The sequence below is a fragment of the Marmota flaviventris genome, chromosome 3 (genome assembly GCF_047511675.1).
Source record: "Marmota flaviventris isolate mMarFla1 chromosome 3, mMarFla1.hap1, whole genome shotgun sequence".
Lineage (NCBI taxonomy): Eukaryota > Metazoa > Chordata > Mammalia > Rodentia > Sciuridae > Marmota > Marmota flaviventris.
In genome coordinates, this window is record NC_092500.1 from 92243816 (window position 1) to 92387994 (window position 144179).

The window sequence follows — 144179 nt, forward strand, 5'->3', positions numbered from 1 at the left end:
TGCCTCTTAAATCTTTGCTTTCGTTTTCTAAATTTCCTAACAAAGCAAACAAGTAGTTTTTACCTATTGTCTAAATATCTATGCATATTCTTCTTTTGGATAAATTGTCCCTTCATTTAAGCTTGATCATCAAGAATACTGCCTGAAGATCTTTCAACTGGACTTATTTCCACATATTACTATAATAAGAACCCAACTTCAGATGGCTTCACCAAATCAAGCTAATCCATGTATGGAACAAGACCAAATATCTCCCCCTCTCCCTTAGCTGCTTGTAGAAAACCTACCAAGAAGAAATAATTGTGAGCTGAGAAAGGGACGAGTATGGTCCTATTTGGACCTGATAGGAATAGATTTTAAAAGCATCTTTTCTCTCCTGAGATGGATTGCTACTCCTCCTCCTTAAAGTTGGCAAACAATGATGAGCAACTCTGATTTCAGAGTCAATTTGTACTGAGGTACTCAATCTTTTCAAAAGACTAGTAGTATCTTGGGAGAGGCTTTTCACATGGTATATGATTTGGATCTAGAATGTTGCCCAAAGGTTCATGAGTTTGAAATATGGTCCCCGAAGCAGCAATGTTTAGAGGTGTAGCCTTTGAGAAGTGATTGGATCATGAGGGCTCTGACCTCATTAGTGGATTAATAATTTGATTGTGTTGGGAAGTCGTGAATACTTTAGGAGATGGGACATATTTGCAGGGGAATGGAGTTTGATGGTATGCTCTTGGAAACTATCTCTTGTCACCAGATTCATATTCTTGCTCCGCTCTCTGCTTTCTAGCCTTTAGGAGATGAGCATATTTTCTTTGCCATGCCCCCTCCACCATTATGTCTGCTTCACCACAAGCCCACAGCAATGGGACCAAGTGACTATGGACTAAAATTTCTGAAATGCTGAGTAAAAGTAAATCTTTCTTCAATAAGTTTTTTTTTCTCAGATATTTTGTCATGATGAATAAAAAACTGACTAACAATATGGTAAAAAATTTTTTGCTGAAAAATCATTTGTCTTGCTTTATGCATTAAAAAATATGCCGTGGCTTATCAGAACAGATGATACAGTATGCAACACACATATTATGGTGTTCAGAGAAGATCACCTTCCAGTAGAGAAGGAACCACATGTGAATAACTTGATCAAAGGAGAAAGCACAAGTCCAAAGTATGCTATAAACTTATCCAATATCCAAGAGTCCCCCTCCAAAAATAATATGCTTCTTAATTATTGAAGTAGGCTTAAAGTGCAAAAATTTGTTCTTTACCATAGAGGACATATCCCAGCATGCACCAAACATCAGACTCTTATATACTGCCCTGATGAGGCCAATACGTTAATTTCAGAATTTGCTCTATTTGTAGCATGTGTGTCTTTGCATGGCATCCACGGAATTTTCCACATTTCATTTATTTAGTAGGATTCATTTGCTGTTACCGTTATGTGGTACATGTTCAGTAAATATCAAGATAGTAAAGGTGCTTTTAACTGTATGTTTACTGAAAAAAGGATGTTTTATAACTTTCTGGGCAGATATGTGAATATGTACTACTACTCTTTCCATGTAACCTAAACTCTATTGACCTTATTTCTTATTGAAGATTGAAAATAATATTCACCAGATAAACAGTAACATACTAAGAGACATAGGCTGTGTTGAGTGGTTTAGTAAATCTTCCAGCTTCAGCACAACAGCTGTGATTGGGTCATAAATTAGTTAAGTTTATGTTAGTCCATTTACAGCCAGAATAGAGCAGCTTCAGACACATTTGCTTGGTCCTTCCTAAAGGAATGGCCTTCATTCCAATGATCAAGAAACTAACAAAAGACAAAAAGATGAGAAAAGAGGCCAAATAAATAAATAAATAAATAAATAAATAAATAAATATCACAGAGCATTTGAATTCACTGTGAAACTGACTTGGGCCATGACCTCAATGATATGCCTACAACACAGTGGTCATGTGACTTTTGGGATCCCATTGTATTAGAGTGTCTCAGAGCCTTTGTGAATATCCCTTAAAAGATGTATTTCCCTAAGCCAGGTGCAATGGCACTCACCTGTAATCCTAGCAGTTTGGGAGGTTGAGGCAGGAGGATCTCAAGTTCCAAGACTACCTCTGCAACTTAACAAGACCCTAAGCAACTAAAGGAGACCCTGTGTTTAAATAAAAATTCAAAAAAGAGCTGGGATATGGCTCAGTGGCCAAGCACCCCTGTTTTAAATTCCCATTCAAAAATGTATTTCCCTTTCTTCAGTGTCAGCTATCTGTTAAATGTCAGACAGATAGGTACATGATATAAGGATGAAAAGATAGATGAATACATATTAGATAATAGATAAACAGATAAATATATATGGTAGATAGATTTATTGATTTGGAAAAATGTTATTTGAAAGCTATCTCCAAAGAATCTGGCCTCCTCATCAGTCAATAAGATATAAGGTGAGAATTAGCTCAGACCTAGAAATAAAGGAAAGTATAATTTTCTGTTGTGACAGCTGATATCAGCCTTCATTGCACAGTTCTTGATCTTTTGGTTATATAATTTAAGCAATACCACCATTGGTTGCCTGGCTTTTTTGCCCCAACTAATGCCTTGATCTGTTAGCCATTATGACACATAATTGCAAGTAAATGTTTTCTGATTACCATTTAATCTTGGAACATGAAAAATTTGGGTTGTTTATTATGGAAGCACAGTCTAGACTAATATAACTTCTAAACTCTAAATTATGTTACATTTTAATGGGAAGATGTGGGGACAGAAAATGTGTGATTGTGTGTGTGCTCATGTGAACATATGGACATATCACGATGACAGTAAAATAGTGATGTACGAATGTTAAATCATTCTTTTTTATAGCATTTAGTGGTGAGTCAAAAGAATCTGGCTAATATTGAAACCAAAATGGTACAAATACATCAACATTATTCAGATGCATTTTGGTATTCACTTCAAGAACCAAACAAAATGCAGATTGTCCTCACTTTGTGGGTTTTCAATATGCACTAATTTCAGTAACCATAACCACAGTTTAGTCAAGTAGCAACGGGTTTATTTTAACATATGCTTCAAACTTCAGTTGCCACAGTATATTAAATGAGAGCAACTGGTTAGTGTAAAAAGTCTTATGTTAGTTCTTCAGCTCACAAAGTCATCTAAAGAAGAGATGTGCCTCATGATCTGTGACCAATCAAGTCACTACTTTCAATAACTTTGGGTGGTAGACTACTGCATCCTTGGTGTTTGATTTATTCTCAAACAGAACAGTGTGTAGCAGTCTCATTCTTTCAATGGTAAACCATTGTGATATTTTATAAGAACAAATAATAAGAATAAGTAATTTATTAAAAATGATGAATATGCAGTGGGAAATAATAAAACTGGCAGTGGAATTTGAATAAAGCATAAATGGGTTACAGAAAAACATAGCTGACTGTGAGAGTGTTGACACTGCTGCTGTAGCCCTAGATAAACAGCCAGAGGAACTTAGCCAAGGAGATTTATTGTCATAAATGAGCGGTTGTGACAAAAAGAATGAAGATTCCCAGAGGAAGTGATGCCAGTAACAACTTCACACTAAAGGAATCCTTTGAGATATTTCATGATTCTGAAAGTGCAAAGGTTGAAATGTTTGAAGCTGCCTCAAGCTTAGAAAGGAGAATGACAATCCATAAAGGCATGGAAAAGTATTTTAGCTCTTTTTTGTATGTTTTACAACAAAAAGGCAGTCACTGTTCAGATTATTCTTGATGAGTTTTGTGGTTTTGAATTTGTTTTTATTTAAAAAAAATAAATCTGACTTTCAATGTGTGTAATGTTTTAAATTACAATATTAAAATGAAACATTGGTTTTACTATTTTTTAAAAATTTTCCTACATATTTATAATTGATGGTAAGGAAGTTTTTAATTTTTTTGACAACATTTTGAGAAGTCAATGCACCATTATTTTCACTTTGGTTATTAAGTTAGCTCTGAATAGCCTCATCTTGCAGGGACATTTTTATGGTCCAGCTCTACATTGCTATGTAAAGATGGTCTAAGTGATGATCGTAACTCTACAAATCATGAAATTATTTGGTAAAAGGGGTAGAGGACTCCTGTTCTTTATACAAAATCTTATGGTATTAGATGATTCTTTAAATTAGTATGCACAACTTTGATAAAAATCACAATGTGGGAATATAAGGTCTTTTAACAATTATAATAAAAGTCATATATAATATATTCTTTGAACAGCAGAGAAGGTAGGATCTTATGTGGACAACACTATTAAATGAAAGATGAATGCATTTGTTCTTGAGCAATGTCATTGAATGTATTTTACTTTTAAGTTTTTATTTGTTTGTTTGTTTGTTTGTTTTTGCAGCTCATTTCATAATAGGTATGGCAATCCTAACATCCAATGTTTATCGAGTGGTTTTTGTGCCAGGTGGTAAGATACGAACTTCATGTTTGTTTTCCATGTGATCCTCACCACCACTCCATGAGGAAGTTAGTAATATTATACTGATTTTCTTCAAACTAGAAATCAATAGTTAAAATTTCCCAAAGTAACAGAGCTATTTTAAGGTAAAGCCAGGATTTGATCCTAAGAAAAGTAACGACAGAAATTTGAGTGTTATTCTTGCAGGTGAAGATTTCATGCAATTGATGCTGAATGTGGTGATGATAGATATTGTGAAGTGTTAATCTGTATGACTGCAACAACAAGTAAATAAAAGAAAAATATATTGATTCAGTAATATAAATCTATTTCTTTTCATTTTGCAAGCTGGGAGTTGCTGGGATGTTCAAACTCTTTTTAATGCAGTTATTTATTTCGGTTGATATTAAAAATGGTTTCTTTTAAAAACTTAACTATTTTGATTTGCCATCACTCTCAGTTTATTTAACAGCCTAATAGATAGTAAAGCCTGAAGGTAGAAGGTGGGTGAATCTCAATGAAAACTCAATTCTCTTTGGATTATCATTTCAAAATAATTTATCATAAAGACACAATGCTAATGTTTAAGGAGATAAAAACTTCTTGGACTTTGGTACGTTAGAATTAGAAGATGTTAAAATATTTTAATGCTGAGTAATATTCATGTATATATATCACATTTTCTTTATCCATTCATCTACTGAAGGACATCTAGGTTGGTTCCACAATTTAGCTATTGTGAATTGTGCTGCTATAAACATTGATGTGGCTGTGTCCCTGTAGTATGTTGTTTTTAAGTTTTTGGTTATAAACCAAGGATTGTGATAGCTGAGTCAAAATGTGGTTCCATTCCCACTTTTCCAAGGATTCTCTACACTGCTTTCTATATATTGGATGTCCCAATTTGCAGTCCCACCAGCAATGTATGAGTGTGCCTTTTCCCCCACATTCTCACCAACACTTATTGTTGTTTATATTCTTAATAGCTGCCATTCTGACTGGAGTGAGATGAAATATTAGAGTAGTTATTATTTGCATTTCTATTGCTAAAGATGTTGAACATTTTTTCACATATTTATTGATTGATTGTATATCATCTTTTGAGAACTGTCTGTTCAGTTCCTTGGCCCATTTATTGATTGGGTTATTTGGTGTTTTGGTGTTACGATTTTTGAGTTCTTTATATATCCTCAAGATTACAGGTAAATGGATGGAGTTGGAAAATATAATCCTAAGTGAAGTAAGTCAGTCCTCCAAAACCAAATGCAAATGTTTTCCCTGAATTAAGAATGTTGATTTATAATAGGGATGGGGGGGCAGCATGGGAGGAATAGACAAACTTTAGATAGGGCAAAGAGGAGGGAAGGGAAGGGAGAGGGCATGGGGGTAGGACAGATGGTGGAATGAGATGGACATCATTACCCTAAGTACATGTATTAAAAATGAATGGTGTGACTCTACTTTGTGTACAACCAGAGACATGAAAAATTGTGCTCTATTTGTGTAATATGAATTAAGTTACATTCTGCTGTCATACATAACAAATTAGAATTAATAAAATAAAATAAAGATGCTAAAATCACCAAGGAAATGGTAAACTATACAGATTTCTTTTGTATATCCAAGATCTAAAGAATAGGAAACTACAGGGTTGAGTAAAGTATTTTTATTTTTATCAAGCTCTATGGGTAACATCTGGCAATTTTTAAAATTTTATTTACATTGTATTAATCCAAATTTTACTTACTTATTCTTTAAAGAAGTCAAATTTTTGCTTTTTCCCTTTAAACATTTTGAACATCTTATTGAGCTATATATAATTGGTTTAAAAATTTGTACCTAGTGAATGTATACAATTTGATAATTTTGACATATTCATACACCCAAGAAACCATTACCACATTCAAGGGCATAAAATACATATATTAAGTTCCAAAAAATTTCTTATATTTCTTTGTTTTGTTGGTTTTGAGGAACATTTAACATAATATCTACCTTTATGTCAAATTTTTTATTTATTTCTTACTTTTTAAGTGCACACTAAAGTATTTACTATAGGCATTATGTTGTACAGACATCTCTGGGTTCAAAGAATATAAATATTCAGTTACATCTGTTAATATTTATGACTAGGTATGAAGGGCATCATTTCAAAAGGGAATTTTGTTGAACAAACCATGACTACTTTGTTTCCTGAATCTCAGAAGAACTTTCTAATACGTAATTAGAGGAAACCATACTTGACCTATGGAAACACTGAGACCCCGGGAGAGTCAAGCTCAAATTTACTCATGAACTTTCCCTGTGAAGATTGAGTCTGACAGAAGGAGTTCAATCCATCCATTAGTTACATAGAGTTTTCTCACAGTGTCATAAAACCAATTACATTTCGGGACAGTAACTTTCACATGCTATGAATGTTGTGTACTATTTTCTAAATAGCATTCAATTCTTTTGGTTAATAAAAACTGTACCTCTTGGCTTTTGTTATAAAGAATGGTAAGATTTGTTTGGAAGAAAAAAAATATCCTTTTTATTTAAACACTGTAATGTTGCAACACTGAAAGAAAAAAGACACCATGTTTATCAGGTAAGTAGCTTACAAAGTAAATAAGAAAAAGACAAATATTCTGGAGTCAAAATACTAGCATAATAACTTTCTATACAGATATATACATTAATATTTATATAGGCATCCAGATTCATATCTACTTCTAACTGCAAAAATATACCAGGTTCAATAATTGAAATTTAAATTTAGGGGAAATATGAAACCCTTCAGTAATAGGAAAATAATAAAACAAATTATGAAAGAAGTTTTTTCATTTTCTAATTAAATAATTTTAAAGGGAAATTAACCTCTAGCCAGTTTCAGAATTAGACATCTTATAAAATAAGAGATTTAAAGTTGTATAAAACTGACAATAAAGACTAAGAAAGAATTTTGATTGAGTGTTAATTTTTAAAGCATTTGAATCCAAAATCTAGACAAAAGAATGATTGTGTAAAGAAATGTTACTGTCCAAAATACAGAGAATAAGAGTTACTCACAAATTTAAAAAAATATTTTATCTTTAATTTTCTAGGATAAACTTTTATAAAGATACCCATACTCATTTCTGGTTAATTTTCAAAGTGTTTTTTCAAGGACATATTTTAACAAAATCTATCACCTACATAGAGTTCTTTTTTTTTTTAACTTTATGGATCAATTTATTTAAACCTCATAGAGTTTAAAAATAAATTATATCCCTTTGCTATTTTTGAATTATGATATAATTTTGGAATTCAAAAATTGTACTTTTTATTATTTTTTTAGTTATATATGACAGTAGAATCCATTTTGACATAATTATACAAGCATGACATATAAATATTCTAGTTAGAGTTCCATTTTTATGGATGTACATGATGGTAGGATTCACTGTGTTGTTTTCATACATATACATGGGAAAACTATGTCAGATTCATTCCACTGTTTTTCTTTTGCCTATCTTCCCTCCCTACCCTCCAATCTCCATTGTATAATCTATGCCTATCCTGATTTAATACATCATTACTTAAACCATTTCAGAAGGAAAAAAAAAACCACTTGTATATTTTTTTTTCAGATATACTTCTATATTGCTAGTCTAACATTGATTTTATTGTGTAGTCACTCAAAATTTCTGTCAAATATGAGTTGCACCTGCATATACTTTAAAATTGTAATGGTGCTAAAAAATTCCTGTCTCCTAATGATGTCATGGCTGTCTTGACATCATTGTGCAACTCTGTAGTGTAGTGATGTGGATGTAAACAAACCTACTGTAGTGCCAGCCATATAAAGGAATAGTAATAGCATTTTGCCATAGAAGATGAGTGTTCCATGAATGGTATTGTCTCTGAAGACCTTTTAGTGGGATGAAATGTGGAAGTGGAAGACAGTGATACTAATGATGTCGCCCCTGTGCAGGCCTAGGCTAATGCATGTGTTTGTCTTGGTTTTCAACAAAAAATTAAATAGAAGCACATTTATCATATATTAAAATAAGAAAATATTTTTGTATAGCTATAGAATATACTTGTGTTTTAAGCTAAGTATGATTATAAAAGAGTCAAAAATCTAAACAAAATAATTATAGTTTGTAAAAGCATTATAGGAAGCTAAGTTTAATTTTTTTTGGAAGGATATTTTAAAATTAAATTTAGTGTAGTCTAGTGTTTATGAAATCCACAGTCTTGTACAATACTCTTCTAGGCCTTCACACTCACTCACTGTTCACTCACCAACTCACCCAATTTCCCATCATCATAAGAAATACCTGAAATAGTCAATTTATAAAGAGAGGACTTTTATTTTGCTTCTGGTTTCAGAGGTACAAATCAATGATTGATTGGCAGTATTGCTTTTGGGCCTGTGGCAAGGCAGTAGATCATGGCTGAGAGCATGTTTTGGAGTAAAACTGCTCACTTAATGGCCTGAATGGAAGAGAAAAATCAAAGTATCAGGATCCTTCTCTCCCCTCTGAGGATATGCTCCCAGTGACCTCAAAACGTCACTGTAGGCCCCATTATTTCCATAGCCTCCCCAAAGCTCTAGTCCAGGAAACAAACCTTTTACTTGTGGGTCAGTGAGTGACATTTAAGATCCAAACCTTAGTAAGGTATATCATTTTTTATCTTTTATACTATATTTTTACTCTATTTGTTTAGATATAGTGAGATAAGCAAATACCCTTACTATTTTGTTATAATTGCCCTGCAGTTTCAGTTAAGAAACATGCTAGCTAGTAGCCTAGGAGCAATAGGCTACACCATACCCTAGGTATGTAGCCATCTATGTCATCTAGGCTGCTATAAATACTCTAGGATGTTCACATAGTGACAAAATCACGTTTCTCAGAATGCATTCTTGTGGTTAAGGGATGCATGACTGTACACATGCTCACGCACACATACACACACACATACACACGCACACACCCCCAAACAGAATTATAAACAACAGACTTCTTGGTGTGTTTCATATTCACACAAGAGTTGGTCAAATTATTACTTTCTTTTTTTTAAAAAGTATTTTAGCATGATAAGTTTAGTAATAAAATATGTGTTCTGATAATATTGAAATTACATAATTGCCTTTGGACTGACAAAGTTAGTTTTCTTAGTCAATGTATAGATAATGGACAATGATAATAACAATAATGTGTTTAAAAAGCATAATTAAAATTATTTGGTTTTCAGGACCAAAAAGAAAAAATCATGTGCAACGCATTCCTGTTATTTATAGGTACAAAACTTTTGGTATCTATGGTAACTAGGTCACTACAGTCCTCACTTTATTAACAATAGTAGCCAACTTTTATGTTTACTTACCTTGTGCTGGGCATTATTTTTTGTTTTGTTTTGTTTTCTCATTTAATCCTCACAACTTCCCTGTGAATCTGTCATAACAGTTATCACCATTTTGCAGATGAGTAAAGAGAGGCAATCAGGGATTAAGTTACTTCCTTAAAGTTGCATCATTGAGAAAAGTGTGAGCCTTGACTAGTAAGTGCCCAGGCAGTCTGTCCCAAGGACTCGTGCTAATTTACTAGAATCACATCCGTATTTATCTATATGAGTACTGAGAAGTGTATTTTGTGTACATATTTGAGAATATTTATACTAAAACTAAATACTATAAATATTTTTTACTATAACAAAGTATTTTAATTTAAACAGGTCAGAAAATAGAAAACATGTACTAGAATTAGTTAACCAAGAAACCTGTGGAGGGAATGAGGCATTCTATTGCCAAAAGGGATTTCACAAGGATCTGTGCTTATTAGAGTAACCATCATTATTTTTAACCCAGCATTATGTAGTCACAATATAGTAACTGTTAGTTATGCAAACAAAACTCCATTTCATGATAAGAAATAAATGTATGTTTTAGAATTTCAAACCTCAAGGAAAAAAGCTTCTTTATCCAATCAATAAACTGCAGTGACCTATAGGTCACTGAATTTTTTTATGAAATAAGCACAAAAATGGGACAAATTGTTTTGATTTTAGAATACAACAAAATACCATACTTTGATGGAAAATTGGTTAACATGCATCGTAATTAGAGATAAATTATCATTAAATGGCATCTATGTAAGGAAGTTAGGTATTTATTTTCAGATACCTAATCATTCTCAACAACCCAATTACACGTTATTATTGATTATTCAGAATGTTTGGAGAGGGTGGACACTTTTGAATTAGGATATATACTTAATCCCCCAAATCCTTAAATCCATACTAAAAATTGCATTTAATTTCTCTTATTTTTAAGAAGGCAGATTACAAGTATCATAATTTTATTAATGGCCATTTTTACAGGAAATGTTCTAGATATACATTGGCAATTTAAATGCCTTTATTATTAAGATGTTAGTAATACTTATTTGCAGTACAGTACAGAAATCATGAAAAATAATAATTGGATATAAATTCTAATTTCAGATCGTCTAAACATTATGATTATGCTTTAGTCACTTAACCTCTCTAAACCTCAAGATCATCTATAAAAAAAACGGATAACCCTGTGTATCTCTGAGTTACAGAGAAGATGAATGGGAAAACATCTCTAAAGCAACTTGTACTGTATCTGCCACATGAAAGTGTTAAATAAATATTCAGATTTTCTTTTCCTCTACCAAATTAAATTCAGATGTATGATTTTAAACAAAAAGATGATAATGGTAAGTTTTCACATAGTATGGTAAGTAATCATCAGGAAAAAATGTTTATAAATTATTATTGAAGGCAGCTAGTTCAATGTTACCAAATTCTTAGCTTTGTGGCCTGTTTTCTTCTCGTCCTGCCTTCCCATCACATAACATAAACTTTGTACCAAGAATGTGTGCACTGGTCAAAAGATGGGTTTCATGAAGGACTGGTTGCATTCCTACTGGAAACTATTTAGAAAACTGCTACCCTGATAGTGGGTCCAAAGAATCTTCCTTCCCAAAGTGTGATAAATAAGATACAGAATGCCTGTGTAGATGTTTCCTTGAAATTTTACCTTTTCATTCAATTGTCATAGAACTAAGTTTCCCAAAAGTGTAGTCATCATAATATCCTACCATGCTCATCATTTTACTGAATTTGATTTTAAAAGAAATGTTGAGTTTACAATTTAATCCACTATTTTGGTCAATCAGAGAAATTGCCCCAGTAATGACCAGTCATTTTACATGTAACATTAAATAGGACAATCTCCCTTCAGTGGATTAGCTCTAGGGATTGCCACTGCCCAGTTAGAGGCAAACTTTGGAGCACATGACTTTTTTCCAACTTGCCTGGGGAAGAAAGCATTCTGATCTGTACTCTCTGATTTTCATTGGCTGTATGGATTTTTCTCATGTCATTAAGCAAAGAATTCACATGTTAAAAAAGAAATCCAACTCCTAATACCAAAAGGTGACTGTGTTATCTTAAGGCAGCTTTAATTCTCTTGCATGGAGGAAAGGAAGTAGGATGGAGATAGGAAAGCACTTAAATCCTCATTACCACATATCCCCTCTTCACCCAGAGAGCCCCCAGCCTGCCCATTATTGTCCTGCCTGTACTTTCTGTGGGACTTTGAAAAGAAAAGGTTCAAAGAGCAAGACTTTCAAGCTCCCCTTTCCATGTCAAACACTTTCAACTCCTGATTTCAAAGTGCCACTCCGTTCGTGTTCAAAGGCCTGTGGACTCGTAGGGGGTGAGATTGGAGTTAAAGGTTGAACTACAAAGCTCCTTGCATTCACAGTAATATCCTGCTTGGAGATACAAATGGTAATACAAACTCAAGCACCTATCAATAAAACTGCCAATATATGAAAGGAGGAACAGAAACATTCTAAATGGCTTTTTTTATTTTATTTTTTCAACCAGTCTCGTGCTGTCATCAGTTTGGATAAAAGCCTAATTGATATTTTGAAGTACTACTTTTCTCTCTGTTCACATTAGAACTGGGGGTGGAGGCACGGCGGCTAGAGAAGCTGTTGAGAGAAAAAAAATAAGAAAGAAAAAACACCCACAAACCCCAAAGAAGTTAGATAAGAATAGCTAAAGAAGTCCCTTCCAACATCTGAAAAAAAAAAAAAAATCCTTCCCTACTCTAGTTGAGTATTCATCCTCTTCCCCTTCGCTCTCTATCCTTTTTATCTGCCTGCCCACAAGATTTGGAGCACCATTAATTGGTCCTCAGGGAGGCTAACAGGCCTCTGCTTTTATGACTCAGTTCTTTGTATTGTACACATGTGGGCATCTCTCAGGAGATAAACAAAAGAAAAATGTGTGGAAAGGGGATAGAAATTGTACAGGTCTAAACACTGAATAGGCCATTGTCTTGATTTACTGTTAATGTTTTAAATTGCATGAATAATTCTGATACCCCACCCCTGATGCCCTCCTCTGTCTGCTTAAGTTAATGTGCTTTTTCTCATTGCTACAGGGCCATCATCTAAGGAATTCTATTTCCTATTTGAAATCAAACATTCTAACTCCTTCTTGGCCCCCTCCTCTTATCCCCCCATGCTTTGCAACAAACGAGAGAGGTGGTCTTATGGGAAGATGAAAAGAATAGTTGATCATAGGAACTAACCTGGAGCCAACACATTGGCCTTTCGTCCCTTCAGCACTTTCTAAACCCTAAGCACCTGCAGCTAATTCTCCTGACTTCCTGTCTGGTCTTAGATAAGATGAGGTACAGACTCTGGAGCAGCACTTTTTCTGCCTCATGAAATGTTTACATTTATAGAAGAAAGTGACCTCTCTTATGCAACATGTCATCCCCTTTAATGTAGGTAGTCAGGGTTAATTATAGTATTTACAGCAAGTTGTTTCCACACGAGAACTTTCCTTGTTTGATACAACTAACATTTAAATTTGAAATCAGCTTGTCAATAAGATCAAGATTTAAATCTAGCATTTTGCCTCTTAGACGCTAAATCAAACCCAGAGTATTTAGGGGTGAGAGGAGGGGCCTGATGGAGTCTATATGACCAAGCTAAAACATTTAAACTTAGTACTAACAGGCTTCCAAATATTTTATAAAGTACACCATTTCCAAAAGAAAAAGTAATAAGTCACTTAATATCTAAAATTTCAGTCTGTTCCACTACACATGCTTATACACACCAGTGTAAAGTATTTTATAATATCCCCTTCCTGGTCATCTCAATTGGATTCTCCAGAAAATAGAACTTGTGGCAAAAATTTGCATAGTAGCTGTGATAAAGAGGTGTATGCATGTGTCTATATCATGCTCAATTTAATTCCTTTTGGTATATACCAAGGAGTGGTCTAGCTGAATCATATGGCAATTCTATTTATATTTTTTTTGAGGAGATTCCATACTCTTTTCCATAGTTGTTGCACTAATTTACATTAACAGTTATGAGTTCCTTTCCCCCTGAATCCTTGCCAGCATTTATTGTTATCTGTACTTACATGACTATTTCAATTATGAATGGGGTAAGATAGAATCTCAACATGAGTTTGATTGCATTTCCCTGATGTCTAAAGAAATTGAACATTTTATTTTTCATTTTGAGAAAAAAAAAACTGTTCAGTTCATTTGTCCATGTATTGATTGGGTTATGTGGAATTTTGTTCATTTTTTTAGAGAGGAAAAGTCAGAAAAATAGTTAAATATAAAAGACAAATTCCTGTGTGGACCATAGATTCTTCATAAACAAAGCTAGCTCTTGAGTCTCTTGGAATACATTCATGAAGGTAATGTGAAAGAGCTGCATCTTGGATTATCCCTTCCAGAGGAAGAAAGCACAAGGAGTTTATCTGCTGGTTCCTTATTGTTACTTCCTATTGTTCAATGTGAGACCATGAGGCCTTCACCATGCTGTTCATAGGAAACAGGTGTCTGAGCCTTTTAGGAACCTGTTATAAAGTTACAACTTTCACCAGCCCAGTCCGACACCCGGATGCATGGAAGCCTCTCCTAGACAACTGCTGCCAGGTTGGGGGTGTGCTGCTTTATCTCATGGTAGCTGTACCTCTTATATAGTGTCTTACCACTGACCAAACAGGATTTTCCAGAGACTCAGGAGGAACTGTAAGGCTTCTTATTACCTACCTTTGAAAATCTCATGAAGTCACTTTATTGTTTTCCCCAGTGTTCAGAATGAGTCCCAGGACTCAGTCCATAAAGGTTTGAATACCAAGAAGTATATTTTATTGACAGACTCAATAGAAATAATCTGTAATTGAAACAAAATGTGAGACTTCTGTAAATGCACACACACACACACAAATTGCCTAATTTGACTAGATCCTGAAAGATCTCACCATATTCCTGTGAGAGAGAACTATAACTTTCCTCCAGAATCCTTTGGAAGTATTTTATATTTGTTATATAAAAGCATAATTGTTAGAATATACATTGATGGGATCAATCACAGTTCACAAATAATTTTTATTTATTGTAAATTATTAAATACAGGAAACCCCTAGTAATTTCATATAAGTAGACAATATTTATCATATGATTATTACTGTAGTAGAAGATTCTGATGCTCACAAGTCCACAAATCTCTATCCATGGCATCACTGATGGAATTCTGCTATTTTAATAGTCTATTTGTTCTCAATGTGGTACAAGTTCCAGTTTTATATTTACTAATTGAATGAATCTTTACAAGAAGCAAGGAAATATTTATTGTTATTTTTAAGTGAGGGAAACCTCAGAAAGGTAAAAAAAAAAAATTTTTACTGCTCCAAATGTGTTAAATAATTGGTCCACAAAGAGCTAATGCTGAATATTGAACTCCATTCTGATTAATTGCAAATTTCATGTATTTTCTCTGTATCACATGGTCTCCTAGAACCCCAACAACATAAATATACACAGGAAGACACAACATTGCATTCATCACATAGGCCAATTCATGTAAAGAAATGTTTAACTTTCATCTTCCTGTTATGGAAATTGTTCTCATGCTTAGGAAAACAAGATCACGGTAATCTCTATTTGGCACTTTTTCAAGTTGTCTATTTCAAATATCATCAGATAGTTTTTAATGTATGGGGTATAGTTTTAATCCTCCAGCTATATTTTAATTTCTCCTAAGATAAAAACTATACTTTCCATTTATCTTGTATCCTTGAACTTGCATTACCTTGTGTAGATTCTACACATGGTAGATCTTTATCAATTCATTGCTGTCAAATCAAATTTATCTCTTTATCTGATTATTAAACAAAAAGTTTCTCACTAATCATTTAATAACATTGTGTCTAGTTATAGAAAATTATTATTCCGATTAACTATTTGCAAAGAAGCAATTCTCGGGTGGATTTAAGGAGGGAAAGGTCCTGGGGAAAACTACAATTATAAGCAGCTGCAGCATGAATTACATGTAATTACAGTTGATTCCTGTAAATGATTCTTTCTGTAAATTTCTATTCCCAAAGGAGTTATTGCTTAGTAACAAAAGACATTTTGAATAAAAAACATATATTTTTAAATTTATGAAATAAAATTATATCTATCAAAGAATAAGATGGTGAAAGGAATAACAAGATATCAAAAAAGAGAATGTTTCCATTTCTAGTATATTTCTTACAAGTCACAGAATGTGAAAGTTTAGTTCAATTTCAATATGAAATATATATATATATATATATATATATATATATATATATATATATATATATATAATTTCTTTCTTTAGATTAAGTGGAAATGAAATAAAATCATCCCCTCCACCAGAAAGAGATAGAGAGAGAGAAAGAAAGAAATAAAGAAAGAAAGAGAGAGAGGGAAAATGTGACATACTATGTTCTATAGTAATTGTCAGCAAAACCTCATAATTCCATTTCAGTACATAATAAGCATGTAATGACAGATGGCATCTGATGTGTCACCGAGGCACTGTTGAATACATTAATATGTCTCAATTTTTTGTTGTTGTTTTGAGAGGATGGCTGCTGGGCATTAAGCATTTCCTATTCCATTAATAATTTTGCTGTTATTTTTCACTACAATGTTTATCTTATTCTATCAAATATGGGCAAATATATGCATTGTTTGTAATATATATTCTAAAAAATGACAAGAGAAGAGTTGGTATATTATTCAAATCAATCTTACATAGTAATATGGCTCCTTTGATATCAAAATGGCAATGTAAAGTGCAAAAAATAGTAGCAGCTGAATGACTGCTTAAATATGGGGAAAGTGTCAGCATTTCTGAATTATAACACAAAATTAGAAGGATAGGTTATGGTTTTCAATTCTTTTCTTACAATTCTGAACCTACAAGGAAAGTTCATCTTCTTCTGAATTATAGCTTTGTTTTCCCATACAGCATCTACTCCCTATGCTCGGCATGACTATCATACTAAAATCTAATGTGGGATAATTTGTATTGCTTAGAGAAAATTTAATATGCATATCTTGGTATGATATTCAACATTTCTAAATACCACAATTCTCTGGCGTATTTCAAACTCCACATTTTGCTTCAAAAAATTGAACAATTTTGATTGTTAAATATGGTTTATCAAAACTTGTATTCCGTAAGTCTTTGAACCAATGAAGACAATACTTCCTTCTGTATTTAACCAACATTAATTTGATTTTACATATTAAAGGTACCCCCACACATAGTTCCCAAATAATATCTTTTTTTTGTTTTATGTATAAAATCCTTTTGATAAACCAATGCATGAGAAAAACAAAGGGAAAATATATTGACACATACAAAGGCTTATATTCACCTTTGCACAGGACTCTTTATTTTGCATTATATATAGGGCAAAAATAATCCACCTCTCAAATATTAAGACAATACAGCTCTGATGCATTTTAGCACAATATTGTCTAATTTCCATAAAAGGTCTGCAGGGTTTTGCACATCAAGATATCTCTTACTGAAAATGTTTATGGAAATAGGTCATTATGTGTATTACTAATAGAGAGCAATTTGTTATGTTTAAAAGCAGGTTTTATATTAATAGTTGTGAATAAGCACTAAGGTATCAGTCTAAATATAAGAAATACATATATTTCAATGATATTAATGACAGTTCTTACGCAAACACATAGTTTATGCAGCATAATTAGATCAGGTATTTACAAAAAAAGTGAAATATTTAACTTATATTTCTCTTAGTAGGCAGTGATTCAAGATGTATCAGACTCTACAAAGTCACATCAAATATAGGGCTAAAAAATGCAAACAAAATTATTGAAACAGTGTCTTAAGTCTTTACCACATCTTATATAATAATACACACATATCTTTTTAATTTGTTTTAAATTTTAAGATAGAGGATTCTAGCTACTTTGGTTTCAATGTCAGTAAAAGTGAACGAAATGTAAAACATCTATCCAATTATTTCAGTTAATATACAAGCATTAGGCATTCAAATTCCTAATTAAGAGACAACATGCCCTGTCAGGCATCTGCATGGGCGATTGAACATTGCCTAGATTGTTCCATAATTATCCCAGCTTAATAGTTCTAAAAACGTAAGCAATGTGCATCCACTGAAGGCAAGTGTGGCTTATCACATAAGAAGGCACAGCACACAGAACATGGTCTGGTTCCATGTGTTCATGCTGGAGGTTTTTATTGGAACATGTTTTAATTAATCCTTGAACAGGGAGCAACAGCACGCCACCAGTGAAAGTTGTTCAAACATTCTTTATTGAAAAAGAATCACAGAGTGTGGGGAGTAATAGATGTACATTTGTTGTAGGATTTGTATTTTGACTTACCTTTCTCACTCCACTATTTATATATCATAGAGTGGTAATAAGCTGGACTTCATTTTACATATACATTTTGGCAAGGTATAAGAACAAACAAAAGATAAGCCATTTATATTTTTAATTCAGGACTTTAAATATTGACTTAATCACTGTACAAATTTATGGAAAAAGGTGGGATGTTTCAATACATGTACACATTTTTATAGTGATTCAATCAGGTAATTAGCATATCCATTGCCTCAAACATTTATAATTTCTTAATGAAGAAACATTCAAAATCCTCTCTTCTAGCCACTATGGAATATACATTATTATTAATGGTAGTTGCCCTACCCTGCAATGGAACACTAGACCTTATTCCTCCTATCAACCTGTAACTGTGTACCCATGGAACATCCCTATCTCCCTTCTTCACTCTGTAGCCTCTGGTAATCACTATTCTACTCTCAACTTCTGAGATCAATATTTTTAGATTTCATATATGTGTTAAATTGTATGGTATTTTTATTTCTTTATCGGATTACATCATTTAAGATAATTTTGTATAGTTGCAAAAATGACAGGATTCTGTCTTTTTATGGCAGATAAGTATTCCTTTGTATATATGTACCACACTTTCTATATTAAAATATAATCTGACTTAAGAAATTTCATGTTTCAGTTGAAAAATAATATATTTAAGTTACAAAAATTACTATTTATAGCCCTTGGGTATTAGTTCAACCTTCTGAACATATACAACATGATTGAACACTTTTCAGGTAAAACATAGTTTAATTAAATAGATGGGGTGACATAGAAGTGATCAGTGTGTGATCACTTTTTATCACATCACCACAGGATGTGATAAAAGCAAAAATAGTGTGTTTATATGTATGTTTCCATTTGGCTAAATGAAGACAGAATGAATAACCTGGTTAACACACTCTTTATTGGTTGAGAGTTGAACAATGTATTTGTGATGAATTAAGGTCTACAGACATGAATGGCCTACATGTGTTTCAACATCAGAACAACACATACTCCTCAAGTGCATATAACAGGCAGGAAGTAGGGAGGCAAAAGGCACAGAAATGATTTCTGAGCCAAGAGAATTTAAAAAACAACAGACTTACACAATTGTTTGAAATTTGACTTCAGAAAAAGTGGAAAACTCTATAGAAGAAAAGAGCACAATTTTCTGAGAGAAGAATATCAAAGATAATTCTATAAAGTGATGTCAAATCATCTAATTTATAGTCAGTTTATAAGATTGTAGTTTAAAATAATTTCATAGCTTGGAACAGTAACAGTTATTATAAGATGAGTTACTATTGGACAAAACTGGGGAAGTTTACTTGGTAAAGTTTATCTAATAATAGTGCTTATTGATAAAAAGTATTCATTTCCTTTTTCATCTCTAAATCCCATCTCACATTTTTCCTTATCTAACACAAAGTGGTCTCTGAAATCAATGATTATTTTTCAGATCATTACTATTGTAATTATTCAATAACATCAAATTAAAAGAATAAATTAAGTTGCCTCAAAATACTTAGTTACAGCTATAATAGTAATAATTATGCTTCCCCTCTACATATTTCTCTCCTAATGATCCTGCACTCTCAAACAAATGTTCTATAATTAAAACCCAGAACTTAGTTTTAAAACAATTTGGGAAGTAAGCAGGCAATTTAATTTCCGCTAAAGATGACCAAACTTGCCATTTAGAAGAAGAAGATGACAATGAAGGAGACCAAGAAGAAGAAAACCCAAAGTAAACAAACAAAAAATACCCAAAGAGACTCCTAGACTAGCAGCATGAGGAGCTCCATAAATCTGTTCCTCAAGGACATATCACAATTCTTGAAAATTATTTTAAATCTCAATTATTTAAAGTCTCTGAAAATTGTCCAAATGCCATGTAGCAAATGAAGAAATCTGTGTGCAACAAAAGCTACCAAATCTCACAGAATAGCATAAACCTGTGGTATGTGAGTCATGACCTGCTCCCTACCTTCAGTGCCTGGATGCTCAGATCTAACTGGACAGCACTGGAGAGCAGGCCTTGCTCTCCCATCAGGTTCTAGTCAGGTGGTATGATTTTTTTTTTACTAGGAAAGACAACAATCAGTATTTCTTATCTACACACTTCCTAGCTCCAAAGGCAAAATCCTAGAATGTGTACCATGAAATTGGAGTCTTACTTGCTATACTCAGTCCCAAACCATGGAAAAGTTGTTAAGTCCTACATATGACAGATCAAGTGCTATGAGCTAACTCTCTGGACAGAGATTCCACTCCAGTAGAGGCAGGTTGAGAAAATCAAAGGCTATTGTCTCCACTGAGCACTTTGCTCATTATCAAATGTATTATTCCAAGAGATTATTGTGCATCCGATTCCAGAGCAATGGCTCAGAGATTTTGCCTATGAAGAGAAGCAGTCCACAAGGACGAGAACTTCAGTTACACATAAAGGGTCTTGCTTAATTTGAAACACAGTATGAGTAATATTATCTCAGTTGTTGCTCTACAAAAGATGGATATTTTGGTTATGACGTTTAAAAGGAATCTGGTATGCCCATAAAAGTAAAAAGATAAACCGAAGGCCAGCTAGTTATCCAGAGATAATCATGGATATAGAGAGCTAATAAAATGTCTCCTGGAATTAGAATAACCCCAAAGAACTGCTGCAAACAACTACTCCACAAAGAGGCTAATATTTACTTCAATAAGTCCATGAAACCATTTATGCCTCCAGACATTGTAGAAACAGTCGAGTAATCATCAGGCAAATTTGTGGAACTTAAAGGCTGGTTGTGATACCAACAGAGCCGGTAGTTTAACAGAGAGATCAGAAAAAGAGACAAGAGTCAGGTAGTTCTGTAATCCTAGCATGTCTATTCACATGTCCAAGGCTGCATCTTCTGGGAAGCCCTGTACAAGGACTGACATAGGTGGCAATGTGAACTTGAGTACAAGAGTCCAAATAACTCACTAAAAAAAAAAAAAAAAAAGTGTACACAACAAAAACAACAAAAATCAAGCTTCAAAGGGGTGGGGGAGGGATCAGTACTTTTCAGAAGTTTCCAGAATCATTACTGAAAGAAAACTGGCACAAGACTGATCACACAGACACACCAAGGATGAAGTAGAAGCAAGTTTATTTTCAGGAACATGACAGGCTGCCTCACTCAGATCAGCAGCAAATTCCTCTTGAGCATTACTCTTAATAGTCCAGAATCCTGGCTGTGCATTAGGGGCAGGTTTAGCCTTGCAATTGAAAGTGAAAAGTGCAGGTGGAGAACAGGCTTTGAAACTCAAACAGCTACAAAGGAAGGGAATAGGAGGCACAAGTACACTCTCAAGACACACTTCATAAAGTGTTACCAAGTTCTTAGAATTGGCACTTTCTGTACATACTCAGGAAGTAGGTTAATGTCTGCTCCAGTGTTTAAGGACATTGTGGTCAGGGTGCAGGTGGGTAGGGATGTCATCTTCTATGCTAGTGGGTTCTTACAGGAAGGGGGACCAATATGCACAGAGTGAGACATCTGAGCAGAATGGGGTCAGCCTGACTTAACTTTAAAATCACCCATAGTTATGCCAACAGTTACAATATATTACCTAAGATGCTCAGTTTTCTGTAGAAAGATACAAGACACGCAAGGAAAGAGGAAAGTGATCCCCACACAGGAAAAAAAAAAAAAGCAAGCACACGAAAGTAAGCAACAGAAACAACTTATGACAGGATCCAGCTTTTTAACAACAAAAAATTATTTCAGAACAGATATTTAAAATGTTTTATATTTTAAATGACTTAAGGAAATAAGAGTATAAGAAAATATGACATTATATAATTAAAGAAGAAATATCACGATGGATTAGAAATTATTTTACTGACAGAAACTAATGAAAATTTTGGTTTTTAAAAATTAAAATAGCTCAAATAAAAAATTCATAAATTGACTCCACAGTAGATTTGAGATCGAAAGGAAAGAAAGAAAGAAAGAAAACCTGAAGATAGATTGGTAGAGATTAACTATTCTAAAGAACAGATTTTTAAAAAGAAGAAGAAATATAAGTAGAGCCATGGAGAAAATGCAGGGCACCATGAAGGGTGATGCAATTGGAGCATTATGCAGAGAGGAAAGAGAGAAACAAAAAGCAGAAATATGTCAAAGAAGTCCTGGTTGTGAATTCACTAAAGTTAATAGGAAAAACCTTAATTTACAATAAACTCCACTTAGGATAAATACAAAGATATTCATACCCAAGCACATCATGTTAAAAAATGCTACCAGCCAAAATTGAGACCATTTTGAAACCAGGAAAAAAAATTGTCACATAAAATGACAACTAAAAAGATTAACAGCTGACTTATCCAGAAAAAAGGAGGATAGAAGACGGTGGGTTGTTCCTCATTGATCTCCTGCCTGCTTGGTATATTCTTTAAGTGAAATATCACTATATCCATTATTATCCAATTGTGTATTTCTTCTTAAATTCTATCAATTTTGCTCATTTTATTTGTCTTTTATATCAGATCTGTATGTTCATAATTGTTATATTTTTTCTGGCTTATTTGGGCCTCTTTTCATTATAAAATGCAGTTGGCTCTTTGTTTCTGTAAGTTTTATATCTTCAGATTTATCCAGCTGTGGACAAAAAAAAAATGAGAAAAATTTCCATATGTACTGCATTGATCTGTACATACATGACATTTTTCTTGTCACTGTTCCTGAAAAAGTAGAACTATTTACATAGCGCTTAGGTTGTATTAGGTACGATGAGTAATTTAGAGATAATGTGAAGTATAGGAAGGATGTGCATATGTTATATGCAGATATTGTGCCATTTTAAATAAAAGATTTTCCAAAGATCTAGCTATGTGGGTAGCTGTAGAACAATTCTACGACAGAAAAGAAGGGATGACTCTCTTTATAACAGTTTTTGTTTGTTTGTTTGTTTTAAAGTCTATTTAATCTAATATCTAGCATAGCAATTTCAATTTTCACGTAGTTGCTATTTATTTACTTATTTATGTTTTGGGTATTTAAGAATGAACCCAGGAGCACTCAACCACTGAGCCACATCCCCAGCCCTCTTTTGTATGTTATTTAGAGCCAGAGTCTTACTGAGTTGCTTAGGGCCTCACTAAATTGCTGAGGCTGGCCTTGAACTCCTGATTCCATGCCCTCAGCCTCCTAAACTGCTGGGATTACAGGCTTGTGCCACTGCACAACAGTGTTCCCGATAGACAGGATAGAGTTGGTTTGTAGATGTTTTTCCCTCTTCAATATCCATTCTGACAATCTCTAAGTTTTGATTGTTTCGTATTTTGAAACCTAATAGTATCATTGGTACACTTAAAATATTTGTAATTTTGTTTTCTACATATGTCATGTCTTTTTGTTATTTTAGTTTTCCCTTTACTGGTTTATTTTTCATTAAATGAATGTTTTGTAATGCAACATTTTCTTTTAATGATTTACTATTTTACCACCTTTGCTATTTTCTTAGTATTCTCTATAAGGCTTATCATATACTTTTTATATTATTAGAGTTTATTTCAAATTTATGTAATTTAATTCCAGTGATAGATTAATATTCTTATATAACTCTAGTTCTACTTTTCCCTATATGTACTATTATTCCTATATATGTATTCATATATGTTACAGATCCCAAAATATACTGCTATAATTATATTCTGTATAATTTTTTTCTTTGAAAGAAGTTGATTGAAAAGGGGCAAATAAGTGTGCATTTATTATGCTATTAATATTTACCTCATTATGTTATCATTTTTAAAAATGATTTTATTAGTGGATTATAGCTACACATAATAGTGGGCCTCCTTTTGACATAATTGTAAATACATATAATATAGTTTGCTCATTCTCAATTCCCAGTACTTTCCCTTTCCCTTCCCTCCTTGCTCTACTTTACTGGTTCTCCTTCTACTTATTTATTATTACTTAATTGGTACACTATAGTTATACAGTAAAGTGGAATTCATTGGGTTGTATTCATACATGCACATGCATAAGTTCGTGGATATCTTTCTGTTGTTGCTCTCCTTGCTCACCCCTCCTCACTTCCCATAGATACTCTTCTATTCCACTGTTCTCCTTTATATTTTCATGAAATATCCTCCCCATTTTTACCCTTTATTTCTCATTAGCTTCTGCAAATGAGGTTAATCCTGCAGGCCTTGACTTTCTGGGTCTGGCTTATTTCACTTATTACCATGCTCTCCAGTTCCATCAATTTAATCAACAAATGATGTAATTTCATTCTTCTTCATAGCTGAGTAAAACTCCATTGCACCACATTTATATACCATATTTTCCTTATTTACTCATCTACTAATAGTCACCTAGGGTGGTTCTATAATTTGCTATTGTCAATTTTGCTGCTATAAACATTGGTATGCATGTATCACTATAGTAAGATGATTTTAGGTTTTCTTGGATAAATACCAAGAAGTAGAACACAGGATCATATGGTGGTTCCATTCCTAGACTTTTGAGGACTTCATATTGCTTTCTGAACTGGTTGTATTAAGTTCCATCAACAGTGTATAATTGTGCCTTTTCTCCTGCCAGCAATTATTGTTATTTATATTCTTGATGATTCCCATTCTAACTGGAGTGAGATGAAATCTTGAAATCTTTTGACTTGCATTTCCCTGATTACTAAGAATGTTGAATACTTTCTTATATACTTGTTATCTTTCTGTATTTTTTCTTTTGAAAAACATCTGTTGAATTTATTTTCTCATTTAATAATTAGGTCATTTGGTTTTGAGGTGGTAATTTTTTTAAAAATTCTTACATATTCTGCATATTACTCCCTCTCAGAATAGTATCTGGCAAAGATTTTTCTCCCATTCCAATAGACTGAGACCATCTTCATGCTCTTATTTGCCTTTGCTATGAAGTAGCTTTTTAATTTGATGGTATCCCACTTATTGATTTGCGAGTTTATTTCTTGAGTTTTGGTAATCTTATTAATTAAGTTGGTGCTTGTGTCAGTTTGTTGGAGTGTTGACCCTATGTTATTTTTTGAAAGTTTGATAGAACTCAGATGAGAATCTCTTTGGACCTGGGCTTTTCTTTTTACTGCTTTGATTCTGTTGCTTTATATTGGTTTGTTTAAACCTTCTGTCTTCTCTGGGTTCAATTTGAGTAGGTTCCATTCGTCTAGAAATTTGTCAATAGCTTTCAGATTTTCCAATTTATTGAAGTATAGGTTTCATAATTGTTCCTGATTATCCTCTGGATTTTCAGTAAGATTATGGTGGTATCTCCTTTTTCATATCTAATTGTGTCGATTTCAGTCTTCACTTTTTTTCTTTTCATTTGTTTGGCTAAGTGTTCAACAATCCTGTTTATTTTTTAAAAGAAAAAAAACTCTTCATTGCATTGATCCTTTGCATCTTTTTTAATTCTTAACTTTATTAAATTTTTGCTCTAATCTTAAATACTTCTTGTCTACTATTATTTTTGGAATTAGTTTGCTCTACTTTTCTAGGGTCTTAATATTTAATATTAAATTGTGTTATGAATGGTTTAGGTATGAAGTATCCCCAGAAGCTCATGTGTGAGCAATGAAAGAAAGTTTAGAGGTGAAATAATTGAATTATGATAGTCTTAACCCGATAAGTGGATTAATTCACTTATATGGATTAACTGGGTGGTAACTTTAGTTACGTAGGACATTACTGGAGGAGATAGGTCAGGTCACTGGTGATGTGCCTTTGTGGTACATATTATGTCCCTACTGGAGCTCTCTCTCTTCTTCCTGATTGCCATCTCCTGAACTACTATTCTTCTCAAGGATGTTCTGATGTTCTGCCTGACCTTGGTCTTAAAACAAGGAATTGGCCATTTGTGGACAGACCTCTGAAATAATGAGTCCCAAATAAACTTTTTCTCCTTTAAGTTGTTCTTGTTTAGTCTTTAGTCACAGCAATAAAAAGCTAACCTACAATTTTACATGCCTGTACTCCCAGTGGCTTGGGAAATGGCAAGGAGAATGAGAAGTTCAAAGCCAGCCAAACAACTTTTAAGGCTCTAAGAAACTTAGCGAGACCTAAGACCTGTCTCCAAAAAAAAAAAAAAAAAAAAGGTCTGAGGATGTTGGTCAGTGGTTAAGCACCTCGGTGTTCAATCCCTGGTGCCACAACACAAACAAAAAAACATGGTTACTAAAACAAATTAGTATTAAGGAGTAAGGTCCTGGCCGTGATTATAGCAGTGGTCCATTTTATGCTTTGACTATAACCCTTGCTGTTCTGCCACTGCAACTTATTTTTAAAATGGACATGTTTCTTTCTCTTCCTCTCTCCCAGTCCCTCCTTAATCTCTCCCACTCCCTAATCTCAGGGGAAACAAGATTACTTTTCTTCCCTGTCCTTGCCAGAGTTATCTGTCCTTGAGCACACACCCACCGCAGGAATGAAGTATTCCAGACTTTGGGGATGTACCAGAAGATCTCAGAAATGACTATCTCCCAGATTAATAAGGAAATTACAACTTCAATAGAGAACACATGGATATAGCCTTTGAATCACCTCTTTAAAAACCCAGTATTCCTGCTGATGGGCAGAATCACAGCTTTTGGGATAGGAGTCCCCTGTGTTTCTCCTTTGCTAGCAAAGCAATAAACCTTCATTTTCATTTTTCTCAAAATCATGTCCTTGTTATTGGGTTGGCATTAGGGAGAAGAACTGAGATTTTGGCAATATGATTAACCTGACCATGTGATTCAGAAGCACTTTTGGCACAGGTTTGTTGGGGTAGGAATTTTGGAAAGTTAAGAAGTCTAAGCTGGAAAAGTTTTAGATTGGTGTAAATAGAGTTTAATGTACAATTTGATAGGAACTCAGAAAACAGGATGTTGATAAGACTATGGATAGTAAAGAATGGGCTCATTATATCTCAGAGGAGGAGAACTCTATTGGAAACTGGACTAGAAGAGGTCATTTGTGTTATGTTTTTATAAAGAAGTTATCTATATTTTCCCCATGTACTAAGACTTTCTGTGAAGTTGATGAGGTAATTAATCTGGCAGAGGAAATTTCAAGACAGCACAACATTTGGGAAGTGTCAGTTAATTGCTGGTGGTTTGTAGCTAAATTTACTGTAATAATCCAGAGCAGCAAGCAAAGCGGAAGGATTTAAAAAACTTACAGTTTGGCCAGAAAAGTGTGAGTAAAACTGGGGCTAAGAAAGATGTGGTTTTAAAAAGATAATTGCCAATATAGAGATACTGCTAAATACTTAACCCAGGAACAATAGGAAAAATGGCTTGAGGGCATTTTAGGAATTGAGAAGACCACACCCACCTCAGGGTCATCTGTAGAAAAGTAAAAATTCCTTTGAGAATAGACCACAGAGCACTTGGCTTGTATAGGGTGTTTTAGGAATTTGTTTTGCCATGCTCAACTACCCAGGGACTGCTGCAGCCAGAATCTCAGGAGGCTTGGCTGCTACTTGGGATGTGGCTGACTTGGTGTCAACCATAGTGTGCTGGTTCTTTAGGACTGCAGGATGCTGGAGTTGGTGGGTCATGGATTCTTCCTTCAAGATTTGAAAGGAAGGCCTGGGACTCTAGGTAAAGTACAGAAGGGTAAGAATCCCTAAAGGCAGCCTCTGAGAGAGCAATGCATGAAGATGTGAGAAGAAAGCCTGAGCAGTAGTGGAAACTCCCAAATTAAGAGATACCATGTATCATGGAACATCTGCTAAAGAAAGCAACAGGAATCGAGCAGAAACAAGTGAAGAAGAGGTCCTGTGGACCGCAATCAGCAAGGCCATAGGGGCAGAATTATAAAAGCCCTTTGCAAAAAACATTACAATACCATTTGCCCCAGATGCTGGACATGAAGTCATAGAACTGATTTGTCCAGCTGGAATTTGATCTTGCTTTCTACCTTCCTTTCCCTCTATGCCCCTATTTGTCCATTTTGAAATAGATATGATTACTCTTTGTCTTTATATTTTGAACATATGTAAATTTCTTCTGATTTTTATGGGAGTTCATTGAAAGGACATTCACAGAGTCCATGCAAAGTCCAAAGACAACACCAAACACTGGAATCTGAAGCAAGAGATTTATTGTCAGTAGCATGAGGCAAACCGACAAGGCTGTCCCTCTGAGGAGAGAAGCAGCCTGTTGACACTCACAGAGCAGCTTTATAGCCCACAAGAAGAATTTCATAAGCTGCTTAGGAGTTGCAGCAGATGCTGGGGTAGAGTTGATCATTTAGCAGGCACATGTTCTTATGGAAGTTAAAAAGGATCCCTCAGAATTGAAACTTTGGAGCCTCTAGATAAAATGGTTCCCTACTTAAAATGGCAAATCTGATGTCAGCATTGATCTGATGCCAGTACTCACACTGTGAGTATGATCTCAGTCTCAGAGGATATGTTGGACTTGGACTTTTGACAGTAATGGAACTATTAAGACTATGGGGACTATTGAAAATTGACTAAATGTATTTTGTATAAACTTTGGGGGACCAAGAACAGAATGTAATGGTTTGGATATGAGGTTCCCCCCAAAAGCTTTTGTGTGAAACAAGAGAATTTAGAGGTGAAATTATTGAGTTCTAACAGCCTTAATCTGATCAGTGGATTAATCCACTGATACGAATTAACAGTGTAGTAACTATAGGTAGGTATGATCTGACTGAGGTGATATGTCACTTGGGACATGCCTTAGGGTATACATTTTGTCCCTGGTGGACTGAGCTCTCTATTTACTGAGCTGTTTTCCTTCCCCATGACCTCCTGCCATGGTGGTGTCATTTTTATTATTTTCTTATCTTGGGCTCAGAGCAATGCAGTCAGCTCTCTATGGACTGAGACCTCTGAAACCATGAGCCCCAAATAAAATTTTGTTCCTTGAAGTTATTATTATTGGTTACAGTGATGAAAAGAGTGATTCAAACAAATTTCATATTTGGGATCTTATGATTTTTTTTTTAATGTAAGTACTCAAAACTATAAACTTTTTCCCTAGAACTTCCTTTATGCTTTGTTATATTCCAGAGATTTATGTATGTTGTATCTCTATTCTAATTCATTTTTAATAAGTTTTATATTTCTCTTGATTTCTTTTATGACATAACTGTATCATTAAATCTTCAAATGTTAAAATGGTTTCTTTTTTATCTTGTTACTGATTTCTCGCTTTATTCCATTATAATTTGATAAGATGCAAGGAATTATCTTATTTTTTTTTATTTGTTAAGACTTGCTTTGTGTGTAGAATAATGTATGTTTTGGAGAATGTTCCACACACAGTGAAGAAGAAAATAAATTCAGTAGTCAATGGAGGAGATATACCATAGATTGCTGTTAGGTCCATTTGATTAAGATAATTTTTTTTAGATCTGAAGAATCTTTACTTAGTTCATGTATGGATGACCTATCTATTGATGAGAGAAGTGTACTAAAGTCACCCAGTATAATTTTATTGGAATCAATTTGAGATTTATGCTGAATAGGTTTGTTTTATATAGTAGGTGCACTGACATTGGGGCATGAATATTTATAATTATTATATCTTCTTTTTGAATAGTCCACTTAACTAATGTAAAATGACTTTCCTTGCCTCATCTGATTAATTTTATTTGAAGTCAGATTTGTTGGATATGAGCATAGCTACTCTTGCTTGACTTTGGTCTCCATTCTCATAGTATGTCTTTTCCATTCTTTCACTTTCACTCTATGATTATCTTGCCTTTAAGGGGTGTCTTTTGTAAACAACATATAGTTAGGTACTGTTTTTAATTCAGTCTCTCTCCATGTTATTGATTGGATTGCTGAGATTATTTACACTCAGTGGTATCAAAAAATAATTATTATTTTATGACATTTTTATTATTTCTTATATTTTATTCAGAATTAACTATTTTCATAGCTATTTTTCTAGTGAGATTCTTTCATTTGATGGCTCTGAAGATTATTGTGCAGTTCATCTGAATGATATATTTCTTTAAGCATTTCCTATAGTGCTGGCTTAGTAGTTACAAATTTTTAGCCTTTGCTTAACTTAGAACATTTTTGTTTAATTTTAAATTCTAAAGGATGCCTTGGTTGGTCAAACAATTTTGGTTGGTAATCATTATCTCTCAGAGCACAGCATGTATTAGCCCAAGGCCTCATAGCTTTGAAAGTTTGAGCTGAGAGATCAATGATGATTCATATTGGCTTACCTCTAAATGTGACCTGCTGCTTTTCTGATGAAACGTTGAAAATTTTATCTTTGTTCTGTATATTAGGCATTTATATTATAATGAATCCTAGAGATGATCTTTTTTTATCTTATCTATTTGGGGTTCTGAATGCCTTCTGTCCTTGGATTTCACACCATTCAGAAAGTTTGGGAAAATTTCTGGTATTATTTCACAGGAAAACTTATACATTCCTGCTATTGTTTGAATATTAGGTGTACCATAAAACTCCTGTGTTAATGCAAGAATTTTTTGGAGTTGTCCTCTCTCTCTCCTTAGTCCCTGAGCAATAGACATGGCTGACTATGAACTGAGAATGCTAAAACTGTGAGCCCCAAATAAATTTTTTCTCCTCTAAGTTTTCTTTACCATTTGGGGGTGGGGGGTAGGTGGGTAAAGTGACACAAAATTGGCTAACAACATAAAAATTGGTATGAAGAGTTGGATCATTTTCATGGTCAACCTGACCATGTTCAGAATACTTTGGAGATGGTTTGCTAAAGGTGTTTGGAAAGTTTTGAAGATACAAGCTGGAAAAGCTTTAGAAAGTTGTAAATAAACTTAGTGGACAATTCTCGTCGGACTTTTGAAGACCCAAATGCAGACAGCAAAGACCATGCTTATGAGATTTTATATAGAAATTAGGACTCTGTTGGCAATTGGTCTGGAGGACATTTATGTTATATTCTGGCAAAGAACTTGTTTATATTTTGTCCATATTCTGAGACTTTTGTGTGAGGCTGAATTTAAAAGTGATGGACTAATTAATCTGGCAGAGGAAATTTCCAGGAAGCACAGCATTCAGTCTGAGGAATGAATATTGTTGGCAGAATTTAACCAAGTTTACACTGAGAATCAGGAGCAGAAACCGGAATTTATAGATTTTAAAAACTTCCAGTTTGACTTAAAAAATACCTGTGAAACTGGGGCCAAGTAACTTATACTGGTTAAAGAAATGATTACCACTAAGGAGATGCTAAGTCCTTTGCCCAGAGAAAATAGAATAATGGCTTGAGGACATCTCAGGAATTTTCTAGACCATACTCATTAGAGTCTCAAGGTTGTAGAGGGGAAAACAATTTTTAGAAGAGATCATGGAAGTGCTATGCTTGCACAGGGAACCTGGGAAGTCATTTCACCATATCCAGCCACCCAATTACTCAGAGGCTGCAACAGTTGTGATTCAGAAAGCTCAACCATTTCATGAGCTAGCAATAGACCTTGGTATATTCTACCTGTTCCTGGTTCTGCAGGAATTTCGGATGCTGGGTTAGGAGATAATGGAGGTTTCCAGTGAGGTTTCAAAGGAAAGACTGGGAAATAAGGCAAAGAGTAGCAAGTTCAGGGTATAGGTGACTGCCTTTGAGAGATTGATGTATGAAGGCTCTGAAGATGAAGCCAAAACTGAAATGGACTTCATAAAAAGTAAGAGATGCCAGTAACTTTGACTATCTTCCAAGTAAAATTGCTGGTTGCAGAGAAAGCCCAGCCAAAATATAGTCTATTTACTTACCAGTTAGGTTAAATGAACATGGCTGCTCAAGCCCTTTGGAAATAACATCTCATATCCATGTGTACTAGATGCTGTATGTAGAATTATAGATGGAGTTTTAGGACCTGTTTGCCTAGCTGAGTTTTGGTCTTGTTTTGGTACCATCCCTTCTTCCTAAGCCCCTATTTCTCCCTTTGGGAATAGAAATATTTACTCTATACAATAGAAATATTTACTCTATACAATATTTACTCTATATTTATTCAAATAGAAATATTTATTCTATATGTAACTTGCACTTTTTTTCTTTTTATTTCCTAAGAGAAGCTCAAAGCCAACAGTTTGGCTTGAGTCTCAGATGAGACTTTGGACTTGGACTTTTAGGCTGTGTTAAAAATGTTAAGAATAGCATGCACTTTTCATTGTAAGATGTACATAATCTTTTAGGGACTAGGAAATAATGTTATGGTTTGAATATGCAGTATCTCTCAAAGTCTCTTCTGTTAATTCAAGAATGTTTGTAGGTAAAGTAATTGAATTATGGAAGTTCCCACCAGCTAGACAGATTTTGAACTGACTAGGTAGTAACTATTGGCAGGTGGTGCATGGAGAGGAAGTTACTAGGTATATATGCCTTAGAAGGGTATTCTTCTTCCCTGATGTACCGTTCCCCATACTCCCTACTCTTTGTTTCCTTGCTGCCATGAGGGAATCATTTTACCTCCTTCATACTCTTCCCCCATGATGTTCTACCTCACCTTGTGCCTAGAAGTGTGGTCTTGGCCATCTCTGGGGTGAAACCTCTAAAACCTTGAGCCAAAATCAACTTTTCCTCCTGTAAGTTGTTCTTGTTCAGAATTTTGGTCACAATAATATGAAATTGACTAATACAATGCCTTTATTTTGTATTTTCCTGCCTTGCTGAATGTCAGGAATCCTTAGGTTTGGTCTCTTAATTTGGTCTCAGATTTCATGAACATTCATGTCAAGGTCTTTTTTCAACTTTATTGCTGACTCAGTTTTCAAGATTCTACACCTTGTCTTTGGCCCCAAATTTGTCATCTACATGCATTAGTAATATTTTGCATTGAGTTTTTAATTTGATTTATTGATTCTTTTATTTCCAGTATATCTGTTTGGTTCTGTTCTCAGAATGTCTATCAGCTTGTTGAAATAATATTTCACCTCCTGTAGTTTTATCTCTTACTTTATTCCTTAGATCTTTTCATTCCTTGACCATTTTAACCATCAGCTTTTTGAATTCTTTGCCTGGCATTTTGTTCACTTAAATATCTGAGATTTCAGTTGTTTAGGAGTTATAAACTTTTGAAAGCATTCTATTTTCTTGCTTTCACAGGTTTTCTATATTTCTATCTTGATATTTTCCAATTTGTTAGTGTGGATCTTTCTCCTATCATTGTCTAGAGCACAACTTATCAGGCTGCTTTCACTTACTGGTTGTTCCATATCTGGGAAATATCTCTCTGTGAAAAGGTCAAATCGATGTTTTCTTAGTCTTTTGATTAGTATATGATACTACTTTAAGGGGAGCTGATGATCAACTGGAATTGCAAGTATGTCTCCATTGGGAGTACAGATTGAGCCCTGAGTCACATATGTTTGTTGGGTTATACTTAAATTTCCTCTTTGCTCAAACTACACATGCCATCTGATGCTGAAATCTGAAGTTCTTGAGATCTTTATGATTCCTCTTTTTGCTTCTAATAGCACTCTGGAGCAGAGTTTTCCTTTCCACACTGAGCTTCCATGTGCTTGGTATTATAGAATACTATTCTTTTTACCTAAATATTCTTATTTTTCTAAACAAAAGGTATTCTTGTGCTTCTGCTGATCACTGCTTCTCTGAATTTGAATCCAGCTCTGTTCCCACCAGCTAGACAAATATTGATTTAATTCAAATAGGGAGAAGTCAGTATACGGTGTCTGTTATTTATCTGCCATCTTTCCTCATCTCCTTATTTACCATTTTTTACTTTCATCATTTGTTTTTGTAGCCTTTTCCTTCCATTTTGTTTAATTTATTCCCTTCAGACAGCTTTTCTCCAACTCCCTCATTTGCTCTATTATTGTCAAAAATATTACATTTTCAATATGTTAGGTGCCCAGTGACACATCTCTCTCTCTCTCTCTCTCTCTCTCTCTCTCTCTCTATATATATATATATATATATATATATATATATATATATATAATTTGTATAGTTTTAAAATCAGGTAAGAGAAAGAAAATATGCACGTACCATATCTTTTTATAATAACATATTTATCTCTCCCATTGTACTTTAATTTTCTGTAAGGATATAAATTATTGTCTGAAGTTACATTTTAAGTCTGAATTTCTTCTTTAGTGTTTCTTGTAAAGCCAATATCTAGCAAGTATTTCTATTTCTCTATTTTTAACATGGAATGAGTTTTTCTTCCATTTTTAAAAGATAATTTTGTGGTATATAATATATGTATTAGTCAGAATTCTCTAGAGGACAGAATCAATAGGAGGTACAATTTTATAAAAAGGGGATTAATTAGCTTGGCTTACACAATCAGAAGCTGAATAGTCAGTCCATAATGGCCATCTGCAAGCTGTAGTGCTGGAGAAACCAGTAGCTGTGCAGTTTGAAGCCTCAAACAAGAGGTACACATGATGCTACCCCAGTCGGTGATTAAAGGCTTCTGGAAAGTCCCTGGAGAATCACTGGCAGAGTCTGTTTTTGAATAATGAAAGGGCAAGAATCAGATATTCTTAGGCAATCATGGCAGAAATCAAGATCTCATTCAAGAATACAGCTTGAATCTGCTGCTCCATCATTGTTCCTCCAACTTTTATTCCCTCCAGGTCTCCAAGCTATTGAAAGGTGTTGCTCATGTCTAGGAAGGGTCTTCACTTCATTTCACTATTCCACATGCCAATCATTCCTATGCATGCCCTTATTGACACAACCAGAGTCCTCTTAATTTTTGGCTTCTCTTAATCCAATCAAGTTGACAATTCAAATTAACCATTATAATATGCATTTTTGAATATTTATTATTCACTTCTTTCAATAAAAGATAGAACTATTATGTCATCATCAGAAAGAAAATAGAAGACTTGAACAAGGATGCTATTATAAGGCATCTAGACAATTAAAGAACAATCTACCCAACAGAAGAATGCATGCTTATTTTCAGACATGTATGCAAAATTCTACAATATTTATGCTAGGCAATCAAACAAACCTTAAACATTTAAAAGGATTAAAATCATAGAAAGCATATTATATGGCCAAAACATAAATTAGAAATGGATCTCAGAAAGAAACTTGAGTTTCCTTTTATGCAAGTTTTGTTGATTATTTTTATTAAGAAGTGATGATGAATTTTATTTAATAATTTTACTGTTTCTACTGAGAATATTATGTGAATTTTGTCCTTTATTAAATTGATATAGCAAAGTGTATTAATTAATGTTTGGAAGTTAAATCAATCTTGAATTTTTAAAATCAATACTATTAGGTTCAGATATATGTGTTGCTGTGTTTAGTTTCCTAATATTTCATTGAGTATTTCTATGTCTATAATTATAAGAATACTGATCTATAGTTTTCTTGTGATTTCTTTGTCAGGTTATAGAATCAGAGAATCAGAGTACCAGCTTTATACTATCAGATGAGAAAGTTACCCACACTTCTATTTCTTGGAAAAGTTAATGAAGACAATTTTCCATATGTATTTAGCAGCATTTATCAATGAAGCCATTTAAGTCTTAAATTTTCATGTTGGAGGATTTTCTTATTGTTAAGTATTTCTTGACTTTTTATGAATTTTTTAAAAACATTTGATTTCTTCTTTAGTCACTTTAAATAATGTGTTTTCTTGGAATTTGTACATGTCGTCTAAATAATATGATTTGTCAAGGGCAGGGGAGATAGTGGTAGCATGCAGTTCAGTGATAGAGTGCTTGCCTTACATGTACAAGGCTCTGGATTCAATCACCAGCAGCACAATAAATATTATAACTATATTGTTTCTCTCTCTCTCTCTCTCTCTCTCTCTCTCTATGTATGTATATATATATATATATATATATATATATATATATATATATATATATATATAATGTACAATTATATATAATGTATAATATGTGTAATTATATACAATTATGTGGAGAGCTGTCCATGGGCTATGTGTGGACTGTGTTGCGTATCATAGCCTAGTGAAATAGGATAATCTGGTGTCTGGGAACTTCGGTGGACATTTCCTCTGGTTGATTGCCCAGAGACATTGTGAATTCCTATTCCACTCTGCCATGTCCCACATTGCACAGGAAATGGGTGACCTGCTGCAGCCACACAGCTCCTCTGAGATGCTTATGACTTGCCAAGATGCCAATCAACCTGGTGACTGCAACACATCATGAGGCAAGACTCCACCTTTGAAATCTTATCCCTGCCTTTGAAGAACCCCCTTAAATAAACCATGTGGGCCATTTTTTAATTTTTCAGCTCCAGCTTCTGTATGGGCTGGACCTATCAGGAGCTACCCTTTTGAAACTATCTTTTCAACTTTGTTTTTCTTTCTTCACTAATCATTTTAGACTTTAATTTCTCAGGTGGCTTATACCCTCCTTGGCAGGAAAAAAGCAAACCCAAATGATATGCTGGCCAAAAAAAACCCAAATGACAAGATGGCCACCTCTCCTTACAATTATATATATTATATACTATATATACAATATATAATTATTACATAGTATATACTGTACTGTATAATATATATTAACATATAATATTGTATAATATATAATATATTATAATTACATAATATATATTGTATATATCATCCATATATTATAATATAATATATAATTGTGTAATATATTATAGTTATATATCGTATATATAGTATAAAATATATGATATTATGTTATAGTTACATACATATTGTATATATATTATATATATATATATATATATATATATATATATATATATTATTTTGTATATACAGGTGTATATATATATATATAATTGTCCAGAGAATTCCATTTTTTACCTTTTATATTTCTATAAGATTGCTAGCAATTTTTTTCTCTTTTATTCCTCATTTGCCAAATTTTAGTCTTTTCTCTTTTTTCTTGTCAATTATGTAAAGATTTGTCAAAACTTTTTTCTTTTCAAAGAACATATTAAAATTTTATTGATATTAAATGTAGATATATTATTTGTATTGTTTCCACACAAATCTTCATAATATATTTCCTTGTACTTATTTTGAGCCTATATTGCTTTATTTTCTGAGTCCATTTAGGTGGAAAGTTAGACTAATGATTTACATTTGTTCATTTTTTTTTTAAATTTTTTTTTAATTGATTGTTCAAAACATTACAAAGCTCATGACATATCATCTTCCATACATTTGATTCAAGTGGGTTATGAACTTCCATTTTTTACCCCAAATGCAAGTTGCAGAATCACATCGGTTACACATCCACCTTTTTACATAATACCATATTAGTGACTGTTGTATTCTGCTACCTTTCCTGTCCCCTACTATCCCCCCTCCCCTTCCCTCTCATCTTCCCTCTCTACCCCATCTGCTGTTGTTTAATTCTCTCCCTTGTTTTTTTTTCCCCCTTTCCCCTCACAAACTCTTATATGTAATTTTGTGTAACAATGAGCGTCTCCTTCCATTTCCATAGTTTCCCTTCTCTCTCCCTTTCTCTCCCCCCACTCGTCTCTGTTTAATGTTAATCTTTTCCTCATGCTCTTCTTCCCTGTTCTGATCTTAGTTGCTCTCTTTATATCAAAGAAGACATTTGGCATTTGTTTTTTAAGGATTGGCTGGCTTCACTTAGCATAATCTGCTCTAATGCCATCCATTTCCCTGCAAAATCCATGATTTTGTCATTTTTTAGTGCTGCGTAATACTCCATTGTGTATAAATGCCACAGTTTTTTAATTCATTCATCTATTGAAGGGCATCTGGGTTGATTCCAAAGTCTGGCTATTGTGAATTGTGCTGCCATGATCATTGATGTGGCAGTATCCCTATAGTATGCTCTTTTAAGGTCCTCAGGGAATAGACCAGGAAGGGCGATAGCTGGGTCAAATGGTGGTTCCATTCCCAGCTTTCCTAGAAATCTACATACTGCTTTCCATATTGGCCGAACCAGTTTGCAGTTCCACCAGCAATGTACAAGTGTACCCTTTTCCCCACATCCTCGCCAGCACTTATTGTTGCTTGACTTCATAATGGCTGCAATCTTACTGGAGTGAGATGGTATCTTAGGGTGGTTTTGATTTGCATTTCTCTGACTGCTAGAGATGGTGAGCATTTTTTCATGTACTTATTGATAGATTGTATGTCCTCCTCTGAGAAGTGTCTGTTCAGGTCCTTCGCCCATTTGTTGATAGGGTTGTTTGTTATCTTGTTGTTTAATTTTTTGAGTTCTTTGTACATTCTAGATATTAGGGCTCTATCTGAAGTGTGAGGAGTAAAGATTTGTTCCCAGGATGTAGGTTCCCTATTTACCTCTCTTATTGTTTCTCTTGCTGAGAAAAAACTTTTTAGTTTGAGTAAGTCCCATTTGTTGATTCTAGTTATTAACTTTTGTGCTATGGGCGTCCTATTAAGTAATTTGGAGCCCGACCCCACAATGTGTAGATCGGAGCCAACTTTTTCTTCTATCAGGTGCAGAGTCTCTGATTTGATATCTAGGTCCTTGATCCATTTTGAATTTACTTTTGTGCATGGCGAGAGAAAGGGGTTCAGCTTCATTTTGTTGCATATGGATTTCCAGTTTTCCCAGCACCATTTGTTGAAGATGCTATCTTTTCTCCATTGCATGCTTTTAGCGCCTTTATCAAATATAAGAAAGTTGTAATTTTGTGGATTGGTCTCTGTGTCCTCTATTCTGTACCATTGATCCACCTGCCTGTTTTGGTACCAGTACCATGCTGTTTTTGTTACTATTGCTCTGTAGTACAGTTTGAAATCTGGTATCGCTATACCTCCCGATTCACGCTTCCTGCTTAGAATTGCTTTTGCTATTCTGGGTCTTTTGTTTTTCCATATGAATTTCATGATAGCTTTATCTATTTCTACCAGAAATGCCGTTGGGATTTTGATTGGCATTGCGTTGAACCTGTAGAGAACTTTGGGTAATATCGCCATTTTGATGATGTTGGTTCTGCCTATCCATGAACAGGGTACATTTTTCCATCTTCTAAGATCTTCTTCTATCTCTCTCTTTAGGGTTCTGTAGTTTCCATTGTATAAATCTTTCACCTCTTTTGTTAGGTTGATTCCCAAGTATTTTATTTTTTTTTGAGGATATTGTGAATGGGGTGGTTTTCCTCATTTCCATTTCAGAAGTTTTGTTACTGATATACAGGAATGCCTTTGATTTATGTGTGTTGATTTTATATCCTGCCACTTTGCTGAATTCATTTATTAGTTCTAGTAGTTTCTTTGTAGACCCTTTTGGGTCTTCTAAGTATAGGATCATATCGTCCGCAAATAGTGATATTTTAAGTTCTTCTTTTCCTATTTTTATGCCTTTAATTTCTTTTGTCTGTCTAATTGCTCTGGCTAGTATTTCAAGGACTAAATTAAATAGAAGTGGTGAAAGAGGGCATCCCTGTCTTGTTCCAGATTTTAGCGGGAATGCCTTCAGTTTTTCTCCATTTAGAATGATGCTAGCCTGAGGCTTAGCATATATAGCTTTTACAATGTTGAGGTAAGTTCCTGTTATCCCCAGTTTTTCTAGTGTTTTGAACATAAAAGGATGCTGTACTTTGTCGAATGCTTTTTCTGCATCTATCGAGAGGATCATATGGTTCTTATCTTTAAGTCTATTGATGTGGTGAATAATATTTATTGATTTCCGTATATTGAACCAACCTTGCATCCCAGGGATGAATCCTACTTGATCATGGTGCACAATTTTTTTGATATGCTTTTGTATTCGATTCGCCAGGATTTTATTGAGAATTTTTGCATCTATGTTCATTAGAGATATTGGTCTGTAGTTTTCTTTCTTTGAAGTGTCTTTGTCTGGTTTCGGGATCAGGGTGATGTTGGCCTCATAGAATGAATTTGGAAGAGCTCCTTCTTTTTCTATTTCTTGAAATAGCTTGAAAAGTATTGGTATTAATTCTTCTTTGAAGGTTTTGTAAAACTCCGCTGTATACCCATCTGGTCCAGGGCTTTTTTTGGTTGGTAGTCTTTTGATGGCTTCTTCTATTTCTTCCTTTGTTATTGGTCTGTTTAAATTGTGTGTGTCTTCCTGACTCAATCTGGGCAGCTCATATGACTTAAGAAATTTATCGATGTCTTCACTGTCTTCTATTTTATTAGAATATAGGGTTTCAAAATACTTTCTAATTATCTTCTGTATTTCTGTAGTGTCTGTTGTGATATTGCCTTTTTCATCCCGTATGTTAGTGATTTGAGTTTTCTCTCTTCTTCTCTTCGTTAGCATGGCTAAGGGTCTGTAGATCTTATTTATTTTTTCAAAGAACCAACTTTTAGTTTTATCAATTTTTTCAATGGTTTTTTTTTTGTTTCAATTTCGTTGATTTCCGCTCTGATTTTAATTATTTCTTGTCTTCTGCTATATTTGCTGTTGTTTTGCTCTTCCTTTTCTAGGGTTTTGAGATGTAGTGTGAGTTCGTTTATTTGTTGGTTTTTTCTTTTTTTGAGGAATGAACTCCAGGAAATGAATTTCCCTCTTAAAACTGCTTTCATTGTGTCCCATAGATTCCGGTATGTTGTGTCTGAATTGTCGTTTATCTCTAAGAATTTTTTGATTTCCTCCTTTATGTCTTCTGTAACCCATTGATCATTCAGTAACATATTGTTTATTTTCCATGTGATGCAGGATTTTTCCTTCCTTCTTTTTTCATTGATTTCCAGTTTCATTCCATTATGATCAGATATGGTGCATGGTATTATCTCCATTCCTTTATATTTACTAAGAGTTGCCCTATGGCATAATATATGATCTATCTTTGAGTACGATCCATGTGCTGCTGAGAAGAATGTGTATCCACTTGATGATGGTTGATATATTCTATATATGTCGGTTAAGTCTAGCTTATTGATTGTGTCATTGAGTTCTATAGTTTCTTTATTCAGCTTTTGTCTGGAGGATCTGTCTAATGGCGAGAGCGGTGTGTTGAAGTCACCCATAATTATTGTGTTGTGGTCAATTTGACTCTTGAACTTGAGGAGAGTTTGTTTTATGAATGTTGCTGCACCATTATTTGGTGCATATAAATTGATAATTGTTATGTCTTGTTGGTGAATAGTTCCTTTTAACAGGATATAGTGTCCTTCTTTATCCCTTTTGATTAACTTAGGTTTGAAGTTGATTTTATTCGATATGAGTATGGCCACTCCTGCTTGCTTCCGAGGGCCATGTGAGTGGTATGATTTTTCCCAACCTTTCACCTTCAGCCTGTGTATGTCTTTTCCTATCATATGAGTCTCCTGAAGGCAGCATATTGTTGGATTTGTTTTTTTTGATCCAGGTTACCAGCCTGTGTCTCTTGATTGGTGAGTTTAGTCCATTAACATTTAAGGTTACAATTGAAATATGATTTGTACTTCCAGTCATGTTTATTTATTTATTTATTTTAGTTTGGCTAGTTTTTACTTTTTGGTTGTTTTCCTCCCCCTTTACTGAGATACCTCCCGCTGTTGGTTTTGGGCACTGTTTTTCCATTACTCTTCTTGTAGAATTTTGCCCAAAATGCTTTGCAGTGCTGGTTTTCTGGCTGTGAAATCTTTTAGCTTTTGTTTATCGTGAAAGATTTTAATTTCATTGTCAAATCTGAAGCTTAATTTTGCTGGATACAGTATTCTTGGTTGGAATCCATTATTTTTCAGCGTTTGAAATACATTGTTCCAGGATCTTCTCGCTTTCAAAGTCTGTGATGAAAAATCAGCCGTTAACCTAATTGGTTTACCCCTGAATGTAATCTGCCTCCTTTCCCTCGTAGCTTTTAATATTCTCTCCTTGTTCTGTATGTTGGCTATCTTCATAATTATATGTCTTGGAGTTGGCCTATTACAGTTTTGGATGTTTGGGGTCCTGTAGGCTTCCAGGATTTGGCAATCCATTCCATCTTTCATCTCTGGGAAGTTTTCTAGGATTATTTCATTCAATAGGTTGTCCATTCCTTTGGCTTGAATCTCTGTGCCTTCTTCTATCCCAATGACTCTCAAATTTGGTTTTTTGATGAGATCCCATATCTCTTGGATAGATTGCTCGTGAGATTTAAGCATCTTTTCAGTATTGACTATATTCTTTTCAAGTTGATAAACTTTGTCTTCATTATCTGATGTTCTGACTTCTACTTGATCTAGTCTATTTGTAATATTCTCGTTAGCATTTTTAATCTGGTTTATGGTTTCTTGCATTTCTAAAATCACTGTTTTTTTTTTTAAGATCTCTATCTCCTGGTAAAGCTCGTTCTTTGCAGTTTGAATTTGTTTGTTTAGTTGGTTTTCAAAATATACTTTCAATTCTTGGATTTGCTGTCTCATGTCTTCTCTAAAATTCCGTTCCATCTGAGTTAGGTATGCCTTGATTTCTTTCCCTGTCCATGTTTCTGATGCTTCTAGGTCCTCCTGTAGATTTAAGTTGTCCTGCATTATCTGTACTCCTTTTTTCCCTGGTTTTTTCATGTTGTTCACATTACTTTCCAGCTCTGTTTGACTGCTTTGTAACTGCTTTCTCCTATACATTTGTTTTGGCTTTGTTTATATCTGTTGTTTCTCCTTTGTGGTGGGAGATTATGCCTATAGATGTTGGGCTTTATTGTACTTTAGAGCTGATTCATTCAATTTATAAAGGGCTTCCGGATTTTGTATGCATATAGTGATTTGTTTTTTGTTCTTAGGACTTTATGATAGGTGCTATGAAGGTATAAGGGTTAGTATGTCTTGGCTACTTTAGAAGATTGCTCTACTGAAGGGGGATGCTAACCGTCAATTGGATCAGGGTGTTGGTAGTAGCTAGGTATTTAGGAGCACTATAGATGGCCTCGAAACATTCACCTGTTTGCATTTAGACAGTTACACGAAATGGAGGACGTAATGCTTGGGATGAAAGTTGGGGGGAAGGGGAAGGAAGGTGCTCTTGAAAAGAAAGAAGGAGGGGGAGTTAGATAGCATAGAGGAGAATGGAAAGAACAATAAAACTTGGAAGGGGAGAGAAAGAGGGAAAAAGGGAGAGAAAAAATAAAATAAAATAAGAAATAAAATTAGGTCTTAGAGATCCATTTTCTTCTCTTCCCGTAGGCAAAGCTGTGCCCTCCGGGCTGAGATTTGCCCTCAATGTGTCAACAGCAATCCCTGTAAGGCGGCTCCTGGGAGTCTCTCAATCCTGTTGGTCCAGAGCTGTTTCACTTCTACAGCCCCTCCTCCCCTTCCTCCTGCCAGCCAGCCAGGTCCTGTGCACCAGAGGAGGTTCTCCAAGGATTTGGTTACACTTTCAGCCCCTCTGGGTGCTCTATTTCCCTAATGACTGAGCACTCTCTCTGTCATTCATCTAAGCCCCAGTGCTGTGGAGCTGTGTTCTGGGAGTCAATAGTTTAATTTTTCCGGACCCCTTTGGTGGGCACACCTTCGGAGTCTGGCGGCTAAGACCATTGGTGTCGCCACTGGTGGTAATGGGAGTTGGGGGTCTAGGATCCCATCTGCTTCCCTCAGCCCCTACAATCACGACCACTCCGCTGGCGGTAGGAGGAGTTGGGGGTGTGGAGTGTCCTCTGTTTCCCTCCGCCCCTACTGTCACGCCCTCTCAGTTGGCGGTTGGGGGAGTTGGGGGTGGGGAGTCTTCTCTATATGCATAATGATGAAATTGGACTTACTTTACACCATATATATAAAATTTAACTTAAAATGTATTCAAGACCTAAACTTATATATATAATTTTTTGGAGAAAACATAGATGAAAACTATGCATCTTTATTTAGGCAGAGATTTCTTGGACATGACACCAAAAGCAAAGAAACAAAAGAAAAATAAATGACACATTCATGAAAATGAAAATATCTGTGTATGAGAAGCATAATTAAGAAAGTAAAAATACAGCCCATGGAATAGTAGATAATATTTGGAAGTGGTATATTCTGTATTATGGTTTGGATAAGAGGTGTTCCCCCTAAAGCTCCTGTGTAAAAACAGAAATATTTGGAGGTGAATTGAATTGTGAGATCTGCAACTTAATTAATCCATCCTAGTTTGAATGGATTGAATGGTAACTAGGTAGGTGTATGTGACTAGAGGATGTGTGTGAGTCACTGTGAGCATATAATGGAAGAGTTCATTTTTCCTGTGACCCCTTTCTGCCCCTTCTTTCTCTCTCTGCTGCCTAGCTGAGATGGATAAATGGAATAGTTTCCTTCCATCATGACCTTCTGTCATGATGTATGGCCTCATTTGGGCCCTGAACAATGAACACACCTGATCATGAACTAATCCTCTGAAACCAGGAGCCCAAATAAACTCCCCCCCAGCAAGTTGTTCTTGTCAAGTACCTTGGACACAGTCACACAACATTGGCTAACATGTTGTATTAAAGACTTGCATTCATTATAATACAAATGTAAGAATATGTAACAACCATTCCTACTATCATGTATAATTTGATGTACTGATAAATAAAAAAATATAAAATAATAATAATATTCTATTGCATAGGTACACCACATTATGTTTATCTTCTCACTGGCTGATGAACATAGGAGTTCTTTCACATTTTGCTGTTATTAACAATGATATTATACGAACATTTCTGTACAAACTTTTCAATGGACACATGTGTTTTATTTCTCCTGAGTATATTCCTATATACTTTTCCAAAAAGTTTTCCAAATTAAAGTGCTGTTACACATCCAACAGGAAGAACACTTCACTCTAGCCATGATAAGCCAAACAGCCTTTCAGCTTTTCAGCATCACTTTAGCATTAGGACTCCATTAATGGCAAAGTCACAGGACTGGGATTGTTGAAGTCACAGGTTCAGTGGATTGCTTCATGGATGTTCCTCTAAATGCTCATTAATATTGAAGGCCAGAGTAATTACTCTCACAAAATCCCATGGTACATTTAAACCTTACTCTTTGCCAATTTTTCTTTTCTGGTTTGTAATAGAGAGGTGGCCTTTTGCCCACATCAGTACACTCCATGAATCACTAGTGTGTACTCTGCTGTGGGAGGGGGACTACAGTCCATATTATTATTTATTTATTTATTTATTTTTTAGGGAGGAGAATGAGAGGAGGGCATGATGTAAATAGTGTGTGTGACTTCCCTCTGAACAAATTAGGCCTTGTGAATTGTATAAGTGAGCAAATCTAATTTTAGTGAACAAAAGAGATGCTGAGTGTAATTTTTATGTAAAAATAGGAAGTCTCCAAAGACATCTCTCTTTAAACAGATGAATGCAAATTACCAAAGTCATCCAAATTGAGAAGGTTGATTTATGCATTTTCCATTGTACCCTTTAACAAAAAAAGCCTTTTCTGTTTCCAAATAGTATGCATTTGGGGTAAAGTTTCACTTTATGCACCAAGAATGGCTGAGAGAAGAGAGATCCAAAGCAGTCATGTAGAGAAATTGTTTCTCTCTCTTTAATTTTTTCTCAAACACAACTTCTGCCAAATAGGCTGTCCAACTGTCTGCTGTATCCACTTATAGATACTTGAATTTTAATTAAAAAATAAAAGTTTTAATGCTACGTATCAGAATATATGATTAATTCTCCACTGGCACCCTATGTTTTCAGCAGAGGGCAGACATGATAAGAGAAAAATCAAATTCTTATTCAATATAGACAGCAGCTTGAGTCCCAAATCAGAACCAGCCATTTTAGAATATGGATTTTATTCAGTCACCCTTTCAGTATTGTCAGTGTTTATAGCTTAGTTATAGCTTTCAATATGCAAATCTCTGAAGATTGTTAGTGCATTATTGGCTACTAAAACATATTTAAATGATCATCCTGTGTAAGATGATCCACTATGTGTGGTTTTTCCTTACTTTTACTTTCAGAGTATGTTCTTTTCCTGTCCCTTGCCAGCACCCTTTGAATACTTTAAGTATTTCCATAATAAAGAGCAAGAGTGAAAGCATTTAATTTCTGTCTCTGTCCTGGTACATTCCTGTGTGTGTGTTTGTCCACCTAGCCATGCCTCCACCTATTAATTAAAGAGGAATTTACTGTGTGCCAACTATCTCTTGTTACTATTCTAAGCACTGAGGCTCTCTCCCAGAATTTAAAGAGTCGCAGTTTATACTTGCCACTAGTGGAAAAATTATTTTATTTGATGGATTAGCAACTTTTACTGTTACCCTTTGCAGCCCTTGTACTATATTTGAACCTCAAACCCCAAGCTTCCACCATACTCAGCTTTTTCCCTGGCCTCCACGTGGTACACTTTTTCAGTCTTTGTACAGTACTTCGTTCCTATAAAGATTGCCTTTTTCTTCTTTTAAAGTATATAAGTATATAAAATGTATATAATAAGTATATAAAATGCTGCGAATTATCTTTTTTGAATTATAATTTTCTTAATATCAAAATAAGAAAATTATATTTAATATAATTATATTCATCTAATCCTGTAGTTTATAAGAATTTCAAGGTTAAATCTTCCCTAAGATTTTTTTTTTTTAAAAATGGACCTTTATTTTATTTATTTATATATGGTGCTGAGAATCGAATCCAGTGCCTCACACATGCTAGGCAAGCACTCTACCACTGAGCCCCAGCCTCAGTCTCTCCTTCCCTAACATTTTTAAAACTTAAATTTCTATACTTATTGCTCCTGCAAATTGATTTGGCCTCTAAATTGTGAATGGGTATTTCTGTATTGAATTCTGGAGCTCTTGGCTTTTCTTCTTTTCACTTTTCCTATGAAATTTATTATTTTATTTTATTTGTTTTTGCCTAAAGTTCTTTCAAGGCCTGAACAGAAGTTTAGGTGGAATGTTAAGGATGACATCAACACACACACACACACACACACACACACACACACACACAATCCAGGAACCAATTAAATATTCTGTATGCTCCACAACGATTTTGTGAAAACAATGCCATTTCTTTCATGGAGTGTCAAGGGTAATATTCTCTTTGCCCCAAGTCTTCTCACACACACACACACACACACACACACACACATTATTTGTTCTACTTAGTTGTACATGACAGCAAAATGTGTTTCAATTCATTATACACAAATGGAGTACAACCCCAAATCTTGATCAGTCTGTTAGTTGGTCCACCATCTAGAAACTTTTTCTGGACTCAAACCTTTATATTCAGTCTTTGTTTTATTTCACCTCTGATGTTTCAGAAGTTGAAATTTAAACATATAAACTAGCTTCATCGTCTTTCTTTTCAGTATGTCCTCTCTGAGTGAATAATTGTGATCATTTTGCCATTTGTCCATAGCTTAAAAAGCAGTAATGCATTAATCTGGTTTAGGAACAATGTTACAGTCAGAACAGCCACAACCAAATAGGAATTATAATATTTTGATTTTTAAAGCTCTTTCAAATACTAATGCTGATAAGTATACAATTACTAGATAGTTAACCACCTTTTAGTACCCAGCCTCCAGACTTCAGAAACTCCTAAATGGTTCTTATTTATCCTACAGTTGAATTATCTTTCAACTAAGTTATCCTGTCCTTCCTGTCTTTTCTCCTTTCTTCCCTGTTTTGTATGCCTTAGTCCAAACAAAGCCTCCAACCAGTCACATACCCAACACTCTGATGATGGAGTGCTTTGTTTCAAATTTCCATTGACAGTCTCTTACTTCAATGTCAACATTGGCAACTTCCTTCCTCCTTTTCTCCCTCCCCCCTTCCATCCCTTCCTTCCTTCTTTCCCTCCCTCCCTCCCTCCTTCCTCTCTTTTCTTCCCCTCCCATCCTCCCTCCCTCCCTCCCTCCCTCCCTCCCTCCCTCCCTCCCTTCCTTCCTTCCTTCCTTCCTTCCTTCCTTCCTTCCTTCCTTCATCCCTTCCTTCCTCCCTTCCTTCCTTCACCAGGGATTTAATCCAGGGGTACTTAACCACTGAGCCAAATTCCCAGCCCATTATTTTTATTAGTATTATTTTGAGACAGTGTTTCACTAGGTTACTGAGGCTGGCTTTGAATTTGTGATCCTCCTGACTCAAGCCTCCCCAGCTGCTGGGATTACAGGCATGCCCTGGGTATGTGGAGCTGTAAGAGCTGATGGTGGAAAGAGGTGAAAGGGGTTAAAATTAGGCATTCAGGTCAAGAATCCTCTCTTCTGGACCCCTATAGGTTAGTACTTTTTGTCCCATCAAATGTCCATGTGCCAGTCTCACTAGTGTATGTTCTTTTAAGATTTTGTCCTTGGAAATTCAGTGACTGGAATGAACCAGCAAATGTTAAGTTTCTGCTAGAAAACATTTTACATAATTAATTCCATGTGACTATTAGTTTATTGCCCTGTTATGTGTTTTGGAAGTCATAGGAAATGTTTTAGTACACATTTGTTTCATTAAAAAACACAATCAAAACCAAAAAAACAACAACAACAACAAAACTTCAGCTTGCTATTTATATTTTAGTGAAGCTATGGGAAAGCAATTTGCTTCCTCACATGTATCTTCCCCGACATCCATCAGTTTCTCTACAACTTATTATCAGAGACCCATTCTATGAATCCTAAAGTGTCTTGAATATTTTAGATTATTTTGAGTTACATGAATATGAATTACATTTAATTCAAATTTTAAATACTTTAAAAGTGTTATAATCTAGTTTTGAAATTGTGAAATAAGATTAAGTTTCTATTCTTGAACCACTCAAGATGTTGAATAGAGATGCTTTAAGTACTTAAGTTATTTTAATATTATTTTTAGCTCATATCTGTGACAAAATCTACACAGTTTATTTAGTAATATATATTCATATATGTGTGTTCATGTAGTATACTGATGCATAATACATTTTTAAATATTATATACTTTGAAATATGTTATTAATTATGACATTCTTTTCTATAAAATAAAATAAACCAGGAATATAAAGGTTCAGATTGAAGGAAAACTATGTCATTCATCAACGCTTATATGATGCAGTATTGTAAAAGTGTGTGTATAGTGGGAAAATATTCATACCTTATGTGTTATACTAAACAGGCTCTATGTGAGCATATTAAACATATACCTTAGATATACATATATTTATTTCCCTAATACAAAAATTTCATGTAAATTATCTAATGTATATACTTTAACTTTATTTATTTTACTTTAAAATATTCTGCTTCATTACATTAAAATAATTTATTGCCTATTGTTATGTAATTAGTATCATCTGATTCTTGCTGCCTTCTCTTAATATATAAAAATGCCATATCACTAATTTGATCTTTATTTCTCATGATTCATTGATAAGTACTCTTTCAAGTGAAGGTGTGACCTTTTCAGTTCCCATGTTTCCCAATATCTTTATCTTCCATGTTGAATAAAAAAGTTCTGTTCAGTTGTGTAAAGAGCATTAGACTCACACATGATTTTCAAGCCCCAGTTCCTCTACTTATTTTCTTGAATACCTTTTTGTCCTCTGTTCTCCATTTTAAAAATTAAATTAGGTAATAATTGAGATAAGGTTTAATCTCAAAAAAATGAAGTAGTGACAGCTCATTCAGTTATACATACAGTTAATGTGTTATTTCTACTTTCTTTTCTAATAGAAGGAGTTAAGGCAGTTAATAGAAACAAAATGACATGTCTCCAGGCTAGAACTACCCAGAATTGGGCTCAAGGTCTGGAAATCATTTTTATGATTTTGATGAGTTGAATTTCTTGTCAATAGTTTTCCGACGATATAAGTATGAAACATTGTGCACTATGCCAACCAACAATTATTGAAACTAAGTATTTCAACATTAATCGCTGTACCCCCCAATTTTTTCATCTTTCCTACATATTAATGATTTCATTTATTGAACAAATATTTATTAGTGATTACTGCAGGGTGGCATAGTGGTACACTTTGGGACAAGGCTTCTCATCTCATATTCCTGAGACATTGTAATTGGTAGACACTAAATCATAAAGGAATATGCACAATAATTATAAGATAAATAGCATTGAGTTGTAAAGTCACTGATTATTCTAATTAAATATAACAAGTAGTGGCTTTCTCACAGAGCTCACAAAAATAATAAATGTTATATTGAGGTATCTCCTTTACTAATAGGGAAAAATATCTTCTACAAATGAAAGTGGCAAGTTAGAAAAGAAAAATCTTAAGGATTTGTATTTAGCTCTTCCAAGGAACAAGTCAGTACATATGCAAAGATTATTCTTTTTTAATAATCAAAATGAACTTGATTGATAAAATGTTTCAGAAAGACTTGCTAGTTAATTCTTTAATTGGTCAACTTGCTAAGTTGTGAGTTTGTACATTGTCATGGAAACAATAAAGAGAACTAAAATAATTTCTATTTAGTTACACACAAAAAAAAATTCAGACAATTTGTCATTCTTTGTGATTAATGAGAAAAGATAAGGTAGAAATGGACTGCTTAGAAATCTGCAAAGCTAAAAAATCGTTTTAGGGAAAGTTAAAGGAGAGTTAAGGAATATCTCCAACATGAATCATGAGTCTATTTATATTTGTATCCCTAATCTAATTATTTGTTCAATATAATATTCTCTTTATTTATATTTTTATTCTTCACCATAACATGACTGCATCTTCTTCTAGTTAGTTTAATTAATTGATGAGTTTTGGGGGTTTTCTATTATTGCCTTACCGGTCTTTCCTTCTGTGCAGGCATTAAGCAAATTGCTCCTTCACAGAAACCATTACTTTATTTCCTTACTCCTATTTATATTGATCATGAAACAATTACATTATAGCACCAAATGGACCAAATTTAATTTGTAAAAAAGGCCTCAGACATGCTCAAAATGAGGAACTGTAATTAGTAAATCTTCCAATCAATGGTATATTTATGTGAAATTGACTCAAATAGGTTGTTCCATGTTAAAGCATTGATTATGCAAGACTTATGTTTAATCTGGGCTTATTCTTGTTACAGCATTAGGACAGTGACAAATGCTACTAGACTTCACTGAGGTTTAGGGATCTCTTTAAAGATTATCAGAATCATTTTATAATATTATATGTTAGAAAGATTTCAAAAGTGATTTATGGAGGCACAGAAATATTAGAGGAAAGTTTTTTTTTGTTTTAACAAATTGGTATAAATAAACTTTGTTAGGCATTCTGGTATCAAATTCCAATTATTCTTATTAGTTGATTAAATTTTCAAAATATTCTCATACCAAACTTCAGACAATAAGTCTAGTCCTGGTCCTGCTTCAGACCTTTTTTTTAAAACAAAAAAAACAAAACTTGTTTTTATCTAAACCTTAAAAAATTCTTTAATTTTGGAGCCACAATAAATTAACATATTCTAACAAATTTTGTATTCAAAAATATTTATAATACTGAAACATTCTACATATGATTAATTCTTATAACAACTTTCAATAAAAGATTTAAAAATATAAAACTACTACTAATTAAAAGCAAGTACTGAGGATAAATGAAATTAACTACTCAATCTAATTTCCTGAGGTTCTGATTCAAAAGAAGAATGAACATTTGGGCAGAATTAATCCAAGTCTTGGTTGTTCTGTGATTTTTATTCACTCAGTTTGGATTGTTTCTGTTAATGTTCCTAAAGAGCTGAGATCCCAAATGGTTGTGCTATAGAACATAAGAAAAACAAACAAATCTGGAAAGATTTAAGTGTTAATATTTACAAATTACATTCCTTGCCCATCTAAAAATTTTAGATACTTCTTAGGAAACATTTAGTTTTGCATAAGGCTTTTTGTGGCTAGGGTTTTTGCTTATATTTATAGTTGAATTGCTCTAATGCACATAATTATTTAATACTATGAGTGCCTAAAATGAATTTTTTTGGGGGGCCAAGTTGATATTGAGTCATTCTATCTGAACATACTTAAGTAATAGATGTTCACTCTTTTTTAAGCTTCTTTGGTTAAACTATAGGACTATTTACAGATTCATTCGTTTAAATTTAGCAAACATTAGTTAAGTTTTCACTTTGTGGCAAGCACTGAAGAATATATAGTTCAAAAAAATAATAAGAACCCATAGATCCAAGAACCTTACTCTAAGACAAGGAAATTTTATTGGTTATCTATGGCTTTTTAATAACTCACTACAAAATGTAATGACTTTTAAAAAATAGCAACATTCATTTATTTTATCTCATAGTTTCTTTGGAAAACCAGGAGTGGTGATACATGGTTGATCTTATTTAGTGTCTCCCATGAAGTCACAGTCAGATGCTGGCTAGAGTGCCAGGCAGTGTCCACTCACCAAACAGAATGTTGGAGATAGTATTGGCTGGAATATTTGGTTCTCTCTAACTCAGCTCTTCACTGGGCTGCTTGAGCTTCTTCATGTCATGGCATTTAGTTTTTTCCAGAGAAAGTGATTTAAGAAAGTATCATAGAATTCACATTTTCTTTCATGATCTGGCCTAGCAAGTAAAAAATAATCATTTACTTTATATTCATTTTGTCCCATAAGACCAAATATAATTCAATATGGGGTAAATGACAGAGGAGGAAAAGATTATTGGGCATCATCTTAGAGGCTGGTTACCACAGGAATATAAAATAGTAAATCAGGCTTGGTGCCCAGTGTGTTGGGAGTTTGAAGCAGGAAGATCACAGGATGAAGACTGTCCTCAACAATTTAGTAAGGCACTAAGCAGCTTGGTGAGACTCTGTCTCAAAATAAAAAATAAACTCATGAATCAATTATCTCATACTAGAAAAAAAGGTGCCAAATACATACATTGGAGAAAAAATAGTCTCTTCAACAAGTGGTGCTGGAAAACTGAAAATCCATATGTAGCAAAATGAATTAAACCCCCATCTCTCACCCTGCATGAAACTAGATCAAAGTGGATCAAAGACTTAGGAACTAGAACAGAGACCCTGCACCTAATAGAAGAAAGAGTAGGCCCAAATCTTCACCATGTCGGCTTAGGGACCAAATTCCTTAATAAGATTACTAAAGTGAAAGAAGTGAAAACAAGTATCAAAAAATGGGATGAATTCAAACTAAAAAGTTTCTTTTCAGCAAAGGAAACAATCAATAAAATGAAGAGAGAGCCTACAGAATGGGACAAAATCTTTACCACATGTACCTCAGATAAAGCATTCATTTCTAGGATATATAAAGTACTCAAAAAACTTAACAACAACAACAACAACAACAAACCCAAATAATCAATAAATTAGATAAGAAACTGAACAGACACTTCTCAGAAGAAGAAATATAATTGATCAACAAATACATGAAAAAATGTTCATCATCCTTAGCAATTAGAGAAATGAAAATCAAAAAACCACACTAAGATTTCATCTCACTTTAGTCACAATTGCAATTATCAAGCATACAAGCAACAATAAATGTTCGTGAGGATGTGGGGGAAAGGTACACTCATACATTGCTGGTAGGACTACAAATTGGAAAGCAGTGTGGAGATTCCTCAGAAAACCTGGAATGAAACGATCATTTGATCCAGCTATCCCAACTCCTCAGTTTATACCCACAGGACTTAAAATCAGCATATTACAGTGACGCAGCCACATCAATGTTTATAGCAGCTCAACTCACAATATCTAAACTATGGAACCAACCTAGGTGACCTTCAACAGATGAGTGGGTAAAGAAAATGTGGCATATATACACAGTGAAATATGATTCTGCTTTAAAGAAGAATGCAATTATGACCTTTGCAAGTATAGGATGACACTGGAGAATATCATACAAGCAAAATAAGCCAATCCCCCAAAACTAAAGGCCAAGTGTTTTCTCTGATATGTGGATGTTAATTCACAATAAGGAGGTGGGGGTAGGTAGGGAAGAATGGAGGTATTTTGTATTAGACAGAAGAGAGTGAGAGGAGTAGAGGGGTCACAGGTGTAGGAAGAATAGTAGAATGAATTGGACATTATTACCTTAAGTGCACATGTGATTACAGGATTGGTGTGATTCTATATTATGTACAACCAAAAGAAGAAGAAGTTATCCTCCATGTATGTATGATGTGTCAAAATGCATTCTACTATCATGTATAATATATTAGAACAAATTTAAAAAAAAAGAAAATAAAATATAAAAAGAGCTGGTATGTAGCTCAGTTGTGGAGGATTGTTGGGTTCAGTCCCCAGTACTAAAAAAGAAAAAAAAAAGGTGTATCAGTGCAACAATAATTGCATTTTGAACAAGATAAATACAAAATCCAGAAAAGAATGTTAAACTATAATTGTACTCTAACCAGGTATCATTTGGGGAAAATAGATTTCTTTAGTAAAACAAAAACAGAGTATATGAATGGTTGAGTGTTAGAAGTAAATATTATTTGTTTTTTATTCAATATTTCACTAGAAAAATATGGTAGGGGCTGGGGATATGTATAAGTTGGTAGAGTGCTTGCCCCACATGCACAAGGCCCTGGGTTCAATCCCCAACATGTTCCCCCCACCCCCGCAGCACACACAGAGGAAAAAAAAAAGAAAAGAAAAATATGTTAAACTATATATATTGCCGGTTATAGAAGTAAACGTTGAATGTAATATCTTCAGTTTTACTATATGTATTTTTTAGATTATTTGTTTTTAGATTATACAAAACTTCATTGACCAATTTTTATTTACAAACATTGGTGTTGAATATATATTTAAGAGCAAAACCTCACAAATTATAAGCTGATAAAGAAAAAAATAGTGAATGTAAGAACTATTTACTAACTTTTTTGATGGTAATAAAAATTTACTAAATCAAAGCTGAATTTAACCTATAATTCAAATTGTTGGAAGGAATAGGATTCTTGTGAGCATTCATTTTAAGTGTAAATGACTTCCTCAGGCATATATTTATCAATACAAATCAAATACAGCAAACTGTCTTTATGATGACTTATACTGTCCAAAGTCTGACAGTATTTGAAAATCACTGACAGCATTAATAGATTAAATTTTTGGAAATATTTAAATTAAATAATGAGTACATTAACTTTGCAAACAAATATAAAAAAGAACACAAACACATATATACACGAATATATATTTCTTATATCAGTAACCCAAAACATCACAATACAATGATTATACAATGTTGGAGTTGTTAACATTTTTAATTAAACTCTATGGCTAAATTGGTGAAGTGTTTCAAGGTAATAGTCTCAGTTTGCACAAAGAATGAGACCAGGTTTTCCTATTCTCCCTCTTATTCCTCTTTCAACAGTAGCTTCTAATGAAGATGGCAGCCATCATTTAAATACACATCATTAGGTAAAGAACATAAATGTCAATAAAACATTTTCTATTAAGTAGCAGGCTGATGGCACCATAAAAATGAAAATTTTTCAAGTTGTAAAATACAGTCAAAGTCATAATGGAGTACATTAATATAGTTTGGCATTCTCTCAGTATTCCTTAGTGATCTGAGAAAGAGCTTTAATTAAAAGTGATTTTGATTGCTTCACGTTTATACTGTGAAAGATGTACAATGTTTTCCAAGAAATGGTTCTTCACATGAAATTAAGTTAGATATACAGTACCTCTCAAGAAGTTTCAATTATTTCTGTTTGAATTTTTAAGTTCTATAATTGATATTTATTTGCATTTATGTCACACAAAGGACTTGAGTTTGTAAGTATCCATTAATGGCATGATAAGATTACTTTAGGCCATACGTATTAGTGTGTATAAAAGGTTCATTTTCTATGTATGTAAAAACTATATTTTCTACCAAGTGGTATATATTTCAATAGTTTCCAAAAAAAAAAAAAAAAAAAACCCGACATAGGAACAAGATGCCAATTTTGTGATTTTGCTTCTTATATTGCCTCATTCATAACACTAATGTATGATCTTCCAAATTCGTCCAGGATCGTGCAAACTGCATTTTCTAAAAGTAGATAACTAAAATATTTCTTTTTTTAAAAACTCTGTATCTATGAATACTTTTAAGTCTGTTATAAAAAAAAAACAAGAATAATATTTTAAAAAGAGTTGTTGCTACTGACAACCCTAACTTAAAGAAAAGTTTGTTTAGAATATTTAAACAAAACAGATGTGTCAGTCCTAAATCAGGTAATTTTAGTATCTTTAATCTAGGCAGAGCATTAATTCTTCATGAAAACACAGATAAGTCTTTACCCTAATTTGGGAGACTTTTTACCTATGCAGTAAATAAAAAAAAAAATCATATTATAGAGGTAGATGAGAAAAAATTAACTTAAAATTAGATGCATAAAAATGAAGTGCAAGTCTGGATCAATCTAAGAAATATTTAAAGACCATTATACACTAGGAAATCTAGACTTGAGAAATAGCCTGAGATTCCTTTGTTCTGTGGTGTTGGTCATTAACATAGAATTTTGGAGGAAAATCACAAGGAAAATGAGACATCTGTCCACCAAGAAAGGCACAGAAACTATAAGCTAAAGGTAGATATCAGTAGCTGCCACACTAACTGCAGTCTCTAAATCAACAGCTGTTATTTTAAAAATCAAAAGTAGGTGGCAAAGAACAATAGCATCTCAAAGAGAACAGATCTAAAATTCTGCATAAGAAATTAGTGTACTTGAATAACAAAGAAAAAGGAAAGGAAGGGGGGATAGGAAGGGCAGCAGAATAAAATGGACATTATTATTGCTGTATGTATTTAGGTGACTGTATGACCAATGTGATTCTGCAACCTGTACAATCAGAAAAATGAGAAATTATACCCCATTTGATTCAAATGTATGAATTGTCAAGATCATTGTACTGTCATGTACAATGTACAAATAAAAAAAGAGTAATTTTGGTAAACATGTAAGCAATTAAACATGCAAGATACAAAAAAAAAAGTTATCATGATTAGAACTTTATTTGGCAAAAGTTTGTACTCACCCTCAGATGATTTCTATTTGTGAACCATTATAGCAGAAAGTACAACTACTAAATTTCAGTGAATCAAAGATAGATTCTGATATTCCTTTTATATATGTCCTCCAATTCTTGCTTGAAGGAACTAGACCCTCAAATACAACTATGTGCACGCTGATGAAAAGCACCACTAAATGCCACATAGTTTCATCCATGAGGGAAACATAGTCACTTATGTAAAGAGAGTTATAAACATACTAATTTATTTTGTCATTCTATCGAAATTTCTAATAAATAAAAAACCAAAACAAGAGCTTCTTGTCAAAACTACTAAAGTAAACCTAGAATATTTATGATTTAATGTATTAAAGTCCTTTAGTATGTTTAATTATTTGCTACATATTGCAAATACATTTTTTATCCTTATAAAATAACAACAAAGACCAGAATTTTGAATCATATGTTTTATTGTAAAACTCCAACTGAAGATTAGTCATTATGTTTTAAAATGATTGAAAATCACATTAAAAACCCTAATTAGAAAGTCTTCTCAAGTAACTGTAAATTTGGCAATGAACTCTGATGGATTGTGTTCAAAAGAAAATTGGTGAATATATTATATACATGTTCGAAGAGAAAATGTATAAAACACATCAGATGCAAGCCAAGCAAACTTTTAATTCTCATTCCAGTAAAAATAAAATCTCTGTTGCTAGCATGAGCTATCTTCTATATTCAATAAAAAGGAATGGTTGGTATTTTTATATTGTATACAGTTTTAAATTGAATAATTCAATAAAATATGGAATGCAATGGCAGGTTTTGTTTAGTAATTGGTAAAGATTGTCTTAAATTCAAATTTAAAACTCTTGATAGAATTGTGTCACCTAACATCCCACCCGCTCAAAGAATTCCTCTTATGATCTTACCACATTTCTACAAAATTTGAGTCCCTATATGTGGGAAGCTCACTGCTCATGATGAAGGCAGTTGTATTATTAGACCATCCTAATTGTTTATAAATTCTGTCTTTAATTGAGTTCAAATATGTCTGTTAGTAGCTTTCACTCATAAAATCCATTAACTCCCTGTGGAGATGACTCCATATATTCCCTTTCTCTTGTACACAATAGTCCTTTAAATATTTGGCATCCATATTTTCCTCTATCTATTCCTTAATTTTTTTAAAAAATAGGAATATATAAATTTGTTTTACTTGGTATTTGTGTGTGTGTGTGTGTGTGTGTGCCTGTGTATAGTCCTGTTTTAAATTCCCTTTATTGTGAACAGATATGTTGCTAAAGTGATTTGTTTTTATTTTCTCATGTAAAGCATGAAAAAAAAATGCTGGTATCCTCATTAAAATGTGATTAAATGTTTAAACTTCCAGTACATTAACACTGACATTTTGTCTTTTAAACAGTGTCAGGTAATGAAGGTCAACACAAGCAAGCATTCTGTTTTTGGCCCTTAGTGAGAAGCAGGCTGTACTTGGACTTCACAGCAGGGAACTGTCAGGCTCTGTTCTTCTCTGTGCTGCTTCTCTCTAAGTACTCACTTGCAGCTGGCTCCAGCATATGGTAGTGTATGGAGATATTTTCTGGGGCCCACTGCCTCAATTGCTATTTAATGATTAATTACTGCAGTCTGATGTCAGGGTGAGACATTCAGTGCTTCAGGTAAAAATCTTAACTATAGAAAATGACAGCAGGCAGGGTTTTGAAAGCTGAGTTAACTTTGTATTTCTTCTGATGAATTACCTGATTTTTCTATCCACTTGTAAGAGTGAAGTGAAAAAAGACAAAATCGTCAAATAGCAAACGCCAACAATGACAGGGGTGCATTCAGCAGAAGAGTCTGTGATTGTCACTCACAATGAGAATAGTGCAGACAGATACACAATAACTAACTCTCTACTGGAAACCAAGCAAACAACTTTCAATTGACATTCCAGGACATAATGGCTCTGAGCTGTGAAAAGAGTCTTCTTACAATGTTCCTGGTAAGCAAATAAGGGTGAGATTTATTTTCTACCAATGTATGATTTTGAACTCTCTATACCCTGAAGAATGAGGTGACCATATTCTTTAGTATGTGTTATTCTTAGCTGTAAAGGAATAATTCAGCAAAAAGTCCACTCTGATATTAAGTTAAAGTGGCATAATTGTCTGTTTTACTTCTCAATAATTGCATGTAACTTTGAACCACTTACATTGAGATGAATTTTAGTTTAAAATATAAAGCAGCAACTTGACAGATAATATCAACCAGAATCATACAAGCTAAAAGATATATTTTTGACTCTGAGAAACTTATATCATAATTTAAAACTACTCAAGAATTACTAAGATTTTTACTGAATTAAGTTGGTCTTTTTATTCATAAATCATAATGATTGCTTGTTTTCTACAGAACAATTTTTTTTCATTCATTATCTGTCTTTTTAAATTATGGCTACTTTGAAACGAGCTAAAATATTTGTAAAAAATCAGAAATATAAAAATTAATTATATTAATAACAATTGTTCTATGTTATTAGTCAATATCTTTTTCATGTAGCTTGATAATGGACTAACAGATGATTGAAATGTTTTATGGTTCAACTTAGATCAATCAGGATTATCATACCAATTTGTTGAATGGATTATAGTAGGTCAATAATCTATATTGGTCATTTATGAGTTTACTATTTAGAACTCAGAATGCATTATATTATTTAAATACTTTTACAAATATATACTTTATTTCAGGACTTTAAAATAGTTAACATATTTTTAACTTTAAACTAAGCAAGTTTATATTTTCTTTAAAATAGAGTTATTATACATGACATTAAAACTATAAATTTACTAGTATTTATGTTTTTATGTTGTCTATATTTCAATTTTTGATTCTAAGATTGCAAGGAACCCTACCACTTTCTCAACAATGAATAAGAATTTGCTTTTCATTGATCAGCTCTCTCCTTCAAATTTTTCCTTAGATGCCTAGGGAGTTGTAATGCTTACAGTTTTACATATGTGAGACTCATGTGTAAGCTATGTAGTCACCTCTGAGATACTGCTTTATGAGAAGAAAATAAGGTCAAAATCTCAATTCATCAGATATGTAGAATTTTTTTTTAAAAAGAAGTCTAATTTTAATGTAATTTTTATTTTCCCTTGTTATGGGTAGACCCAGAAAATTAAAAAGGAAAATAATATGTAAATCTCAGAATACAGTAGAAATATTGCCGATTTTTATGATTATTCTCCATAATGTTTAAGTATTTTTTGTCTGTTAAAAATTATAAAAGGGAATTTACTTTGTTTCTAGTCTCTATATGATTTAAATATTCTGAACTCTATTGTAGATCACTATTTCTCATTTGGAGGATCAATTAGCAAGTTCCAAGAAAGGTAGCTGATACAGGGCTATTAAACTCCTGATATTCAATTGGCAATGTAAGACTTGGATGATTTCACCTGTTATGACCCCTGTATTATTCTGAAGCTCCCCAAAATGCTGTCATAGGTTAGCCCTGAAGTGCTAACAGATGGAACAACAGCAAGACACTTACTCTTGGAATTGAGTTAGGTACACAAGAAAATAAAGATGAGAAAATAGGGGAAGTAAATGATTTGGGACCTGTTTGACAGAAGCCTTAGGAGAGTCATGGTCTAAAGTTGAGAATTAATGATGTTCATTAATCTTGATTCCTGTTGAAATGGCCATGTAATCACAAGGTAGGTGATCGCAGTACCTAACCACAAATATAAAAGGTTCCAAACTCACTCAGCCTACTCTAAACCCCGAAATAGGAGCATTCCAATTTCATTTGGTTGATCTGGCATATTTATATCCCTAATTTAATGAGGCCTGAAGAGTCAAACTAGTAGTGTTATGATGAGTTAACACCACAGCTTTGATTGCTTACCATCCAAATAGCAAAATTTCCTAATATCATTTTATGAGACTTAAAAGACATTAAACTAAATATGATTGCTGCTCCATAAAATGGTAGAATAGTTTTCCACATACTGTATATATGCAAATACAATATCCCATCTCAACCTCGAGTGCCCATAGTAAGTTACCCTTACAGCTTAGATTGAATAACTATTATTGGTTTACGTTGTTCTAAATCTTCCTTTTCGTGTAACTAAGAGCAGAGCTAAGCTTTCGGGAAAAAAAAAAAAAAAAAAACAAATAGAATGCCTGTACACAAGACAATCTTGTTTAAAAGCTTTGCCTCATTATGCAAGCTATCCTTTCTCATTTGAGGAAAGTTCATAATGCATACCGAAAACAACACATGCAACCTGAAAACTGCAGAAGAATATCCTGAATGTCAAAGGTTTTATATACCTCTCATTTCTCCAGATAAATGTTGGATAAAGGTTGGGGGATTTAGAAGAAATGGGAATTGTAATCTAAAAACACAAACTTCAGTGAGCATATACTGTAGGGACATTCAATTTCTAGCTTTTAAGAGCAGCAGTAAATGTATAAACCGTTATTTCATCAGTCATTCAAGAATCCCCATATTGTAAGAAATATTAGAAATCTTTCTTAAAAGTGATGAATGTCAGTGAGTATAGACACATCAGAATTGCAAGGACTTCTTGTGAGCTTCATTTGTTTCCCAAATAAAAATCTATATTGATAAATTTAAAATATTTCCTTTAAATTAGTGGGTGTTAAGAGGACTGTGTAAAGCAAGTTCATGATATGGTCACAAGGTAGGGCCTGGATATGTATTACCTTCAGTGTTAAGAAACATCTACCCCTTCCTCCACCCTTGTGATATGCTCAGTAAACTTTCCTTTATTGCTTCTTCCCATTTTTTCTCTGATATGATGACAACCATGACAATCATATTTTATAGAGGTATGGTCTTTAATGCACTGATGTATAAAATGGGTTTACTAAAAGTTGCACTTTACTGGAAAGACTGTGTCACAATTACTTGACTATAATGATCGACAAAACTCAAAATAGCTTCATTTTGGATGAGCATCACAAGTTGGGATATATATCTTGACTATCCAACTTTGCCAAACTCCTTTTTTCTTTGTTTCCTCAAGTATATATTCTCTGAAAAATTTTCCATTATTGCTGATGGGACATGGATTTATTATATTTCAGGACTTTCTGACTCTTCCTAGACTCTTATTCTTAACAGAGAGTATTACTTTTTTGGATGTTAAGTAAAAATAAAAGCCATAATTCTCTTGTTTCTGAAATTTCAGATGAATGTCTTCTTATAGTTAAATTCAATTACAATAGCATGCTGTCAAAAGTTAAAAATACTAAATGATCTATGTTTAAAATAGAAGGTGTTTAGAAATTTTTGCATCAAAATTAAAATAATTATTCATCTAGTTATTAAAAAATATAGAGAACCATTGGAAAAGTGTATAATATTGATAGGTGCCAAGACAAAAGAGAGTTAAATTCCAAACTAAGTAGAAAAGAAATATTCATAGTGATTTTCACAGGAAGTTTAGAACCCTTGAAACCTGAAGGATATGGACTGAAAATGTGTCAGAGTATAAGGAAAGAGAACACTTTTGTGAGGAGGATGGCTTTTAAGTGAGATGGTTTGTGAGAAACTCTCACCCAGGGATTGGGATGTGGTGTTTCCAGGAACTATCCTACCCTGAATTTATGGGAAAGAGACTAGGGTCTGAATTCTGCTAAGAAACCCAGAAACAAGAGATTAAATCTTATAGTTGTGGGATAGAAGACTGCCACTCTAGCTGAAAGAACTGTGTTCTCTAAATTTGTTGGAACACGAAATACAAGCATTACCACTTGGTCCACGTGAGAAGAGCAAGAGTTTTAAGTGTTTTTGATTCCTATATAAAATGACTATATAGAGGAACTAGAAGAGGAACTGGAATAGAAATTCTAGGGAATGAGAAGGAATCTTCAAGAAACAAGATCAGAGAATCTCTAGAGAATTCATGAAAGAGCCCAAGAGAAGGAAGATTCAGACTAGAACTTCTGCCAGGTTCAGAGAACACAGATATAGCCCAAAGAGACTTTGACGTTTACCTTTATTATTTTTCCTTATGTTTTTACTCTGAATCTTCCCATAGTTTAAGATAGCTAGTAAAACAGTGCATGGGGGTGGAGGTTAAGGTGTTAAAAGCACGCAGGGTAGAGAACTGGGGAAGAAAACAAAAACAAATATCTTTTAGTATTTTCTGTAACAGCATCCGGTCAGAGGTTGTTATGACCTACTAAAATAGAGAAAGAAAAACATTTATTTCTGAATGAAAGTCTTAAAGAAAGAAGACTCTACCATGGTACATATGCCCTTGCTGACCACCAGCTCTATTCTGTGAAGACAAAACTTAGAGCATTTGTTATTTCCATTTTCCAATAAATTACTATTTTTACATATTTTAATCAGCAAAAATATATACCCTGTTTTTTATCTGTAAAGATTAATACCTAGCAAACTTTAACTGGACTAGAAAAAAGGGGACAAATAATCAATATGTTGTTTTTCTGGAAATAGTTTTATTTTCATCGTCATTATTAAGAATATTTTTGCTGGGTATAGAATTATAGATGGGTATTTTTTTATTCAGCGTTTTTCAAATGTAATTCTACTCCTTTTTGAGAAGTCAGTTATTTTGTTGTTGTTGTTAATATGGAGCTAATGTATTATCAGAACAATCTGTTTTTGTTGTTGTTTGGTCTATGTGTTTTTAATACCTTGAATAATTATTTTATTTACTTTAAAGTAAAAAGTAGAAATTGCCCATATGGTGTGCATTGTAAATTTTAATGCATGCACATTGTGGAGTGGCTAAACAAGCTAACTAAAATATGTATATCCTCTTTTTGTGGTAAGAACACTTTATTAAGCTTTAGTCTCTTAATAATTTTCAAACACATAAAATGTTATCATTGACTATAGTCACCCTTTTGTACAATAGATCTCTTGATATTATTCCCCTGTCTAGTTAAATTTTATATCTTTCAAAAATTTTTGCCCTCATCTCCCTACTCCCAGGCATTGGCTATTATGGAATAATGCTGCCATGCATCTGAGTGCAGATGTCCTTCAACATGCTGATTGATTTTATTTGGATATGTACCCTGTAGTGGGATTGCTGGATCATGGGATAGTTCTAGTTTAATTTTTTTAGGAAACTCCCTATTGCTTATATAGTCACTGTTCTAATTTTAATCCCATCAACAGCATGCACGGGTAATCTTTTTCTTTCATATTTTTTCCCAATATTTGTTATTATGTCTTTTGGAGAATACGCATTCTAACAAGTATGAAGTGGCAATCTATCATGGTTTCAATTTGCATTTTCCTGATGATTAGTGTTGTTGGACATCTTTTCATGTGAGTGTTGGCCATGTGCCTGTGTTCTTTGGAAAAAATATCTAGTTGAGGACCTTTGTACATATTAATTTTTTTTCTAGCTATTGAATTGCTTGTGTTCATTATTTATTTTGAATATTAACCTCTTTGCAGACATATGGCTTACAAATATTTTGTCCCATTTCATAATTTGTCTGTTCATGCTTTGCTTCCTTCTGTGTAGAAGTTGTTCCAATTAATGGAACCCCGTTATCTATCATTACTTTTGTTTCCAGTGATTTGGGGGTCAAATCCCCAATGGATTTTTCAAGTCTTGGGCATCAGATATCTTTCCATTTATTTGTGTCATGTACATTTATTTCATTCATGCTTTGTAGTTCTACAGATCTATTACCACCTTGGTTAAATTTATTCTTTTTTAATTTTGTAGAGTTATAATCAGCATTTTTGTGTTCTTTTTTTTTCTTTTTCAGTTAGTCCATTATTAACATACATAAATGACACTGGTATTTTTTTTTGGGGGGGGGTACTTTGTATCCCACAGCTTTGCTGAATTTTGGTGGAAGCTTTATGTTTTTCTATACTGAAGATTGTGCTATTTATACACTGAGAAAATGTAATTTCTTCCCTTCAAATTTGAGTGCCTGTTATTTCTTTCTCTTGCTTAATTGCTCTGGCTAGAATCTCTAGTACTATGCTGAATAAAAGTGGGAAGAGTGGATATCCTTGTCTTGTTCTTGACCTTGGAAGAAAGGCTTTCAACTTTACATCATTGTGTATGATGTTAGCATTGAGCTTGTCATATATGGAATTTATTCTGTTGATGTTCCTTTTGTACCTAATTTGGGGTGAGAATTTTTAATCATGAAAGAATTTTGAATTTTAGTTAACTGCCTTTTCTTCATCTTTTGAAATGATCATATGCCTTTTGGCTGTCATTCTGTTAATGAGGTGTATCACGTTTATTGATCTACTTTGAACCCTCCTATCAATTTTGTTATATGATAATACTTTGTGGGTTTTTTTAGCTTTTAAGAGTTCCTAAAATCTGTATTTGCCATATTTTATCAGCTTTGGCCCTTAATTTTGAAATATTTATTTTAAATATTGATTCCATTTTCTCTATATCTATTTTTATGGGATATAAATTACCTATAATTTTATATCTCTCCCTAATATATGATATAACTTGTGCACTTTGTACTGTACATTTCCTTGCATTTTATATTTCAATATGGATAGTTAATTCTAATCACAATTTCTCTATTTAATTTTTTTTTCTTTTTTCTTTTGTGGTGCTCGGCATTGAACCCAGGGCCTTGCACATGTGAGGCAAGCACTTTACCAACTGAGCTATATCCCAAGCCCTCTATTTAGTTTTTTTAATGATTGTAAAATCCATATATTGAGTTATCAATTTAAGTTATTTTATTTTTCATATGCTTTCCATATTTTTATTTAAGTTATATACACGAAATATGCATTATCTAGTACATAGTAATGATGGTTTTGTTTAAATATGTGTTTAATAATACAAATATTTTGATGAAGCACTTTGACAGTTTTAAAATTTATGGTTGAAGACTTTTATTATATGCAGCTACCACCTTCTAGTAAGGAAAACACCATCTCTCAGGGAATAGCACCTCTGTGACAAATATTGCAAACTTTCATTTATGTTGATGTCAGGGACTATTTCTGTTGCAATCCTACTTATTCACACATACACATACAGTTACTCCTGAGTGTAATAGTAGCAGAAGAGATTGTGTATTTTATGCCTTTATAATATGATGTTGTAGACACAAATTAGTGAACTTTGTTCTTTGGCATATCTTATTTAAAAATATTTATTCCTTGTAAACCCTAGGAAAATTGTCTTTCAAAATAACATGCAGTTTTCAAATAAAGGATTAGATACTAATGAAAAATAGGATTTGTAATGTAAGGCACAAGTGACAATTATAATAGTAGATATTCAAATAATTGTTATTTCTCTGGGACATTTTCAAGTTATAATTTTTCTTAGATTTATTCTGGGAAAATAACTTATAACTTAAAAATAATGGAAAGAGGTTAATATACATGAACTTTAAAACTAAATATCCTTAAATGATTAAAAGATGATTAAAGAGGAATTAGATGAATGGAGAGCATATAGATGTGTGCAAGGCTGACAGAAAACTAAGAAAGGATTCAACATTTTATTGACTGTATTCTCTACCACTAAATATACAAAAATAATAAACACAGTAATTGCCCATTGTAAGTATATGTACATGTATTCCATAATTTTAGCAATTATTAACATTGAATTAATTTCTGTGTTCATATCATTTTATACATTATTATAACATCTTTGCACTTCAGCAAAAAGTATTATTGCTCCTCCTAAGTTTTGGACAATACAATAGCACACTGAGATACTAATTTTTTTCCAGTTTGAAAATTGGATAAGGAACAATTAAATTACTGTACCAAATTGCAATAGGCCAAAGTTTGCCAACTATGCTGAAGTGTCTAAATCCTAGAACCAGTGGCTTATTAAGAAAAAGTATTTACATACTATATCTTACTAACTCACTTAATAATTTTCTTATATGAAATAATGATGTTAATAAAACTCTTGTTTATGTTATAGTATAAAATTCCAAAGTCTCTCTATGCCAAATTGTTAAATAAGGAATGGACATTGAACATGTATATATTAAGAATATTAATTATAAGAAAAAATGAAAGTTTATTGCTTACACTAGTTTCTATGTTATCAGTTTAATCATTTTAAAGCACCATTTAAAATTTTGTGTATTAAATATTTTCCCTTATACATAAATTTGCATGTAGATACTGTGTTTCCTAGGAACTAATATAATTCAAAGAGAAATTGGTACAAGGAGATATTCAAAAGTGTTTCTCCACTTGACCAAAAGCTCTTCACGTTCAGTTAGATTTAAATAGAAAAAAAATATATTTTTTTGGTAAATTATACAGAAATGAGCACAAATATACACTGGATATGAATCTATTTCACATTAATATATATTCAACCTTATATTTAACAACAAATTCATAATCAAGGTTATATAGAGTATAGTATTAGGATTGGCAGTGACTTAGTAAATAATTAAGATTTAGGGAAGTAACTTAAATGTGTGAAGGCTTGACAAACTCATGAAGACATCAGGCCACGGACAGAGGAATGTGCATATATCAGTCGCCTAGACCTGTGGTAAGAGAAGAAAATGGATTTCTGTGTGCTGAAACATTAAAATATTAAAGTTGTATTTTTAATTGAAGAGCATTTGTGTATGCGTTTGTATGTTAGTTTTTATATTTATATATATTTAAACCTATATTATTTTTTAAGATCCAGATAAATTGTTTAAAATCAGTGTTTCTATCAACATCATTTATATTATTTATTCTTTGTTAAGACTGCCACACACTGTTTTCTTACATTAACATCTTCCTTCCTAATGTAAAGTCATTTGGCATATTTCCTTCAAATTGCTGCTACATCCATCATCAGCAACTTACCCTGTGTGTAATGTCCATAACTATTCACATTTATACCAATAAATGTATTTAAAAATAAAACTATGCATCATTATTATACATAGAAATTCAGTATTACTTGCTATAAAACCATAAATATGAATTAATATAATGAAAATAAGATAATCTGCTATTTTTCAAATTTCATAAAGATAAACTAAAAATTTTAAAGTCATTATACTATAATATGACTACTTTTAGTTTTGATTTTTAAGTATCCCCATAAATCCTAATGTGCATATAAGTGTAATAAGAATCCTCAAATGATTTTTTTCATCTTCTCTAATGGGGTTGGAAACAGAATTAATAACTAACTAAATCATGCCAATATGTGACTTTGATTTTGAGAAGTCATCTTATTGCTGATTTTTCTTTTCTGAATACATCTGCAATTAAAAAAGAAGAAAGAAAGAAAGAAAGAGAGAAAGAAAGAAGAAACCAAACTTTCATGAGTGAACAAAACTGAGGCTTAACAAATAACACTGTAACTCATGCAGATCTCATGCTAATAAACCCTATTTAGTATTAGTACTCAGTTTTCAGTCTAAAACTGGGGTCTTAGGTATTGGGATATTCTGCCTCATTAGTTTCTGAACTGGAAACAAGAGTTCCAGCTTTACTGTCTCCTTAATATAGCTAGCCTCTGGGTAGAGGCTTGGAGTCCAGTTAAACATTAGGTAATTTTTGTGATTTATGGAGCTTGGTAAAGCTTGGGCTTCTAATGCCAGTTCTGTGAGGTCTGCACCCACCCTGGTGACCCCCTGCATGCTTAGCCCTGCCCTAGTATAGATATATACTGCCAAAGCCTGGGTAGAAGGCAGAAATAGTGTAAGGCACATGTCCTGGTCCTGGCTTGCTTCATTCCTCCCCACCTCCCTCCCACCTTACCTACCAAGTCACTTAGGAACCAAGCATTTAGACATAAAGCAGAAACTATTCCTATTTATACCTTTTCTTCTATTTCATGTTGCTTACTTAATATTCTATTCCATTTTCTTATTTAATATTCTCACTTTTAAAATTTTCAGTGTTTCTGCCCAAAAGTGTCACATATTTTCAGAACTCTTTTAACCTAATTTTAAATCCCTTTAGTTTTCTGGATTTACTGTAAACCTAGTGTGATTATGCGCCTTCCAAGAGCACTAAGACTTTTTGCCCTTTTTTCACGGTTGATATATCTGCACTTACCTCCTTTTTCCAAAATTGAGTTATTTTCTCTCTTTATATTCTGTTAAATTGTTTTTTCTTGATAAGTTATTACCATCTTATGACCAGTAAAAGGTGGTCTTAGTTTATAATATTTAAAACACATTCCTTTTAAATCATTATTTCAGACTATGATTGAATGGACATAAGCACATATTCTGTCATCTGAGTTATTAATATCAATTATTAGTTTGTATTTGCCTTTTTCAATGGCATTACATCTCTTTACATATAAATGTTTGAAGTTTTCAGTTAAATCTATCTTCTATGCAGAAACATTTCCATATTCTTAACTCTTCTCTATAATATTAAATGAGGAAAAAACATCTGATAAATGCAGCACTTATTCATGATAAAAAAAAACTGCCAATAAACTATGAATAGGAGGGAACTTCTTCAACCTGATGAAGGTTATCTGGAAAAAAACCTAAGCTAACATCATACTAAATGGTAATATGTTACTCTAAGATCAGGAGTAAGGCAAAACTCTACAGCTGCCATTTCTATTTGTTTCCATACTACAGGTTTTAGTCAGAGAAATCTAGCAATGGAAATAAGTAAAAGATATCCAGATTAAAATGGAAAGCTTAATTTAGGCTTTTTCACAATAAAGTAATTCTATATTAAAATTATATACAATAGCTACTAGATCTAATAAACCAGCTCACCAATGTAAAGATCAATAGGCAAAGTTCAAATTTAATTTTACCTCTATAAACTAGCAATGAGGGTTACAAAAATGAAATTAAGTGTTTTCAATCAGTGTAACTTTTTTTTTTTAAATACTAAGAAACAAATCTAACACCCACTTATACACTGTCCTAAAGACCTTAGCAATTCTGCTTTCTATATTCCTGCTTTCATAGTCTTCTTGTTTTATTTATATATAATGTAAGACTGGAAGACGCCGCACCACACTACGAATGGGAGACACCACACGACACAGATCACCGAAGAGGTTCCACTTTATTACTAAAGGCTGTGTGTTTATATAGGTCTAAGGAGAGGTAGCAGGGCTGAAGTAGATAACGGGTCGCCCGTTTATTGGCAAGCTCTTCCATATGTCAGTTCCGGAGCCCAAGAAGTTAATTCTTATTGGGGCTTTGGCTTCCCACCAACAGGATTTGAACACTGGCGCCGGTGGGAACGTGTCGCGCCAGTGAAAGAAAAAAAGAGGAGAAAGAGGGTCATTAGGCGCCATGTTGGGGTTTTTCTCTGGGGTGCTGCTGCCGTTATATGTTTTCCCAACATATAATATCCAGTGATTTTGCTTATACTTAATATCATGAAAAAGAAATGTTTGTCTATTCCATCTTCCTGTATGTGGTGATCCCTGTTTTGTTTTTATTACATATAATGTTGCTAGTAGTTTGGGCAACATAATAAGCTCATGAAAATTATCCTTCAACTTGCAATTCGTTATCTGTTCCAAATAAGCAAAGTACTTATTGAGAGATCACATCTGAATGCCTTCAAATGAAACAACACAACCAATTGTGGAAAAATATATAAGTAACATATTTATTATTTTATATAAGTTTGAGATCTGGGCATCCTATTTATAATAAACCATTAATCAAACAAAATAACAGAACATTTTCTAGATAGAAACTTCAGAACAATGAAATTATCCATGTCTCATAATTTAGTTAAATGTAAGCCCTAGAACTCAGGAAGAGCTCTGAGAACAATATTACACGTACAGCAACTGTAAAACAGTGCCTGAGCTCAAGGGGAAGAAAGCCTGTGTCTGAGGGTTGGACTAGAGCTCTTGCAATGTCTAATTGTGATGATAGGATTTTTTCACAGGGTAAGGCTGAGTCTCTTGGTGGACTTCAATTTGTTCAGCCATTGCTGAAGAGGGAGACTGAGAGGGAGACAGAGAGAGAGAGAGAGAGAAAGAGAGAGAGAGAGAGAGAGAGAGAGAGAGAGACTCTAGTTTGAACTTTTAAAATCTTTGCCAGTTTCTACCACTAACATTGTCAAAATATGCCTAATAAGTCCACAGCAGAATTTTTGACATAAAATCTGGGTTTGAATGTTAAATTTCTTTGGTTCTTTAGTAGTTGCCAGAATTAGGCCTTTTAATGAGGTTATTCTTCCTCATTACCAAGGAATTTCTATTGCTAAAAAAGGGAAAAATTCTTCTGTATAAAATGGCAGATTTGGACAATCAATATTAAGAGTTTGTTTTTTCCTTTTTATTAATCAAAATGGTAACTGAGCTTGCCCTAAGATATGAGTGAAAATAAATTTATATAAAATAGGCTTATATAAGCCTATGATTATCTATAATTTCTAAATAAGCATCATCGTATGCTAGCATCATTAATAATTTTATCAGGTATTAAAAGTCTGAATTAAATGCATTGTAAATGAATATTAATTATATGCATCAATTAATTGTTATATTTGAATAATACATGAACAAATTTTTATGCTTTTTAACTTTGACTGATCCAATTTTTAAGTACCCATCAAACCTTGACATGACTTGAGAATTTAGAAAATTAATCATCCATATTGACAGTTTCAAAAAATTAGAGTAAATGTTTTTGTTCTCTAATCTTACTTTTTAACAAAATAAAAGTTGCAGCATCAAGTTTTAGCATCATTTTAAAATATGTCCTTGTAGAAGTTGCCATAAATGTCGACATTTTCAGCAGCATAAATTTATAGTGACACTGAATTTTTATGATACTATAAAAGTCCCTACTCATGATGACATCTATAGCTGCAATTTCACAGAAATATAAGAATTTGTATCATACACATGTGGTTTATCCTATCTTGTTTTTCAATGAAAGGAAAATGGGGTAACAATTATTTCTGGTATCTCCCAATAAGTCAAATATATGTCATAGGAATTTAATGATTTAGTTTTATTTCTATAACAGCTGACATCCAAAGAATTTGCATCTTTTACTCTTCAATCAACCAGTTAGAGATGAAGAAGAAAGAAATTTAACTGGGAATTGGATGAGTCCAGTAATAGAGGAATTAGTAGATTTTTAACTGGAGAAATAGGTTACAGTAACAAAAATGTTATCATGTAAGTAACCAGATACTTCGTGGGTTATAGCTTTCTTAATTTGCCTAATTATTAAGCCTGCAGTATTAATTTTTTGAGCAAATGATACATTATATTATACAAAAATCAAATTTTTAAAGTTCATTCTAATTTGAAAAGAAGGCAATGATTATTTGTGTGGAAATTTCTGCTTGAGAAACATTTATATGTAATAATCTTTAATTTTTATTACAATTAAGGCTAACAGATAAATGACTGCTAGTTTTTGAAGTAATTAATAAAAATGTCTCAAAGAGAAACTCATTAAACTTGTATAATTTATGAACCAATATTCATTGATCCCAAGCTTTCTAGAGGAGCAGAAAAATCAGAACTTGCAAGAGCAAAACAACTTTTGAGGTTGTTCTTTCTAGAGAAGTAACTTTGTATATGAAATATGAGAGTATTGGTGACTGAAGATGTTATGTGAATGAAAATTATGAAAAACAGTTTAATTTCATAACAAGGAAAATGTTTAATGATAGTAATGTTGGTTTGTGCTATAAAAATATAGTTTATGTTTCAACGACAAGAAACTGTATCATATTAAAATTTAGAAAAACTGCGACCAATTTAAGATTTTTATATTATATTATTATTGGGTTACATAGACATATGTGTACATATAAATGTGACTTTTTTGATGTGATTTGTTTCTTTCAAGTTGTTGGCTGTCCATTTCAAAATTGTGTGCTTAGTGAAACATGTGAGCATTCTAAGTTCATATTTCCTGTTATGGTACTGTTTATGTTTCCTTCCAGACACTTTTCATTTATTTGTTTGCTTATTTGCCAAGTTTTTATCATTTATTTTACATAATAAACCAGAAGCTCCAATGTGGGCAGGTATTTAATTTTTCATCCATATTAAATACCCAGCATAGTGCTTAGTGCATCGTAAGTATATAGTAAATATTATAGATTGGAAGAAAAATATGCATCATATTCTTCTATAATTGAAATATTGAGATGTGTTCAAACATTATTGATTAAACTATTTAGATATATTCAAACATCAGTTCTCCCCTAAATTATTAATTAGGGGATTAATGTTCTTATTTTTAATTTCTTATATAATTGAGTTATAAATTACAAATTGCTTTTAAAATCAGTGATATCATATACACATATATGTATTGATAATGAGTTACATGTCTCTGTGTAGAACCAGAGATATTAAAAATTTTGCTCTATATGTGTAATATGAATTGTAATGCATTCTGTTGTCATATATAACAAATTAAAATATAAAAAAAATAAAGAAACAAACTACCAACGTAAGGGCTCAAATATTGTAAGCATTCAATATGTAGTAACTGATTAATTCATTATCTTCTTTACTAAGCTGCCAAATATACTGATCTCTACAGGTTGAGATTGTTTTTGATTCTGGTCATTCTTTACCCATTTCAACAACCAACGTAATTAGGAGGACCTTATATCATGTTTGCTAGCCTTCCATGATTCTACCTTTTCATAGTCCTCTAAAATCATTTTGCTTTTAAATATACATCAATGTTCTAAGCGTGATTATTGGAAAATAAAATAAAAGTTATGTGATTATTTTTACCAAATTATAGGAAGAATGTTTGACATTTTACTATCATTATTTTGAGGTACATTTATTTTTCATCTTTATTATGAGCCAGAATGATATTCCCTTTGGTGAGAATAAAGAGGTAACAAAGAGAATAAAACAGCAGAAAATTGACTTGTGGTGCAAAGTATATAAGAGAGGAAATCAAGGAAAGGGAGGGTGGGAGATAGAAGATAGAAGAGAGATTTTGAGCAGCTAGCCTAAAATTTTAATGAATGACATAATTTAAGTAATGAATATGGTTTATTTTTGTTTTGTTTCAGTTTTAGTTTTTGTCAAGAGAATTCCAATATATATTTCATTTTTTCCATTTCTATTTGGGAATGTGTGTTAGAATGGTATTTAATTGTCTCCTGGTATTCCTTTGGAACATAATACAATATTGAGATGAACTATCATGTACATGTTACTTTGGGGAGCAACTCATAGAGTATTCTCCTGGTGGATAATACATGAGTAGTTAAGAATATAACTTCATCATAAACAGTTCTTGGGATTATGTTTTTAGAAAAAACATAATGGCCTCTAATAGTTTTAAAAATATCGCAAATCAGAAATTGTTGGGCTGAGGCCATGGCTCAGTAGTAGAGTATTTGCCTCACACAGTGAGGCACTGGATTCAATCCTCAGCACCACAAAAAATAAATACTGATATTGTGTCCATCTACAACTGAAATAATATTCTAAAAGATAAATTGTTTACACTGTTCAGTTACAGAATTATCATCTTAGAGACTATAATACAAAGCATTGTGAATTCACAAACTTGAGGAAGTATAACAAGATTTATTAAATTGCAAGCCTCTATTTGTTTGCTTGCTTCTATTTCCTAGGAATTGTGCTAATTTCTGAAAGGGGAAAGGAGTTCATTAGAAGACAGGAGTATACTTGTTCAAGAATTTTTCCTTGTTTACTAGAAGCGATCCTCATTACTGGCTTCTGGGATGCTTCAATGAGACAATAGGTGAGCACCTTTGTAATTGTTATGAGAAGCTTTATGCTCCATTACAAAAGTGGAGAAGTTCTTGGAGGATATCATACCACGGATGGGTAAGAGCTCTTTGAAGTAAGTAGAACAGTCTATTGAAATACAAAGGGCAGGAATCTTAGAGTAAAAAATAATAATAATAATAATGTGGGAGATTAAAAGATAGCCTATAAAGTCTTAAATATTTATTTTCTTCACACTAAATATTCTTGTTCTGTGAGCAAATGCCTGGCATCCAATAGGTTCCATATACAATGTAGTAGATAGCTAGCCACTAGAGTAAATGTATGTTAAATGCATCACAATATGCCATCAGGAAAATATTCTGCATGTGTATTGATTTGGGGATTCCTAGAGATGGTGGTTTGATGTGGAATAGTGATGATGAATGTGAAGGCCCAGGCATTCCTGAATCCAATAAATATGGTAGCAGTTATAGACAAAAGCTGAGGAAAAAACTCCATCATCATTTCAAACCCATGAGTTACAATATTAGGAAAAACACATTGGGACACAACAGTGATAAAAGAAACTCAGCTCAAATAATAGACATAATATCAAGGTGGATTTGAGAGAATGAGAGAAAACATAGATACTTATCTTGAAATTAGATTTCTGGCAAGCCATGTTCTTATTCAGAGAAATAAGAGGATCCTTCAGTGTGTTGATTAAAGACTGCCCCCTTACTTAGATGTCATGATAAGCATGGAATTAACTTTCCATTGCCTTGCAGAATTCAGAATATATGGTATGGATTTAGTTATAAACTGGAGATGTTCTAGGATTTCAAGGTGTAGAAATGACAGCTAAAATGAAATCACACAAACACATACAGTTAATAGACCCATAACTAGTTCTGTTTACATTAACAATGACTCAATTATTTGACATTCTATAGTTTGCGTTATGACTTTACTATTTTACACATATCTTGTTTCTTCATAAAATCAATCTAATTGGTCTCTATATCTACCATAAATTATTATCACAGTTTTAGCAGCTTCAGTTGACAAAAATTTATTACTGCACAGTTTTGTAGGTCACAACTCAAAGTATACTCTGCTTACCTTGCTTCCCTGTTTAGAGCCTGAGAAGGCTTGAATTCAAACGCCCTTAGGGTAGCATTATTTTCTTAAGCCAGAGAGAGAATTTGGAAAGGGGTGTGCTAGAGAAAATTGTCTATGTGAAGAGCTGGTAATCTTTTCTTTAAGGGGGCCAAATAGTAATATTTTAGTTATGTGAGTCATGTGGTCTGTCTCAATTCTCAACCATGCTATTGTGGTAAAAAGCAATGATAGGTAGTACATAAATACATAGATCTGATTATATTACAATAACATTGGTGAACTTAATGAAAACTATGATTTTCATAAAAAAAAACTATTTTTTAGATCAAAGAGTAGCAGACTCACTGGAGACCAGATTCTAATCTTTGACAAATTTGTGCCATGGTCCTGAGAGGAACAAAGTAGAACTCTGAGACTTGGGAAGGCATGTCTGGGTTGATTCACTTGAGAGTGTTAAATATGAATTTTCTGATTGCACTGGAAACCCTTGGCATCCTGAAGTATACTAAACCTCCTTTTTAAGTAGCGAGAACCCAATAATTTTGTATGAGAATATTCACCGAATTCAAGTGAAATGAATATAAATAAATGTTTGTCTTCCCCTGGAGGTGCCACCATTGTCCTTTTTGGTAATTCCAACTGTAATTACTGCTATCATCAAATATAATCAAATTCGGACTAAATACTCAGTTCCTGCTGAATAAAAATAAATATGTCAATCAAGTCATAAACTCTGCCTAATAGGTACCAATAGAAACAAATAAATGCTAAGTATAAAGCTGGATAAGTAGGCATTCTTCAGTGTCACAGAATTCAATGTACTGAAATGGGTTCTTGGATATGGTGTGGTATACAGTTTGGGAGCCTGGAAAAAGCATTACCAGGATTATTATGCCCATCTTATAACAGAATATTTATAAAAGTGGGTATTCTATTGTAAATGGAATTGTTTTCTTAATTTCCTTTTCAGATAGGTTGTTCTTAGTATATAAAAACACAACTGGTTTAATTTTAATTACCTATTTTACTATATTTAACTGACATGTAAGCATAAAAATATAAATATTAATTTGGTACCATGAGATGGTTTAATGCATGTATACATTATGTTATGTTTAAACCAGGTTAAATACATATATCTCCTTAAACATTCAAGATTTGTTTATGATGAAAACTTTCAAATTCCTTTCTGGTAGCTTTTAGAAATGTATAGAACATTATTGGTATCTATAGTTGCCATACTGTAAAATAGCACGTCAGAACTTTCTATTCTTAGCTAACTGTATTTTAATATTCATTGACAGACTTTTCTTCAACCTTCCTTACTTTCTACTTTTTGCAGTCTCTGATAACCATCATTCTACTCTTAACTTCTATAGGGTTAACTTCTGTAGATTTCAAACATGTGTAAGTTAATGTGAAATTTATTTTTCTGTGTCATGCTTACTATAGTTAAAACAATGATATCCAGTTACATCAATATTGTTGAAAATGACAAGATTTCATCCTTTTTACAGTTTACAAGAATCACAAAAGGGAAGAATGTAAATATTCATCAACTGATGAATGGTAAAGAAAATGTGGACATATATACAAGGTAATGCAACTAATTTTTATATATTGATTTTCTACACTACAACTCTTTGAGTTCATTATTTCAAACATTAGTGTGTGTGTGTGTGTGTGTGTGTGTGTGTGTGTAGTCTTAGGAGTTTCTACATAAAATACCCTGTCATCTTCAAACTGAGATAGTTTTATTTCTTCTTTTCCAATTTGGATTATATTTCTTTTTCTTGCATAATTGCTCTAGCTTGAATATCTCATATTGAATAGAAGAAATAAAATAAACAAGGATGGCCATCTTTGCCATATTGTGGCTCTCAGGAACAAAAAATTTTTGTCATTCTACCATTGAGTATGATGTTATCTGTGTGATTGATACAAAGGTCTTTATTCTGTGATGATAAATTTCTTCTGTACCTAATTTATTGAGAGCTTTCACCATGAAAAACTGTTGAATTTTGTCAGTGCTTTTTCTGCATCTGTTGAAATGATGAAGTGATTTGCATCCTTTATTCAGTTAATGTGATATATAATACTGATTATCATATATTGGATGATCTTTTCATGCCATGGTTAAATCTTACATAGTCATGGTACATTACTCTTTAAATGGGCTATAGTATTTAGTTTGCTAGTATTTTATTGAGAATTTTGCATCTATGTTCATTGTGAATATTGACTTTTAGGTTTTTTTTTTTTTATCTGTAGTGTTTTGTCTTGTATTGGTATCAGAATGACACTGATTTCAGGAATTGAGTATTGTAATGTTCTCTCTTCTATTTTTGAAAGACTTAAACAGAATAAAATATTGAGAGATAAATCAACAATATGTGAAAGATTTGTATACTGAACATTATAAATGAAGCAAATAATTTTAGAGATACAAATAAATTAAAGGACACTTATCATTATGGATTTGAGAATTATTATTAATATGTTCAAGCTTCCTAAAATAATCTACATGTAGTCCACACAATGCCTATCAAAATTCCCATGACATTGTCTTACAAAAATAGAAAAATAATCCTAAAATTCATATGGACCAACAAAAGACCCTAAGTAGCCTAAGCAATTTTGAGCAAGAAGAACAAAGCTACAGGTACCACATTCCTGAAATTCAAAATAGCTTACAAAGTAAAGTAACCAAAACTGGTACAACTATTATATATATATATATATATATATATATATATATATATATATATATATATATATATATATATAATGGAATAGAACAGAGAAGCCAGAAATAAATTTTTGCACCTATGGTCAAGTGATTTTCAACTAAGATGCCAATAACATGAAATGGTCATTGAATACTCTCTTTGATTAATGATGTTGGAAAGTTGAATATCCACACTCAGAAGAGTGAATTGGATCCTTACAACAAACTATATAGAAATATCAATTCAAAACAATTAAAAACTCAGACAAAAGAACCAAAGCAATAAAAGCCTTAGAAAAAAACTAAATCTTCTTAACCTTGAACTGGCAATGACTGACTAGATATGACATCAAAAGCAAAGGCAACAAAATCAAAAGTATTCATGTGGAATTACTTCAAACTACTTTATTTAACTGCATAATAATTACCATTGCATAATTTTTGTGCTTCGTGTTTACAATAGAAAAATTTGTTTATCATTTTTTGTCACATAATCATTGCAAGGTATAGTTTCCCATGCTTTACAAGGTAAACAGGAAAATGTACTCACTAGTGGCTTATGGATGTGTATTTGCATTCTTGTATATTAGAAGCTGAGAGCATGGAATTTTCAGTGCAGATGCACTGTCACTATATTTCCAAAAGTTGACCTGCGGAGTTTGTTTAGAGATCTGTAGTACTAACACTGAATATGTAAATGGTACTGAGGATGGTGCCTCAGACAACAAAACCAATGATAGCAGCACAGAATTTTCAGACACAGAAGATTAAATTTTGTAAGCCTATACTTCAAAACACCATAGTTAATTTTGTCAGGTGTAACATTTTGCCTATAATGTATAAATCAATAACAACTGTATTTTTATATTTTTATTAACTATATATTTTTTCAGACTAGAAAAATGTTTTCTAGACTGTCATGAAGAAATAATATGCATTGATTTGGACTATTCCATTTTAACATGTATTCATGAGTATTTCATGCATCCTAATCTTGCACCAAAGACAATTTAATAATAAATTATTTTTAAATAACAATAACACATTTTTTAAAAAGTTTCATAAAATTATTATACCTAACAAGTTTGAAAAAGTTGGCATGCAATATGCAGTGATAATGTGGTGAAATAAAGTGAAAACTTTTGCATAGTAAAGGAAATAATCAGCAGAGTAAAAAGGTAATCAACAGAATGGGAGAAAATATTTGCAAATCACACATCTGATAGGGGGTTAATATCAAACATAAATAAGGAAGTCCTATTACTCAATAATAAAGCAAAAATAAACATATAACCTGAGGGGAAATGAAAAATGGTCTGAATAGGCACTGCTTAAGAGTAAACATTCAGATGGCCAACAGTAATTTGAAAAGATGTTCAACATCTCTAATAATCAAGGAAATACAAATCATAACCAAAATGAGGTATAATCTCATGCCTGTTATTATTAAAAAAAAGCAAAGGAACTCTTTTACAATGAATCACTGTGAAAGGGAATATAAATTTTTTGAGCCCTCATGAAAAACAAAATAGAAGCTCTCAAAACATTAACAACAGAACTACTAGATGACCTGTCTAATATTGAGATATATATTCAAAGGAAATTAAATTAGGATCTTGAGGAAATATTTTCAGTACCATATTCATTGCATGGGTAATCACAATATTCAGGACATGAAAGAAACAGAAGAAGTATTATAAGCAACATATACATCAGAAGTTCTCAATAGTCACACCTCATACAAAAATAACTAACAAGAAGCTATCCATCAATGAAAATAATGTTGGAGAACTCCAGAGTGTTATTAAATATTAGCAGGAGCCTGGGCAGAGTGGTGCATACCTGTAATCCCAGCAACTCAGGAGGTTGAGGCAAAAAGATCATAAGTTTGAGCCCAGCCTCAGCAACATAGTAAGACCCGATTTTAAAAGAAGAAAAGGGCTGGGTATGCAGCTCAGTGATAGTGCATCACTGGGTTCATTCTCAGTATCCCCAACCCCATCAAAAATAAGAGAAGAAAGTAGGCATTTGACACAACACAGAATGAAAACAAAGAAACAAAACCAAGAATCATCACATAGAAATAACATAGAAGAGCAAAATAAGTATATCTTATCAACATTACCCCAGGATGGAGAGAGGGAAAACTGGAGATCATAAGCAGCTGTCACCAGTACCATGAAGAACAACAGCTTTAACAACAGAGGATACCTGTAGTCTTTGCTGATGTTGAGCTCAGCTCACAGAACTGTCCACAATCCAAACCACTGCATACCCTCTATACCTTCAAGAAGCTGCTACTATGACTCCAGAGAAGTAGTCTTTTCTGTACCTCCCTATTGATAGAGCCACCATCACCTTCAACAACATGTGTACCTTAGACCTCAGAGCCATGGATATTCCATATGTGTGTCTTTGAACCTTGTGGCCATTCTACACATACCAACACTTTAGATACTAGCTTCACAGCTGCTATCATCAACATTTTATTCACTGGATCCTAGAGCCATGGTTGTTCTGAGTGTGCCTTATACCTTGGAAAATAGAGATGTGGTCACTCTCTTTGCACATGCACTCTAGACCTTAAGTTCGCAACTGCTTTCATAAATGCTGATACCTGGGTCCCTTTCCCCATATGTCCATGCCTTAAACAATAAAGACAGTATCTCCATGATCTGTTTGTAAAGTGGACTTAGAGACTCCCTTGCCATAATTTCTTCCCATGGTGGACAAAGATTAAGATTGTCCCAGAACCCTTTGCCAGCAAGGAGTTCAACAACCGTTACTATTATTACAGATACTCACAGATTTGGATCCTAAAGACACAACAGCCTTGACTTCTACTTCCAATGCTGATCTCATTATTCAGACCTGCACAGGAAATATGATACTGTGCCTTTCTCAAAGCTGGAGCCAACATCAATATATCTCATCCAACCTGTACTTTTGCACTCATATCCAAATACAAATGTCTTTCTCCACCAAACCCTGCATGGAATGTCTGGAAGAGGTGAGATTTCCTTCAAATGCACAGACATCAATAGAAGAAACAAACTAACAAAAAAAAATCAATAAGACATGACACCATGAAAGGGACACAATAATTTTCTAGTCACTAAAACCAAAGAAATTGAGATACACAACATTTTGACAAACAATTAAAAATAATAGTTTTAAGGAAGCTAAAGGATGGACAAGAGAACTCAGTAAGATGACTTAATAATATAATGAAAAATATTAAAAAATCCATTAAAAAAGGAAACAAATGCAAATTCTCAAACTGAAGAATACAATGCATCAAATAAAAATTGCAATAGAAAATTTTAACAGACAATTCAAAAAAATTAAAGGAAGAATCAGCACATTTAAATAGAGGACATTTGAAATTATCTTACCAGAGAAAAAAAAGAAAGAGAATTTCCATACATAGCCCAGAAATTTAATAATAAGATAAAAGACAGAAAGGTGTGGAAAACATAGTTAAAGAAATAATGGCTAAAAAATTTCCCAAGTAATGGAGGAAAACTATATTTTCTGTTCACAAACTCAAATACCATAAAATAATTTATTTAGAGATTATACTGAGACATTGAATATATCTACTAACACTAAATAGAGAAGAAATAAAAGACCTAAACAGACCAATCAAAATTAAGGACATGGATTAGCATCCACATATTAGAGACAACACTCGGCCTTTGTTTTTTGGGGGGATTAGCTTATTTTGCTTAGCATGATATTCTCCAACTTCATCCATTTACTGACAAATGCCATAATTTCATTTTTCTTTAAAGCTGAGTAATATTCTATTGACTAATAAGGGGGGGTGCACTAGGAAAGAATAGAGTTACCTTAGATTAGTAGTGGGGAGTGAAAAAGGGGAGGGGAGGGTATGTGAGAATAATGAGGATAATAAAATGAAACAGAGATTATTACTTTATGTATATATATATGACTGCAAGAGCAATATAATTCTACAACATGTACAATCAGAAAAATGAAAAATTATAACATATCTGTGTATGTATGATATATCAAAGTGCATAAATGCATTCTACTGTCACATATAACTAATTAAAACAAAAAATGAAAGGCATGGTATTAATATTAAAAAATCTCCCAATAAAGAAAAATAAAGAAAAAATAAAGATTCAGATGCTACACGTGCCAATTCTACCCAAAACTCAAAGAATTAAAACCAATACTTGTTAAAAAATCACCACCTCCCAAAAAAATTGAAGAAAAGGGAACATTTCCAAACTCATCTTCTAAGACCAGCATTATCCTTATATTGAGACCAAACCCTACAAGAAAAGAAAACTCCAGGTTAATATTCCCAGTGAATACATGTATGAAAATTTACAACGAAATTCTAGTAAACCAAATTCAACAGAATATTGAACACATCATGAACAAATGGCATTTACCAATGGATTGAAAGGATGTTTCAACACACAAAATTCAATCGATATGATACACCACATTAACCAAGTAGAAGAAAAAGTGCACATGATTATCTTAAAAGATGTAGATAAAGATATTTGAAAAAGAACAACATCCATTCATAATTAAAACTCTCAACAAAACATAGAGAAGAGGGCTCAGTTGGTGCAGTGCTTGCCTTGCAAGTACAAGGCCCTGGGTTCTAATCCCTAGCAAAAAAAAAAAAATGTATAGAAGGAACACAATGAAGTTCTTATGTGAAACATCCATAGCTATCATAATAATGAATACATAAATATCTAAAATCTTTTCTTCAAAAGTCTGACCCAAGACATAGATGCCTTACTTCTCCACTTCTTTTCAAAATAGTACTTGATGTCCTAGCCTGAGAAAATAGTCAAGAAAATAATTAACTAAAATACATTCAAATTAGAAGGCAAAATAAAAATGAAATGTTTGTGAATGATATGATCAAGTGCATAGAAAACCCTAAGGATTCAACAAAATCAATACCAGTAAATCCTGTTAAAGTTAATAAGTAAACTAAGTTGTATTATATTTTAAAGTCAGGAAGTGAAATATTCCAGCTTTGTTCTCTTTGCTCAAGATTGTTTTGGTTATTTGCAAAAGTTAATGCATAAAATTCAATCATGTTACTACACAAAATCAATGGATTATAAAAAAGGAGAAAACAATACTATTCATAATAGCAACAAAAAATAAAAATACTTAGGAAATATGAAACATTTGTACCCTGAACACCATAAAACACTAGTGAAAAATATTGAGGAAGACTCAGAAAAATGCAAAGACATCCATTGAATAGGAAAAATTAATGATTTAAAAATGTCCACAATATCTAAAGTGGTATATAGGTTCAAAGCAATTGCTATCAAAATTTCAAAACATTCTTTAAAGGTATAAAAATGATTCCCAAATTCATAGGATCTGTTAAAGACCTCAAATAGTCAAAGCAATCATGAACAGACAGAAATGCTGGACGCATCTCACTTTTCAATTTCAAAATCTATTACAAATCTATTGTAATCAAAACTGAATGGTATGGACATAAAAGTAGACAAATGAGAGGATGGAAATAAATAGAAGTCCAAGAAATAAATTCACCCATCAATAGTTATTTGACAAGTTCTTTGACGAGGGTGATAGGGAACATATAATACGGGAAGGACAGTTCTTTTAATAAATGGTGTTGGGAAAACTGGATGTATTATATCATATTAAGAAACAAATTGAAATAGATGTAAGAAATAAACTACAGGAAGGAAATGTATGAGGAAAAAACATCTTGACATCTTGATGTTTGAGTGGGCAGTGATTTCTTGGATATGAACCATCAAGCAACTGAAAGGCCACATTGCTACACATAAGAATTTGCAACTTCAAAAAAATACAGTAATGACCTCCCCAATTCTCTCTATAGAGACGTGCTTATTTACTTTGTTGGCCATACATTGGTGAAAACAGAACTGTTGAAAGTCATTTGACACTTATTGTTGTTTGTTTTCATAATAGCTGCCATTCTGACTGGAGTGAGATGAAATCTTAGAGTAGTTTTGATTTGCATTTCTCTAATTGCTAGAGATGCTGAGCATTTTTTTTTTAATGACATGAACATTTAATATTATATGTTAACTACAAAATTTAACAATATGTAAGTCTCTTTTTTTTTTTTAATTTTTTTTTATTGGTTGTTAAAAACATTATAAAGCTCTTGACATATCATATTTCATACATTAGATTCAAGTTGGTTATGAACTCCCAATTTTACCCCAAATACAGATTGCAGAATCACATCAGTTACACACCCACGTTTTTACATATTGCCATACTAGTGACTGTTGCATTCTGCTACCTTTCCTATCCTCTACCATCCCCCCTCCCTCCCCTCCCTTCTTCTCTCTCTACCCCATCCACTGTAATTCGTATCTCTCCTTGTTTATTTTCCCATTCCCCTCACAACCTCTTATATGTAATTTTGTATAACAATGAGGGTCTCCCTCCATTACCATGCAATTTCCCTTTTCTCTCCCTTTCCATCCCACCTCATCTATCTGTTTAATGTTAATCTTTTCTTCCTGCTCTTCCTCCCTGCTCTGTTCTTAGTTGCTCTCATTATATCAAAGAAGACATTTGGTATTTGTTTTTTAGGGATTGGCTAGCTTCACTAAGCATAATCTGCTCTAGTGCCATCCATTTCCCTGCAAATTCTATGATTTTGTCATTTTTTAGTGCTGCGTAATACTCCATGGTGTATAAATGCCACATTTTTTTTATCCATTCATCTATTGAAGGGCATCTGGGTTGGTTCCACAGTCTAGCAATTGTGAATTGTGCTGCTACGAACATCGATGTAGCAGTATCCCTGTAGTACGCTCTTTTAAGGTCTTCGGGGAAAAGTCCAAGAAGGGCAATAGCTGGGTCAAATGGTAGTTCCATTCCCAGCTTTCCCAGGAATCTCCATACTGCTTTCCAGATTGGCCACACCAGTTTGCAGTCCCACCAGCAATGTACAAGAGTACCCTTTTCCCCACATCCTCTCCAGCACTTGTTGTTGTTTGACTTCATAGTGGCTGCCAATCTTACTGGAGTGAGATGGTGTCTTAGGGTGGTTTTGATTTGCATTTCTCTGACTGCTAGAGATGGTGAGCATTTTTTCATGTACTTGTTGATTGATTGCATGTCCTCCTCTGAGAAGTGTCTGTTCAGGTCTTTGGCCCATTTGTTGATTGGGTTATTTGTTTTCTTATTGTTTAATTTTTTGAGTTCTTTGTATACTCTGGATATTAGGGCTCTATCTGAAGTGTGAGGAGTAAAAATTTGTTCCCATGATGTAGGCTCCCTATTTACCTCTTTTATTGTTTCTCTTGCTGAGAGAAAACTTTTCAGTTTAAGTAAGTCCCATTTGTTGATTTTTGTTATCAACTTTTGTGCTATGGGTGTCCTATTAAGGAATTTGGAGCCCGACCCTACAATATGTAGATCGGAGCCAACTTTTTCTTCTATCAGACGCAGAGTCTCTGATTTGATATCTAGCTCCTCGATCCACTTTGAGTTAACTTTTGTGCATGGCGAGAGGAGGGGATTCAGTTTCATTTTGTTGCATATGGATTTCCAGTTTTCCCAGCACCATTTGTTGAAGATGCTATCCTCCCTCCATTGCATGCTTTTAGCTCCTTTATCAAATATAAGATAGTTGTAGCTTTGTGGATTAGTCTCTGTGTCTTCTATTCTGTACCATTGGTCCACCCTCCTGTTTTGGTACCAGTACCATGCTGTTTTTGTTACTATTGCTCTGTAATATAGTTTTAAGTCTGGTATCGCTATACCGCCTGATTCGCACTTCCTACTTAGAATTGCTTTTGCTATTCTGGGTCTTTTATTTTTCCATATGAATTTCATGATTGCTTTATCCATTTCTACAAGAAATGCCGTTGGGATTTTGATTGGCATTGCATTAAACCTATAGAGAACTTTTGGTAATATCGCCATTTTGATGATGTTAGTTCTGCCTATCCATGAACAGGGTATATTTTTCCATCTTCTAAGATCTTCTTCTACTTCTCTTTTTAGGGTTTTGTAGTTTTCATTATATAAATCTTTCACCTCTTTTGTTAGGTTGATTCCCAAGTATTTTATTTTTTTTGAGGATATTGTGAATGGAGTGTTTTTCCTCATTTCCGTTTCAGAAGTTTTGTCGCTGATATACAGAAATGCCTTTGATTTATGCGTGTTGATTTTATATCCTGCCACTTTGCTGAATTCATTTATTAGTTCTAGTAGTTTTTTTGTAGACCCTTTTGGGTCTTCTAGGTATAGAATCATGTCATCTGCAAATAGTGATAATTTAAGTTCTTCCTTTCCTATTTTTATGCCTTTAATTTCTTTCGTCTGTCTAATTGCTCTGGCCAGTGTTTCGAGAACTATATTGAATAGAAGTGGTGATAGAGGGCATCCCTGTCTTGTTCCAGATTTTAGGGGGAATGCCTTCAATTTTTCTCCATTGAGAATGATGCTAGCCTGAGGCTTAGCATAGATAGCTTTTACAATGTCGAGGTAAGTTCCTGTTATCCCTATTTTTTCTAATGTTTTGAACATAAAGGGATGCTGTACTTTGTCGAATGCTTTTTCTGCGTCTATTGATGTGATCATATGGTTCTTATTTTTAAGTCTATTGATGTGGTGAATAACATTTATTGATTTCCTTATATTGAACCATCCTTGCATCCCAGGGATGAATCCTACTTGATCATGGTGCACAATTTTTTTGATGTGCCTTTGTATCCGATTCGCCAGAATTTTATTGAGAATTTTTGCATCTAGGTTCATCAGAGATATTGGTCTGTAGTTTTCTTTCTTTGAGGTGTCTTTGTCTGGTTTCGGAATCAGGGTGATGTTGGCCTCATAGAATGAATTTGGCAGAGCTCCTTCTTTTTCTATTTCCTGAAATAACTTGAAAAGTATTGGCATTAATTCTTCCTTAAAGGTTTTGTAAAACTCCGCTGTATACCCATCCGGTCCCGGGCTTTTCTTGGTTGGAAGTCTGTTGATTGCTTCTTCTATTTCATCTATTGTTATTGGTCTGTTTAAGTTGTGAGTATCCTCCTGACTCAGTCTGGGTAAATCGTATGACTTAAGGAATTTATCGATGTCTTCACTATCTTCTATTTTATTGGAATATAGGTTTTCAAAATAATTTCTAATTGTCTTCTGTATTTCTGTAGTGTCTGTTGTGATATTGCCTTTTCCATCCCGTATGTTAGTGATTTGAGTTCTCTCTCTTCTTCTCTTCGTTAGCATGGCTAAAGGTCTGTCGATCTTATTTATTTTTTCAAAGAACCAACTTTTAGTTTTGTTAATTTTTTCAATAGTTTCTTTTGTTTCAATTTCGTTGATTTCCGCTCTGATTTTGATTATTTCTTGCCTTCTGCTACATTTGCTGTTGTTTTGCTCTTCCTTTTCTAGGTCTTTGAGGTGAAGTGTGAGCTCATTTATTTGTTGGTTTTTCCTTTTTTTGAGGAATGACCTCCAAGCGATGAATTTCCCTCTTAAAACTGCTTTCATTGTGTCCCATAGATTCCGATATGTTGTGTCTGTATTTTCATTTATCTCTAAGAATTTTCTGATTTCTTCCTTTATGTCTTCTGTAACCCATTGATCATTCAGTAACATATTGTTCATTTTCCATGTGATGTAGGATTTTTCCTTCCTTCTTTTATCATTGATTTCCAGTTTCATTCCATTATGATCAGATAAAATGCATGGTATTATCTCCACCCCTGTATATTTACTGAGGGTTGCCCTATGGCATAATATATGGTCTATTTTTGAGGAGGATCCATGTGCTGCTGAGTAAAAAGTATATCCACTTGATGATGGTTGATATATTCTATATATGTCAGTTAAGTCTAGGTTGTTGATTGTGATATTGAGTTCTATAGTTTCTTTATTCAGCTTTTGTTTGGAGGATCTGTCCAATTGTGAGAGAGGTGTGTTGAAGTCACCCATAATTATTGTGTTGTGGTCTATTTGATTCTTGAACTTGAGGAGAATTTGTTTTATGAACGTCGCAGCACCATTATTTGGTGCATGAATATTGATAATTGTTATGTCTTGTTGGTGAATGGTTCCTTTTAACAGTATATAATGTCCTTCCTTATCCCTTTTGATTAATTTAGTCTTGAAGTCAATTTTATTCGATATGAGGATGGCCACCCCTGCCTGCTTACGAGGACCGTGTGCGTGGTATATTTTTTCCCAACCTTTCACCTTCAGCCTGTGTATGTCTTTTCCAATCAGATGTGTCTCCTGGAGGCAGCATATTGTTGGATTTGTTTTTTTAATCCATGTTACCAGCCTATGTCGCTTTATTGGAGAGTTTAAGCCATTAATGTTTAGAGTTACTATTGATATATGGTTTGTACTTCCAGCCATGTTTGATTATTTATCTTCTTCTTCTTTTTTTTTTAATTTAGTTTGTTTCTCCATGGTTAGCTTTCCCCCCACCCTCTGTCTTTATAGAGGCACTTCCCACTGATGGTTTTGGTTATTGTTTTTCATTTCTTCCTTGTGTAGTGTTTTGCTCAAGATGCTTTGCAATGCTGGTTTTCTGGCTGCAAATTCTTTTAGCTTTTGTTTATCATGAAAGATTTTTATTTCGTTATCGTACCTGAAGCTTAATTTTGCTGGATACAGAATTCTTGGTTGGCATCCATTGTCTTTCAGTGTTTGAAATACGTTGTTCCAGGATCTTCTCGCTTTCAGCGTCTGTGATGAAAAATCCGTTGTTAACCTTATTGGTTTACCCCTGAATGTAATCTGCCTCCTTTCTCTTGTAGCTTTTAGTATTTTCTCTTTGTTCTGTATATTGGATATCTTCATAACAATGTGTCTTGGCGTTGGTCTACTGTGATTTTGTGTGCTCGGTGTCCTGTATGCATCTACAATTTGTATATCCGTTTCCTTTTTTATTTCTGGAAAGTTTTCTGTAATTATTTCTTTCAGCAGGTTACTCATTCCCTTGGTTTGAATCTCTGTACCTTCTTCTATCCCGATGACTCGTAGGTTTGTTTTTTTTATGTTATCCCATATCTCTTGGATGTTTTTCTCGTGGTTTTTAACCAGCCTTTCTGAGTTGGCTAGGCTCTTTTCAAGATGATATATTTTGTCTTCGTTATCTGATGTTCTGGCTTCTACTTGCTCCACTCTGTTAGTGATACTCTCAATTGAGTTTTTAATTTGGTTTATCGTTTCCTTCATTTCTAGAATTATTGTTTGTTTTTTTTTTATAATCTCAATCTCCTGATAAAGATGCTTAACTTCTTCTTTTATCTGTCTATGTAATTCATTTTCAAAGTGTTCTTTCACTGTTTGAATTTGCTGTCTCGTATCTTCTTTAAGGTTCCATTCCATCTGTCTAAGGTATTCCTTGAGTTCTTTATATGACCATTTTTCTGCTGACTCTAGGTCCTCCTGAATATTTAGGCTGTCCTTCATTGTTTGTACTACTTTTCTTCCTTGCTTTTTTATGCTGCTCATGTTTCTTCTTGTTCTGTTTGACTGCTGAGTTACTGTTTACTCTTATAGATTTATTTGATGCTTGAGAGGAAAGATATTAGAAGGGAAGGGAAGAAGTCACTAAAGAGAATGAGAGTAGGCAGGTAGAATTCAAGGAAGGGGGAATAAGAAAATTGAAAAGAAATGAAAAGACAAAAGAAACAAGAATAACAAAGATTAGATAATAAAGAAAGAAAGGAAAGATGAAAAAAAATTTTTTTAAGAAAAATAATAGTGATAATAAAAAATTAAAATTAAAATTAAAAAAAAATAATAAAATAAAAAAAATTAAAAAAAATAGAAACATTGAAAAAAAGTTAAAGAACAACAACAAATAAAAATTGAAAATGAAAGAAAAAGAAGAGAAAAAAAGAAAAAAAAAACAAAAAAGAAAAAGAAAAAAAAAATGATAATAATAATAATAAATGCAGTCCTAGAGTTCTATTAACTTCTCTTCCAGTAGGTGGAGCTGTGCCCACTGGGCCAAGCTTCTCCTCTCAACAGGTGGGAACCATTCACTGTGCAGCCGCTCTTTCTCCTAGACTGGGCGGGTCTCTAATCCTGAGTGTCTAGGGCCTTGTCTTGTGTTTCCTCAAGCCAGGCCGTGCTCACCTGTGGCGCTCACCACAATACTGGCTACACGCCAGGTCTGCTGCTCCTGGGAGCCCTGTTTTCATGAACACCTGGGCTCACTCTCCCTGTTTGCCTCCCTCAGACCCTAAGTTTGTAGAGCTTGGGGCTGAGATCCCCCAGCGAATTTGCTTGCCCTCCTGTAGCCACGCCCCCGGTAGCTGGTGCAAGAGACCTCAGTTGTCAGCACTGGTGGGAGCGGTAGCCGGGAGTTCCGCGCCGCGAGTCCCGCGCTACTCCTGATTCCCTCGGTCTGGTTATTGCATTCACAGGAGAGCTGGGAGTGGCCCTTAAGTTTTCCCTGCTGTGTGGAGAGAGATGACTAGGGGATTACACACCTGTCGCGCTGGTTTCAATGCAGTTATCTCCTCCGCCCGTGACGCCGTTTCTCTGCCATGGTGATATCCCATGCAAATGGTGACCGTTTGTTCCCTTTGCCAGGTGACCAATGCAACGGGTGGGTCCTGACTGTCTCTCCCAATCCCCGTTTCAGTCCTGTGGCCACTGCCTATGAAGGCTCGGTTGGCTTTTACCTCTGTAAGTTCCTAAGGGCCGGCCAATTATTTCAGCGGGATCGTTAGTGCTGAGTCACAGGAAGCAGGCGAACCGGAGCTTAATTGCTTCCGATTCGGGCTCTGTGTGTGTGTTCTGAGGGGCCCAGCCTCTACACCCCAGATCCACGTCAGCTCAGCATTGCCTAGTGATCCTGAGCAAACAGCATTTAGACAGTTTACGGCTCCCTATGCCCGCGCAGTTGAAGATGTCAGAGACTTGATCTCTCTGCGCCTGCCACCATGTTACATCTCCTCAATGCTATTCATGTTGCCCTTACAGCTTCCTGGTATAAGCAAGTTCTTGGGATTATACAAACTGCTGCTTCTGTTTCCAGTCCAGATTTCTAGAAATGAAACCCTGCCGCTGTCGCTGTCTCTGGGCCACGCTTGTCTGCGACCGTAGCAGAGCCGCCCTGGCTTCCGCAGCTCTTCAGCCCTGTGCCCGGCCCCAGGGGCCCAAGCGGCTGCCGCCGCGGCTCTCCGTCCCCCTCCTCCGGAGCACGGGTCCCCTGGCAGGGGGGTGCAGAACGACCCCAGAGCAGGCTCTGCCCGAAGGTGCAGCGGCGAACAGGCCACCGAGACGCTCGAGGCTGCAGTCCAGCCTTCGGAGGACAGGGCTCGGCACGCAGCCCAGCTCCAACCTCTAGGTGCGGCTGCCGGACAGTGTATACAGAGCCATCAAGACAGCAAGCAGAAAGCAAATGGCGGCGCCCGCGGAGTGGATTTTCGGCACAGAAGCCACAGCCCTGCCAACAAACCCAATCCACAAACTCTCCCTGTATAAAAAGTATTCAAAAAAAAAAAAAAAAAAAAGGCGGGGCGCACTGAGCTTTCTTTGCCTCGGGTACTTACAATCCACTGCTGATTACACATTCAGCTTCTCCACCCGGAGCGAAGCGAAAGAGGAAGCAGATGGGAGCAAAGCGCCCACGGCTCTGGGCAGCCAAGCGTCTCTTTTTCGATTTCTTTGTTCTTCCTGCTCCTTGGCAAAGTGGTCCGCTACAGATTAACGGTGAAATGAGCTCTAACAGAAATCTCTATTAAAGCCGCTGCTTTGAGCACCACGCTCAGCACTTCAGCAACCCCCGTACACAGCGGCCATCTTTTTCGAAAGTCGCTGAGCATTTTTTCATATATTTGTTGATTAATTATATATATCCTCTTCTGAGAAGTGTCTGTTCAGGTCCTTGGCTCATTTGTTGATTGAGTTATTTTATTTATTTATTTATTTATTTATTTGGTGTTTAGCTTTTTGTGTTCTTTATAAACCCTAGAGATTAGTGCTCTATCTGATGTGTAAGGGGTAAAAATTTGCTCCCAGGATGTAGGCTCTCTTTTCACCTCACAGATTGTTTCTTTTGCTAAGAAGAAACTTTTTAGTTTGATTCCATCCCATTTATTGATTCTTGTGCTACAGGAGTTTATTAAGGAAGTTGGGGTCTAATTTCACATGATGAAGATTAGGGCCTACTTTTTCTTCTATTAGACTCAGAGTCTCTGGTTTAATTCCTAGGTCCTTGATCCATTTTGTGTTAAGCTTTGTGCATGATAAGAGATAGAGGTTTAATTTCATTTTGTTGCATATGGATTTCCAGTTTTACCCAGCACTATTTGTTGAAGATGCTATCTTTTCTCCAGTGCATATTTTTGGCACCTTTGTCTAATATTAGATAATTGTAATTTTGTGGGTTAGTCTCTGTGTCCTCTATTCTGTACCATTGGTCTACCAGTCTGTTTTGATGCCAATAGCATGTTGTTTTTGTTACTATTGCTACATTCATACATTGCTGGTGGGACTGCAAATTGGTGCAGCCAATATGGAAAGCAGTATGGAGATTCCTTGGAAATCTGGGAATGGAACCACCATTTGACTCAGCTATTCCTATTCAGTCTATACCCAAAGGACTTAAAAACAGCATACTACAGGCACACAGCCACATGAATGTTTATAGCAGCACAATTCACAATAGCTAAACTGTGGAGCCAACCTAGATGCCCTTCAGTGAATGAATGGATTAAAAATATGTGGCATATATATACAATGGAATTTTAGTCAGCAATAAAAGAGAATAAAATTATAGCATTTGCAAGTAAATGGAAGGCATTGGAAAAGATAATGCTAAATGAAGTGAGCCAATCCCCAAAAAACAAATGTGAAATGTTTTCTCTGATATAAGGAGCCTGACTCATAGTGGGGTAGGAAAGGGGAGCATGGGAGGAATAGATGAATTCTAGATAGGGAAGAGGAGTGGAAGGGAAAGGGAGGGGGCGGGGATTAGCAAGGATAGTGGAATGTGATAGACATCATTATCCAAAGTACATGTGTGAAGATGTATACATATATTCGTATACATATACGAATTGGGTATCAACATACTTTATATACAGAGATATGAAAAATTGTGGTATATATGTGTAATAAGAATTGTAATGCATTCCACTGTCATTTTTTTAATCAATAAAAAAACAAAAATAAAAAAATAAAGTGCTTGTAAAAAAAAAAAAAAAGAAAGTCATTTGATACAGGGTTAGTGATCATGATGAAATTTTGGACACAAAATTAAACATAAATTATAGTAGGATCACAGAGTCAGTAGAATAAAGTCAAATGGTAACCAGGGTCTTTTTCACTGTGAATCTTTTAGATCTGTAAACAAATTAAATCCATTCCCCAAATTTATATTTAGAAAAGCATGGTTATAAGTTTTAAAATTCTGTGATACTATTCTCTTGATCTAGAGAATAATAGCTACTGTAGTATGAAGAAAAAACCCTGAGTTCCTGAAGGAAGTGACACTGACTGTATAAAGACGTTCCATTTTATGACAGTGTGGTAAGTGATCATATACTATCTTTACTTGTTCTATGATTATTTTCTTCATGATACAATATATTCATGTTGATTATTTTATTATTTCCTTGCCATAAATCACCCCATTCTTTTCTTTGTCATATTGATTGTACCATTACTTACACTGAACCAGAAATATCCATGTCTCACTCAGCTCCTATATTCAATTTGCCACAAGATCCTAACAATTTTATCATTAAAATTTTGCTGTTACTTCTTTTTATCCATTTCTATTGACAATCATAAACTTATATCTTTATTATACTACACTTGACTAGTATCTGTGTCATTCTTCCTCTGTTACTCACTTCTAACTCATCCTCTATATTGTAGCCAGAATTCTCTTTGCAAAATTTCAGACCTTTCTATTCTCTACAGAGTAATGTATAAAATCTAAAGTATAAATTCAAAGCCATTTAGAACCTGGACACAGCATAGATTTCCTATTTTTCTCCCATTCCCTCTTTTCCTTCCATTTTAATTGTTCATGTTCCAGTTTTATTCATCATTATTTAAAATACACTTTTCTACTCCTACTCTCCATTTTATCCTGGAAAACCTTATTCAGATATTAACCTTCAAAGCTCTGATATTATCTCCATTTGAAGATATTGTATCTTACTCTTTCTTTTCTTACCTTACCCTCTCTACTCTCTTAACCCCAGCTGCCCCTGCTTTTCTCACACCACACTCACACATACAAACTGAAAATTAAACTTAACTGACTCAGCGAAATGATTATAGATAGGTAAAGTGTGTGGAGTTAAAACTTGTCAGTTCTTTGCTGTGCCTCTCACATCTGGGTGAACTTTATGAAGCTTCCAAGCCTCTGCATGTTCATTTTCTCAACATCAAAATGTAGATTAAAATATATCCCCTTCATGGGACTATTGTGCAGCTGTCATGAAGTAATGAACATCAAGTAGTTTTCACTGATGCACAGTGATTGTACAATTTAGCTTTTATCATTGTACTCATATTTTGTATACACATGTATATATAATATTATCATACATATATTTATGCATAAATATGGATACACAGAATTTATCTGCTGAACTGCAATCTCTCTGGAAGTTTCATGTTTAACTCTTAATACCCCAATCTCCTGCAAGATGTTTAGAACAAAGGAGGATCTCTATAGATATCTGGCAAAACAATATCTTTTTATATCCCATGCTATTTTTAAATTATAATCAGTGTTCAATACAGGTAGTTTACTTACTGACATATATATTAGCAACATTTGTGGCTGAGTTCTAACTCATGGAACTTACACATGATGAAATTGGAAAGGGGGACTGTATACCTAAATAACTAGAATGAACAAAAATAAATAAATAAATAATTACTTAAATAAAAGCAGAGAGCTCTGTTCACTCAGAAATGATGGAGAGTTTACATACATTACATTACATCAGCTTTAGGAAATAGAGAATCATGACATTGATACATACACTATTAAAAAGTGCAAGATAGATAAGGACACCAAATATTACTTAATTTGAGGTAGAAATAGAGCATGAAACAACTTTTTCTACATTTTTAAAGCACTTGTTCTTTTTAGCATATTAGGTATTTCCCCAAATTTAGAAAAAAAGGTTTAATTTTTTTAACCAATAAGCCTATTCTAGATATTTCAGTAGGTATAAATCCATTAGAATTTTTTTAAGTTTACTTAAGTAGGACTTTAATGTTATTGCAATGACAAAAGCATATATGACCTAAATATCTTAGCATTAAAACTTTGATGGAAACTTTGGTGGAGACTTTGTATCAGAGAGCTTGGCCTTTGAGTATATCAAAACAAGTCTTCTTTGAAATGCCCTTATGCTTAATATTTATCTCATCTGTCTCTGTTGCTGTGTCACATTCTCTCAATTTCAAACACTTTTTTATATTGTTAAGTTGATCCTCTGATGTCACAAACATATATTAAAAGTATGTATGTTATACAATATACGTGCATATCTGTGTATAAATACTCATTATTCTTTCCAATTTTATGTAAAATCAATTAGGTAAGTTTTTAATAGAAAAATAATCTGAGCCTAGAAAGATTAGGCAAATTTCCCACAAGTTAAGAAATGGTACCACTGAGTTCAAATTCAGCAAGTTCAGTTCCTGAAATCTTATCACTCCTCAACAGTTAAGTGTGGAAACAATTGAAAAAACATCCTAGCATCCTGCCTTTTAAAGGTAGATTTTAACAAGTCCTAAATATCCAATCAGAACAGGAGGGACAAAGAAGGCTAAATGCTTCTAGAAGGGGTCAAAGAGTAGACATTCTTCTCTCCTTAATAATGGTGTACAGCTCACCAAAAGTAACAGGGCACCATTTCTTCACGTCTTGGATGATTATAATGTTTGTCTACAAGGAAATTTATGCTTGCTATTAAAAATAGTTGGGATTCTTTTTACAGATACTTAACTGGTGGGAGCCACTGAATAGGAATGAGAGCACCTTCATTATTCTTAGGTTAAATTCTCTAAGAAGAAGACTAAATGATGTTCACCAAATGCTGAAGAACTGTCAGAAGCTTCACAACTCAGAAAACAGTCAACATCAGGGAATGTGTGAGGATTCTAGAACATTTGTGTAAGGAAAGTTGGGGTGATCTGCAGATTGATTCTCTTGGGAGAGACTGCAGTGAGTTAGGAGGACCTACAGGAGAAATATGCAAGATTCCAAGTAAGCTATAGACCCATCCTTGCAAAAGTCTACATTTTCCTCTGTGTATCCCAAGGAAAAGTTCAAATTTGCATGAAAATTTATTATTATTCTGTAATGTAATATTATGATGTTCAGTTGGAATTTGGCAAGTCCTCATTTAGAGCATCCTATATTTACAATACGGCCTAAACTAGCTGGTCTGTAAGTGGCTGATAGGTGAACAAGTTAATATATGTGAGTTGCAGCAAAAGTGCTGGGAGGTTGCCAACTCTTTTTAAAAGGTGAAGATGTAGTGTCAGGTGAAAACTTCATTTCATGGGAAGTGTTTGAGAAATCTTGGTTTAGCAAAAATGAAGCAAAACAAAACTTTTTGATTACTGCTTACTCTTACCTTGTCCTACTGATACTTAACAAAGGTGGAAGGTGGCCCCATCATGACATGAAAACAATATTGTACTTATTATGCCTAGTTGCATTTTTAAAGTGTTTTGTATATGTTTCAGGTTCTCATGTTTGGAGAGGTTTAGGGGAAATACATTTGTCCAATCTGTGGTCTCTCACAGTTTCATCTAGGGCTGTGTTTCCAATACTATTCATTACTTTTCCCAGTATTGTCAAACCAATAAAAATTAAAAGTTATGATACAATGCTCTCGATAACCCTCTATCATGGCATTGCATGCTCATTTAATAGACTGAAGTGACTGTCCTTTTCCAGAGAATTTAGGAAACATTTCACACACTTTTACACATTTTAGTGATTTCACTTTACTTAGATATTGAAAATTGGGAAAAGCTTTGGAAGCTGGGAACACCCATGATGAAAGGGAAGAAGAAACTGCCCCCCGCAAGTACTTCCCAACAAAGGACTCTATTTCTTTAAATAAGATTACATATTTTCTTCCATCTATAAAATCTTAGCTTATGGCTAAGGGTAACTTTTATAAAATGATCTGAAGATGACAATATCAGTAGCATACTTTACTGTCAGTATTATTTATGTATGTGTTTTGTGGGAGGTAAGAAATGGGAAGTTCATGGAAGGATAGAGAATGAAATATTTTCATGATTGTGAAATGTCAACACAAGAAAGTAAAACAAATTGCACTTATCGCAAATATTTTAACCAGATAAGATATTAAAAGAGAAGAGATTATAAGTTAAGCAATTGCCCCACTTACTCTGGTTTGTCTTTCTACTTGAGATGGCAGAAGCTCTCTCACCAGACAAATTACAATCCATGTAACAGAGATCATGTCTAGAGCTATCCCCGTGTTCCTTGACTCAAAAATCAATCCACTACCTCTAGCATAATTAAAAATTAAATATCTCTTAATCACAGCATTAACTATCAAGTTATGGACAGACATAATTACATACTGAAATGGTCTAGGCTCCGCTAATTCCAATATTAAGATATTTCAAAGGAATGTGGCAAAAAATAATGTCACATTACTCTACAATTCATTAATAAGCATGTTTTTTTTACCCATTATTCTTCATGCTGTATTAACATGTGACAGGGGTCAAGATTACATTAAATTATAGAATAAATTACTGTAGTTAACAGTGCCATTTGACAGCTTTATGGGTTATTGCTGTTCTTAAACTTGTTCTGCACAGGTTCTATTTTCCCCTCCATTTAAGTGCTTTTTATTCTTACTTTTTTTTTTTTTATTTAGAAAAACTGATTTTACCCACAGTAAATATAATATGTGGGTATTTAGTTTTTTGGACTACTCCACCTTGTTAAACTAACATAATGCTATAGAAGGGAAAGATCCTCTTTTTTTTTTCTAAAATGGAAAAAAAAATTATTTTAAAGACTCTGTATCTTTTTTTTCCAAAGATTAATTTCTAATTGTGTACCTAGAAGGTTGACACTGAAGTGTCAATTTCTTATTTATGTTTTGTGAGTGTGTGGTACAATGTGGGTTTTAGAATCATTATGATAATAAACTAGATGCATACCCAATGTTTAAAAGAGTTATTGAATGTATAATACTGACAATATTAGAAACATTTTATCAATTTTTTTAGTATAAATTTGGGTTCAAGTTAATATTTAAAATAATAACATAAGTTTATTGTCCTCTAGAAACTAATGTTTTTGTGTGCATAAACCTGTGTTTATATATATAGCTATAGACACAGATTTATGCACAGGTTATGTGTGTGTGTGTGTGTATATATATATATATATATATATATATATATATATATATATAAATTGAAATAGCTATATCTGCTTTAAAATATATTAGAGGATTTCACAAAGCTTTGGGGTTTTGATATTGTTTGTACTAAGCACCCAACCATTTTTCATTTTCCATCATTAACTGAGTTCAGCTTTTGACCTTAAAAGGGTAGCATTTACATAGGAAAGCTCATCTTACCAGGATGCATCACAATATTCCCCTAAAGGAATAATACATACTGCAAATTACTAGAAAAAGGTCACTATTGTATTAAGTTAAATACTGTTTTTTTTTTTTTTTAAATCATACAGGTATTAGCTTTTGAATTAGAAAACTTTAAAAATTATATATTTCCAAGCTTCTTCTAATCTACATATGACTATTTTAGAGACCATTAAAAATTGAAAGTTTTATTTGCTAAAGCTTACCAATTTTGCATGGTTTTAGATCTACATGTGTAGTATGAAGTGCTCAGCATGAACCTAGTGAGTTACGAGCAAAATACTAAAGATTTTTCTGGAAAAATCTGATTATTAATTTTTAAAAGGTTTTAAAATCTTCTTTACGTAAGGTATTATTATAATTAAATCTCATTGCTATATGTTTTATAATAATGAGACAAGTATCACTAATCACAGGTTTATGTAGCAATAAAAAATATGAGCAATTGTGATTTTATCTAACACTTTCTTATTTGTAATAAACATTCTGTAATTGTTACATAGAGCCCTACAACTAAATTTAGATTTTTTCAAGCTCTGATATTATTTATAACAGACAGCTTTGCAATGATTTTCAGTGACTTGTGATTCAGTGAAGTAACTGTCAAAACTGGGAAAAGGCTTTTCTCTTTTAAAGGAAAACAACGGTAAGTTGATAATAGGACAAAATTATCTGTATAGTTTAAATGTCAAGTTACCAATTAGAAAGCATCATTCAAGATTTAGGCAGCTGATTACACTGTGATCCTAAACATTCAGTAACTTCTCTATTGGAATGGTGAGTAGGACAATAGAGGAATCAGATAATTCTTAGATCTTAAATAGAGTGATATTAGAGACAGGAAGTCATTGCACTGGCATATTCTAGAAAAGCAAAGCTTTTTTCAAGAAGTGCTAACTCTGTCATATGTTAACAGAAAGTCAAGGAGCTAGGAATCTCTCTGTATAACTTCCACAAATACCACACATCTAACCCTTTCTAACTCATGTCTGTTTTCTTCTTCCTTGTACATGCCCTTTTATGTTATATAGCTTTGTGTTTTTGTATAATTTTAAAATAACAAATGTGAATAACTGAGTTGGATTTTAAATGAAAACATGAGGATCTTATTAATTTTAAGAAAAATAAATTAATGCTCCCACAATAGAAGAAACTAATTCAATTTAGGATAAAAATTCAGCTTGTGTAAGCAGATAAGGTCCTATCTACTCAATCCTCATATTCATTACTGCTATGTTCATCACATTTGATTTGCAGCTAGAGATCTGAAATACCTTTAATCAATAGGCATTTTACCAGATACAACCACATCTAAATATTACTTGTTGACTTCTTGCACAAATATCTGAAGTGTAGAATTCTGAACTTCACTTGTCATATCACTTAGAAACAACTATATTGTACAGCTTTCTAACAAATATTTTCTGCCATACAAGTAATTTTGTTCATGTCTTTCACTTATCTACTTCACTGAGTTTGCCTTCACTGATTTTCCAGGTCTGTGATTCTTTGCCATCATTTTCATCATTTAAAGTATGTTCATGTGTTGGGCTGATTACATATCCATGTTTCAGCCATATTCTGCCTGACAAAAACTAAAATCCTTTTGGTATGTCTGCTTGTGGTTCAATGTACAGCGTAAGCATATAAACATAGCTACTCACAAACACCAAAAAAGTCAATATAAATGTAGTGCCTTGATTTGCAGACTCAGCTTCTTGTTTAGACGTTTGCAGATAGATGGCGATTCTTTAACATCAGATGAGACAGGTCGATTCAAGTGTGTGAAAAGTCACCTTGCTGTTTCTGCTCTGCCAGTGAAGAAACTAGTTACAGATTCCACCAGTTGTCTTCAAATTGTTACTCACCTTATTAACATTTACTCAGCACATGTAGTCAGCTAAAAGTAGTACTTAGCACTTCTCCAACAGCTTTGAGTTCACTAGAGAAGAATTCTCATGGATTCTAGTATAAGAAATTTGTCACTTTGTCATGATTTTAAATAGAAAGTCAGATTGGAAGAAAAACATATATTCCATTAAACATGTGTGTGTGTGTGTGTGTGTGTAGTCAGATATATAAACAGAGTCAAAAGACAGAGAAAATGTAATGAGACAGATCACTCTCAGAAGTTACAAGAACAAAAAACAAATGCAAAACAATTTTACCTGTTCTCTGAACTCCATTTCTTCTCTAATCTCCCACTCCTGCCCCGAGAAGGTGAAATAAAACACTGATTTAAGTGAATAGAAGACTGCCGGTATTAGAAGTCCTGGTAAAATCAATTCCTTTCCACAGTCACTGAGATCCAGAGAAATTGTAGAGGTCAGGGAAAGGTAGTGCAAACAGAATAAGAACTCAAAGTGAAAAAGTACACATTATCCCACCTTGCTTTGGATGGGTAAGCATTATCACTCCTCTGGGCAAACACAAGACACTGTCCTATTTTCTAATATTCTTTTTTTACTGGTTGTTCAAAACATTACAAAGCTCTTGACATATCATATTTCATACTAATATTCTTAATTCTGATATTAGTGCAATAAGAACAAGCATGCACTGGAATGCATACATTCTTTAAATTGTTATTGGTCAGGCATTTATGATCTGATGCTTTTATCCTCTATCAGCAAACATAGTATACAACCTCTGTTAGGACACCCTTCCTTCTTATTTCAGGTATTGTCTATATATGTCCTAACTCACATACACAGTAAAGAATCTTATCATTGTTTTCTGGAATAACAATCTGATATATTTTATAGTCTTGATGCAAAATTTTATTTCTTAATATAACTGTTACAAAATAACATTTCTTTTGCTCTCTTTTCTCCCCTTTTGCTGCATAATCTATATTCAAAATGGAAATATTTTAGAAAAACGTTAAACTAATTTTTTTTTTTTTGTACTGGGGATTGAACTCAGGAGCATTCAACCACTGAGCCACATCACCAGCCCTATTTTGTACTTCATTTAGAGAGGGTCTCACTGAATTGCTTACCATCTTGACATTGCTGAGGCTGGCTTTTTATTTCTTTTTAATTTTTTAAATTGATTTAAAAAATAGATGACAGAAGAATGCATTAAAATTCATATTACATATATTGAGCATAATTTTCATATCTCTGTTTGTATATAAAGTATATTTACACCAATTCATGTCTTTATACATGTACTTTGAATAATGATGTCCATCACATTCCACCATCATTGCTAACCCCCTGCCCCTCCCTTCCCTTCCCACTCCTCTCCCCTATCTAGAGTTCATATATTCCTCCCATACTTCCCCTCCCTACTCAACTTTGAGTCAGTCACCTTATATCAGAGAAAACATTTGGCATTTTTTGGTGTGTGTGATTGGCTAACTTCACTTAACATTATCTTCTCCAACTCTATCCACTTGCCTGAAAATGTGAAGTGGGCTTTGAACTTGTGATCCTCTTGCCTCAGCCTCCTGAGCTGCTGGTATTACAGGGGTGTGCTGATATGCCCAGATAAATCAAAATATTTTTAATTGCATAAAACAATTTTGTTGATGTCTCTGGTCTTAAAAATGACTATGCAAATATGTCATAAAATGTAGCATAAAAATGATGTAAAGTGGATTATCAATTCCATTGCACAATATACATTGCTTATATAATATATAATATAGATTTACATATAAGTGATCATTTCATATAAACTACATATATGCATATAAAAGTATAAAATGTTATTTTTTATTTTATATCTGTATGGCTTCACCTTGAACAAAGGTCCTGGTTTTTGTGTCATTCTTCCAAACTCACAGTTGCTCATGGATGCACCTTTTCTTCAGTCATCCTTTGTACCCAGGTCTCTAACAAGGACCACAGTGTTCACAGAGGCAAGTGTACATGGGGTGTGCCAAACTTTAATGTCTCCTTATTGGGAAAAACTAAAGGTGCAACAAACTATTTTGAAGATGTGGATACAATGTACTTAAAATTATGAATATGTGGTAACGCAATGACTTTACTAACATTTTGCTAAGGATATTTTTATTTGATTCCATGTTATGAGAGAAAATAAGTCAAAAGTGATAATGGTGTATTATTCAATCTTTCAGAATGGATGAGATGATTTAGTTCTGATAAAGATGAATGTTCTTAAATGCTCTCAGCCTACATGCAACTTTCAAATTTTTAGAAAGAAATATGAGAGAAACCACTTTTATATCAACTTGAAGCAATATATCCAGGTGATCCTCATTTTCCTCCAGTTCCACATTTGGGGATTCACCCATCTACTGTAAACTGTAGGTCCAAAGTTAATACCCACAGCACAGCCATCCATGGAAATGTGCAGACTGCTGAGAAATGTGGGCTCCTTGACCAGCATGTTCCCAGCTGAGGTGGAAAAGGTAGTATTCTGGTTCTAGTTGCAGCTGTCATACTATAAACAGGAGTCCTTTCTACAGTCAATTTAGGGTCACCTTTTTTTTGTGTGGCCTCTGTTGGTGATTTAATTGTTCAAAATGTGTTCCTAAGTACTCTTTTTTATGCTACTTTAATCAAAATTTTTTGTATTTCTTTTTCAGATAGACTATTTTTAGAGGATGGAAATGCTACTGGTATTTTTTTTTTTATTGGTTGTTCAAAACATTATAAAGCTCTTGACATATCATATTTCATACATTAGATTCAAGTTGGTTATGAACTCCCAATTTTACCCCAAATACAGATTGCAGAATCACATCGGTTACACATCCACATTTTTACATAATGCCCTATTAGTAACTGTTGTATTCTGCTACCTTTCCTATCCTCTACCATCCCCCCTCCCTCCCCTCCCATCTTCTCTCTCTACCCCATCCACTGTAATTCATATCTCTCCTTGTTTATTTTCCCATTCCGCTCACAACCTCTTATATGTAATTTTGTATAACAATGAGGGTCTCCCTCCATTACCATGCAATTTCCCTTTTCTCTCCCTTTCCATCCCACCTCATGTATCTGTTTAATGTTAATCTTTTCTTCCTGCTCTTCCTCCCTGCTCTGTTCTTAGTTGCTCTCATTATATCAAAGAAGACATTTGGTATTTGTTTTTTAGGGATTGGCTAGCTTCACTAAGCATAATCTGCTCTAGTGCCATCCATTTCCCTGCAAATTCTATGATTTTGTCATTTTTTAGTGCTGCATAATACTCCATGGTGTATAAATGCCACATATTTTTATCCATTCATCTATTGAAGGGCATCTGGGTTGGTTCCACAGTCTAGCAATTGTGAATTGTGCTGCTATGAACATCGATGTAGCAGTATCCCTGTAGTACGCTATTTTAAGGTCTTCAGGGAAAAGTCCAAGAAGGGCAATAGCTGGGTCAAATGGTAGTTCCATTCCCAGCTTTCCCAGGAATCTCCATACTGCTTTCCAGATTGGCCGCACCAGTTTGCAGTCCCACCAGCAATGTACAAGAGTACCCTTTTCCCCACATCCTCTCCAGCACTTGTTGTTGTTTGACTTCATAATTGCTGCCAATCTTACTGGAGTGAGATGGTATCTTAGGGTGGTTTTGATTTGCATTTCTCTGACTGCTAGAGATGGTGAGCATTTTTTCATGTACTTGTTGATTGATTGTATGTCCTCCTCTGAGAAGTGTCTGTTCAGGTCTTTGGCCCATTTGTTGATTGGGTTATTTGTTTTCTTATTGTTTAATTTTTTGAGTTCTTTGTATACTCTGGATATTAGGGCTCTATCTGAAGTGTGAGGAGTAAAAATTTGTTCCCATGATGTAGGCTCCCTATTTACCTCTTTTATTGTTTCTCTTGCTGAGAGAAAACTTTTCAGTTTAAGTAAGTCCCATTTGTTGATTTTTGTTATCAACTTTTGTGCTATGGGTGTCCTATTAAGGAATTTGGAGCCCGACCCTACAATATGTAGATCGGAGCCAACTTTTTCTTCTATCAGACGCAGAGTCTCTGATTTGATATCTAGCTCCTCGATCCACTTTGAGTTAACTTTTGTGCATGGCGAGAGGAGGGGATTCAGTTTCATTTTGTTGCATATGGATTTCCAGTTTTCCCAGCACCATTTGTTGAAGATGCTATCCTCCCTCCATTGCATGCTTTTAGCTCCTTTATCAAATATAAGATAGTTGTAGCTTTGTGGATTAGTCTCTGTGTCTTCTATTCTGTACCATTGGTCCACCCTCCTGTTTTGGTACCAGTACCATGCTGTTTTTGTTACTATTGCTCTGTAATATAGTTTTAAGTCTGGTATCGCTATACCGCCTGATTCGCACTTCCTGCTTAGAATTGCTTTTGCTATTCTGGGTCTTTTATTTTTCCATATGAATTTCATGATTGCTTTATCCATTTCTACAAGAAATGCTGTTGGGATTTTGAATGGCATTGCATTAAACCTATAGAGAACTTTTGGTAATATCGCCATTTTGATGATGTTAGTTCTGCCTATCCATGAACAGGGTATATTTTTCCATCTTCTAAGATCTTCTTCTACTTCTCCTTTTAGGGTTTTGTAGTTTTCATTATATAAATCTTTCACCTCTTTTGTTAGGTTGATTCCCAAGTATTTTATTTTTTTTTTTTGAGGATATTGTGAATGGAGTGTTTTTCCTCATTTCCGTTTCAGAAGTTTTGTCGCTGATATACAGAAATGCCTTTGATTTATGCGTGTTGATTTTATATCCTGCCACTTTGCTGAATTCATTTATTAATTCTAGTAGTTTTTTTGTAGACCCTTTTGGGTCTTCTAGGTATAGAATCATGTCATCTGCAAATAGTGATAATTTAAGTTCTTCCTTTCCTATTTTTATGCCTTTAATTTCTTTCGTCTGTCTAATTGCTCTGGCCAGTGTTTTGAGAACTATATTGAATAGAAGTGGTGATAGAGGGCATCCCTGTCTTGTTCCAGATTTTAGGGGGAATGCCTTCAATTTTTCTCCATTGAGAATGATGCTAGCCTGAGGCTTAGCATAGATAGCTTTTACAATGTCGAGGTAAGTTCCTGTTATCCCTAGTTTTTCTAATGTTTTGAACATAAAGGGATGCTGTACTTTGTCAAATGCTTTTTCTGCGTCTATTGAGATGATCATATGGTTCTTATTTTTAAGTCTATTGATGTGGTGAATAACATTTATTGATTTCCATATATTGAACCATCCTTGCATCCCAGGGATGAATCCTACTTGATCATGGTGCACAATTTTTTTGATGTGCCCTAAGAAAGTGAATGATATGTATACTGAACATTAGAAAACATTTATGAAAGAGATTGAAAACAAAACCAAGTGGAAAGATATTTTATGCTTATGGATTCAAAGAATTAATATTGATAACTTTTTTTAAACACCCAAAATTACCTACAGATTTAACACAATCTCTAACAAAATTCCAATTGCATATTCACAACAACAGAAAAATCCTAAAATTCTCAAATAGGCAAATCAATCTGGAGTAAGAAAAGCAAAGCTAGAAGGACACTATTTCAAAACATGTTATAATGTACGCATATCAATAGATGGTACTTGTGTGAAAATAGACAAGTAGATCAAGTGAATGAAATGGAGTGCCCATTAATAGATTTACACATTCACAGTTAACTGATCTTTGACAATGTTGCCATGAGAATATAATGGGAAATGGGTAGTCTTTCTAATAAATATTTTGGGGAAACTGCCTTAACCAAATGTGGAAGAATTCAATTGAATCAATATATTACTCCATGTGCAAAAATGAACTCAAAATGGATTAAAGATATAAACATAAAACCAGAAGTTGTAAAATTACTGGAAGAAAACAGGGCACAATTTCTTGAAATTGGGCTTAGCAATGATTTTTTTTTTTTTTTTTGGAAATGACAACCAAAGCCCAAATACATGAAACAATAAAAGACAAGTGGATTGCATCAAGCTTAAAAGCTTTGCAAGTCAAAGGAAACAATCAACAAAACAAAGAAGCCACCTATAGAACCTAAGAAAATATTTGCAAACCATAATGTAATAAGGTGTTAATATTCAAAATATTTAGCAATACATATGACTCAATTGCAAACAACAACAAATAAAATTCCAACAGCCCAATTTAAAAGTGAACAAAAGATCTGAATTAAAAATTGTTCCAAAGAAAACAAACAAATGTCCAACAACACTACAGTTATCATGGAAATGCAGATAAAGACCACAATGTGATATTACTTCACAGCCTCTAGTATAGCTATTACCAAAAAAATAAGGTAAACCTGGTGAGGATGAAGAGCAATGTGAAACAGTGGACAATTTTGGCAAAAAGGTAAATTGCACAGTCTTTACGGAAAACATTCCAGAAATTTCTTTAAAAATTAGAAAGAGAACTATCATATGGTTCACATATCTCATTCTGGGGTGTATAACCGAAGAAAATGAAATAAGTAACTTGAGGCAATATCTGTACGAACATGCTATTCAGCCTTTAAAAAGGAAAGAAATCCTTGCCATTTTGACAAATGGATGTGGTTGAACCTGAAGGACATTGCATTCAGTGAAACAAGCTGGTCACATGGATAGTCCACAAAATCATTTATAGGTAAAATCTAAAAATGTCACTCTTATGGAAGCAAAGACTAGAATGGGGTCTCCAAAAGCTAGTGAGTCGGAGTAGGGAGATGTCAGCCAAACCTTGCAAAGTTTCACTGATGCAGGACTAGTAATTTCTGGTGATCTAACATACATCATGGTAATGGTAGTTAATACTACTTTGGATATTTCAAATTTGCAAAGAGAATAGATAGTAAATGTTCTCACCAAAAAAGAAACAAATGGTAACTATGTGAGCTGATGAAATGTTAGTTTGAGTGTGATAATTATTTCACCATGTATATGTATCAAAACATCATACTATACACCTTAAACATGTGCCATTTTTATTTCACAGTTTTGTCTTAAAAAACTGAGGAAAATTAATAAAAGTCATAATTAAATTATAAAAAAAAAAATTGTTCAAAATGCCCACCAGGCTTATTGCTGAAGTGCTGCTATCTAGTGCTTCCTACATGCAAAAAGAGTGCAGTTGTGATATTCCTTGCAGAGGCAATACCTGTCTTAGACAAGCTTGGCACAGGCATTAGCTACAGTGCTGCTGCCTATGAATTCAATGCTAATGAACTAACATTATATATTAAATAGTTTCTTTAAACAGACATACATATAAAATAAGGTTATATATTGATCAGTTGACAGACATGTGACCAGGGACCTAAAAATGTCTCACAGGCACCTAACTCTGTATTTCTTCTAGGGGCACTGGTTTGAAAAATACTGCTGTTTCACTAAATGTGATAGTTTTACTGATCATAGTTACCAATGATAATGAGAATGACTGTCACTTTTTTTTTTTTTTTTTTTTTTTACTTCTACTAAACTGTCCAGGACATGGTAACTACCTTCCAACAATCCTAGAGTTTCCCTTCTAAACTTCAGTTCTTTTTAAACTGTAGAAATATCATGATACCATTTAAGTAATGATGTAGTTAGTGATAATAGACACATTTATTTAATATTCCAAACATAGCAAAGATTAAACAAATAATTTTCATGAATTGAAAACTGCCAAGCACTTTAATGAACTCTATGTTAAGCCAAAATATGAATTACTTTCTTCTCAGAAAGTTTAGATCTGTAGCTTTACCATATATGTAAAATTTCTACTGAGTTTCATGTTAAAGAGTAGATGTTTGCATTGTGATGAAAAAGAAACTCTAAGGGTCTTTCCTGAGGAAGTGACTCAGGCTGGGATTTGAAAGAAGAAGAGAAACTTGGAGTGATATAGAGGAAGAGACGAATATTCCACACAAAGGCAGCAGTGTTAAGAGGCACTGGGGTGGGGCAGTGGGTGCAGGATGAGCACTGAAGGCTGAACTTGAAGACAGAAGGAAGGAAAGGGCGTGACCCTTGAGAGAGACCCCAAGTGCAGGCAGTGTGAGCTCACAGTATCTTCAGGCCATTTAAAAGTTTCTGTTTCTTTCACATGCCATGGAAGGCCTCAGAAGGATTGCATTGGAACGGAGTAACGGATATGTGTTTTGGAAAGATGCCATAAATCCTAGGTAACAAGCCTACTGGATAAGGGCCAGTGTGGGTATAGGTAAGTACTAGAGAGGCTCTTACCCTGGTCTGGAGAGGACACGACGGCTAGGTGGATGTGGTAAGAGAGGAAAGTGCACAGATTTGAAAGGTGTTCAAACATGTGAGAAAAGCAACTGCTTCTGGTGGCAATTATCCCAATTTTGTAGTTCAAGTAACTGAAGCTAAAGAGGTTAAAAATGTAGAAATTACAACATAGAGATCTTTTTTTAAACTTCAGATTCATTGCCTAGCTTCTGTCATTATTAAGGGATCCAAATCCCTTTAGGGAGGATCTGATAGCTAGGAAAACTCACAGGAGAATATAATTCTAATCTCACCTCCATCTTGCTCTCTCCCAACATAAAAAGACCTTAGTAATTAGTATTTAGGGACAAATTAATTCAAGACTCAGTGCTTGAATATCCCCAGTGAACTTTTCACAGTAGGGAAAGTCACTTGTAGGTGCCTGGTGTTTACTTTTGTTTTATTTTTCTTATAGGTAAGTTCTGAACAAATGACATCAGGGAAAGGAGTTTGAAAATAGTGTCTTGGGATGAGGAAAAGTACATGAAGACTTTAAAAAGGATTCTTTACAGCTCATGTGAATGTAAAATTTTCAACAGGGATTTCATGCTTTTAAATATTTTCTGAGAGGGACAGGTAATTTCACATACACAGTTATTAAATATTGCTTTATAAATTTATTGTAGAATATTGTAACACCCTTAGAAAAGTTGCTAAGGTAGTCCAGAGAGTGCCCATATACCCACCTCAGAGCTTCCTCTAATGGTTAATAGCTTTTATTATCATAATAAAGATGATACCTTAAATTACAAAAAGCATAAATTAACATCAGTACTATTCTATAATTGAAATGCAGATATTATTCCCATTGCCCAAGTTTTACAATGCTGTCAGGATCTGATCCAGGATACCATATTGTATTTAATTGCCATTAAATTTAGTTTTTTCCAATCTGTGACAGATTCTCATGGAAGAACTTGTTTTTCACATCCTTTAAATTTTCAGACAGCACTGCTTAGGTATTTCTAGAATGTTTCTTAATATGGGTTTAATGTTTTCTCTTGATTCAAAAAATGTTATGGATTATGGAGAAGAGTACCACAGAGATATTTCTTCTTATATCAAGTTGGGGGTGCCGATAACAACATGCCTGAGTATTGCAAAGGTTATCGCCAGCATTTGATTAAGATGGAGTCTATAAGGCTTCTTTACTACAAAGTGATTTCTTTTCCCTTTCTGTACTCTATTCATTATATGAATCAAGTCCAGCTCACAGTTGAGGGAAGTGGAAATAAATTTCACCTCATGGAAAGAGAATATAAGAATAGGTGGACCAGTGTTAAAATCACCAGAGTAATCAATAAACATTTTTTGGGGGGGTTCTTTGAGGATGCTTGTCTCTAACTTTCTTCACCAATGTTAATATTCATGAGTCAATGTCACCTGTAGCAATTGTTGTTCCAATGGTGCTTTTGCATTTCCCTTAATCCTTCCATATTTATTAATTATAATTCTGTGAGGGAAATCTTCTGTATGAATTTTTTTTTGTCAGGTGATGCATTGGATAGGAATTCTATCACTGTAGGTTATTCTTTCAAACAAGCATTTAAAACATGGTAACACCTTTGTTTTCATGAATTGCCATGTACAATTGATATATCCAAGCTTTCCTGTGTTGATATTGAACAAGAAAGGTCTTAATACAGAAGGACAAGTATGATCTTCACACTAAACCCATCCACGACTTTGGGTGGAAACTTTGTCTTCTATTTTGCTTTCATTCATATGACTGGGGGAAAGTATGCATCTCATGTGTCCTGATGCTCAGCCACTGCTGCTTCAGCATAGTGGCAAATATACTCACAAGGGATGAATTCCTTAGAATATCCTCAGCTCACATTTGTTACCACTGCACTGTGAAGGGACAGGATGTGGCAAATCAAACAGCTGCCAAAAAGCGCTGAAATGGCATTAGCTATCAGAAAAGTTACAATGTGTTCTAGAATAAAAGTTAGTAGGCTATGACTGGTTCACACAGGCTTTATAATTCTCAAGAGCAATAGAAGAGGTAAATGGCCAACCCAAAGGTTAAAAAAAGCAAAAAAGGAAGAGAATGTGTTTTTAGTAAAAATAAATATGCAAAAACAGAAACTAAATCATAACATATCCATGAATACATGTATGAATGCAATAAAAATTTTAAAACTTTTCTCACTATTCATTATGAGTTGGGCAAAAACTTTGTTCTCACAAAATAATGGCATATGATAGATATTTTTATTCACCAGAATAAATGAGCAACTGTAGTGTGGAATGTTGGTAACGGCAGCATCTATAAAGAGAGAGGGATATAGAGAAGAGCAAGAGATATCTAAAGAGATGTTACAAGATTTTTCTATTTGATACACTGTAAAGTTTCTGAGGTTCCTATGAGGTACACTAAAGTCAAGCTTCATATTATTCTTGAAGACTTCTGAAGTTGAACTTGTTTCTTTGACTGTGACTTTATGCCAAAGCTAGTCTCAAAGAAAGAAGAAGAAATTCCATTTTAGGTGGGTTACAGAAAGGAGGGTTCCCAAGGAGCTGATATGCTATTCAAGAGGTTACAAATGAAATGGGCTCACTTTGTTTCTCTACAACATCTCTTACCATTTCCCATTATGGGTTCTCCCTTCCCAGTATGTGGGTTTAATAGATACCATTCTCCTTTTTGAGACTCTCCCAGTTTTCTGACAACTCAAGTTCTAACCATTCTCATAAGGGTATATATGTCATAAGAGCACACACATTTTTTCAGAGAGATGCAATCACTTACATTGACTAAGAAATGTTCTGGAGCAAAGTGGTCACACTAGCTTACTAAAGCTAAAGCAAACCTTGCTTTGTTCTCAAGGTCTGTCTTTCAAGAACTAACACACAATATTTCATTTAACTCTGAATTCACACAGAAGTTGAGTTTGCTTGACTTTTTCTCTGCCAATATAAATGTTTTGTTGAATGGAAATATATCTTATTTAATTATAAAATAAAAAAAAATAATAGGTGAAATATTTAGTAGAGCACTTGTCATCCCCAAGTAGACTTTTAAGTAATACTTGCTTATTTGACTTGAAGAAAAAAAAAAAAAAACAGAAATAAGTGGAGATTAAATAGATTATAAAAGAAAAATATTAGGATATCTTAGTATTCAAATGTCACAGTTATAGCCATATCTTCTTTTCTAATAGTTTTTTTCTGCCTTTGTCTCATTTTTTTGTTGCTATATATAAAACAATGTTTCCTCTCGTTGTATGTAGATTTCAAAATTGTTGCAACAAATTCTGAGTCAGAAAAATTTTGAGGCACACTCCTGTAGGTATCACTAAAGGAAAGCAATTGTGAATTTCAGATACCTTTGCATAGTGTTGTAAAAAGCAATTTATTTCTCTTCCCAATTCATAATATCCTATTACTCATTAAGTTCTAATTCTTCTTCCATGATCTGTATCAAATACATTATTTCAGCATTTCTTCAGCCTTTTTTATTATTTAAAGCACTACTGGAACATTGAAATAACTTTCTTACTAATTTTGCTACCTCCAATCTTGCTCTTGTCATGTGCAGTTTTATTTTGGGAATCAGACTGGGTTGCTTAAAAAACAAATCTGTTCATGCCAATTCTCCTATTATGTTGCTGATGTCTACTATTGCTTTCAGGGAGAGTAGTTATATAATTAATTCTTAATATAAATTGAACATTTTTTTAAAGGACAAATATTTATCAAGCAGCTACTATCCAGGAACTGTCAGGCAAAATTAATTCATTTGGACCTAAATTGTGCTAATTACCACTTATGATTCAGATGGCCTCAATGCAACTTCATAAGTCGCACTTTTCTTATAATAGCACCCAACTTATTGTATAGCTGAACACTGATGAGAAAACACTTGTGTAGTATTCAGTGTTCTACCAACACATAGGAAGTTACTAACAAATGTTACCTTTTATTTTTGTTGAAGTGAAAGAACATTCCAAAACCAACTACAAAGAAAGAGGTATACATGTACATGATATTTTGATCAGTATAATCTATGAAGAAACTCGACTGAATATTTGCTTTGACTAATCTATAAAATCACTAATAATATAAAACCATTTAAAAATCTATGTGTCTAAACATAGTGTTTATATGTCATATATACCCCAAGGTGATAAAATATGTATTGAACCTGTTTTCCACCCATAAAAATGAGAAAGTAAAACATTTACGCACTTTTGATCTTATGAAAAAATTAGAGATTTATTTGACCTTATTAGCTATGATCCACTGCTCAACTGACAGCCAAGACTATCAAAAATTCATAAACTCACAGTCTCAGGAGAGCTCAAGAGTAATCAAGGGAGTATCAGGGAAATTAGGGCCCCAAAACTGTTTCTATATTTGTTCATGTGGTAATTACTCACCCCTCCCTGTAGGGTTTGGTAGAAAAATCGAGTTGTATTTCCGCTTGATGATAATTCCTCTTATCTCTCAAATGCATCCCACCTCTTCTTTCACCTGCCACTGTGTTATTTCACATAGACACTGTTTCTCTCTAGGATTTTTGCACAAGCCTCTAGAGTTTTTGTTTTTCGGTGTCTTCTCCAAATGAAATTCTACACTGATGGCAGAAGAATGTTTTTAAATACAATTTGGATTACCCCACATTCCTGCTTCAAAACCTTCAGTAGCCTGCTACTGTCTTTGGCATGAAATATAAAGTCCTCCTAATAAAGCATGAGTCACTGGTCATTTGGCTCTGACAACTCAGTTGCTTAATTTCTCAGCATTGCCATTTTGTATTGATGTTCCAATTTTTCCAAATGATTTGCAGGTTTACAAATTTCCTTTGATATTTCTGGTCTGATTCCTCTTGCCTGCTTTATGTTCCTTTTCTGCCTGACAAGTAAAAACTATTCATATTTCAGGAATAAACTTACTCAGTGTTCTCTTTTTCTGACTCCAGCTATAGTAACTGTGACTATAAGTCTTTAGAGTTTAAAAGAAAAAAAAAAGATTTAAATATGTTTTATGTGTTTTTCCCTATAGTTGAATTGTCTCTTTACTGGGCACGTGTGTGTGCATTAAAGATAAAAACATTAGGTTGGGTTACATTTCTGTGTTTCCAACATCTTGGAAAGCATCTCCTCGTTATTGTCACTGGATTAAGATGTATGAATTGGGTCTTGGTAAAGACAAAATAATGTCCTGCATTTCAAGTACTCAGCATAGTACTTGAAGCATACCAGTTTTTTGGCAAATAGCTTTTCTTCCCAAATCAACCACTCAACCAGATGGAGCATTCTCCTGACTGATTTGAATTTAAAATAAGCATAATTAAAAATGATGTCATGACCAAGTAGAAAAGACCATTCCTAATAGAAAAAAAAAAATAGGACAAATTGAACATACTTCTGCTCACACAAAATAAAATGCTACTTCTTTATTTTGTATGAATGATTTATTGTATTTGATTCATCCTATGGTTAATTGTTGATGAAGTTTGAGGACAAAGATGTCATCTTTAAATTTACCTTTTTTTTTTGTTTGTTTCTTCATGTTGCAATTGTCAGTATTCCAAGACTAGTACTTGAAGACTAAATGCTTCAGGCTTTCTCTGGCTTCTTGATAAAGTGTAACTGAGTCTCAAGTCCCCATGTTATCTCTGTGCTACTGCCTAGACATTTACTTTCTCTGTGGCAGAGTGTCTCTCTGGTCTAGTTCCTGGGACCACTGCACTTCTGGGTCCTGAGATGCAGGTGATGTGTGTCAAACTTGTTCTCTTAAATCACAGTATGATGGAATTTCTTGCTTTATTAGCCTCCCATTGTCTTTTATAGGAACTTCATAACTCTATGAGTTTTTGCAAGATTCTTCTAACCATTTCTGGGCCGACCACCTGTATCTTTTGCCCCTTACTACAGTGGCCCCATGTTAAATGTGTTAGCTTTCAAGTCAGTTATTTCATTTTCCCCTAAGATACTTTCATGTTGCAATTTCCTAGGTTTGACAGAAGTTTCACCTAAACCCAGTTGCCAGAATATGAGCCCTGTGGAACAGAAGAACATGCACACACATCAGAAAGAGAAACTTTATTATTCACAGATGGGAAGTGAGAATTTTCAGAAGTCTTTGATTCATGGTAAACCTGTTCCCCAAGGCTCAGGAAAGCTACCTAGGATGAATGGAGTCTCATCTGAACATGCCTCAGTTGTTACTTTAGCTGAAGAATGCTAAAAGCACTTTATCCTTGGTTTTATATCCCAGGTGCAACTTGAATCTTTGAAAGAAGAATTAATTGTAAGACATCCAGATAAGGACAAAGCCTGGCTACTCCAGATAGTTCCCTTTTATCTAAGAATATTGCATTATCAGCACATTCCACACTTATCTCAGCACATTCTCAGAATCCATGAGCCAGAATCCCTAAGTAATTTGACAGGATGTGGTAAATGCCAAACCAGAGGAAGCAGAAGGCAGATGGAGGGCTATCCTGGGACTTCGCTCTTACACACATCATATGATATTCTTTTCTAGACTCCATGGAAGCCCGAGAAATGTGTGATAGCACTGATCTTCTCTAAAGTGCTCTTCTGTCACTTTCACCACACAGCGAATATCCTGACTTATCAGAGAGCCACCCTGAACATTGTTTCCTTCAGCATTCCAAAGACAATCCCAATAAAAGCTTCCTCTGGTTTGGCATTTACCACATCCTGCCAAATTACTTAGGGATTCTGGCCCAGTTGAAGGAAATGAGAAAATTTATGTTAGACATCCTGCTTTAAATACATCCATCTCCTACATTCTTCCCATATTCCACAAAGTGATAAGTGTTCTACTTACTATAAATATTGGATAGAATTTATTGGGTAAGATTGAGTAGGAATGCGTCTTTTCCTTTCTGAAGTGGAAGTGAAGAAGGCAAATTCTAAACTTACCTACAATGAAGGAGAGACACAAGCAGGAAAATTATCTTATTGATAAAGGAATACACATTGGATGATATTTCCAACATATTGTCTTCATTTGATGTATATGTTCCATATGTAAGACAATGGAATAGAGATCCATTTATACAAAAGTGACCATGTAATTTGATTATGTCCAAAGGCTTAAGATGCTAATGACTTATGAGAATGATAGCACTACTGTCAATGTAATCATTAACCTTCTGTCCTAGTGCAAGCTGTAATGCTGAACTTTTGAAAACTAAGCAATTAAGAAACAAACATTCGTTTGTCCCCCTTGTATTATTTTTCCCCTTCCCCTCACTTCCTCTTGTATGTACTTTTGTATACCTCTGAGGGTCTCCTTCCATTTCCATGCATTTTCCCTTCTCTCTCCCTTTCCCTCCCACCTCTCATCCCTGTTTAATGTTAATCTTCTTCTCATGCTCTTCGACCCTACTCTGTTCTTAGCTACTCTCCTTATATCAAAGAAGACATTTGACATTTGTTTTTTAGGGATTGGCTAGCTTCACTTAGCATAATCTGCTCTAATGCCATCCATTTCCCTGTAAATTCTATGATTTTGTCATTTTTTAATGCAGAGTAATACTCCATTGTGTATAAATGCCACATTTTTTTTATCCATTCATCCATTGAAGGGCATCTAGGTTGGTTCCACAGTCTAGCAATTGTGAATTGTGCTGCTATGAACATCGATGTAGCAGTGTCCCTGTAGCATGCTCTTTTTAGGTCTTTAGGGAATAGACCGAGAAGGGGAATAGCTGGGTCAAATGGTGGCTCCATTCCCAGCTTTCCAAGAAATCTCCATACTGCTTTCCAAATTGGCTGCACCAATTTGCAGTCCCACCAGCAATGTACAAGTGTACCCTTTTCCCCACATCCTCGCCAGCACTTGTTGTTGTTTGACTTCATAATGGCTGCCAATCTAACTGGAGTGAGATGGTATCTTAGGGTGGTTTTGATTTGCATTTCTCTGACTGCTAGAGATGGTGAGCATTTTTTCATGTACTTGTTGATTGACTGTATGTCCTCCTCTGAGAAGTGTCTGTTCAGGTCCTTGGCCCATTTGTTGGTTGGGTTGTTTGTTCTCTTATTGTCTAATTTTTTGAGCTCTTTGTATACTCTGGATATTAGGGCTCTATCTGAAGTGTGAGGAGTAAAGATTTGTTCCCAGGATGTAGGCTCTCAAGGGGGCAGAGAGAGAAGAGGGGAGGGGAGGGGAGGGGAGGGGAGGGGAGGGGAGGGGAGGGGAGGGGGGATAGTAGAGGATAGGAAAGACAGCAGAATACAACAGACACTAGTATGGCAATATGTAAATCAATGGATGTGTAACTGATGTGATTCTGCAATCTGTATATGGGGTAAAAATGGGAGCTCATAACCCACTTGAATCAAATTGTGAAATATGATATATCAAGAACTATGTAATGTTTTGAACAGCCAACAATAAAAAATAAAAAAAAAAAAAAAAAAAAAAGAAACAAACAACCGGGCTGGGGATGTGGCTCAAGCGGTAGCGTGCTCGCCTGACATGCGTGCGGCCCGGGTTCGCTCCTCAGCACCACATACAAACAAAGATGTTGTGTCCACTAAAAAAATAAATAAATATTAAAAAAAAAAAGAAACAAACAAACAACCAAACATACCAATTCAATCAACATGGAGACCTACTGTTTTCCAAATAGTTTATAGAATTATTTCTCTAGTTGACTTACTAGTGAATAAAAGAATAGAGCCATATGAAGAATGAGCTCTTGCATTATTTTATGAGCTACTTTTTGTTATATATGGTAGATAGCTACTAAAGGTCACAGGACTAATTAGTGGCAGGTTTATGACAAAAAAAAAAAAAAAAAAAAAAAAAAAAACAATTCTCCTGGCTCACTAACCAAGATTTTTTTTCCTTAGGTAAGTTTGTGATTCTCTTCTCATGTTTTGTTTTGTTTTTTTTTTTTCCTTTCAAATTCACTTTTGTATAATGTTAGAATTTTCTTCCTCTTCAGTTCATTAAGCATCCAAGCGCTTGACTGCCTATAGCCTAATGTCATCTACTTGGAAAATCAGTTCTTACTAAGTAAGGCCCCAATAGTAATATGTTATACAGTTTTGTTGTGTCTCATTTAAATATAGTTGAGGTACCTAAAACAATAATTGAATTATTTTTCTTATATTGTGGTTTATATGTGTTCGCTTTATTAAGGAAGAATTTAGCTACCATCAATCTTCCACAAACTTATAGAGCTTTCAATATTTTTTCATAAATATGTAGAAAGATTATAGGAACTTCCTTTAGATTTAAGCCTTGGTATGGACAACATCATTTAAAATATTTATTTAGCAATAAGTATTATTTGTCAACAGATTATATAATATATTTATTTTGAAATAAATAATAAATTACTTGTATATATTTAGAGGGGTTGGTTATCAGTGTTAAAAGGTCAAAATCCACATTCATATTTACCATGTATATCATCTTATGTGTGCAGAAAGGAGAAAAAAGAAAAGGAAAAACTGATGTTGTTGAATTATATTAGAATAAAATTATTATTTCATGTCTTCACAAAAGACATTTTGTAACATTTAAGATTTCTGCTAATTGCACAAGGTACATTATCATGCAAAAGAATGTTAGTGAAGGTTGAAAAGGACAAACCAACTATTCTCGTACATCACCATAATTATGCAGCCCCATGTTCGAACAATTACATTTATGTAGACCCACTGTTAAAATCAATGTTACTTGTACAGCTAGTCCTTAATCAATGAAATCAGTCAATTTACCATGGTCACATCCTTCTTCTTAATTAAGACAGTGATATCTCTGGAGCGCAGGGTCTCAAAGAGATAAATAAGTACAGAGGTTGGGAAATGTCAAAGAGGTGACTCCCCGATTTTACTCCTGACGAACTTGGGAGGAAATAAGACAGTTCCTTCAGTTCAGGGAAGCAGCACAATCTTCTAAAGAGATGGCTTAGCATTCATTAAGAAAAGAGCAGGTAGTAGTGTCTGACAGAAATAGCACTAATGAGCAAAGGAGGTTTTCAACACGTATATCCTTCATAGTCATACTCTGAGTTATGAAGGTTGTGCCACCTAAGCCAATTTTAATTAGAGTGAGCATGGACCTCTTTGGACAGTTAGCCTTTCTTTCCAAAATCCATTTCAATATGGTGTCATTTTGTTGTCATAATCAAAATGGCAAAGTGATGGAATAACCTACTTAAAATGTCTGTGGTGTTAAAGCAGATATGGCAAACATTCTCCAATGACACATGTAATAAGGGTAGTACCTGGAGGACTTTGACGGCATGCTCTGTTTTGTCATCAGAGCAGGAATAATGATGGAGGTGACGACAGAGGTCTTCAAAGACCCAGTTTTGCCTTTCTATTCCTACCAATGTACTATAAAAGTTTCATTTATTGCAAAAGAAATGGAAGAATAAAAATCCAGTTGTATTAAAAATAACAAATGCAGACACACCACATTGATTAAAAAAAAAAAAAAAAACTAACAATGCATAGTAGCTTTGTACTCTAAGGCTGCTATTATCCATCTCTTCTCATCCTAAAAAAATCCCTTCTCAGGCTACACAAAAATAAATAAATAAATGTAGAAAATTGCTACAGTTCCTTAAAAGTAGATACATCTCTGTAAATGATATAATTATTCAGATCAGATTACAGAAAGAAAATGTAAATTAAAATGTAATTTCTTAGTGCAGGCATGATTTTATATATATATATATATATATATATATATATATATATATATATACACACACACACACACACACACACACACATATATACATATATGCACATATATGCATATATATACATATATCTGTGTAATATATACATATATACAAATATACATATATAATCTTCATATATAATCTTTGTATATAAAATATATAAAATTTATATATTATATATATAAATTCAAAGAAGGGTTAACCTGTCTTATGTATCTCTTATAGCAAAATAATATTTTACAAAAATATGTAAAGCCATTAATGTATAATGAAAATATACAAATGAAATAAGTATTCAAAATCATATTTATTAGCCTATATTACATGAATGTATGCTTAAAATTATTGGGCATGACTTTTACCAATAAATACTATTATCATAATTATTCACTTTCATTTCATTCCTGAGTAAATGTGCACACTTATTAAATGAATTAAATTGATTGGCCTTAGAAAAACCAAAAAATGTGATTTCAATCACTCTTTCTATAAAGATATTTTCTTTAATTTAACTTCCTAACAAAAGTAAGTGGCTGTAAAAATTAGAAAACAAATTTTTCACACTTGTGTCATTGATTTTTAACCAAATACATTTTGATCCAAAGCTATTTTTTAGATCATCTAAATTTTAATTACAGTGTAATTGTATGCATTAAATGAGAATAGATTTACTTGGAATGCCATGGTCTCTGCTAGATTCAAAACCCATCTGGAAGGAATAGTGCCCAACCTTACAAGGTAAGTTGTTTCTCTGTTAGCATATTAACATGAATACAAACTCAAGAGCCTTATGTAAATATCTAGGTAGTGAATGGAAAATGAGTGGCTAAGGTATTTACATACCCAAAAACTCAGTCCTATGAAAACTCTGATGGACTCTATGGTCAAGGAAGGAAGCAAGCAAGCATAAGAGACACTCAATGCTCAATGGACTGTACTTGCCTGGAAGGAAGAAAAAAAGTTAGAAATTTGATATTCAGTGGCTAAACAACAGGTAAGAAGCTAACATAGATAAGAATAACAATGGTTTATGTTTCTCTAGTCTGGCTATACTTTTCTTTCCATTTTGATCCTCATTGTAAAGATAAGAACTCTGTAATAAAGTAAGTTAACTTACATTTAAATATTTTGAGCAATCTCAGGTTCAGTTAAAACCTTTACTTGGGACCTACTAAATGGCTACAGCCAGTTCTGAAGAATTTTCTGAGTAGTCATTGACCATGCTGAAAGAAACACAATGATTCTAATCTTATAATATCAAGAGCTAAAAATTTAATTCTGAAAGACGAGCAAAACAGAACTTTAAAGTTGTTTTTATCATAACTATAAAGCTGGGTACTAATGATTAATCCATCCTATGCACCTTCAACACCCATTAATAGAAGCAGATGCACAGAAGTAGGCCCATGTTATCTGTACACTTGAAAAAGATGTATGGGTCTGTCAGCTAGCATAAGAGTATGTTACTACACTAGGAAAGGCCTACTTAAATGTTCTCTCAATCAGGTACATTTATGTAGGTAATAAATTTATATTTAAATAATTAGCTAAAATGCACAGTCAGGTAAAAATCAAATTATAGGCTTCTATCAGATTTAGAAACATAGTTTTGTATTTAATAGCTAGATTGATCATTTTTCAGGAGAAGAGATTATATAAGCTGGGTTGTGTTCTTTGGGACCTACTGTGCTCAAGTGATGCAATTTCTGAGCCCAGTAAAAAAGGCAGGCTGTGGATCACCTATTCAGACAGGTAGGGATGCTAACTTTCTGTAATGGATTTCATTCCCAGTTCAACTGGAACCAGCATCACACACACACACACACACACACACACACACACACATGTTGTGATGTTGAATAATATTTGATTCTACAGCTTATAAGCAATTCCATTCCTACTGAGGGAGAAGTTTTTTTAATTGCACTCAAAGAAGAAATGCTTGAGAAAATAGTCACTTCAAGCAACAGAAAGACTCAGAGCCTCCACCCTTTTTCTTCACTTATTGAATCATTTTTGGCATAGGGATGCAGCAATCACTGGCAAAACTTACGGCCATGTAGGAAGAAAATCCTAGGAGCCACTGCTACATAAAAATGGTGCTTATGTTATCTAGTGTTCCTGGCTGTTGGATAAGTCCTTTAAATCTTCCCTACCACAAAAGTGGCAGTTCCTAAGAGAGCCATAGGTTTCTTGTCTGCAGCAGCTTTAGTCCTGGTCAGGCAGGGAAATGATATTCTCTCTCCTTAAAGAGTGTGCTTAGCAGGACTCCTGCCTCAGGAGAATAGAGCTGATTATTTCTATCCTTCTCCTGTCTCTTTTTCATTCTGTTTTCTCTTTAATAAATGCACTTGAGGAGTCATTGATTTTTTTGTGAGTGTGGAATACAGTACAATAGCGTCATGTCACCTGGTGCTATAATATCAAATTCTCTTACATTGTGTCTCTCTTTGAATAGACTCTTCCCTTCCCCATTATTCCAATGCTGGGTGCCTACACTTTGAGTGAAGATCTGTGTCTAAAGACAATAGGTCAGATTAGAATAATCTGAGGATGATATTGAAGCAAATGCTGATAATATACAATGGTTTTTAATAATAATATGAATACCTAGTAAGTACTTCTAAGGTCACTTGTTGAGTTTAACTCATGGTCACAATGAACAAATTAGATGTACAAGTAGAAGGAAGCCAGCCGGATATCATAAAAACTATTATGCAGCAAGAAATGACTGATGATCAGTAGAAAAGAAATAAAAACTATTCAGAAGTTTAAATGCTAAATCAACATAAAGATGTTAGAAATGTATTTTTATGAATATATCATCTCTTGTGTGAGGCTATCATATGAAAGAAGGCAAAACCATAGAAACATTTAAGAATACTAGTTAAACATCATTTTTGTTCTGTTTCAGAGAGACAAGAAAATATAAACAACTTCTTTCCAAACATTATCTGTATTTAGAATACTAAATAGAAGATTTTCTAGTGGTAAAACCAAGGATTTAAAAGAATTAGTTACATCTTCCCAATGCATCTTAATCATCACAATATTTTAAATCTCCCTAAAGCAATTTCATAATTCTTCTATATGATGTTTTTCTGAGCTTTCTAATAGGCAATATTTGCCCAGTGTTGTTACTAAGGTCATAATTGTTACGTTCATTCTAAAGATGACTGTACTATGCTTCACTCCATATGGACTTAGAATTCATGTATTCATCCTTGCTTAATTCAAATAGAAGAAAGACAAAATAAAATTAATAAACATGAATTGGTAAGTAAGAATTAGATACATTAACACAGAATCTGTGGTACACAGGTCAAGAATCGAAAGACTGAGAGTGGAATGAACAGCTAGCCTTCTCATTTAACAGCTCTGTGACATAAGAGTCACTGGTTTACCAGTTCCAAGCCTCAATTTCTAGTCTGTGTTGAGGGAATGATGGCCCATAGGACAGTTATGAATATCAGTGAGGTGGATGTCAGGAAAACTCCTGGTATGGAAGATGCCCACTAAGAAGTAGGATACTCTGCAGGAATGTGTTGAGCTTCTTGCAAAAGGTCATGTGTTAGTGCAGGTGTGCCATAATAAATATTACTGATGGGTGATTTAAAACTTATTAGAAGGTATTTATGCAATGGAGTTATTCCTTCTAAGTAGAATTTATTCATTGAATAAATGGGAAAATGCTTTTTATAGACCAACAAAAATTTCTGAGTTATAAGAGACTCTGAATTATCAGGAATCAAAAATTGCAGTTTAAAAAAAACTAATTTTTCTTATTCAGACTTTTAAGAGGGCAGGAAAGAAAAGAAAAGATGAAAGTGTATTTTCAAAGCACGACTGTGTTCATAATTATACCTGGGTGCATTCAGCTATCTTCATTGAAGATGAGGAACACTACAGGAAAAATATATAATACATTTGTTTGTGTAACATTCCTACAATGCATCGACAGACTTTTCAAAAAACAAAACTACCTTCTATCATAAAAGATAAAGAATGAAACAGACTGAATCCACTTAAAGAAGAGAAAGATTCTCTTTGAGATTCAGATTCAGTATTATGTTTAACTATTCTAAATCTATTTGCTTCAGTATTCAGAAGCTTTTGTGATAGGATCAGAAACTGTGAAATGGAAATTGTAGTGATTTAATATTTGGAAAAATTATAATAAATGTAAAAAATAGTCAGGATGTGTTTTCACAGTGCTTTCTGCAAAGAAAGAGAATTAAGAAGAAAAGCCAAGAAAGCTTCAGGGATTAGAGAAGATATTTTCTAAGTTTGAAAGCAGATGTTGTACCATATGTGCCTACCTGTTCTCTTTTTATTCACTTTGGCTGGATCATTACCAACCTGTCTTGTTTTTAATCCAGTAGAATCACTGACTGAATAACGAATTATTTCACCTCTTTATAATTCAGCTAACTATGACACAATGCTCATGGAATAGATTATAAGCAAGAGAATCAAAGTGATGAATATAAAATAATATATAAATAATACAAACAAAGGATTCTCAGTTCATGAGATTGTAAAACAAGTTTTTCACTTAGAAAAAATTACTTCAATTTTTACTCTATATTCTAATTTACTTGCATAAACTAACAGAAATATTTAATTCTATAAAGAACCTAAATTCAGTCTTCTTGTGTATACATTTATGATCCATTTTTAAGATTGGTCTTGATGAGAATGTTAAACATTATATAGTAAGTTCTGTTGAAAATATAGAAAGACAACAGGAATTTTTATCTTATAAAAATCACTTTGCCCAAATAATAACTTTAAGAAATGGTTTTGTCATATTAACTACTTCAAACCACTTTTCTAGTGGAGAAACTTTTCACAAAAGTACAAAAAGAATTTGTTATATTAAACATATGCATTATATAACATATGTAAAACAATGCTTTCAGATTAATTAATAGAAATTTTAACACATTATAAAAAGCATGCTGAAATATACATAAGTCATAAATTTATAATTTGATGAATTTATATATAAATTAATCAATGAATAGACATTACCATCACCCCCATAATCACCCTATGGCTACTTCACAGCCACTACCTACCTCAACTCCAAGGGAAACCATTATTCTCATCTTCCATCATAAACACTTCATTGTATCTTTTTTTAATATAAAATAAATGGAATCATAGACCATATATGTTTTCTGATATTTTTTTCCACTCAGCATTATTTTTTAAGTTCATTTTTTTTTTCGAATTCACCCAAATGTATTCATTTGCTTTTCATTGAGAAATTATATTGGAGGCTTTTGGATCTTTGGCAGAATTTCAAAAAACCCAGAAAGACTCTCTTTTAAAAATTAATTCCATCAAGAAACATAATCCAATTTCAAGTAATTTATTTGAAAATTAAAATTTGAAACTACTTGGAAAATTAATAGAATGCAAATGCCACATAGGAAATGTTTAAAAACATTATAAAGACCAGATATGAAAACTAGTACTTGTTTTTTTTTTTGGGGGGGGGGTTGGGGAGGGTTACCAGGGATTGAACCCAGAGTGCTTAACCACTGAGCTACCTCTCAGCTCATTTTTATATTTTACTCAGAGACAGGACATTGCTGAGTTACTTAGGGCCTTGCTACCTTGCTGAGTCTGACTTTGAACTAGTTATCCTCCTGCCTCAGTCTCTGGAGCCACTCAGATTAGAGGTGTGTGCTACCATATCCAGCTTTGAAAATTAGTTGATGATGAAAATAATGAGAATCAAAAATACCAGATATTTCTCTAACCTAATGGCTCTCAGAGTGTGGCCCATGAACCAACAGCAGTAGTAGCTTCATCTAGAACCTGTTAGACATGTACTGTCCAAACTCGTTCCAGACCTAGTGCATCAAAATTCTGGTAGTGGGGACTGGACCTCCAGCAGTGTTTAGTATGTGCTCAGTTATGAAAATACCGCTTCTGTTCTATACTTTCAATTCATCAGGTACTTTCGTTCCTATCGTAATTTTTGTTAAAATTATTTCCAACCATCATTTCCAAATCAATGGGTAAGTCATCTGTTACCATGGACTCTTTCAACTGACTTTGTTATATCTTTGTTTATTCAGTTATGATTTGAGGCATGATTGTCTTGAACTGGTGGGGGGAACAAAACAAACAATCCTTTTGCAGCTAGAACTGACATAAGTCCAAGGTAGATGGGCTCTATAATGAAAAAGAGATGTCAAAAAGGAAGTGTGTGTTTCTTAGATAGATGCCTGAGTATATAATGACATTCTTAATACAAGAAAGAGAAAAAAGAAAAACTTTTGGGAGAGAAGGCATAACTGTGTCTTTGGTAAACACTGTACCTAGGCAATTTTGTAACTAACATGACTTCTAATTATTAGTCTTCTCTGATCTCCCTATTGGAAGTTTTTCAGACTTTGTAGTCTCAGTACTTTTTCCCTTATTCTTTCATCTTACTGATTGATTTCAGCATTTTGAAATACATGCATAAATAGTCTCTATGTTTACTGAAAACAATATCTATATTTAGTTCATATTTGTAAGTACATAGTCCATAGCTTAGAAGTATACACATAATAGGCAATGAATAAATGTGTAACCTTATAAGTTTATTCATGATCAAATACTATAGAAGTTGGATAACTATGTGCAAGAGGATAATTAGATATTGCCTCTGGCCTCTCATTTGTTAATATCCAGTTGGAGAAATTTGCTTCTATCACAAGTAGTCATAGTGACTATGTTTGGATGTTGGAAACATCTGCAATAATTTCTGAATCTTTAAAATAGAGTCATTTGTTACTGTAACTTTATGTTCATTAGTGGTTTTTATATCTGAGGAATAAACTTATCCTAAACCTATGTGCATTAATTTCAATCTACTTTCTGATTTCAATATTGAATAAAGTCTAATTCTTGTCTTGCTACTTCATATGTTATAATGTGGAGGATGGGGCACCCCCTTTGGAGCAAAAGAGAGCAGGACTTAAAACCTATTTTCCTTCCTGTTAAGAATGTGACCTTGAGTGAGTTCCCCAATCTCTCTGCACCCATTCTTTACCTATAATGTGAAGGTAATAATACCTGTCTTACAGGAATAGTATGTTTGTAAGTAAAATAAATAAAATTTCTAGAACTGTATATCACACGTTATCAATAAGATAAATTATAATAAGCATATATTTTTCAGATAGCCCTCACCCTTATAAAGAACATACAAATTTCTCCCAGCTTTATTTGTGGAACACAGGAAAATTATAAAAACAGACTTAAATTTGTAAAACTTGAACTAAATTCTAATTTTCAATTATAACATTTTTCTTTTTTAAATGTATAATCAAATGAAAACTAATGCCTTAATGTCTGGGATATATAATTAATAAAATTGTGATAAAATAATCTGTAAGTAAAACATCAGTCTTAGGAAAAATAACAATATAGGAAGTCATTTTAAAAATCTATCAGGGTATAATTCTTAAAATTTTACCTAACTTTGCTTCTCACTCAAACAGGTTATACTGTTCAAGGCTAGACTGTGATCTATTGCTGAGTTAGTAATGACAGTCAAGTTTGCCAACACAATCACTGCACTACATTATCTAAGTCATTGCTCTGTAAAGTGCTTTGGGATACCTTGAGTATGAAAGGCTATATATCAAGTATATTATATTTTATTCTATATGGTACCTGAGTCTTAGCAATGCATATTCAACGAGCTGAATAAAAAGACCTCTAGATGTACTTTATTAGTGTTTGTATGCATCCATAGATAAGTATAAGCTCAACTTGAAGTAAAAAAAGAAAAGAAAAATTATGTTCAAGAGAGAGAGGAAGGATCTCCGTCCTGAAGGTGGAAACCTACCTGACCTCACAATTGGCCTACATTTCACCTCTTACTAGGAAAGCTAAATGAGTGTTTTCATGAGAAAGTAATGTATAAAAGCAGGAAGAAATTCAGAAACTTTTATCATTTTTGTGCTTTTCATTCCTAACACTGTGCTTGAATGAATGAATGAAAGAATGAATTATTTGAAATACAATATATTTTTACCAAATTTTTCATTGTTTTCTAAATTTGTGATTAACATAAAATAATTGTGCATGTTTATGGAATGCAGTGTGTTGCTTTAATACAAGCATGATTGACATATTTTTACTTAAAGTAGCCCTTTCAATTTTGGTAAATTGTTTTTTTCATATATCAGGAATGCCCTCAGAAGTTATCAGGCTAACAGTTTTGCAAGGATGCTGCATCCTACAGGGATGGCTATATTGTATTTAGAATTACCTTTCAGAAAAATGACATTTTGTTGTTCTACATATACATGTTAAAACATATTACTAACCTGCAGAGATGTTTAACTTTCAGTTAATTTATCCCTATAGTTGATCAATATGTAAGAACTATATGAAAGCTCATGCACATACATACTTGTATACACAATATATATGGTGTATACACTATATGTATGCATAATATACAATGATATAATGTAGCTTAGAAAATTGAGAATATTTTTTCATCTCATCTTTTGACTTTGATATATTGTATTTGTCCTTTTTCATGAGTACACTATTTTGAAAAAAGGATTTTCCCTTTTATGGCTGAGATATGTGGTGTTCCCCAAAAGCTCATGAGTGAGACAATTCAAGAAAGCTTAGATGTGAAAGGATTGAGTTATGAGAGCCTTAACCTAATCACTACATTAATTCTCTGATGAGAATTAACTGGGTGATAACTACAGCAGTGGGGGTGTGGATGGAGGAGGTAGGTCATGGTTGGGGGGCATGCCTTTGGGCATATATTTTGTCTGTTGTGAAGTCTCTTCTTCCTGGTATCAGTTCTGAGTTCCTTTCCTCTGCCACACACTTCTAACATTATGTTCTGCCTCACCTTGGGCCTAAAGAAATGGAGTTGCCCATCTATGGACTGAGACCTCTGAAACCAGAAGCCCCCAAATAACCTTTTTCTCCTCTAATTGTTCTTGTCAGGTCTTTAGGTCACAGTAGTGAAAAAGCTGACTAAAACATTCCCTTTGTATATTCAAAAGGTATTTCATAAGTACTTACTGTGTGCTAAGATCTGTGAATACAGACATATTATCAACGCTTGACTGATTAACACATACACAGAGAAAAAGAAAAAAAATAATAATTATTATGTAGCCAAAGGGAAAAAGAACACTATTTTTCAGTTATAGGGTTATGTGAATGATTCTAAGTATTAACTTAATCAAATAGAATAAGAAGTATGGTTTCAGAGAAGAAAAGTGTTAGTTCATTCTCAAAATAAATAATTTAAAAGACACTAATATACTAAACAGTATGTAGAAACCACAATTCTTTATTCTGTCCAGTCTCAGCAATTGATGATGCTGATGATATCCTCAGAAAAACAGAATAAAAGATTATAATTTCCTTCTCAAACTTACTATCTAATTGTGGAAATGCAATGTCTTGATTTTGTCTAAATTGACACTGCACTACAGATTTAAAAGAATGATCTTTTCAATAACTGCTACATGTCTGTTCATAAAAAATGAATCTTGACTCATACCTTAAATCATGCATGAAAAGTGTTCCAGATAAATTTAACATCTAAATGTGAATTGTAAAACATTAAATTTTCAGAGTAAAGCAAGAGAAAAAACCTTAAGACCCAACACAGGTTAAAAAAAAAAAAATTCTTCACAATGTACAGAGCATTTGTTCTAAGGGAAAAGATGATAAACTTGACTACACTAAAATTAGGAACATTTGTTCATCATAAGACACTATAAAGAGAGTTTAAAGGCAAAGTATATTCTGAGAGAGGATATTGCAATTTTCACATCTGAAAAAATATACAGAATAAATGAAGAATGCAATGAAGCAAGAGAATAAAAATTTCACATAACCCAAGAGAAAAGTGGACAAAGAAACAAACATGAAAGTCATAAAAGAGCATATGGACATCTTCATTATACATCAGGGAAATGCAAATTTAAATTTAATCTGCATCGAAATGAAAAGTGGATGATAAAAACAAGTACTAGTGAAACCAAGTGTTGGAGAGAGTTTGGAAGAACTGCAAGTGAAGAGTAATTTTTTACAACCACTTTGAAAAAATATATTATAAGGCTGAATGTCACATTTTGTGACACTGAAATTCCAAGTAAGTAAACACCTAAAAAATACTGCTTAAATGTGTGTCCACCATAGTCCATGTAAACAAAATACTTAGAGCACCATTATTTATAGCTGATGCTGGAAAAAAATCAAGTGCCCAACAAAAACAATTAGTGTATTTATATATACTATATTATATTATATTATATACTATATTATATCATCTGCTTCAGTGAGAAGGAACAACATGAAAGAATTTCAGAAACAAAATCTTGAGCAAAAGGAGCAACCATAAAGTACATACTGTATGACTCCATCCAGGAAAATTTTTAAAAGGGGTAGAATTAACCTATACTATTATGAATCAGAATAGTAGTATCCTCAGTGAGATTAGTAAAAGAGATTGGGTGGCTTAATGTGAAAAATTAATCCAGCTGGACACATTGTGATTTAATCACTTTTACACATGAATATTGAATTTCACTCAAAAATAAGGGAAGTAAGAGAATGTATCAGAAGTTCACCAGGAGGCCTGTGAGGACTGGGCAGTTTAAGCCCACTATGGAATACATTTGCTTATCTATACATTTATTTTTAAGAGAAAAACATAGCATAATCTTAAACCAACCTCAAAAAGTAACTTACTTTTCACAATAATCTAATGTATAATTGATACTGTTATCCCCATTCTCAAATGGTAAATTTGACGTACAGAAAGACCAAATATCTAGGAAGTGGTATGTTAAAAATCAAATCTAGGTAGTATGGCTCCAAATTTTGTGCTTTTACTTATTACAAACATAAAGGAATTTTTGAGGAATGATATTTTAGGATATCATGGTTGCCATAATATATTACACAATTTTGGTAGCTTAGAATAATATAAATTTATTTTCTCACAGTTCTGGTGGCTATGAACATACTTTGATGATCCTTGGCTTGTAGACACATCATTCCAATTTCTGTCTATATTTTTATTGTCTTCTATGTGCTTCTCTCTCTCCAATCTCCCTTTGCTTAGGATACCTGCCATTGTATTTTGGGCCACCTTAAATGATCTCATCTCAAGATCATTAATTGCCCTGATAAAAACTATTTTCTTTTCCTTCAAACAATGTGACTTTAACAATTTCTAAGGTGAGGACTTATAAACTATTATTCAACCCACTAACTACGGAAAATCTAAGAATTAAAAATGGAAGGCAATACAGATGAGAGTAATATGAAAGTGAAGTAGTAGATATGAAAATATAAGAGCATTAAAATTTATTAGTGAATGCAGAATAAAAGGCAGAGATACTGTTTTATATTTCTTTAAACATGATTTCCTTATAGGAAAATAATACTTAAAGATGATTAATCTTATTTGTATTTATGTTATTCATTAAAGAAATAAATAAGATTGTGTTGGTGTAAAAAAAGAAGAAAGAAATATTTACAACTGAGTAAATATTTTTGAATCAATGTAGAATGCTTCAAATGCAAGTTGCCACATAAAAAGAACATTAGAGAAGTGAGAAACCAAACATGAGGACAATCATCCAGGAAGCAATTCCTTGAAAGAAATAATATTTTGTATCATTGAATACCACAGCAAATCTGATACTAGCTACAAAGTTTAGAATATTTTGGAAATTATTTGCCTATTTCATACCCTCACAATCATCAGTCTCTAAAAACAAGGATAAGAACAAGTGACTTGCATTCTTTCTCTCCTGGTTGGTATGTGTGATCTCAGGCTATACAAAGCCTTCCAATCCAAATCAAACTGGTGAGGCTATTGGGTTGTTCACAAAACTATTTGGGAGTTAATGTACTGAAGAATGAAGACAAAGTACAAAGCAGTTAAAGTAGAATGAATTGGGTTTTTCAAAGGCAGAATAATTCCTTTATTCTTATACATTCCTTAAATCTATGATTCAACAAAAAGGCATGGAGGGGAGATAAGTATCTATAGACCTTAATTCATTCTTTTATTCAACAGTTCTTTAAGTACTATAGGTGCATAAGAAATTATATTGGATTTGGGGGAAAAATAAAAGAAAAACAAGGAAAAAAATAACATAAACTAATAATTACTACATACTATGTTGCATGTGTTCGCCTAATGCTTTTTATTTAATCCATACAATAAGACTATGAAATGGATATAATTAATTTTCTCAAATTATAGTTGAGGAAACTGACATAGATGTCAGTTATTATTACATTATTATTATTATTACATTATTATTCCACAGTCTTACATTATTATTCCACAGTCCTAGAACTATACTATGGTAGAGATAAAATTTATAAGTTCATAGTTTGGCTACAGAGTCTGAGATTTTAACCATTATATTAATAGTAATATGTTGGATATGGAATGTTATTTTATTAATAAGTATCTAATCATACCCCACTTTGTACAAATCATTGTAAAAAACACATATCTCCTGTGCCTAAAGACGTGGGTCTTCTTCAGGTAACATCCTGTTTTAGTAGCAGGGAATATATTGAAATAATAAGGGGCCATGATGTCACTGCAGGGTTTTTCAAACTTTTCTCACAAAAATGCATGCAGTCAGTAATATGGTTCTTTCTGGCACATATTTTCAACCAAACATGATGAGTGGTAGCCGAGGTAGCACAGGAAACTCTCAGAGGTGATTTAGGTGAGTTCCACTAAAGAGTATGGCCTATACTCCTGGAGAAACACTGGAAAGGGGTGGTGTGGTAAGCAAAACTCAAAAACATGCAAACTAACTTACAAAAGGCCATTATTAAACATGAACATGGACTTCAAACTGGAGTATACTTATGACAAAATTACACTTGTATCTTCTAAGAAGTTAAAACATGAAAACAGATTGATATTTTAATGGCAGACTATGCTCCAATCTTTCTTCTTTCCTAAATATGTTCTTCCCATTATAAGTGAGTCCTATGAGTTCTTTTTAAAATGCAATATTTTTAATATTTAAAGGAAAAGTAAATCCTGTGACAGCTTGTGTAATTTTTAAACTAAATTTTTCACTAATGTGTCTTCTAAATGTAAATATTACATACATGTTAAAATTTGTTCTTTCTTTGTATACAGTTGGACTGTACTACAAATTGAGAAGTTAGGCCTTCAAAAGTCACCCACAGGAAATCAAAAAAGTGATAAGAACATATACACTGGGTTGTTATCCCATATGCATTGTTCTAAAACAACTTGTGAAAATTTGTGGGGAAGAAAACCTATTTTTCTGCAACCTGCCTGGTGTGAGCAGTGTCAGATACAGGCAGTTGATAAAGTTTAGCAACAATCCCCCATCTGAAAAAAAATCAGCACACCTTGCCAATATGTAGAATAGTATTAATTTTAAAACTAAATCCCTACAGTATAAATATTAGTTGGAAAAGTATAAAGTATTATGAATATAAATCCCAAATATTTTCTTCTCAAGTGTTTCTGGGGTACATGTATTCACATTTTGAAAACATTCTATGTACACAGAGAGTGTATAGTAATTTAGTTTTTATAATATTACTAGGATATTTCTACATGATTAAAGCTGAGCTTAAATGATACTCTTATCTTCTTTACCCTGCTTTTACCCATTCATTTTCTCCCCTGATCCTTACCCACACACAAAAATATAATTTGAAGATTTTAGTTTTAATAGCTGCTTCAGGACCAGTCTGCCTAATAGAAATATCTGGAATACAGTCAAGAATAAGTACTTTGGGAGAACTACATTGTTATTATCTCAGAAGAAAATCATACGCTCATTTCATCAATGGTTCAGATGTTAAAAAGTCACATAAAATTACAAATGTCTAATGATTTTAAGTTTGAGCCCACAGGAAAATATATGGAGACACATACACACATGCACACACACATCATGATATATTTCAGTTAAGATTAATAACATAACCTATTTCAATGTGCATTTGTTCATGTGCACTTGGTGCATTCCCATTGGGTCCTGTTTTAGGTTCTGTCAGATACTGCACCAGAAAAAGTCAGACATCGATCTTGTGCTGCATTAATTGTAAGTTGTGCGGATGGCTGCACATCTTCAGTATCCTTTTTTTAATGTTGTCATGGGTGTCATCTCTGTTTCCAGCTTTTTGGTTTTATTGCAGTTTTATTTTCTGTAATTTTCTTGAAATGTGAAAGATATAGTTCTGCTGTGATAAATGAGATGGGGAACCCATAGCTCAGTCACTAGTTTGTTCATAGATTGACCATTGAATGTAAAGTATGTGATGCTAAGAACAATTTTGATGAGATCCATTGTTGAATGTGCAATGATTCATCCCTCTTTTTGAAGTTGCTACCTTTATATCTGAGTCCTGCCTCATTTTTCATGTTTCTCTTTTAATAAGTGTCTAGAAGGACAAAAATCTTCCCAAAATATAGCCTAAGCTAAATTGAATACAAGTAAAAGATATCCCCCTAAGCATATCAAAAATACTTACATGATTATATTGTTTAAGTTCTCATTTGTAATAAGAGTTTATAATATGGTTTTGTACAGAAAGAAATCCCATGTTTAAATTCTGTCATCTTGCTATATCCTATGTGTATTCTTCAGAACTTCTTATCTTTGATAAAAAGCAAGAAATACAAAACCCAGATTTTATATCATCTGATTTATTGTAATTTAGTCAAAAAGGAACCATTGTTTAGAAATTATATATATATATATATATATATATATATATATATATATATATATATATTTGATTTGAAAAATTAACTTCCTTCTAAAGACCATGACCACTGCTTCTTTTCTCTAATTAACCTTCTCCAAGAAATCTGACCTATTGACAAGAAGCCATCAATGCCAAGTTGCATTGTCAGTAAGAAAACAAATGACCTCCCTGAAAAGGAAGAGCCAGATACAAGTAATACCAGTGTAGTTGAGATGCAGATGAGGAAAAAGAAAAGCAACAAATGGAAAATGCAGATGATATGTATGTAGGTGCCTTAAAAAATTGCACTAATGAAAATCTGTAATTTAGGGACCCTTACCCAGAAGATAGGCAAAGAAAACAATGGCTATAATTTTGTGCATGAAAGGAGCAACATTTATAAATTAGAAAAGGAAAGTATTGATATGCTGAATGTGAATGAGAAATGTTTGATTTACCCAAGAAACTAACAAAATTATCATAATCAAACTTGCAGATTGTTCTGTTTGAAAACATGGGGGCTTGTATTATTAAAAACTCAATGGAGTTTTGTGAAAATAGAAATCATGTTAAAAGTTTTATAAAATAATTTTTTGGAACTCAACAAGTAATAATTTCTATGATGAATAAAAAAGCAAGGACACTTAGAATATGTCCTGTATTATTCCTATTCATTGTTCTTACCAACTTCAGAACTTACTAGTGACAACCCAGGAGCTCAGAAAAGTGTTCTAGGTTGTGATCTCTACCCCTTCCTTGCTCTGATCCCATAGTTTAATGCCTTTCCTCTTGTTTATGTTATTTCCTTCATTAAATCTCCATTGCTACTACTTAAGTCATTCTTATCACAGTTGAAAACTCCATCACCTATGGAAATTGTTTTTAAGAGATTCCTTTTTGGAGATTTACGAGCCCAGAGGATACATAGGCACATTTTCAGTGGTTTGTAGGTTCTCAATGAGAAATTAACAGATCATGAAGGATTAGAATGCCCAAACTATAGCCTATTGTTGTCATTCTATTTCTTATCCTGAACTTGTGCTGAATACAGACTCAAAATGGTAGCTTTTATGCTAGAAACACACAATGGGGAAAAGATTAATAATTAATCCTCAGTTAATTATATTTGGAAACTAGATATCCACATGTATAAAAATAAAATCAGACCTTTATCTCAAGCCATATACAAAAGTCAACTAGATATGAGTTGAAGACTTGATTATAAGTCCTAAATTTATAAAACTACTAGAAGAAAACATAGAAGAAAAGTTCCACAGCTTTGGTTTGGGTAATGGCTATTTAGAATGAGCCCAAAATCCAAGAGAAAAAGCAAATATTGACAAAGACAATTACATCAAATGAAAACTCTTCTACACAGAATGGAAACAATCAGAGAGAAAAAACATTCTACGGAATGGGAGAAAATACTTTCAATTTATACCTCTGATAAGAGGTTAATATCCAAAATTCATAAGGAAGCTGACAAAATCAATAGCAAGAAAAAAAACTGTTTGCTTGAAAAATGGACAAAGAATATGAATAGAGAGACTCAGTGGATACCTGACATCACTAATACATGTAGAATCTACAAAATATTATGTCATAGAGGGAGAAAGTAGAATGATAGTTATCAGGGGCTGGGGTATACTGGAGGAGGGAGGGTAGTTGATCATAGGATACACATTTCAGTTTAAATAGGAGGAATAGGTCATCATTACTATGGTTGCTATAAGTAAAATAAATTGTATTCTTGAAACATGTGAAGAAAGTGGCTGCAATGTGTTTTCAACACAATAATGATAACTATGAGTTAATTCATATATTAATTGGCTACATTTAGTTATTCTCCACATATATATTATTTATATATACAATATATTATTACATAATATATAAAAATATATTATTGTTATATATATACAATATATTTTTATATAATAAATACAATATATTATTACAATATATACAATATATATTTTAATATATATACTATATATTACTATATAATATACAGATATATAGATATATACTCTTAATTATCATCATGTATATAGTACATACATGTCATTTTACCTATCAATTTAAAATAATGTAAAAGTTACATTATTGATGCCTGACAAGAAAAGGATGAATTATAAGCAAACATAGTAAACTGATAATATAAAGAATGCACTGTGGAGAGTCAGAAAGAACAGACAGGCAATATGACATCATTATGAACACTAAAGAAAAATGTCTTGACCAGAGGTTTATTGGAAATTATGTATATTAATTTAACTTTTAGTGGATGTAAGTATTTATTAAAGTTAATTTTATTATTTTGTCTTTCTTTTCATGTCTTATAATTCTGTTTTAAATGGATACGATTTACTTAAACAACTTACCTTTAAAAACTATTACCTACAAACTTTGTTAATTTATTATTCCATGCTAATTGTTCAAAGAAATCTGCAAATAAATTCTTTGTCATTCTGTGAGTTCTCTGTGTTTTAAGAAACATGAATATAGTAATTTTAAGAACAGAATAACAGTAAGCACAAAAACATTCTCAAAAAAGTCACATGGTTATATTTCTATTATGACATAAGTTTGACTAGGAAGCTAGAATTGTGGAGCAGCTTCTCAAGTTTGGTGTTTTGACACATTGGAATGCTAATGACAAAATATTGTTAAGATCAAAGAGATGAACATTTACAGGTCCTGTGTCTATTGTGACTCTGCAACAATACATAAAGAGCCTTGTATTATTGACATGAATAAATTTTTACCAATTTCATATATCCATATATCTATATCTATATATTTAAATACATGCATATATTTACATATATAAACATATGTAGATATTTGTATACATATATAAATATATAGATGTATATGAACATGTATAGGTGTATATATACATAAATGTGTGTAGATATTTACACATGTATATATTTATAAATATATGTAGATAATTATGTATACACATACATATATATATATATATATATATATATATATATTTATTTATTTATTTATTTTACACACACACATGAATCAAATAAACCTTACAATGTTTCAAACACTCTAGGAAAAAATATCTCTTCCATGGTCTCTCATTCTCTGTTATGGACTGCATTTTGTTTCCTCAAAACCCATGTGTTGAGCCCTAACCTCACCATGTGACTATGTTTGGATGTAGGGTCTTTGGGAGATGATTAATGTTAAATAGGTCAAAAGACTGGAGCCTTACCCTACTGGATGTCCATTGAGGAAGAAGAAGAATACCTGAGCACTGAGACAAGGCCCTTTGAAAACAAAGCGAGGTGGTCATCTGAAAATCCATGGAACTCTCATCAGAAACCAACCCTTTTAGCTTCCTAATTGTGGACTTCCAGTCTCCAGAACTGTTGGAAAACAGATTTCTGCTGTTTAATACACTCACTCACTGGCATTTCACTCTAGTGTCCTATTCAGATTAATATACCCCCTAAACATGTTAAAGAAAGCCCCTCTTGCTTCTTAGTTCCTCACAAAGCAATCATGTGCTCATTCCAAAATTTCATCCCAATAATTAGACCAATTCCTCCAAAGGAAACTACTATTGGATTAGACAAAGGGAAATGAAGGGAGAGGAGAGGGGATAGGAATAGGAAAGACAGTAGAATGAATCAGACAGTTTGTAGTTAAGAAAAATAAAATTCACATGCTTCAAATTTTGATGTTAAGCCAAATTCAGTGATGTGAACTTCCATACAGATAAACTTATTCTTTCGACTTAACTCTTTTTGAAACTTTATCCACAAACATTTAGATATAATTCATAAATATAATAGTTTTAAAAGTGACCTATAGCATTTTCATTCCAATTTCTCTCTCATTAACATTTAAGAATACATATTTATTTTCCTTTTTAAAAAATTGTCTCATTACCAGTAGGTTTATTGTCACTATAATCAGCTCCATCTTTGTTAACATGAAGTCTTACCACATTTAAATCTATCTTTTCTCATTATGTTGCTTAGATTGATAAACATTAATTTCAAATAATTAACTACTAGCATACCAATATAACAATTGGGCACTATTACTATAAAAATTACTATGTGTTTTACATTAATTTTCATTGATTTACATGAGTAAATTCTTTAGTGTTTTCATCTTGTTTTATTCAATATTTCATATTATTTATTTTTCTTCTTAACAAGTCAGACAAGTGCATGAAATATGACTAATGTGATAGCATATTTTCTACTCTGAAACACAGTGTATATGTTCAATATATTATATATTATTATTTATTGCTGAGTTAACAACATTGGATTATTTCCAACTTATTACTCCTTGGAGTCAATAGGATATATGAGGTCACTGATACATGCAATTAGAAAAGCATCAATATTATTGAAATCTTGACCAGACTGAAGTATGAGTTTAACTATGTAATAGGAAAATAGCATCATGCATCACATGCAAAGAACTGCTGCCTAGATTCTTCAGTGGTGTTTGCTGACAAAACAGACAGTAATTTGATATCTGCATGTATCCAACGTTGAGAATGAAAATATCCAAAGGGAATATTGTAATCTGCCAATTTAAACAAAAACAATGGGGCAAATAGCAGGCACAAAGTGGTTCTCTAAATTAGATGCCATAGTCACATTCTGGCTAAAAGCTTTAGTTGATGGAAGTTAAAAAATAACATTCTTGAGATGGCCATGTCATATACGTGCTTTAAAAAATAAGTGAGATTCTATAATAATTATAATATAAAATTCCTAAAGTAGCAATTACCAGTAGCAAGAATGCGTAATATTAAAAAGAAAATTACAATTTTAAGTACACCTGTTGAAATCAACTAATCATAGGGAAAAATGTCCCCCATTAAAACCAATAATGGTGTTATCAAAGACAACTGAAAAATAAATAAAAGTGATAGAAATAAATTTTTGTTAAAAGAAATTGAATTCAAATGAATAGGAATAATGATAATGTTTAAAATTTGAAAGTCATATACCCTCATGTGTATGTACACACACATTTCTTACAGATATAGCAAAAGTAGACATTTTGTACAAAAGACTTTAATATCTAAGTATTTTAGTTTCATAGGAGACAACATAATAAAATAAAATATTTATTGTGGAAGGTTTGCAAAACACTGCAGGAAATTCTTTTGCAATTAATGTGAAAAATGTATTTTAATTACCTAAGATAAAAATGTAGCCAAGTGTCAAAGTTTAAAAACATTCAAGGTCATTTAAGACTCTCTGAATATATAGATATGATGATTAACCACATTCTCTTTTTTTTTTTTTGCTTTGATAGAAATAAATCCAGATTCTTGTATTACTCTTCAAGTCACTAAAAAACTTTACAGAGCATTTTTATTATTTTATTTTTAATTTTTGGATACTGTGAAATTACCCAGGGATGATTAACCACTGAGCTATATCCCAACCCTTTTTTGTTTTTGATTCTGAGACAAGGTCTTCCTAAGTTGTTTAGGGCCTCACTAAGTTGCTGAGGCTGGCTTTGAGCTTTTGATCCTCCTGCCTCAGCCTTCTAAGCCATTGGAATTACAGGTGTGTGACACTGTGCCCAGATATCAGAGCATTTTTAAATGAACTAAACTTTCATAAAAACTGTTCAGGACACATAATCTGTATTTAATAATATCACTTGTTACCTTTCTGATAATGATCATATTAAGTAAAATATGCCACAGTTTTCACATCTCCGAAATGGGATTAAAGTATCCATCCTACAGATTTCCCTTGTGAATATTAAAGTAAATGATTTCTTTAAGACTGTAAATTAAAAACCTTTATTCAAATATATGTTGATTAACACAATCTTATAAGAGGAAATAAAGTCAATACATTTATATGGAATTTCTTAATTGAATACAACTCATAAAAAGAACATTAATCAAGGCTGGGCTGAAGCTGCAGAGTGTTTGTCTAACTTTCACAAAGCCTTGGGTTAGATCTACAGCACCACAAATAATGACAATTAATCAGATTCATTTTACCAGATTCTAATAGCTTTTTAATTGAATGACTCATTACCTCCAAAGAAGTATGTAAATATTAGTAGTGAATTTGGTTCAAAATGTTCAGAAAGCTCTTTCTTTGTTTGAATTTTTTTAGTTGTTGCAAATTCATTGGTATAACATAAGAGACCCTTCACAATTGGACCTTGGCCTTCTGCTGCAGCCTCATCTACCACCCACATTATGAGTACTCAGAGATTCTAGTTATAGTGAACGATTTTTGTAGTTCTTCAAATGCCATGTTCTATCTCACATTCTTGGCATTATACACGTGATCCTTTTTCCTCCTTCTAAAATATGAATCTTGTCATGTGAACTCCTTAAGGTGAAGCAAAAGCTGGATGGAGTTCTGTGTAAACACTTCAATATGCTACTTACTTCTCCGTTTGCAACTCTGACCTTCTTTTCCTTATACTCTCTACTTCAGAGTTTATTTCATATGCACTGAAGATACAAGACCTGTCTTTTCAGTTTCCAGATAAGAAACAGATGCTGTTTCTTTTGTCTAGAATGACTTTGCCTCCCATTCAATGATTAACTCTTGTTCACACTAGTCTGCATAGACTAAATCTTGACCAGAGAAGGGCAGTAAATTGTCAATATCCAATTATTTTTCAGGTTAACCAAGAAATTAACAAGAAGGGAGGAAACAAATACATAAAGTAATAGATCTGGAGTTTCAAATAGTGGATATGGAAGGAAATGATGCAGTACGGTCCCATGTCCCCCTCAATTTGCTCCTTCCACCTAGGATGCAATTTCCATTTACTTGCTCTCTTTTCATCTTTTGTCCAAAAAAACATGCACCCATCTCTTTATTAAGGCATTTCTTTCTTTCCTATTCTGGGTTAGGAACCTCTACTCCATTTCAATACATATTGAATGATATTATGGTAAAACTGGTTATTTGACTTCTCTCTACTCTTGTTTTTTACCTATGGATTGAACCCAGGGACACTATATCATTGAGCCACATCTCCAAGCCCTTCTTATTTTTATTTCTTTTTTTTTTTTTTTTTTCATTTTGAGACAGGGTCTTGCTAAGTTGCTTGCCTCGCTAAGTTGCTGAAACTGGCCTGGAACTTGCAATCCTCCTGCCTCAGCCTCCTGAGTCATTGGGATTATAGGCATGCACTATTATGCCTGGCTCATTGCAGTCTTTATTTAAAATTACTGACATTCAAAGTCAGGTTAGTATGTAATCAACAATTATCATATTATCTTGCATTCTGATGACATTATATAACATTTGTTGGAAAATTCTTTTTTGTACAAATTTTTTAAACGTAAATAAGTGTATATGTTCTGATTACATTTTATAATACTCCTTCCAATCTGACTTATTAGATTGCATGTTAATGATCAAGCTATTATTGTTTTTATTTGAGATAACAGTATGAAAGCATAAAGAGAAAAACAATGTAACTCTCCTAGACTTAATAAGGTTGATGAAAACATATCAGTCAAAAACTTCATGTTATATCTGAGAAATCCAAAGAACCCTAAGTAAGACTGAGAACCCTACAAAGCCTCTTCTGGATTAACATTCAACTTCAATCAAGTTCATCCATAACATAAATATTTTGTTCTTATCAGTTAATGGTCCAAGCATTTCTTCCAGTGAAACTGAACTAACCCCCATTACTCCTATGGGCATTGGATTTCTGTATTTCTTTATATAAATTTCAGTTTAGAGTATAATTTTTGCTTGACAACTATTCAAAGAAAAAAGAAACTTAATAATCATACATTCAAAAATTTGTGTGAATAAATGAATAATAAATGTGTCGATATTGCATAAGAGTTTAATATATTGAAACATGAAAAAATGTTCACTTTCCATCTAAGTTAAATCATATGTACATATACTTAGCCAGGGGGAGGAGAGAATTAGACTAATGTCCAAGTTAAAATGCTTGTACCAATTTCTAAAATATTATCCTTATTGTAAGCTTAGAGAATGCCACTTGAAATATTTTGAACTCCATTGCAGTAAGAATTTGTGACATTGAGGGTTTTTTGTTTTTGTTTTTGTTTTTAGTATTGGAGTTTGAACCAAGAGGCACTTTACCATGGAGTTATACACACTGTCTTTTTATTTATTTATTTATTTTAAGACAGCATTTTGCCAAGTTGCTGGGGCCTCACTAAACTGCTGAGGCTAGTCTTAAACATGTGATCCTCGGGCTTCTGCCTCTGGAGTCAAGAGGATTAGACGTGTGCACCACCAACCTGGCTATTATGCTCTTGCTAATTTTAATATTTTTTTTAAAGAGAGAGAGAGAGAGAGAGAGAGAGAGAGAATTTTTTAATATTTATTTTTCAGTTTTCGGCAGACACAACATCTTTGTTTGTATGTGGTACTGAGGATTGAACCCGGGCCGCATGCATGCCAGGTGAGCGCACTACCACTTGAGCCACATCCCCAGCCCCTTTAATATTTTAAAAAATTAAATTTTAATATTTTTCAGCATTTAAACTTAATCCAACAGATATAGGCATTTATCTTTTAACATAAAAGGAGAAATAAAGTACAAAAATGATTCAGTAAATTAAACAAAACTAAATTTGTAAATAGCAAACTTAAAAAAAGAATTGGCAAAACTGCACAAACAAACCAAAAAACTAAAAAGCCAACAAAAAAAAGATTGCCTACAAAAATAACTATTAGACTGAACATAAATCAATAAATTAAAGCAAAAAAAAAAAAAACAATGAAATAATGCCTTCAAAATGTTGAGAAAAAATAAATATTAGCTTGGAGTTTTAAACTATTTTAACCCATTATCAACATAAAGGTGAAAATTAACACACACTGAGGAATGTTTTACCTTGAGACTTGTACTTAAGGAACTTGTAAAGGATTATTGTGGGAATAAATTAAACTCAGAAGAAAAAAATAAGCAGCACTGCAGAACAGGATGTGAAAACTGGCTTACCTGAAACTGTCAGGTGCAAGGCATTAATTACATCAGGGGATGTCAGGTACTTTGTAGACAGTGAAGCTTGCTTGTCTTTTATATATTTTATTATTAGGTGGCATATGTATATTCTCAAACTTTCCACAGATGAAAATAAATTGCTTTGAGAAAGGAAAAAAAAAAGAAATCTAAATTTGTAGAAGACTAGTATTCTAAAAAGTTCAAGAAACTAGAAGAAATGACTGATTGTGAAAAAAGAAAAAAAAAAGATGGAAAAATATTCTTACTGAATTTAAAATTTATGATAGATCCACTATAATTCTGTAATCAAGACTGTGGTTGAATGGATGAGTGAAGGTATAGAGAGGTTAAAAAATAGAGAGTTCAGAAATAGATCTACAAATACAAGACAAAATTATATTTGGCAATGATGCAAAAGTAAAGGAGAAAGAAGTCTTTTCAATAAAAAGTTTTAAAGCAATTACATATTTATAAATAAATTAAATTAAATAACTTCAAAGTA